Source organism: Megalobrama amblycephala, linkage group LG4, assembly GCF_018812025.1.
Source record: "Megalobrama amblycephala isolate DHTTF-2021 linkage group LG4, ASM1881202v1, whole genome shotgun sequence".
Lineage (NCBI taxonomy): Eukaryota > Metazoa > Chordata > Actinopteri > Cypriniformes > Xenocyprididae > Megalobrama > Megalobrama amblycephala.
Window position 1 is genome coordinate 16,657,712 of NC_063047.1, and position 139,200 is coordinate 16,796,911.

Sequence of the window (139,200 nt, forward strand, 5' to 3'; positions counted from 1 at the left end):
CGGGCTGCGTGCTCTCATGCTGTCTCGTTTTGTGTGAACACGTGGCTTATGAGTTTTCATAGTCACGTGTTCATGTCTCGTCTTGTGTAAGCACATGGCTTGTGATTTGTCTTCATTGGCCATGTGCTTGTGTCTTTGTTTTGTTTGGTGTGAGCACATGGCTTGTCATGTGTTTCTTTGTGCCATGTGCTCTCATGTCTATTGTCTTGACCCCACCCACCTTGTTACCTCATTATTGGTTGATTTGCCCCACCTGTCCTCCCTCATTACCTGCCTCATTTGCTCTCCTATTTATTCTCCTTGTGTTTGCAGTCCTGTGCTGGTTCGTTGTCGTTCTTCATCGTATGTTTCCCTCGTGTCAAGTCAAGTCAAGTCAAGTCAAGTCAAGTCAAGTCAAGTCAAGTCAAGTCAAGTCAAGTCAAGTCAAGTCAAGTCAAGTCTTGTTTTCCCCCTTGGGGTAGTTTTTGTTGTTTTGTTTTATTTTTATTATTAATAAAAAGCCCTCTTCCCTGCAATTGAGTCCTCGCTCCTTCCACCACCTTCCTTCAAACCTGACAGAACGAACCAGCCACGATGAGGACTCAGCGGAAGAAAAGCTTGCGCCATCCACCAGCCTCCACTCTCTCCAGCCCCCTCTATGATCACATTCTCCAGTTTAAATACTTGAGCTCCCTCCATCAACAGGGGACTGACTTAAGGGAGTTTGCCATTGAGTTCAGCGGTGCAGCAGAGGGACTGGGGTTCAACGATCCAGCTCTCAAGGACCTTTTTAACTCTGCCCTTGATGAGCCCCAGAACTGGTGGCGAATGAGAGGGCTGGATCACCTGACTTTTGGGGAATTTGTAGATTTCCTTGATTGGAATGGGAATCCGCCCGATGCAGCTTCCTCTAAGGTGTTCATAGAGGCTGCAGCTCCCCTGTTGGCGGCTGAAGAAGCTGCAGCACTCCCAGTGGCGGCTGAAGAAGCTGCAGCTCCCACAGAGGTGGTTGAAGACGCTGGTGTTCCCGCAGAGGCTGCTATCTCCAAGCAATCGCGTCGTCGTAAGTGGAGGAAGAGAAGGAAGGCTTCCTCTGACTTAGAGCCCGCTTCAGGCCCGGAGGCCTTCCCAGAGCCCGCTTCAGGCCCGGAGGCCTTCCCAGAGCCCGCTTCAGGCCCGGAGGCCTTCCCAGAGCCCGCTTCAGGCCCGGAGGCCTTCCCAGAGCCCGCTTCAGGCCCGGAGGCCTTCCCAGAGCCCGCTTCAGGCCCGGAGGCCTTCCCAGAGCCCGCTTCAGGCCCGGAGGCCTTCCCAGAGCCCGCTTCAGGCCCGGAGGCCTTCCCAGAGCCCGCTTCAGGCCCGGAGGCCTTCCCAGAGCCCGCTGTTGGCCCGGAGACCTTCCCAGAATTCCCTAGTCCAGTGGTCCCAGAGGAAATAGAGCCGCAGGCTCTCCCAGTCAGTCCTGTCATGGCCAAGAGGGCTGTCTTCGCCTTTTATGTTTTGGCTGTTCTGCGTGCCTGGAGAACGCACTCAATTTCTTTTGACCACGGACCAGTCTGCCAGCCCGAGCCCACTACCATCCCTGATACGGCCACGGAGGCCGCCACCGAGCAGCCCGCTGCCATCCCTGATACGGCCACGGAGGCCGCCACCGAGCAGCCCGCTGCCATCCCTGATACGGCCACGGAGGCCGTCACCGAGCTGCCCGCTCTCCCTGATACGGCCACGGAGGCCGTCACCGAGCTGCCCGCTCTCCCTGATACGGCCACGGAGGCCGTCACCGAGCTGCCCGCTCTCCCTGATACGGCCACGGAGGCCGTCACCGAGCTGCCCGCTCTCCCTGATACGGCCACGGAGGCCGTCACCGAGCTGCCCGCTCTCCCTGATACGGCCACGGAGGCCGTCACCGAGCTGCCCGCTCTCCCTGATACGGCCACGGAGGCCGTCACCGAGCTGCCCGCTCTCCCTGATACGGCCACGGAGGCCGTCACCGAGCTGCCCGCTCTCCCTGATACGGCCACGGAGGCCGTCACCGAGCTGCCCGCTCTCCCTGATACGGCCACGGAGGCCGTCACCGAGCTGCCCGCTCTCCCTGATACGGCCACGGAGGCCGTCACCGAGCTGCCCGCTCTCCCTGATACGGCCACGGAGGCCGTCACCGAGCTGCCCGCTCTCCCTGATACGGCCACGGAGGCCGTCACCGAGCTGTCCGCTCTCCCTGATACGGCCACGGAGGCCGTCACCAAGCTGTCTGCCCTGCCGGCGCCACCCGAGCACCTTGCCCTGCCGGCGCCAGTCAAGCTGTCTGCCCTGCCGGCGCCAGTCAAGCTGTCTGCCCTGCCGGCACCACCCGAGCGCCTTGCCCTGCCGGCGTCAGCCAAGCGGTCTGCCCTGCCGGCGCCACCCGAGCGCCTTGCCCTGCCGCCGCCTGCCAAGCTGTCTGCCCTGCCGGCGCCACCCCAGCGCCTTGCCCTGCCGGCGCCACCCCAGCGCCTTGCCCTGCCGGCGCCTGCCAAGCTGTCTGCCCTGCCGGCGCCTGCCAAGCTGTCTGCCCTGCTGGAGCCTGCCTGGATGGTCCCTCCAGTACCGCCCTGGTCCTCAGCCAGGACCCCAGACCAGCTGAAGCCCCCTGGTCTGTCCCGCCGGTCCCGCCCTGGTCTGTCCCGCCGGTCCCGCCCTGGTCTGTCCCGCCGGTCCCGCCCTGGTCTGTCCCGCCGGTCCCGCCCTGGTCTGTCCCGCCGGTCCCGCCCTGGTCTGTCCCGCCGGTCCCGCCCTGGTCTGTCCCGCCGGTCCCGCCCTGGTCTGTCCCGCCGGTCCCGCCCTGGTCTGTCCGCCGGTCCGCCCTGGTCTGTCCCGCCGGTCCCGCCCTGGTCTGTCCCGCCGGTCCCGCCCTGGTCTGTCCCGCCGGTCCCGCCCTGGTCTGTCCCGCCGGTCCCGCCCTGGTCTGTCCGCCGGTCCCGCCCTGGTCTGTCCCGCCGGTCCCGCCCTGGTCTGTCCCGCCGGTCCCGCCCTGGTCTGTCCCGCCGGTCCCGCCCTGGTCTGTCCCGCCGGTCCCGCCCTGGTCTGTCCCGCCGGTCCCGCCCTGGTCTGTCCCGCCGGTCCCGCCCTGGTCTGTCCCGCCGGTCCCGCCCTGGTCTGTCCCGCCGGTCCCGCCCTGGTCTGTCCCTCCGGCTTCTCCCTGGCCCTCAGCTGGGACCCCAGACCTGCCTGAGCCTCCCTGGCTCAACCCTCCCGTCCCTCCCTTGTTTCTTTTAAAGACATTTTGATCCTGTTGTTTTGTTTTGCTGGCTGACTTGGCTCCCCTCCCTCCCTCCCCTCTTTGTCTTTGAGTATTGATGTTCTGTTGCCGGTGTGTTTTGTCTTGTGTTGTCGTGTATGTTGGTCTTGCTTTGTCATGTCTTGTGTCCCTCGTAGGGGACGCCAGGTGGCGTCCCTTTAGAGGGGGGGTAGTGTCAGGGTTCTGTCACTTCGGTCTAGTTTATTTCTTGGTTTTGTGACAGAGCTCTGACACTCCCGTTCTTGTCGTGTTTTTGTGTGAGCGTACAGTCTCGAGTGTTCTCGGGGCTGTGCGCTCTTGTCTGCGTGCCTTGTTTCATGTTGGGAGCGTGGCGTTCGGATCCCGGCACTCGTGTCTAGTTTGGTTTCGGTTTCGTGTCGGGATTCGGACACTCGCGCTCCCAGTCCTGTCTTAATTGTGAGCGCACGGTTTGTGTGTACTTTCACTTGCCGTGCGCTCTTGTCTCATGTTTTGTGTAGCACGCGGTTTTCCACCTGCCGCGTGCTTTCATGTTGTGTTTTTGTCTTGTGTTGTGTTAGCACGCAGTCTGTGTTTCACGGGCTGCGTGCTCTCATGCTGTCTCGTTTTGTGTGAACACGTGGCTTATGAGTTTTCATAGTCACGTGTTCATGTCTCGTCTTGTGTAAGCACATGGCTTGTGATTTGTCTTCATTGGCCATGTGCTTGTGTCTTTGTTTTGTTTGGTGTGAGCACATGGCTTGTCATGTGTTTCTTTGTGCCATGTGCTCTCATGTCTATTGTCTTGACCCCACCCACCTTGTTACCTCATTATTGGTTGATTTGCCCCACCTGTCCTCCCTCATTACCTGCCTCATTTGCTCTCCTATTTATTCTCCTTGTGTTTGCAGTCCTGTGCTGGTTCGTTGTCGTTCTTCATCGTATGTTTCCCTCGTGTCAAGTCAAGTCAAGTCAAGTCAAGTCAAGTCAAGTCAAGTCAAGTCAAGTCAAGTCAAGTCAAGTCAAGTCAAGTCAAGTCAAGTCAAGTCAAGTCAAGTCAAGTCAAGTCAAGTCAAGTCAAGTCAAGTCAAGTCAAGTCAAGTCAAGTCAAGTCAAGTCAAGTCAAGTCAAGTCAAGTCAAGTCAAGTCAAGTCAAGTCAAGTCAAGTCAAGTCAAGTCAAGTCAAGTCAAGTCAAGTCAAGTCAAGTCAAGTCAAGTCAAGTCAAGTCAAGTCAAGTCAAGTCAAGTCAAGTCAAGTCAAGTCAAGTCAAGTCAAGTCAAGTCAAGTCAAGTCAAGTCAAGTCAAGTCAAGTCAAGTCAAGTCAAGTCAAGTCAAGTCAAGTCAAGTCAAGTCAAGTCAAGTCAAGTCAAGTCAAGTCAAGTCAAGTCAAGTCAAGTCAAGTCAAGTCAAGTCAAGTCAAGTCAAGTCAAGTCAAGTCAAGTCAAGTCAAGTCAAGTCAAGTCAAGTCAAGTCAAGTCAAGTCAAGTCAAGTCAAGTCAAGTCAAGTCAAGTCAAGTCAAGTCAAGTCAAGTCAAGTCAAGTCAAGTCAAGTCAAGTCAAGTCAAGTCAAGTCAAGTCAAGTCAAGTCAAGTCAAGTCAAGTCAAGTCAAGTCAAGTCAAGTCAAGTCAAGTCAAGTCAAGTCAAGTCAAGTCAAGTCAAGTCAAGTCAAGTCAAGTCAAGTCAAGTCAAGTCAAGTCAAGTCAAGTCAAGTCAAGTCAAGTCAAGTCAAGTCAAGTCAAGTCAAGTCAAGTCAAGTCAAGTCAAGTCAAGTCAAGTCAAGTCAAGTCAAGTCAAGTCAAGTCAAGTCAAGTCAAGTCAAGTCAAGTCAAGTCAAGTCAAGTCAAGTCAAGTGTCTTCCCCCTTGGGGTAGTTTTTGTTGTTTTATTATTAATAAAAAGCCCTCTTCCCTGCAATTGAGTCCTCGCTCCTTCCACCACCTTCCTTCAAACCTGACAATATGCTGATCTGCTGCTCAAGAAACATTTAATGTGTACAATTGTACAAAATATTTGTGTACAATATTTTTTTTTCAGGATTATTTGATGAATAGAAAGTTCAAAAGAACAGTGTTTATCTGAAATCTAATCTTTTGTAACATTATAAATGTCTTTACTGCCACTTTTGATTGATTTAATGCATCCTTGCTGAATAAAAGTATTCATTTCTTTTCTTTTCAAAAAAATTAAAATAAAAATTCTTACTGACCCCAAACTTTTGAACGGTAGTGTATAATGCTACAGAAGCTTTGTATTTCAGATAAATGCTGTTCTTTTGAACTTTCTATTCATCAAGGAATCCTGAAAAAAAAAGGTACACAACTGTTTTCAACATTGATAATAATCATAAATGTTTATTGAGCAGCAAATCAGCATATTAGAATGATTTCTGAAGGATCATGTGACACTGAAGACTGGAGTAACGATGCTGAAAATTCAGCTTTGCATCACAGGAATAAATTACTTTGTGAAATATATTCAAATAGAAAACAGTTATTTTAAATTGTAATAATATTTCACAATATTACTGTTTTTTACTGTATTTTTAATTAAATAAATGTAGCCTTGGTGAGCAGACGAAACTTCTTTTAAAAATATTAAAAATCTTAGTGGTTCCAAACTTTTGGACTGTACTGTATATATATATATAATGATATGATATGATTAATATATGTACACTAAAAATTGTGCTAACAATTACCCACATGACTCTTTTAGCAGTTTTGTTCCTTATCACGGCACAGTGTGTAAGGAAATGATTTAATTGAATTGTATTTCACTTTATATTAATCTATGAAGTGATCAAGCGGTTCTAGCGCATGTCTTGATAGCTCAACATCTTGAGACATCTCAACCACTGCATGACTGGTTTGGTGTGGTCTGTTTGAACATGTTACCTGAGCAGTTCACCAGGGTCACGCTCCTTGTCTGATTTCAAAAACAGCAGAGTCAGCATGTCCACTAGAGTCACATCAGGGAAAAAACATCTCTGTGTAAGTGTAAAACCACAAACGCCTGGCTTCGACCAATCAAGACCAATCAGATCCAGACATCCAAACCCGCCAGTGTGGTGAAATGAATGTGAGCAGGTGTGTTTGGATTACGGTTCGAGCTGTGGAGTGTGTCCTCGAGGTCTGGGCGTGTGTATGTAGTGTGAAGGGTGTGTGTGTGTCAATATGTTTATTTTAGGGCGATGCAGCCCACTCGTGTTTACGTGTTTCTCTAAAAGGGATTCAGGGTGGTAAGAACAACCTGGGATAAATCCAAAAGACAGCAGCAGTTTCAAAGTTTCATGACTGTGATGAAACTGACAATTCCTTAACATTTGGCTCTGTTTGCATGATTAATGAAGGAGAAATTCTTCACTAGCTCTTTGGGGTGATGGGAAGCAGGTCAGCTGACAGGGGGAGTGGGGTAACCAGCGTTCACAGAGCTCAATTCATGAGTATTTGAGAAAAAAAAAGAGTTTGTAAATGGTTATGCCAGGGGTTCAGGGTTTGGCTGGTTAGCTTCTGCAGTTATCTTACATGCTGTAACTACACCATATGTTGGCAAAAAAGGATGTTTCTCTATTGACGGCAATTCATCTGACCAAGGAGGGCTATACTATACTTGTACTAGAAAGAGCTTAGCTGTCTCATTATCAATCCATTCTCATTCATCTCAATAGCAGCAGCTCATGGGATCGCATTTTTAAGCCAATCACCTGAGCCGTGAATGTCATGTGACTTATAGAGCAAAACAATAATGTAATTTTCAACAAGAACATGCACAACATGCACATGAAATGGAAGTCGCAATAGTCCTTTCTTCCTTATTGTGACATATATTGTGTAAAACGGCTTCTGGAACAGAAACAAATGTAGGGCGGGGCTTGATTTTGTCTGTGGAGAATTGATTGGATGGTTGTGGTTTGCTATTGGTGGATCTCATGTGAGTGACAGGTTGCCCCACCCTCATCATCAGAGAAGAAATTTCGCTGCAAGAGGGAGGGGAAGTTATTCTGATTCAAGATTACTAAGAACTTAAATAAAAAAAAAACTAAAAAAAAACATGATGTGCATGGATAAATCATTTATAATTATACTGCAATATTGCATAAAAATATTAGAAATTTTGAACAATAGTAAATATATATGTAAGCAATAAGGTCTGAGAGGCTGTGCTGTATCGTGAATAAGTCAGGGCTGAAGAGCGTTGTTAGGCAATCCCTTCAGCCGTGACTTATTTGCGATACAGCACTAGCCTCAAGTACCTTATTGCTTTTATAAAACGGTTACTATACAATACAAATATTAAAGCCAAAAATATATATATATTTATCAATGCAACTTTCATGAAGTAAAATCACTAAAAACCTTCATTCCAACCGGAAAAAATAGTCCCTGTCCGTGAACAGCAACAGAAGTTACATCATTACGCCATTAGATGGCAGCAAAGAGTGTCTTTATGAGTGAGTCAGTGAGTAGCAAAGACTTTTACATTGAAAAGACTGAATTGTTGTGAACACGGAACAACTGACAGATGCTTTGACTAGTGCTGTCAGTCACGGGAAAACCCCTTATCTGTTAAAAGGACAAGATATTGCAGCAGACATTTAAACAGATTTTTTATTATGAACATAAATGACTTGAAGGAAAATGCTAAATCTGAATGCAGGTAATAAACTCACTCACTCGATCTCTTTCTTACAATACTCTTCTATATAATACAGTAAGCGGTGGGTGAAGCGGTCATAGCCGTGTTTTATCGTGAATAAAACACAGCTATAGACCAATCAGAATCAAGGACAGGAACTAGCCATATATATATATATATATATATATATATATATATATATATATATATATATATGAGCAATAACACACTCGTAGCCGTGCGAGAATTACCTGTGTCTGATATAACTTTCTTCAGGTCGATGTCCATAATATTATATCCATTATAAAAATCCATTTGAATGTCTGCCGAGGAAAGCGATCTTTGTATTTGTCCTTTTTACAGTTAAGGGAATTTTCCATAACAGCGCTAAAATTTAAAAGTCTCTTGCAACTCACTGACTCATTCACTCGTAAAGTTTGCCGCCATCTAATGGCGTATTAATGTAACTTTCACTAAATCCATTTTACGCACTAACAGACACTCTCTCAGTACCAAATACAACATATTATTTATATAAAATAATATTTATTAAATAACAATATTTAAATTAACAACAATAGCCATTATAAATGACAATAGGAAATAAACACAATTGTACAATTCAGTCAAACGTACAAAAGCAGTACTCTTCAGGACGTAAGTTAAATATAGCCTCAATATTAAATTATTAAATTTAACATAGCCAAATTTGATGTGCTCTGGAACAAGTAATAGATTAATAAGACCAAAGATTGCCCGTTTTATGTACTCAAAATGAATTATAAATCATGTTTAACCACTATAAGGGACAACGGCAAATCACCGAAGCACTGGCCGAGATGAAGCTGTTCTCAGCGGGTACTCGAGCACTGAACGGCCGCTGACGGCCTGGAGCTCGCATCTCCGAAAACGTCTAAACAAATTGTAAAATAGGCGCTATAATTAAATATGAGTCACATATTTCAGGTCTAATCAACTACATTATCACATAAAAAAACTCTTGAAACTACAGTTCGTGGTACAATAAGTGTAGTATTCACAAAAATTACGGTGGATTTGCTCAGCCACCATGACAATCACTTCAAGCGGTTTGATACAAATGGTGAAAAGGTGCTGTTATCACTAGAATATCGCACGGCTATCAGCCAAACCAGAAAGAACTGTTGTATATATTGTTCAAAAGTTTGGGGGTAGAATAAGAATGATTTGTGGAGGATCATTCTTGATGCTGAAAATTTAGCATCACAGGAATAAATTACATTTTAAAATATATTCAAATAGAAATTTTGAATTGTAATATTTCACAATATTACTGTTTTTACTGTATTTTGGATCAAATAAATGCAGCCTTGGTGAACAGAAGAGACTTCTTTCAAAAACATGAAAAATAATCGTACCAATCTGGTGTGCGCGCGCGCGTGTGTGTGTGTGTGTGTGTGTGTGTGTGTGTTGGGTTTTTTTTGCACAGGGCTCTGCATATTTTTTCTCCCTATGGCATTGATGGCTCAGGTGATTGTCTAAGAAATATAATATTTCACAGTAATATGCACAATAGATATAATATTTCCACAAGCTAAGCAACCACTGACATGAATGGGAATGTAAAAAGCATCATAGAGCTCCTTGTGTTTTGCATATTAATAGTTTCTCCTACATTACTGCAATGATGTTCACTGTCTGTAAGAGTAAAACTCTTCTTGTGTGAGTGTGTGCTCTGTAAGCTCAGGTTACATCCAAAAACAAGATTGAATTTCCTCAGGATATAAAACGAACACACATTCCACAAATGAACTGTTCGGAGGTCTGACCACCTTTGACAACCACCCTCCCCTGAAAACAGCCACCCCACTTTTCACTACCTGGCCTCTCTCGATCCATAACCACTTCCACAGACTTAGCTGTTTACCTTCTATATGAAAACAGATATCGGTCATTTATGCACAAATAACACTTTCAGGACTGGATGACATTAGATCCACACACACACTCTCTCAAGGTCTCTAGAAATGGTGTAATACTCGAGACAAGAATATGGATTATAAAAGCAGAAACTTTGCAGGAAATAAAAATCATTTCCAAATTGTAGAATTAAAAAAGCCCTTACTGAACAGACTGTATGTAAATATGAGATGATCCTTTGAAAGCTTGAAAGTGTGCCGTTTTACTGGAAGTGGTGGAGATGATTAAATAGAGTTAGTGTTAGTATGAGGGGAAGGGTTTTTAATAACTCTGCCCTGCTCTCTCTCTCTCTCACAACGCCAAATTCAACATCTCCTCAGACTCAGCTGGCTTCTCTTCTAATTATTTCCTTTCATCTTCTCACTTTCTCTCAGGCCATTAAAGAAAATATGGCTCAGATTTGGGGTACAAAAGAGCATGTGTTTAGTGAACATGTTCAGAGGTGGTAAGAATTGCAGCTGAAGAAAGTTTAGATCAGATAACTGTATAGTACTACATTATTCATGCACACAGCCATTATGTTTCACAACAACAGTCTGTTTGTGTAATATGCAAAACAGAGCTTGAGGTTGTGCTATAATATTTTTAGACATCCTTCAGCTAGATCTAGTCCTGACATACACTAAGGTTAATACTAGGTTGGTCTCAATGAGTGTTGTGCAGTGATTTACACATTGAACAGGTATTGTGTATTTTTTGTTATTGGAGTTTTTGTTCAATCACCATCCAGGACCGGAATGATCTTTTATAATCATTTTTATGCAATAATCATATTTTGTTGTATGGAAAAAAATCCCTTTAAAAAGTACTCTAGCCATTTGGTTCTTTTAATGAATAATTCTACATTTTAATAAAAATAAAGGTTCCAAAAGGGGGTTACAGTGATGTCATATGAGTTCCCTGAAGAACCTTTCAGTGAACCATTTTTTTTCTTTGTGTGAAGAACATTTTAATAATCTAAAGAACCTTTTTATTATAAAAATCCATTTGTCCAGTGGAAAAGTATAGGTTCCACTGACGCTGAATGTTTTTCAGATCTCCATGGAACCATTTATGCTATTTACACGACACTAAAAACTAAAAACAGAAAATTTTGTATGTGCTTTGGCCGTTCATTTACACAGCAACGGCATTTTGGGGGCCTGAAAATGAACGGGTTCAAATTGCAAGTTTTTGAAAACGATACTGTTAGCATCTCAGAGTAAACTACAAAAAACGTGAATTTGTGAAAACGGTGACATGATGCATGTGTTCAGTCTATAGGCGTGTAGTGTTTCTTTACAAAGTGACATCGCCATCTACTGGCCTGGCAGCAGAATACAGCAATTTTAGTTGTTTTCACGGATCCATGTGAACGGGGATCATTTTAGACAACGTTGTCGTCTGTACACGAAAAACGCAAAAAGGAAAAACGTTTCCGTTTTCTAGTGCATAGTTGTCGTGTAAGCATACCCTGAAACACTGTGTGTGTATATATATATATATATATATATATATATATAAATTTTCATTTGAAATTACAGTATATTCCAGGCTAATAATTGCATTACTTTCACAGTAATTTCACAATAATAAAAAAAAAATAATCTTGTTTCATACATACTGTATATGTGCAAGTGTGTATGATATATGTTTTCGGACTGTGTTCAAGAGGGCACTGTAGAAGCCCCCCCGCCTCTACACCCATGTACCAACTTTTGCCTGACTCTAATAGCCGATGATTCCAACGTGCGTGCAAATTTTCAAGACTTTTTGAGCATGTTAAGGCCCCCAAAAATGCCTGAAAGTTTGAAAAAAAAAATCCTTAGGAAAACACACAAAAAAAACCCTAAATAGGCTAAACCTTAAGGATCTGTGCAGCCAGTAATAGTCACATTTTGTAATTTAACAGTACATTAGTCTCAAATAAGAAAAAAAGTATTATAAAAAAGTTGTTATTAGAATTAAAGTCTTGGTAGACATCAGATATTACTTCCAGTAATATTTGTGATTTGTTATGTCTGTATTTATCCTAGAACAATCACTGAGTCAATGTGACCAGGTTACTGTGACCAAAGGAATTTGGAAGAGGTGCTATTTATTTATAATCTCTCGTTTTTGTTTTTTTTAAATATCAAATATCATATTTAGTAGATTTATGAGCAGTTGTTCTATTAATAGACAGATTTAAAAGTGTTTGTGTACATTTATTCTGTAATGTCAACATTAAAGATAGTAACAGCTTGGCAGCAGGAATGTCGAGGTTTGAGCTAAAATGGACATCAGAGAGATTTTAGGTGGATTTGCTGTTGCTGTTTTTTTGGGGAAAGTAATGTGTACTCACTCGTGTAAGAGTTTCATGGACAAATATTTCAGGTAAGGAAGAAAACTTGGATCACTCCATGATATGATGACTTTTCTTTCCTAGTTGGCACAACAGTTTTTTAATCAGTTCAATTCAGTTATATATATATCTGATACAGTTATATATATATCTGATATATATATGATATAGATGTTTTTTTTTTTACAGATTATTTTTTAAAGCCAATCATCTGAGCCATAAATGTCATTGACCATTTGTAATGTGTTACACTAGCAAAATGGCTTTAGATGAAATATCTCATACTTGTTACACTCCTGTCTTGCTTACGGAAGAGGATTAGGGCCAAGCAATAATAAAAAAATAAAACCATCTCGAGATTAAAGTTGTTAAATTTCGAGAAAAAACTCGTTAAATTTTGAGAAAAAAGTCGAGATAAAATGTTGAGAATTAACTCGTTAAATTACGAGAAAAAACTTGTTAAATTTCGAGAAAAAATCGAGATAAAATGTTGAGAATAAAGTCATTAAATTACGAGAAAAAAAAGTTGTTAAATTACGAGAACAAATTCGTTAAATTATGATAAAAATGTCGTTAAATTTCGAGAAAAAAGTTGAAATAAAATGTTGAGAATAAAGTCATTAAATTATGAGAAAAAAGTTGTTAAATTACGAGAACAAATTCGTTAAATTACGAATTTGTTCTCATAATTTAACGACTTTTTCTCGTAATTCAATGACTTTATTCTCATAATTTAATGAGTTTATTCTCAACATTTTATCTCGACATTTTTCTCGAAATTTAACAACTTTAATGTCGAGATGGTTTTATTTTTTTATTATTGCTTGGCTCTAATCCTCTTCCGTACTTGCTTCCCCGGTTTTGAAGGGGACTTATTTTAAAGTGTATTCTTTGTTCCCCATTGTTACAGCGTTCTCTGATTATGTGTTTACTGGCATGAGGGCGGGGCAACCTGTCACTCACATAAGATCCACCAATAGCAAACCACAATTATCCAATCAATTCCCCACAGACAAAATCAAGCCCCACCCTACTTTTGTTCTTGTTCCAGAAGCCGTTTCACTTAGATATACTTCACAATAGGGAAGAAAAGACTATCGCAACTTCCGACTTTAACACTTTGTTGTTCAATCTTAGTTCTCTTGAAAAATAAATTTCTTGCCTTTTACATTAAATATTTTATCTTCCTTATCCACAATAGAACATCAAAGCAGTTTTAAAAAACTTCCTGCTTGACTTTTTAAATGTAAAACCAAATTATACACACTTATAATTTGACTTGATGCTCTGGCCCGAGTATGCTGACATTCATACAAATACAAAGTTCTGTCATGAAACTCTAGATGGTGCAGGCTAATGGGTCCTTAATGGGTCACTCTGCTTGCAATCACATCATTCTGTTTAGGACACAGCTGATTGGTTCCTGCTGTATCAGTAGCCAATGAGCTCACTGCTCATCCTTCAAATACTTGGTCAACATTTGCTGTAGCAGTTGCAGCAGCAATAACAGCAGCAGCAACAATAGCAGTGGCAGCAATAATAGCAACAGCAGCAATAACAGCATAAACAATAACAGAAGCAGCAGCAATAACCAACAGCAGCAGCAATAGCAGCAGCAATAACAGCAGCAGCAGCAGCAATAACAGCAGAAACAACAGCAGCAGCAGTAACCAACCGCAGCAGCAGCAATAACAGCAGCAGCAACAACAACCAACAGCAGTGGTCGCAGCAGCAATAACAGCAGCAGCAGCAATAACAGCAGAAGCAGCAGCAATAATCAACAGCAGCATCAATAGCAGCAGCAATAACAGCAGCAGCAGCAGCAGCAATAACAGCAGCAGCAGCAGCAATAACAGAGGCAGCATCAATAGCAGCACCAATAACAGCAGCAGCAGCAATAACAGCAGAAGCAGCAGCAGCAGCAATAATCAACAGCAGCATCAATAGCAGCAGCAATAACAGCAGCAGCAGCAGCAATAACAGCAGAAACAACAGCAGCAGCAGTAACCAACCGCAGCAGCAGCAATAACAGCAGCAGCAACAACAACCAACAGCAGTGGTCGCAGCAGCAATAACAGCAGCAGCAGCAATAACAGCAGAAGCAGCAGCAATAATCAACAGCAGCATCAATAGCAGCAGCAATAACAGCAGCAGCAGCAGCAGCAATAACAGCAGCAGCAGCAGCAATAACAGAGGCAGCATCAATAGCAGCACCAATAACAGCAGCAGCAGCAATAACAGCAGAAGCAGCAGCAGCAGCAATAATCAACAGCAGCATCAATAGCAGCAGCAATAACAGCAGCAGCAGCAGCAATAACAGCAGAAACAACAGCAGCAGCAGTAACCAACCGCAGCAGCAGCAATAACAGCAGCAGCAACAACAACCAACAGCAGTGGTCGCAGCAGCAATATCAGCAGCAGCAGCAGCAATAACAGCAGAAGCAGCAGCAGCAGCAATAATCAACAGCAGCATCAATAGCAGCAGCAATAACAGCAGCAGCAGCAGCAATAACAGAGGCAGCATCAATAGCAGCACCAATAACAGTAGCAGCAGCAATAACAGAGGCAGCAATAACAGCAGCAGCAGCAGCAATAACAGAGGCAACAATAACAGAGGCAGCATCAATAACAGAGGCAGCATCAATAGCAGCACCAATAACAGTAGCAGCAGCAATAACAGCAGAAGCAGCAGCAGCAGCAATAATCAATAGCAGCAGCAATAACAGCATCAGCAGCAGCAATAACAGAGGCAGCATCAATAGCAGCAGCAATAACAGAGGCAGCAATAACAGCAGCAGCAATAGCAGCAGCAATAACAGCAGAAGCAGCAGCAGCAGCAATAATCAATAGCAGCAGCAATAACAGCATCAGCAGCAGCAATAACAGAGGCAGCATCAATAGCAGCACCAATAACAGTAGCAGCAGCAATAACAGAGGCAGCAATAACAGCAGCAGCAATAGCAGCAGCAATAACAGAGGCAGCAATAACAGCTGCAGCAGCAATAACCAACAGCAGCATTAACAGCAGCAGCAACAATATCAGAGGCAGCAATAACAGCAGCAGCAGCAGCAATAACAGCAGAAACAGCAGCAGCAGCAGCAATAATCAACAGCAGCATCAATATCAGCAGCAATAACAGCAGCAACAACAACAACCAACAGCAATGGTTGCAGCAGCAATAACAACAGCAGCAGCAGCAGCAACAACAATAGCAGAGGCAACAATAACAGCAGCAGCACTGTAGCAGACCAAGACTAAGCATATTATCATTGTCCAATACCATGCCAAATATTCAGAGTTGTCATGAACACCTTTTTTAGCATTTATTTTACAATGAAATGTTGACTTCATTTCACAATGTGTTGACATGAGTGCCAAATGGACACAGATGTGAGCAGGTCCTATTTTAAGTGAACTTCTGTTTCTCTTTAAGATCTTATCAGCTGAGTGTGTGTGGCTTCAGGTGATCCACACAGTGAATCCAGTGAGCTCCAGCTCATATATAATAACAACGCTCAAATCCCAATAAAAGAGCTCTTGTGCGCACAAACACTGTCTCTGTTCAAGCACGGTTTGTACCCCTGGTCCCCCCTAAATATTTCTACGGCATGTTTTAATAGCAGGAATCCTTAGGGGCCTCAGCTTGTGTTTGGAGATTAATAAAAACATTGAGCAAATGTTCAAATAACAGCATGTTCAAATCTAAAGTCTGTCTACCATTTATCAAGCTAATAAACAGGTTGTAAAAATGACCATACTTCCTAAAGAAGCATGCCAAAGCAGGTCATATGTCCATGATGATAAAAGATAATATAAATCAGGAGAGTTATGCGCAAATGGCTCCAAACCACAGATGAAAGGCATTTGGATAATGCATTTATTTTATAAGCTATTAGTTGAAACAATGGCAAGACATCTGAGAGAGAAGTCATCTCTCCTGAATACTTCACTCTTTTGTGCTTAAGCTTTTTAGTTTGGATAATTTGTCATCTCAACATTGAATTGGTCCACATAAACAACTATATAACTACAATCTTGTATTTGCATTTCAGTTTTGCAATTATTTGTGAAATTTACTAGCAATTGTTGAGTCAAAATTGCTTTAAAGTAGGGCGTTAATGTGCATCATTTTTGTGCATTACTTTAAAGGGCATCATAGATAATTGAATGCATTTGGAGCTTTATATTGTGTGCAGCATTTCTGGGCAATAACAATAAATAAATAAATAAATAAATAAATAAATCACTCAGACATTGCTAGTACATCTCACAATTAGCCTAATTACAAAGAAACGTAAAATAATATTGAATGAAACGCGTAGAAAGACTGACTGAAATGGTGTTTACTTGTAAAACGTACTCCAGTAATCTTTTGTTTATTTATGACTATGAAAAACCATTACAGTGTGGGTGCGTGCAGTATTTGTGGGCACGTGCAGGGGGGAAAAATGCATTCTAGGTAGGCAGCTCACTCGTTTTTGAGACACAGCCAAACCCCTCAACGCGCGCATACATCGCGCTGCCTCCTCACACAAACTTTACGCTGGAATCTAGTTCAGTGGATCATTCATGATTTTTTTCCTCGCGTAGAGTCGCTTGAACGCTTTGCCATGACAGTACCGGCTCTCACAGTGCTCTCCGTGATGAGTTTGATCAGTCTGGGTTATCTCTCCCAGGACTGGACGAGTCCGAACCAGGTTGAGCAGCCGAACCATCCGCGTCCGCACATCATCTTCATCATGACGGACGATCAGGGCTTCAACGACATCGGCTACCACAACAGAGACATCCACACACCGACACTGGACAAGCTGGCAGCGGAAGGAGTGAAGCTGGAGAACTACTACATCCAGCCCATCTGCACACCATCACGGAGTCAATTCATCACTGGCAGGTAATTCACTCACTCACTCAATCAGCTGTCTGCACCATGTTTGTGAGTATTTTGGTAACATTAATGGTAGTTATTCGGTTTCAAATATCAAATATGGTATTGACATCACGGTACCAACACAGTAATGTTTTGTAAGGGTGATATTGTTATATTAAAGCAATTTACTGTGTCAGGATCATTCAAGACAGCAGTTCTCAAACAGGGGCCTCAGCAAACTTCTAAGGGGGCCTCAAGATGACTTACTTTAAATAAGACAAAACAGTAATTAGAAAAAAACAGAGATTAAAGTTGTTAAATTTCGAGAAAAAAAGTTGAGATAAAATGTTGAGAATAAACTTGTTAAATTACGAGAAAAAAATTTGTTAAATTTCAAGAAAAAAGTCGAGATAAAATGTTGAGAATAAACTCATTAAATTACGAGAAAAAACTTGTTAAATTTCAAGAAAAAACTCGTTAAATTTCAAGAAAAAAGTCGAGGTAAAATGTTGAGAATAAAGTCATTAAATTACGAGAAAAAACTCGTTAGATTATGAGAACAAATTCGTTAAATTATGAGAAAAATAGTCGTTAAATTTTGATAAAAAAAGTCGAGATAAAATGTTGAGAATAAAGTCATTAAATTACGAGAAAAAAGTTGTTAAATTATGAGAACAAATTTGTAATTTAACGAATTTGTTCTCATAATTTAACAACTTTTTTCTCGTAATTTAATGACTTTATTCTCAACATTTTATCTCAACTTTTTTCTTGAAATTTAACGAGTTTTTTCTCGGAATTTAACAAGTTTATTCTCAACATTTTATCTCGACTTTTTTCTCAAAATTTAACAAGTTATTTTTGTTTTGTTTTTGCTCACAAAAAGTATTCTCGCCACTTCATAACATTAAGGTTATGCAGTCATGTTGATTATTTTAACGATGTCTTTAGTACTTTTCTGGACATTGAATGTGGTAATTACGTTGCTTTCAATGAAGGATAAAAAACCTTTCAGATTTCATCAAAAATATCTTAATTTGTGTTCTGAAGATGAACGAAGGTCCTACGGGTGTGGAACGACATGAGTGTGAATAATAAATGACAGAAATTTAATTTCTGGGTGAACTAACCCTTTAATGCCTTATTCTGTTTGACCATATTCTACATCCCATAATCTTACCAATACCTAAACTTAGGAGTTTATTGAGGCAAAAGTCATAGTTAATAGTTAATAGTTTGTTAATAGTGAGTCCATATTTATATATATAGTCAAATTTATTTGTATAGCATTACACAGAAAATCATGATTTTAATGTTTATAATATCTTAATATGTTCATGATTTATTGTTACATTTAGCAGATTAGAGCTGGGCGATAATATAGTTAAATTTTGCAACAATACAAGCAATTAAGATCTGCTACCCAGTGTATATCACCCTATGCGAGTATGCATGAAATGAATAAATTTGTATGCAAGTTCTTGTCCATTAATTTTCCTTCCCTCCTCCGCTCTAGATATCAGATCCATACGGGTCTCCAGCACTCGATAATCCGCTCCCGACAGCCCAGCTGCTTGCCCTTTGACCTCCGGACGTTGCCGCAGCGGCTGCAGGATGCGGGATACTCCACACACATGGTTGGCAAATGGCACCTGGGCTTCTACAAGCGCGATTGCCTCCCGACCCGCCGCGGATTCAACACGTACTTCGGCTCTCTGACGGGAAGCGTGGACTATTACACCTACAAGTCGTGCGATGGGCCGGGAGTGTGCGGGTACGACCTTCACGAGGGCGAGAGAGTGGCGTGGGGTCAGGGGGGACGTTATTCCACGCACTTATACGCGCAAAGAGTCCGAAAGATCCTCGCCGCTCATGATCCTTCATCCCAACCTCTCTTTGTTTTCCTCTCCTTCCAAGCCGTCCACACTCCGTTACAGTCACCGAGAGAATATATCTACCCATATCGGCGAATGGGAAACGTGTTTCGCCGGAAATACGCCGGGATGGTTTCTGCTGTCGACGAGGCGGTACGAAATGTTACGTACGCGCTCCGAAAGTACGGCTACTATAAGAACAGTGTGATTATTTTTTCTACGGATAACGGCGGACAGCCTCTGTTTGGAGGCAGCAATTGGCCTCTACGGGGAAGAAAGGGAACGTACTGGGAAGGAGGCGTCCGCGGGATTGGATTCGTACACAGTCCGCTGTTGAGGCGCAGGAGGAGAGTTAGTCGAGCAATGGTTCACATCACCGACTGGTACCCGACGCTAATGGGCCTCGCGGGAGGGAACGTTTCCCAGATGGAAGGGCTCGACGGATATGACATGTGGGAAACCATTAGCGATGGGAAAGAGTCTCCACGTTTGGAGATCCTTCATAATATCGATCCGCTTTACAACGCTGCCCGACACGGATCTTTGAAAAGCGGTTATGGGATCTGGAATACTGCCGTACAGGCAGCGGTTCGAGTCGGAGACTGGAAGCTCTTGACGGGAAATCCCGGATACGGAGACTGGATTCCTCCTCAGATTCTCGGAAACTTCCCAGAATCTTGGTGGAATTTGGAACGCCACATGGAACCGAAGAAATCCTTGTGGTTGTTCAATGTGGCGGATGATCCATACGAGCGTTACGATCTCGCAGAGCGGCGGCCAGACGTGGTCAAGCAGCTCCTGTCTCGGTTAGCGTTCTACAACCGGACCGCCGTTCCCGTCCGCTACCCTTCGGAAGACCCCAGAGCCGATCCGAGCCGAAACGGAGGAGCTTGGGGTCCTTGGGAAGGAGATGGAGAGAACTGGGAGACGTTTTATCTTAGAAAGAGGAAAGTCAAGAAGCAAAAGCGGAAGTTCTGCAAAATGAAGTCATTTTTTAGGAGACTTAATATTAGAATGATGTCCAACAGGATTTGAACAAACACATCCTGCGTGAACTGACTCTCACAGATCCTGCTGACAGTAACACGTTATTATTTTTGGGACTTTTATTATAAATCCGCCTGGTATGAAGAAGATGATTTGAATTCGTGTCCCGTGATCACATTCACTGAACCATGTGTTTCTGCTTTCTTGATTTTTAACCATCCACATCATTTCTTCGACCCCTGCGGTTTCTGATAATGTGACCTCACATCCCTGTGCAATGAGTTTTGAAGGAATTCATTTTAGAAATGAGTTTTGTATCCTCTCTGATCTGGTGAACACCTCATATTTGTTAAAGGTAGTGTTAGCTGCTAGTAAGTGAATCTGTTTTGAGCTTGTACTGTATGTGACTGTGTGTTTGTTTGCTGCTTGAATCTACAGGGTTCACAATGTTTTGTATTATTATTATTATATGTGATATTAGTTCAATTAAAATAAACTTTTTTTCAAAAGACTCAAATTCTCTTGTACTAAGACTAATGCAGTTTCCTGATTGCCCTCTAGTGGACACCTGAGATTCTTTATCGAGACCAGAGGACAAATAGACTTCTTGATTTTGTTACAAACACATGCAGAGCATATCGCCTGTTTACCTACAGGAACACTGGCTGGGACCTTCTGGGACTGTGCTATACAGTAACTGCACATACAGTATAAAGGTCTGCTTGTTACGCGGGTCTTTCAGAGAAACGGGCCTCTCAGGTGAGGGCGCCAGACTCTGAGAAACTCCTGACTCTTTACTGCTTGACTTCTTTTTATTGAGATGCATACTGTACTGACTCCTGAACATATAGAAATTCTGTTAAAAAAAAATAAGGGTAAAAATAGGTATTTAAATGTTTAAGTATTCTAACAATTGTATTTATTTAAATGTTTTAAGGGTAACATTTTACAATTAGGTTCATTAGTTAATGTACATGAACTAACCATGAGCAATACATCTGTTACTGTATTTACCAATCTTCGTTAACGTTAGTTAATGAAAATACAGTTGTTCATGTTAGTTCACATTAACTAATGTTAACAAGATTTTAATAATGTATTAGTAAATGTTGAAATTAACAAAGATTAATAAATGCTGTATTATTAGTTCATGTTAACTAATGAACCTGACTGTAAAGTGTTACCATTTTAAGTATTCTAAGATTTAGCCCTCTTGTTATGTGCAAATTTCAGCAATACTTTTGTGTGTCAGACATCAGACATCACCGATTGGGTAAAAATGTGTAGAGGTACTTAAGGAAAAAAATGAAACTGATGCCGTGTTCATTCCATAAGTAGAATAGGGAAGGCGTAGGACATACAGCGTAAAAAAAAATAAAAATGCGGAAAGCGTAAAGCAGAAGCACATGCAAGGCGATAATATGTGTTTAGAAAGCATATACAGTTGTATTTTTTTCGAAAATGGCCGATGGTTTCTCTAGATAAGTCCCTTATTCCTCGTCTGGTATCGTTTAAAGTTGTTTGAAGTTGCTGCACTGAAACTGTAATTTTGACCTTCAACCGTTTGGTGCCCATTGAAGTCCACTATAAGGAGAATAATCCTGGAATGTTTTCATCAAAAACCTTAATTTCTTTTCGACTGAAGAAAGAAAGACATGGACATCTTGGATGACATGGGGGTGAGTAAATTATCAGGAAAATTTTATTTAAAAATGGACTAATCCTTTAATGTTGTTTATATGTCTACATGCTGTTTTTAATATGCTTTAAGAGAAACCATGTGCAAAATCATCAGTCAGCACCATTGCTGAGTATTTTCTCTTTAAAACTGCTGTAAACCAAAGACTGTGTCAAACCCGCTGGTGTTTTTGACGTCACAAACTACCGATCACATCAACGTGCTGGCGGGCTTTAGCATATCATTAACTGACTGCGCAAGGGAGTCTCAAGAGAAGGTTACCCCGGTATATTTTTCTTTTGATATGAAAAATCGGGTAGATTTAGCAATATAGCGGGTGTATGATGAATATATAAATAGCTGTTTGATAATGCAGTCAAGCAAACGGCTAATCATATTAATTACCATTATGTGTCCGACGTTGTAAAAAGCGATACCATTGTGCAGCGTTTACCTCAGTAAGTTGACCGAGTGGATCTCTGAGCTCGTGTGAGTGAGTGGCGGCGGGGCTAATTAGCATATTCATAGATCCATGTATATTAAATGAAGCAAGGGTGTAGAGTTACATTCAAGCTATAGAGTGCCTCAGAGATGACATGTTCCCTCGATCGAAAGCCTATGCATTTTTCCCATATTTTTATTTATGGGAACTTACGCTACTATATTTTTTATGACACTTACGCGTTTTTAGTTAAGTTAACACAACATTTATACATTTTGAAGCCTAAATAAAGTGGTCAGATATAAAAAGCTAACAGTAGGCTATAAACAGACTACAGCACACCATGGTCGCGGATCAACGTCGTCACCGCCAAGCTTCCTCAAACTTTATTTAGAAAACAACTTTATTTAAAAACATGCTCGCTGATTATGATCTGCGCTGTGTATGAATACTTATCCACTTTTTCATGAGAAATACTTTCCAAATGTCCTGTTTGTCATTATGACGTCTAAAGTCCCCGCCAAAGAAGTCCCTTTTAGCAACTTGTTATCAACCGCCGTTTTTAAGACACAATAAAGGTTTAAAAAAATCACAAGCGGGTTATAACTGGTGTGTTTTATGTCATAGATCAAAACGTGAAAATATTTAGAGGCTTTGTTAACCATAACCTTATTTCAGGAGATTTAGCAAAAACCCATTCAAAAAACCCATAGACTTTAGAGCGATGGAACCGTAAGTCCTAAAATGCTAACTCGCTTCCGGGTTTTGCCTACAAAAACACGTCATTTTAAGGCATTAAGAAAACCTTTTCACAGGAAAACATTTTTGTCATCAAAGATGAGTTTTAAGGGATAAAATGATTGACTACAGGGGGACTTTAAATGTTTGAAATATTCTAAGAATTAGTTTTATTTATTTTTTATTTAAATGTGTGATGTATTCTAAGAATTAGTTTTATGTATTTATTTAAATTTTTAAGTATTAGATATATTTATTTAAATATGCAAATACAGCGATGCAGTGAATCCAGCACATGGAAAAGTTAACACTCGTTTTGCCATAATAGCGTAATATTGTTGGTTACTGTTATTAACGAAAGCTGAAATTCATTGTTAACAAGAAAAATAGCATTTTATATCGGAGGTTTATGGGTTGGGCTGTTTTTCAAATACTTTCACAGGTTGATATAATCATCCTGTCCTATTTTAATAGTTTTGATCAGTCACATCCACATGTCATTCTAACAAATGCTTGGTTAGCAGCTATAATGGTCAATAAATCCATTTCCTACAGTATAAACCTTAGTAAATTAAAATATAATCACGCATAACTGATGCTATCCCTTTAACTTTCTTTGTCAGCCTCCCCATGTAGGAAATATGAAATATTTTACTCTTTAACTCATCAATACAGCTCAGTTATCCATATCTTAGATGCATTTATTGATATCTTGTAGTATAGATATGATATTGGCTTGCCACATCTGTGCGCGCTCCCGCTTGTCTGTATAAAGGTGAACGAGTCCGTAAACGCGGGTTACTGCGAGTCAAACAACCGACCAATCAGAGGCCTCCTAACAGTCTTGCTATTCGTACGGCGCCTCTGATTGGTCGAGAGATTGGAAACCAAACAAAACGGGAAAAGTAGTAAACGCTCGCGTCAGACAAACGCATGTGCGGCTATCAGAAGAGCTCGCTCTCACACAGGTCAGTAGAGCCGGTCTGAAGTTTAGTTGCGTTTCTAACATGTAACATTTTCATCTTTGTAAATAATGAAGTGCATCGCATAATAGCAGCTTTGTTTTCATGTTTTGCAACATTATGATGTGTCCATGATGCGTATGCATAACTGCAGAAGAACATGTGAATGAAACTGAAATATGACACTGTGATCTCAATGAGCAATGCAGTTTAGTAGAGAAAGGTCGTTTTATAATTTAACAAATGCACATTGTGTGGAGTGCAAACGCTTTTTATGCAGCATATGTCTGACTGACATGATTCTGTGTTTAATAATTAAAGATCTACTCCTGGTTTATGAATTAGAGACACGTCATTTGTCATATGTGTCCGACTATAAACCATGACTCAAGTTCTTAATTTAACTTGCTGACCTCTAAATCGTGTGGTGTAGTAAAGCTAGAATTATAGATGCTAATTTTTCACATAGAAACTGATCATTAACCTGTTTTAAATTTTTGTTATTGAGGTTGTTGTTGAATGTCGTCTTGCATAAGATCCATCATGTCCCTTTTGACCTTGTTCTGTGGAAACAGCCATGTTTCTGTTTATTGTTTTCATTCCCAGCATCCCTCCTGCCTGCAGAAGTCACCTGTGTGCATTAATTAAGGTTTAGTGTTATACAATAGGCGTTTATTGGAAAGAAGCCACTTTTAGGAGGATCTCACTTTCCATTATGGTTTTTAAGATTTGCCTCCATTGTGAAGCAGTAGTTACACTGTAATTATAGACTGTCTCTAGCCCTCACTGTGGGTGTGGAGATGGTTACGTTTATGCAACGTTTTATTTCTGTATAAGATAATGTGATTCATGGGTACTTTGGTATGGAAGCTTGTTTCTACCATGGAAGAAAACATAAATAATGGAATTTTAAAAAGGGCAATTCTGAGAAAGAAAAAAGTCTGAATTACGAGTTATAAACTGGTAATTCTGAGAAAGAAAAAAAAGTCTGAATTACGAGTTATAAACTGGTAATTCTGAGAAAGAAAAAAAAGTCAGAATTACGAGTTATAAAATGGCAATTCTGAGAAAAAAGACTGAATTGTGATAAACTCACAATTGCAAAAAGTCAGAACTGTGAGATAAAAGTTGCTGTTTTTTAATTGTGATTTTATATCTCACAATTCTGAGATAAAGTCAGAATTGTGAATTTTAAACTTGAAAACGAGAAAGTCAATTATGAGATATAAACTTGGAATTGCAAGAAATAAAGTCAGAATTGCGAGATAAAACATGGAAATGCGAGAAAGTCAATTATGAGATATAAACTTGGAATTGCAAGAAATAATGTCAGAATTGTGAGATGTGAACATAGAAACTTGTGAGTCAATTATGAGATTTAAACTTCAAATTGGAAGAAATAAAGTCAGAATTGAGAGAAACTTGGAAATGTGAGAGTCAATTATGAGATATAAACTTGGAATTGCAAGAAATATAGTCAGAATTGCAAGATAAAATGTGGAAACACGAGAAAGTCAATTATGAGATATAAACTTGGAATCACAACAAAAAAAGTCAGAATTGCGAGATATAAACGTGGAAACGCGAGAAAGTCAATTATGAGATATAAACGTGGAATTGCAAGAAATAAAGTCAGAATTGCGAGATAAAACATGGAAACGCGAGAAAGTCAATTATGAGATAAACTTGGAATTGCAAGAAATAAAGTCAGAATTGCGAGATATAAATGTGGAAATGTGAGAAAGTCAATTATGAGATATAAACTTGGAATTGCAAAAAATAATGTCAGAATTGTGAGATATGAACATGGAAACTTGAGAGTCAATTATGAGATTTAAACTTCAAATTGGAAGAAATAAAGTCAGAATTGAGAGAAACTTGGAAATGTGAGAGCCAATTATGAAATATAAACTTGGAATTGCAAGAAATATAGTCAGAATTGCAAGATAAAATGTGGAAACGCGAGAAAGTCAATTATGAAATATAAACTTGGAATTGCAAGAAATATAGTCAGAATTGCAAGATAAAATGTGGAAACGCGAGAAAGTCAATTATGAGATATAAACTTGGAATCGCAACAAAAAAAGTCAGAATTGCAAGATATAAACGTGCAAATGCGAGAAAGTCAATTATGAGATATAAACGTGGAATTGCAAGAAATAAAGTCAGAATTGCGAGATATAAACGTGGAAATGCGAGAAAGTCAATTATGAGATATAAACGTGGAATCACAACAAAAAAAGTCAGAATTGCGAGATATAAACGTGGAAATGCGAGAAAGTCAATTATGAGATATAAACGTGGAATTGCAAGAAATAAAGTCAGAATTGCGAGATATAAATGTGGAAATGTGAGAAAGTCAATTATGAGATTTAAACTTCAAATTGGAAGAAATAAAGTCAGAATTGAGAGAAACTTGGAAATGTGAGAGCCAATTATGAAATATAAACTTGGAATTGCAAGAAATATAGTCAGAATTGCAAGATAAAATGTGGAAATGTGAGAAAGTCAATTATGAGATATAAACTTGGAATTGCAAAAAATAATGTCAGAATTGTGAGATGTGAACATGGAAACTTGAGAGTCAATTATGAGATTTAAACTTCAAATTGGAAGAAATAAAGTCAGAATTGAGAGAAACTTGGAAATGTGAGAGCCAATTATGAAATATAAACTTGGAATTGCAAGAAATATAGTCAGAATTGCAAGATAAAATGTGGAAACGCGAGAAAGTCAATTATGAAATATAAACTTGGAATTGCAAGAAATATAGTCAGAATTGCAAGATAAAATGTGGAAACGCGAGAAAGTCAATTATGAGATATAAACTTGGAATCGCAACAAAAAAAGTCAGAATTGCAAGATATAAACGTGGAAATGCGAGAAAGTCAATTATGAGATATAAACGTGGAATCACAACAAAAAAAGTCAGAATTGCGAGATATAAACGTGGAAATGCGAGAAAGTCAATTATGAGATATAAACGTGGAATTGCAAGAAATAAAGTCAGAATTGCGAGATATAAATGTGGAAATGTGAGAAAGTCAATTATGAGATATAAACTTGGAATTGCAAAAAATAATGTCAGAATTGTGAGATGTGAACATGGAAACTTGAGAGTCAATTATGAGATTTAAACTTCAAATTGGAAGAAATAAAGTCAGAATTGAGAGAAACTTGGAAATGTGAGAGCCAATTATGAAATATAAACTTGGAATTGCAAGAAATATAGTCAGAATTGCAAGATAAAATGTGGAAACGCGAGAAAGTCAATTATGAAATATAAACTTGGAATTGCAAGAAATATAGTCAGAATTGCAAGATAAAATGTGGAAACGCGAGAAAGTCAATTATGAGATATAAACTTGGAATCGCAACAAAAAAAGTCAGAATTGCAAGATATAAACGTGCAAATGCGAGAAAGTCAATTATGAGATATAAACGTGGAATTGCAAGAAATAAAGTCAGAATTGCGAGATATAAACGTGGAAATGCGAGAAAGTCAATTATGAGATATAAACGTGGAATCACAACAAAAAAAGTCAGAATTGCAAGATATAAACGTGGAAATGCGAGAAAGTCAATTATGAGATATAAACGTGGAATTGCAAGAAATAAAGTCAGAATTGCGAGATATAAATGTGGAAACTTGAGAAAGTCGATTATGAGATATAAACTTGGAATTGCAAGAAATAATGTCAGAATTGTGAGATATGAACATGGAAACTTGAGAGTCAATTATGAGATTTAAACTTCAAATTGGAAGAAATAATGTCAGAATTGAGAGAAACTTGGAAATGTGAGAGCCAATTATGAAATATAAACTTGGAATTGGAAGAAATAAAGTCAGAATTGTGAGATATAAACGTGGAAATGCGAGAAAGTCAATTATGAGATATAAACATGGAATTACAACAAAAAAAGTCAGAATTGCGAGATATAAACGTGGAAATGTGAGAAAGTCAATTATGAGATATAGACTTGGAATTGCAAGAAATAAAGTCAGAATTGTAAGTTATTTATTTGGAAACATGATAAAGTCAATTATGAGGAAAAAGTCTGAATTGCAAGATAAAAAGTTGCAATTTCCCTGATCATTTTGTTATTCTGTGGCGGAATCAAGCTTCCATACTTTGGTGTTCTTGCAGGGCTTGTTTAGTTTGGCCATTGTGTTGCTAATGAACAGGTTAGGTGGAAACTGAAGTTTTGGAAACGGTCTCCTGACAGCAGGACAAAAGGTCACTGGCGTCTGAGCGTGTGAATGTTTGCCTCACATCTGTTCATCTTTATTAATAATCTATGCTGCTAATTGTTGTATCCATTCATGCATATTGTATGAAGGTCAAAAGTTTATATGGCATGATATATTTTGTCAACAAACTCAACCTTTGTCCCGATCAGAGACATGTGACGGATGAAGATATCACAAGGTCAGACTGATACTGCCTGTCAGATTTAACCCAAATGTGGTTTATGATGATGCAACAGGCTCATCAGTGTTGCGATTATGCAATTGGTGATATTTTACTGGATCAAAGATGCCACTTCTACTCTCAGTTTAGCTGCCTGTGTTTTAACAATGATAAATCTGCTGATTGATTGATCAATATTATTTATTGATGGTCATTGCAGAGGTCAGCGCTTCCTGACTCATTTGTGTTTGTTCAGCCTCATTGCAACTTGTCATTGTGAACTTGTTTGACAGAACATGACCGTGTGATGCAATCTTGTCTGCTGAAACTATGTCAACATTCCTTATATGAATGACTGAATGAGATCTAGTGTGCGATGAATCTCAATAAACCTGTCGAGAGCATGTCTGGGACATATTTCAACACAAAGTCTAGAAGAAATTGTGAAATCGATTTCGGGGTGACCCAAAAACCCTTCATATCACAGCTCAAATCAGTGGAAAGCTGACTTGTTCTCGAGTCTCATGTGGATGTCACGTGTCCGTCATAAATTGCATGCCTTAAATATATCTGGATCTGTTCCACTCAACCTCATGCCACTGTTTTCCATTTGTTGTGCCACTGTTTTTAAATAGCAGCACTGGTCTGGGAGGGGGTTCGTCTGCCTCCATCGGGTGACCGGCCTGAGGGTCTGTCATTGGTCTCACCCGCCTCCCGTCACAGCAGGAGTTTAAAGGACGTGGCCATGGTCACGTTACCTTTGCCCTGGAAAGTTTGTCCAGCAGTGGAATGAGACGACGTGTTTGTGTTTATCAGCTCCTCTTGCCGGGGTCGACACCAAACCCCTGAGATAACGAGGAAACGTTCGATAAATGAACAGAAGTGTGATGCTTTCACAGGCAGTGATTGACCGATATATCAGCTAGGCAGATTAATCGGCCGATATTTAGAAATTTAGCAATTTTTTGGCATTAAATTTTGTTCAAAAACTGTGGGTCTTTTTTTTTATGTTTTTGCTCATCACCAAGGCTGGATTTATTTGTTTAAAAAATTCAATAAAAACAATAATATATTAAAATTTATTAAGCTGTTTTCTATGTGAATATATAGTAAAATGTAATTTATATCCAGTGATCAAAGCTGAATTTTCAGCATCATTACTCCAGTCTTCAGTGTCACATGATCCTTCAGAAATCATTCTGATATGATGATTTGCTGCTCAAGAAACATTTCTGATTATTTGATAAACAGAAAGTTCAAAAGAACAGCATTTACTTGAAATAGAGATCTTTTGTAAATCACTTGTGGTCAATTTAATGTGTCCTGTCTGAATAAAAGTATTCATTTCTTTCAAAAAATAAATTGTACTGACCCCAAACTACGGTCTTTTATCACAGAATATCAGCCTGATGTAATCAGCATGTCTTTCTTGTTGAGTATTGACCCAATAACAATCCTATCTCATCAGGTTGCATGTTTGACTTCCTGCTTTGTGATTGGCTGACACAGCAGATTCTAAGAGTGCGTGCGTCCAATAAGCAGCAGGAAGGCGTCTGACGCGCGGTTGCACATAAACTCAATCTGTAGTTGTTCAGATTGGACTGTTGTTACCTTCACCTGGTCATTTCACCTTCCTGCTGCAGTGATTTTGTGGGTGGAGGAGACACAGCGGTACCCACGTTTGGACGCACCTTATTCTGCTAGTCTCAGGTGAAGTGTGTGTGATTGTGTGTGTGTTTTGTGTTGATCCTAGCTAAGATGGTTTGACTTTGCTGTGTGATGAAGGACAGTTTTCAAGTCAGACGTGTTTTTGTCTGTCCTGAGGGGTTGAAGAAACCGTATTACATTTGACACAACACAAATAATTATTTAGTATTTTCTGTTTGATTGTGAATGAAAGCATATTGAATGGCTTTGTAGTGCTTTGGCTCTTTAACTCTGTGTTGTTCATATGTAGTCATGCACGAGTTTACAGGGTTTCATCCTGTGTCTGTGTCTAAGCGAAGGCAGGACGATTTGCCCCGGGGCAGTAAGAATAGAAGTGGGTGAGAGGTTAAAGGAGTAACGCGTCCTCGCAAGGTTTGACATGAATCACATAGCTGGCTAAGGTGACTCACAGCCCGTCTCTTACCTAATGCTGCTGTGGCTCACTGAGTTAGCCTGTTGCAAATGAAACTTGTAGTTATATAGTTGATTGGAACATTGGAATGTTTGGTTAGACCACTTCAGTATTCTATGGAAGCTTGTTTCCTCTATGGAATGAAACAATTTAAAAGATAATTGCAACTTTTTGTCCCACAATTCTGACTTTTTTTCTCACAATTGCGAGTTATAAAGTGAGAATTGTGGGATATAAAATCGCAATTCTGACTTTTTTCTTGCAATTGCAAGTCCAATTCTGAGGATAAAAAACATATAAACTCACAATTCTGACTTTTCTCTCAAGAAAAAAGTCAATTGTGAGATAAAAAGCCACAACTGCAAGAAAAAAAGTCATAATTGTGAGATAAAAAGTCATAATTGTGAGAAAAAAGTCATAATTGTGTGAAAAAAAAAGTCAATTGTAAGATAAAAAGTCACAATTTTGAGAAAAAGTCATAAATGTGATAAAAAGTCGCAATTACCTTTTTTTTTTTTTTTTTTTTTTTTAATTCCGGCGGAAACAAGCTTCCATAATATTCAGATTCTCAATTTCCGTGATAAATTGTCCTACTAAAAAAACCCTAACCCTAACTTTTTTTTTTACTTAAAATGTATTATTATTTATTAATATTTTGAATTCGATTTTGTTTATATTTTCCATTTTCATTTTAATTTCAGTTAGATTTAGTATTTGTATTTTTTAAGTTTTTGTTTAATATGTGTTTTTTTTATATATTAATTTTAATATATTAATAATAATAAGTTTTTTTTGTGTGTGTGTGTGTGTATTTATATATATATATATATATATATATATATATATATATATATATATATATATATATATATATATATATATATATATATAGGTTTTTATTAATTTTTATTTCATTTTCACTTTTAGTTTAGTACATCATTAAACTAAATGAAAATGGGAAACCTGGCAACTAGCTGAAATAAAATAAGTATTTTAAGTAGTAAATATTAATTTTTATTATTATTATTATTTTTATGGTTTTAGTTTTAGTTTTAGTTTCAGTTCTAATAATAACCCTGTGTAGGATTTGAAACAATTTTCATAGACAAAATTCTCAGAAATTTTCTCTCAATTTTCTCAGAAATTGCTAGTAAATTTCACAAATAATTACAAAGAAACTTCAAATACTAAGTATTTGTATAAATGTAATTTTGAAGTGGAAAGACTGAAATATATTTTTTTGTAAAATGTACTCCAGTAATTTTTTATGTTATTTACAGCTTTGATGAAATTAAATGAAAATCTGGGGAAAAGGTGCTTATTTGTCATGAAAATAATGTCAATGCGAAACACCTAGTGAACATTAGCTGTAGGTCTAAGTGCTGTTTTTGTCCAGAACCTGCTTTGTGAAGTTTTATAAGGTTTAATGACATGTTAGAGGAGAGTTGTCTGCTGTGAAGGTTAGTTGAGTTACAGGTGAAGTAGATTAACACTTTACACAATGTCTGATAGTTGATTGAGTTTGACCCTTCATCACTGTCGGTGTTTCTGTCACAGTTCACTCTGATTACAAATTGATTGCTAAGATTTAATCAAAGGGTTTTGACAAGAACACAATATTTCAAAACACTTGACAGGATTTTACAGCACAATAATGTGCCAGATGTTACACAACTGATTTTTATGAACCGTTGGAGGAAAATAAGCAAACAGCCAGACGAAAACACATTTTCACATTGTCTTGGTAGTGAGTATTTTCATATTTCTCATATTTCCTTTGATTTTCATCCAAAAAAGATTTTAGAGAAAAAATATAATTTTATATTTTGCATGAAGAAAATTAAGCTTTTTATAGGATTTTGTTTTTTCATTGTGACAATGGACTTTATCTTATCTGTATCTTTTTTATTCTTTTAATTCTTTTTATAACTTTCATTTAATCTTTTTATTCTCTGCTTTTATTGTTATTTTATGATTATTTTAATTCCTTTTCTATGTGAAGCAACTTGAATTACCATTGTGTATGAAACGTGCTATATAAAAAAACTTTCAACATAATTTTATGGGAAATAAACAATTAATCTGTAATACTTTTTCAGCTTTTTTAGTATCTTCAATAACTATTTGCATTAGTTTTTCATTACATGTTAAAATGGACATCAACATAAATTAAAAGCAATGCAACAAATAATAACATGACGTATAAATACTTTACCATTTGCCCCGCCCTCAATCACTGTAGTTGTATCTGAGACTGGAAGAGTTTGGTTCGTGTCGTTCAAGTCGAGAAGACGCTGTTTTCTGCTGCCAAAGTAAATCCACTTTGATGAGATTGATACGGTAAAACCGACGCCATCATTACTGTTCGTATCGAGTGCTGAGGAAGAGCTGAAATCCATATATGATAATGGCCATTTGGTTTCTGACACGCACTGTAATCGGTCGACCAATCACAACAGACTGAGCCATCTGACCAATCAGAGCAGAGCAGCTCTCAGAAAGGCGGGGTTTAGAGAGACTGAATCTTCGAACGAACCGTTTCAGACATATTATGAGAAAATTAAAGTGTTTTTGACCTTGGATGAATGTAAACAATATTTGGAGCTTTAAAATAGCATAATAGGGCATTTTAATATTATTGTGGGATGCTTGGAAATGTGTCAAGGAATAATGTGGGTCGTGCAATTCTGTTTAATTCTGGATATATGTATGATACCAGTGTCAAATTTTTAATATAACCCCTACCGTCCTCCACAGATACGGTTTGCTGTAGTCATGCAGGCACACGAGCTGTTGAAGCAGCTGAGAATCCCTGAGCTGTCCGAGGTCAGGGATTATTTCCGCAGCCTCTCCACCAACACGCTCCTCGGCATGGGCGCGTTCACCGCCGTCACGGCGTACTGGTACGCCACGAGACCCAAAGCACTCAAACCGCCCTGTGACCTGCGCATGCAGTCGGTTGAGCTCCCGGTAAGTGAACGTGCTGTTGAGATGATCTCAAATCCTGTTGCTATCAGAGATTTGATATAAAACATATCTGATGGTTGCATTTTTTTTTGTCAATCAGGGTGGAGAGTTTGCTCGTCGAGCGGCCATTTTAAATGGAGGCCCCCTCTTGAACTATATCTACGAAGAAGCCCAGACCATGTACGAATGCTTTCAAAGGGGCCTGAGGGAGTCGAGTACGTACTCATCGGTTTGATTTCAACCTCGGAGCAAACCGAGCTTCACTTTTTGTCATGTGTGTTAGAATGTCAAATCCAGTTTTTTCACCATACACATTGTTTCAAAGCAGCTTTATAGAAAATCATGATGTTATTCTACTTTTTTTCACATCTTCATCTGTCTTTAGTGTGTAATGTTGCTGTTTGAGCATGAAAAAGTCCCTCCAGCAGGAGTTCTTCTCTATATCAGTGTCAGTGTTTCTGAACTCCCTGAAACGCCTCCATCTTCACAATATTCCTCATTTAAATAATTCATATGCAGAATAAAGGGGCGGGGCCTGGTTGAGTTAGTTAGTAGTGTGTTGAGACTGGTGGTTATGGTAAGGGGCGGGACGTTTCCCTAATGACCAATCACAACACACTGCTCCGGCCGACCAATCAGAGCACATCGTGCTTTTCAGAAGGAGGGGCTTCATAGAGACAGGAACTAAACAGAGCGTTACTGACAGACTGGGAAAAGAGGAGCTGCAACAATGGAGAATATGAGGAAAATAATCAACATTCAAGCAGGAAAACCTGTTCTAGTAGAGCCCAAAAAACAACATCAAGACTTTGTAAAAGAGCATAATATGGCCTTTTTAATGTTTTAAGGTTTATAATATCTTAATATCTTCAGCTGGATGACAATAATTTACATTTTTCCATGATACATACAATTCAACCAGTTGAGATTTGCTATATTTTATATATCGCCCTACACAAGTGTATGCATGCAGATAAAGTTGCACATATAAAAAGCTGGGCAATAGTATAGTTACATTTTGCAATGAAATGTGATGTCAGCATGTGCTAAAGTAGACACAATATGTTGAATGTAAAAACTCAAACTTCCGTATATGTGATGTCCTAATATTTGCCTTTCAGAAAACGGTCCCTGCCTGGGATCCAGAAAACCAAAGCAGCCGTATGATTGGCTTTCGTACTCAGAGGTAGGATGACACTTATGCATCCATATCTGTTTCTGTTTTGATACACACTCTGTAATTGATGTGCACGTTTGTAATTATTTAACTCTTAGTGATTCAGACTGGCAAGATTTTTTCTGCAGGGTCAGATTTGATTTTGAGCTTCTGATGTTTTCATTAACCTCAGTACAAAAATGTATGCATTTATTTTTTTAGCATATATTTTATCATATTTATGTTAGTTTTATTTTATATTTCTCATTACATATTAAGCCTTTTTTACTTTTACATTATTAGTTTGAAAACAAATGATTTATACCATGCAATGATACTCAACAGCAGCTATAAATTCACAATCACATTTTTGATAGAAATGATGACATGCAATAATTTGTTCATAATTTAGGTAGGTTAGGTCATTTTACCTTGGTGACATTTAACCCTTTGGTGCTGCTTGTGAGATGGTCAAAAATTACTGAATTGTTCTTATTTCAATGAAATAATGAAATGTACTATATTTTAGTTTGATAATGTATTTTGTTTTTTCAGGGGATTTTATGGTACAAAATTATATTTATTCAGTATTTACAATCCACCTATTACCTGTCAAACACTTCTTGAGCATAGACCTGAAAATGCAAAATCTTAAATCTTGAAAGAGTTTAAGACGTTTAAGTTTATTATTATGAAAAATGCACAAAAATAAATACAAATTTTACATTTTATATGAAATATATATTTTCTAAAACTGTGAGAAAATCAAAGACATAAATCTAAACAAGTTCCAAATTTGAGGTTGATATCTCAAAAAATGAGCTTTCAGTAAGATCTTGTTTGGGCGCACTAGATGAAATTCGTCTTCCATTCATTTCCAATGCGCGGTGAAAAATGACTAAACGGCACCAGAGGGTTAAATCAGCAGAGTTCACAACATTCAATGCATCACAGAAAACCAAATGTTGATGTTTGTAAGACATAAAAGTACTAATATAAAATATGACACTAATATAAAATGTGACAATGCAGAACTAGCTGGAAAGTTTTTCACATCTTTGAGCGCTGGAATTTATTATAGCTCACGTTTACTCTTCTCTTAGCTCTCAGGTTAATAAGTTACCTGGTCATTTCATAACAACTCAACATAATAACTCCAGTGCCTACTGGACTGATATCCAACATGCTGTAAAACCTGTGAAGTAATTCGTCCTTTGCTTTGAAGGACTCGTACAGCGAGACATTGTGTTCTTTCGTTCTCATATGTACTCAGAGCATCCGACACACACCTGTAGAGAAGCTGGTTTTGGATTTCAGACCACTTGATTGCAGGTTTTGCAGATCGTTGACATGGTTGTAAAGGTTGCACTGGTCAGACTGTTGTGTAAAGGGCTTGTGGGAACCTGTTTAACTGCAGAAGCATTGTCCTGCACCTTACTTAATGCACATTCCCGGCTTCTCTGATGATTAGTTTCTTGTTAAACTGCACATGATACTGCGATTCCCAGGGAATGCATAAACTGATCAAATGCATGCATGCATAAATGCTCATAAATGCATAAATGTATGCATGCACCATTATCATTAACTAAAACTACACTTTTAAGTTCTTTGAATTGGAATTGAATTTAAACATATTTACGGTACTCTTTGATGTTTTGCTTTATTTTCTCCTCTCTTCATGTGTACAGTGAACTGAATTTAACTAATTGTTTTCTTTGGTTGTGTTATTTGTCCTCTTCTTCAGGTGATTGAGCGAGCGGAGAATTTGGGATCAGCATTTCTACACAAAGGACATTCGAAAAACGGAGACCCCTACGTCGGCATTTTCTCTCAGAACAGGCCAGAGGTCAGAGCTAGGAGATATGTGATTTATTACCCATTTGTGCCCTGAAAAAAAAAAAAAATGGTTGTTGGTTTAACTTTAAAAAATGAAGAAACCTGGATGCCTGCTTGAACCACCCCAAAAATTGAGTTAATAGTAATACAAAGAAAGAGATTAGTATAATCAACTGAATCTCAAAATATTATGTTTTCTGAACAACATAAGTGAATTTCAGCTGATTTGATAAAAGAAAAAAAGTTGATAAATTATTTTATATAGTGTGTTTAGATTTTGACCAGATTTAAATCAATGATGTAATGCATCTTAAATTCTAAAAACATATTTAAAGGTCAATTGTGTCATTTTTTTCCCATATCAAGTAGCATGAGTTTTCGAGTCTTTGTCTGACCAATGGCAGAACGAAGTAAAAAAAAAACCTGATTTAAAAATGTATTATTTATTGAACTATTAATACGTATTAACTTATTTTTATTTTTTATTTATTTTTTTAATAATTTATAATTATGATTAAATATTGTTTATTTATATATATTTATATATATTAATCATATTTAATCATATAATTAATAATATGTAATAGGGCTGGGTAAAAAATATAAATTTCTTGATTTTAATCGATTCTCATTTTTACGAACCGATATTGATTCTTAAATCCCAAGATTCGATTAGTCTAGTCTGTTTTCAGTTGATGAATGAGCAGAATATGCAGCGCCTCCCATCCAATAAATCGCAATAATCTTTGCACTTTGTTACTTTTGATACAAAGCAAAGTCTCAGATTTCAAATGACGTCCATCTTATTATGAGATTCAAAAAATAAATACCGTTTTGGCGCTGTTTAATGTGGCGTGACGGATCGCTTTAGCGCCTCAGTTAAAAAGAAACATGTGATCATCCTCTCCTCCGCTTTAATACCAGTTACAGCGCAATGAACATGCATGAACATCTGAAGGTATGTTAAAATATACAGTACAACTTACTGAAATCCGTATCATGTCTCGTGTAATCGCTCAATCGGTGCTTCAACCTCGGAAAGACGTCAATAAAACAGCTAAATAAAACATATTTACTTCAGAAAAACATATTCAGTGACCATAAACTCATTAGTCAGCTAGAAAAGTGCTCTAGAAAGCAGCATTCTGATAAATATAGCTATGCACCGTTACATATTCATTATAATGTTCTTCAATATTTAATGCGTGTTTGAATAAATCAGTTATGACAGCTGCGATTTAAATGTTTATATTTCAAAAAAACTAATTGGAGTAGAAATATGATTATGTAATTCTAAACTTTATTTATAATAAAAACATCATTGAGTGTAATTTAAGTGTTTGTGTATAAATAAGTTAATTTAACCTTCAATATTATTATAGTAGTACCAGCTGACTTACATGTGTAGTTTACAGCATTAGTTGAGAGATTTTTTTTCCTCTAGAAAATGTTCTAGAAATACTACATCCAAAATAATCAATATCGAATCGAATCAAAATCATAATCAAAAGCATGTGAATAGGAATCGAATTGTGAAAATTGTGTCAATACCCAGCCCTAATATTTAATACATTTTTAAATTTTATTTTAAATAATTTATTTTGATTATATATATGACTATTAATAATAATAATTATTAATATATTAATAAATGTATTATTTATTTGTAAATAATTTATTTTTTATTTTTATTTTATATATATGATTATTATTAATAATAATTAATAAAATATATTATTACTAATAATTAATAAATATTGGAATTTTTAACTTATTTTTAAATCATAAAAAAAAAATATATATATATATATATATATATATATATATATATATAATTTTATTATTATTTATAATAATACATATTTTTATTTTTTTTTATTTTGTATTCTTTTCATTAATTAATTATTCCGTTTGGCGGTGCTAATGGTGCAAATATATAATCTTTCATTTCAGTTTAAATTGAAATTAAAATATTAAAAATATTTTTAAAAATATTAAAAACTGAGTTTCTGCGTTATTTGGGATTCTGCATTTGTGACCGGCAGATTGCACTGAAATCATCTGTGTTTTCTTTCCTTCGACACTCTTCACATGGATTGTACCGTTCATCATCTGCCTTGAGAGATTGTGAATATTTTGTGGCTAATGTCAGAAATCTTTCCCCAGTGGACGATTTCAGAGCTGGCCTGCTACACATACTCTCTCGTATCAGTTCCTCTGTACGACACCTTGGGCACAGAAGCGATAGGCTACATCCTCGACAAAAGTACGTCAATTTCTCATGCATTTTTATCCTGAAATGGAGTAATTAAATTTTGATTTGTATGCATGCAGATACATGTGTCGCACAGGGTGTCCCTGTTGTCTTTTCAGTGGTGTTTGATAGGATCATTATTAGGCTCCTGACATCAAGCGTTTGTCTGTTTTGCTTCATGTATTTGTGTGTGCTTTGCAGCCTGTATCTCTACAGTCGTATGTGATGTAGCTGAGAAGGCCAAGCTGCTGATGGACTGCGTTTCCGGCACACAGCACTCGCTCAAAACCCTGATCCTCATGGAAGAATTCGACGCTGATTTGGTGAGCCGAGGACAGCGGTGCGGCATCGACATCATCAGTCTGAAAGACGCAGAGGTGAATAAACCGCAAACTGTCTGCTCAAATCTTTACATAACCCCACTGAGTCAGATCGATGCGTGTGTTTGCGTCTGCTGGTATTTGTTTGTCTTGCCGTGACCCCGGGACGGATCAGCTGTGGTAACTGGGTGACCTGCAGTACGGATTGTTTGCCCTCAGAACGCTGTGACACTTAAACTGCTATTTATAGAAATTCCTTGAAATGGCGTAACTTACTTAAAAAAAAGTACAACAGATATGTTTCCATCTATCTATTTTTATTCAAATTTTGGGATCTTGCATACAAAAATGTCAATATGCACATACATTCTAAAAATGTGCATAAAACACGAATGCGCTTAATTGAGGCACATCATTTTAGTTAATTCGATAAGAACGTGCATGAACTATGATGGAAGCAGAAGTCCTGAGACACAATTCAGAAAAAAAGAGCCACAGTTTCTTCCATGATTGCAGCAACTTCCATTTTTATTACTGCTTTTTTGTGCAAATTTCACAGGAAGTGGCAATTTTGTTCGCTTGAACACATGGGATGGAAACACTGCTTTATTCACAGATGTTTTATGTGATATTCCAATTTTGTGCCCAAGTTAAATTTGCAACTTTGGATGGAAACACAAATGTTTGATGGATTTGATGATGGACAACATTTGCATATACTTCAAAGGAATACCATGTCCAAAAATCCATGGTATTGCTATGATGATGTCCAAAAACATATGCTAATATCACTTATTTTTATTAATTAATTAATTTATTTTTGGGTTACTTGGTTTCAGGACTATTTTGATGCATTGTTGCATTTTTAATGAATGTTTTAATTTTTTCGGCGACTGAGAATCCAAAGACTGTTAGTGAGTTTTTGAAATGAGCGCATGCGTAAGAACAACCCCCTCCTTCACAGCTCACTTCAAAGGAACGCCTCCCAAAACTTGTGCACGAGTATTGGAACACGAGTGTTTACCACCGGCATTCGCTGTGTCGTGTTAGTGGATTCATTATGTCGGACTCACCGCAGGTAACTCATAATCTGCAGTTGTTACTCCTGTCTCCTGACAAAAACATTGCATGCGGCGCCTGTGGAGTGTGGAAAGTTACTGGAGCGCGCAGCCGCGCTCGTCTCTCACAAGGAATGTCACGGCAGTGATTGACAAGCCAGAGGGCCAATCGTTTAAGCGATGATCGCGTAAACGATTGGCTGATGTTTTTAAAGCCCTACCTCGTGCACAGATGATGTATATTAATATTATTCCTTTCAGTGCACCTAATGAATAGTCTTTTATCAGTTAGTAAAGACAGTTTCAAGCAGGGGTCGTAGGTTTAGGGGGGGACGCTAGGTACTAGTCCCTATCAATATTTTGAGATGACAAATTTGTCCCCACCAATATTTAGCAAGCTCATTTGAATTGCTATTTGGATCTTTGCACTGCTATTTGGATCGATTCTAATGGCCAGGACGACGACAGTACAAGAAACGCCGTAATTTGATTGGCGGCGGGGTATCTGACAGGCTACACGCGCGAGCCGGGACTACTTTTGTGCTTGCACTAGCAGCGAGCGGGTCCGTGTGCGTGTGTGTGTGTGCGTGCGCGCGCGCATGTTGACGACGCCGACGGTAAGTTACCAGGGCTGTCTCTCTGCCACATACAAAGGCCAGAGTAAAAACATTTTAATATTCCGTTTTTTTGCCCCTTTTTGTACTTTGTAGATGCCACCCAAGAACTCAGAGTGTAAGTAGGTAAAATAACTAGCTAGCCACACAAATAAACCAGCAGTAGTGACTGACCAGGCTTTCAAATGCAGATTCTACTGTGGAAAATAGTATTAACTGGTGATAGTATGTGTTACCCAGGATGATAGAATGCTACGTTAGCAAGTAACTGAATGTCAATTAGCCTGTACCTTAACTTAGAATCTTGCAGTCAACGTAAACGGTGGATCTGAGACATTTTTCGTTTCCTACATTCTGTTTATGTAATGTATTTGTGAGTGTAGCCTACCCTACATGCAGAGAAATAAAAGGGAAACCACCCACAGTTTAATGAAGAACTGACATTGCTAGACACATGTGCTGGAAAAACGTGTTGGCAATGTTAAAAAGGCAAAAGTTAACACTGTTGGTTATTCAAATATAATGAATCATTATTTAATTGATAATATCCAATAACACTATCTGGTAGGAGGGTTAAACTTGCTAGCCATACAAAATGAATTAACCATTTTGTATGCAGGAAAGACAGCAAATGTCTAAAATACTAATGTATATAATAATTTCTTTTAATAAAACATTTGGTTGTGCAGCATTACACAGTCTCAGGTTTTTATTTTTATTTTTTGAGAGTGCATTTTTGAAATTATACAGTTATACTAGCTCTTTAGGGACAGTATACAGGATGGTATATCGGGGTCAGGAATCCTGACTCAGGATACAATATAATGAGATGAAGTAGATTCACTTCTGTAATGTGATATTCTGTATTGCCAACAGTCTGAAATAAAAAAGGAAATCACCATTAAATCACTGGTATCTTACAACAAAAGAATTCCGGGGAGGTGTCCCCACCAAAGCTGAGACCAAACCTACGCCCATGGTTTCAAGTAATATTGCAAAAATGTATCAAACAAAACATCCTCTTTAGCACCTTTAAGCAATTAGCCATGATTACATGGCAGAACGTTTGACATCAGTTTGATATTTGTTCAGCTTTTTCCATTTTCCGTTCTGTTCGCCCATGGGCGTGCTGGTCTGAAAACGAGGTGTGTTCATCCGCCATGGTGCAAGCGCAACTGGCTTTTTAAAGGGAATGGGAGATGAGACTCTGATTGGTTTATTTCACGTTACACCCAAAACACACCCATTACTCATTAAGAGAACTGGGACAACCTCTTTGGACCATGCATCTGGCACATCGACCGTTTTTCCCGTTGTTAAACTAGCAAAAGTGGATTCAGATACGCCCTAAGCGCACTTGGGCCGTGAGCCTCAGACCATAGCCTTGTCCAAATACCGACACTTGTGGTCTTTGCACTTGACCACTTGTCTACTTACATGACGTATTTCCTGTATTTGGTATTTTTTGACACACTTACAGCCTTGCAAACAATGCAAGCGTTTACAGCTTCTTTTTTTTAATTATTATTTTTCAATACTGCATTTTAAAATACACTTCTAAATGTCTGTGAATAACTAATAAGACACTATTTTAAAATTGTGGTGCTTCTTTAAGTGATAAAAAGTAGTTGCAAATGTTGTACAAAATACACACAGCCCACTCATCTTTGCATCAATAAAATGCACGACACTTTATATTTTACTACCAAATTATATGTATTATATATTTAATTTAACATACAGTCGTATGTTTTCCTTGACATCTCGCGATTTCGGGGCATGTGAGTTCATGAACATAATGCATGATGGGATACGCTTAGCCTCGAATACTGCTCAGAAGTGATATTCAAGGTAGTGTGGGTTTAGTGTGCATTAAGGGCACTGCACTTGGGCATTTTTAAGACATGGGACAGTCTTGCGCACTTACTTCCTATCATGTGCATGAACTCTCAAGTGGCCAAGACCGCAAGTGTGAGTATTTGGACAAGGCAACATGTGCTTAGATGTTAAATTAGAGCCCTGAGAGTTAAAATATTTACTTGATATTTTAAGTTAATATTTAAATAATTTAACAACATACTTGCATGTTCAAAGATCTCTGATAATGGTTAATAGTCAAAAAAATATAATAAATAATAATAAAAAAAAATACACACACACACATATGTACATTTTAATATTATTTATTTTAATTGTACATTTTTATCATTCAGTTATTAGCTTTTTATATAAACTTAAACACTCCTGCAGTGTGGGAAACCCTGATTTACACTATTGAGTTTTGATGTTCTTATGTTTTCCTGAGCGAGATGCATTAGCTGTGCTCGTGTTTGGTTGCTGTCAGTCTGTATTTCCTCAGTATTCACCGCAAACAGAAACCGCATTCACATGTGCAGTCTCTTCCTCTTTCACTGAACTTCCTCTGTCTCCTTCATTTATTTAAATAAGTTTCTCTTCCACTTATAGGATATTGGCAAGACTCATCGGCAGCGTCCTGCGGTTAGTGCTGAAGCTTCTTTTTCAGTTGTCAGTGTATATTGCTTTTTCTTTTTCTGTACTTCTCTATATTAATGAATCCCCTGTATACTGTATTTGCAGCCGCCTCAGCCTGATGATATGGCTATTATTTGTTTTACAAGTGGAACCACAGGTATGATGATGTTTGCATCATGTTTTTGTTTGTTTGTTTGTTACTTGATTCTGATTAGCCAGTTGTGGGATTTGGATGATTTTATAAGCTGAACTATATAATTAACTTTTGTCCTGTTGCCCCGGTTCTCATAGGAAACCCTAAAGGTGCGATGCTTAGCCACAAGAACATAGTGTCAAACCTTTCTGCCTTCATCCAAGTCACAAAGGTACTGTAAATACAGGCTCATAAAACAGCCCTGTAATCACAAAACCTGACATGCATTTGTCAAGCAAACAGTCGTAAAATTTTCTATCTTTTTAAAAACCCAAAAATTTTGACCAAAAAAGTTTTATTTATTTATTTATTTATATATAAATAAATGCATTTATTTATGACATAAAATAAATGTTAACTGAAAATTAAATAAAATATAGTTTAGTAAATGTAGTAAATTTTATAAATGTAGTTTAAGTACTAAAACAACTAAAAATAAAAATTTATAAAAGCTATAGGCATTTAAAAAACTTTAAAATGAAAAGAAAAATTACTTTAACTTTAAAATTAAAATGAAAAAATGTGCAAATAAATTCAAAATATTAAACAAATATTATTATATTATATTATATTATATTATATTATATTATATTATATTATATTATATTATATTATATTTTGCATTGTTTTCATGACAGTTGACCCACCCTAACCCACATTTCATGCCCACTTCTCATTGTAAATAATACTATGTTATTTACAATGCGTATTTTTTTAACTAAGTTTTTAATTTTATTATTTAATAATTTATTTTTCAATTAAATGTAATCATTTATTTGCAAGAACCAAGAAATTATCCTCCATGGACGATCATTTCTTGGTTTTTGCAAATAAATGAATGACTAGACCTGTCATATGTCACTGTTTCAGAATATTTAGGATAAAAGCATCAGCTGGTCGGCTTGTTCACGGTTGTTTTCACTTCTGTCTTCCAGTCCGCTTGCCCCATGAGCCCTCAGGACTCGCACATCTCCTACCTGCCCCTGGCGCACATGTTTGAGAGAGTCGTACAGGTATTTCTTCAATACATGCTTTATTTAGGATTTATAAAAGGGTGCATTGCTTGTGACACAGTGCTGTTTCCACAGGGTACGATTCTGTTGCACGGCGGACGGATCGGATTCTTTCAGGGTGACATCCGTATTTTGATGGATGACCTCACGACCTTGAAGCCCACCATATTCCCTGTGGTTCCTCGTCTGCTGAACCGTATGTTTGACAAGGTGGGCATACAGGTGCAGTCTTCATGTGTGTGACCTGGAGGAGCCTGTGATCCTGCGAGTGATCAGAGAGACTAGATTAAACTTGCTGCAGGAAACATTTTGACATATTTATTGCGATTTCCATATTTTATTGCCAGAAGTATGACCCACGTGTTTTCAAACACATTTAAAATGCATGTTTCAGCAAACTCTCGCAACACACCCCCTCCCTACTGTTTTCCGCCAAACTCTATAGTTTAACATTTGAAGGCAAAGAAATTATTATTTATAATTAAGTTATTGTTGTTCTGTAAAATGTAATGTATTATTATTATTATTATTATTATTATTATTAAATGTTATTTTTTTATTTTCACAGTACAATAGTATTATTGCAATAGTAATACATTTATTTATTGATTTGTTTAATTTTTAGAATTAAAATAAAAATGATAAAATAGAAATATTATTTTAAATAATTAGAATTATTATTATTTATATACTATTTATATATAGAATATATATACCTATTTTTATATATGATTTATATATATATGATTTTTATAATTATTAATATTATATATTATTTAATACTCATTTTTATTTTACAGTACATTAGTATTATTACAATAATAATATATTTATTTATTGATTTGCTTAATTTTATAATTATAAAAAATATAAAATTATTATAAAATATAGATTATTATTATGATTAAATACTCATATTTATTTTACAGTAAAATTATATTATTACAATAGCAATATATTTCTTTATTAATTTGTTTAATTTTAATATATTGAATAATTATATAATAATAATGATTTATTATTGTAATTATTTGATATTATTCAAATTAAAATAATAATAAAATATAGATTATTATTATGATCAAATACTCATTGCAGTAGTATTATTACAACAGTTATATATTTCTTTGATTTAATTTTCTATAATTAAAATAAGTACATAAAAATGTTATATTGAATAATAATAAAAATAATAATTACTACTATTAAATACTCATTTATTATTTTACAGTGCATGGTATTATTAAAATAGTAATATTTCTTTATTAATTTGTTTACTTATTATAATTAAAATAACCCAAAAAAATATTATTTATTATTATTAGTAGTAGTAGTAGTAGTAGTATTGCAAAGTAATTTTTTTGTCTTTAGCGAGTAAGATGCCTGAGTAAAACATGTCCTAACTGTTCCCAGCAACTCACTGTAGGATCTGTGATCTTTCACCTCATCCATGTGTTAGATTGTCTAGTGCAGTAGTAATGTAGTGAAACCCTCTCATAGATCTATGGACAGGCCAACAGTCCCCTGAAGAGACGCATACTGGAGTTTGCCTTCAAGAGGAAAGAGGCCGAGATGTTGAGTGGAATCATGAGGAGGGACAGTATATGGGACAAGATCATCTTCAAGAAAGTCCAGGTGATTATTGACCCGCCTGCTGCATCAAATCTATAATTAGAGACACTGTTTTTGTGAAATGTCTGTATGTTCAGTGTAGTGATTGGTCTGTGCTGCCCCCTGTAGGCCAGTGTCGGCGGTTGCGTGCGATTGATGGTGACTGGAGCCGCACCTGTTTCAGCACCTGTTCTCACCTTCCTGCGCGCTGCGTTGGGCTGCCAGGTGCAGTTTTAACTCTTAAACGCATGCATTTACACTCATTTTACAACATTTTTGTGAAGTAAATGTTCTCCTTGCAGTTTTATGAAGGATACGGACAGACTGAATGCACCGCCGGCAGCACAACTACACTACCAGGAGACTGGATTGCAGGTAACACAATCACACACACACACACACACACACACACACATTAATGCATGTGCTCTCACACACTTGCATGTTTATGTTGACTGATTCATGGTGTCGTTGCAGGTCATGTTGGAGCTCCTCTGCCCTGTAATGATATCAAACTGGTGGATGTGGCCGAGATGAACTATTTTGCCGCTAACGGCGAGGGAGAGGTGTGTGTGTGTGTGTGTGTCAGTGTTATCATTAATATGCTATTATAGGTTTTGTTCATATTTAGGGCCTGAGCACCAATGGTGTGAGAACATTATTGAAATTGCTCCGTTTCTTCTTCTTCTTCTCCATGAATTGCATTTTTGAGGGCCTAAACATACTTGAAAACTCATTGCACACGTGTCAGAACTGGTCAAAAGTTTCAGAATTAGGTGTGGCAAAATGGCTTGATAGCGCCACCTACCAAATTTTAACGAAGTGCCCCTCCCGGTATGTTTTACGTATGTGTATGAAATTCTGAACACACACGTAATGTCCCAATACCTACAAAAAAGTCTCTTGGAGCAAAGTCCTAAATACAACAGGAAGACAGTGATTTTGAATTTTCTCTGCGGTATTTTTTTTTGTTTTTTTGTGCTGTTTTGCCATTTTCAGGCCTTGTTCTTTAACAAGCTCCTCCTACAGTTTTAATTTAAATTTTAAATTTCAATTTTATATTTTCTGTTCTCACTTTCTTTTTCAAGTTTTAATAATTTTGCTGTTTTTGTCCTTTTTTATTAGTTTTTTATACCTCATTTTTATTTTTAGCTTATTTCGTTTTAGTATTTACTTCAATTTAAAGTGCCCCTATTATGCTTCTTTTTCTTTTTTTTTTGGATATTTCCTTTCATACAGTGTGTAATAAAGCTGTTGAATGTGAATGTAAAAGGTCTGCAAAATTTCAAAGTGCAGATAAATTAAGTTTTTGTCTCCTAAAAGAAAGAAGTGATTCTGAACTGCCTGAAACGAGTCGTCAGTAATTTCAGTCTCACTTCCTGCTGAACCTACGTAGGTTTGTAACTAATTTGCATAATACCAGCCTATGGTCTTCATTGGCTGCTGGTGACATCTCCTTTGCCCCGCCCTCAATCACTGTAGTTGAATCTGAGACTGGAAGAGTTTGGTTCGTGTCGTTCATGTCAAGAAGACGCTGTTTTGTGCTGCCAAAGTAAATCCACTTTGATGAGATTGATACGGTAAAACTGACGCCATCCTAACTGTTCGTATCGAGAGCTGAGGAAGAGCTGAGATTCAGATATGCTAATGAGTGTTTGGTTTCTGACCAATCAGAGCAGAGCAGCTCTCAGAAAGGCGGGGTTTAGAGAGACCGAATCTTCGAAAGAACCGTTTCAGACACTGAGAGAAAAGAGCTGATGCTGTAATGGATATTATGAGAAAATTAAAGTGTTTTTGACCTTGGATGAATGTAAACCTGTTGTAGGAGACTCAAAACAACATTAGGAGCTTTAAAATAGCATAATAGGGGCACTTTAAACTAAATAACTATAATAACCCTGGTGTGTGTGTGTTTTTGCATGTGTTCTTTCATACATCTGACAGGTTCTTTTGTTGTTTTCTGGCAGGTGTGTGTGAGGGGTCCTAATGTTTTTAAGGGATATTTGAAAGACCCGGAGAAGACAAAGGAAGCTCTTGATGAAGGAGGTTGGGTTCACACGGGAGACATCGGCCGGTGGCTTCCGGTGAGACATGTTTAATAGATGACCTTCATTATGTGTTTACAAGCACATTTTATTCTGATTTGGAAAATGAAGAATTTCGATCCAGTATTTTGTTGCATTATATTAATAATAATAAAACATGATGCAGCTAATAAAATGACTTACTTGTAGAATATACAGTACCGTACAAACGTTTGGGGTCAATAAGAATTTTCTAATGTTTTTGAAAGAAGTCTCTTCTGCTCACCAAGGCTGCATTTATTTGATGAAAAATACAGTAAAAACAGTAATATTGTGAAAAATTATTACAATTTAAAACAGCTGTTTTCTATGTGAATATATAGTAAAGTGTAATTTATTTATGTGATCAAAGCTGAATTTTCAGCATCATTACTCCAGTCTTCAGTGTCACATGATCCTTCAGAAATCATTCTGATATGATGATTTGCAACTCGAGAAACATTTCTGATTATTATCAATGTTGAAAACAGTTGTGCTGCTTCAGATTTCTATGAAAATCTATTTTTTTAGCATTCTTTGATGAATAGGAAGTTCAAAAGAACATGATTTATTTGAAATAGAATCTTTTGTAACATTATAAATGTCTTTACTGTCACTTTTGATCAATTTAATGCTTCCTTGCTGAATAAAACAATTAATTGCTTTGAAAAAAATCTTTCGGACCCCAAATTCTGTTTAAAATAAGACACCCACTTCACAAAAAAACAAAAATACCCAATCATTTTCGATGACTGGTACTACTAATGTTCTAAAATAGTGTATAATGAATGCTGATATTTGCCAAATAACGTTTTAGCTACTGTTCCTTTTAGCAGAACAGGCCAAATTCAGTTTATATTGTATGACGACAGAAAGTCAACACAGTCAAACAAGCTGCCATTTCTATTGCAGAATGGCACTCTGAAGATCGTGGACCGTAAGAAGCACATTTTTAAGCTGGCTCAGGGAGAATACATCGCTCCAGAGAAGATCGAGAACATCTACATCAGGAGTGAAGCTGTGTCGCAGGCCTTCGTACATGGAGACAGTCTGCAGGTGAGGAGAGAGACGATAACGCTCAGATGGAGGCATGATAGTGAAATGAGTGTTTATTATTCATTGCTCTCCCCTCTCGCTCTCTCCAGGCCTGTCTGGTGGCCATCCTTGTGCCTGATCCAGACTATCTGCCCGGCTGGGCCAAGAAGAGAGGCATAGAGGGCTCATATGAAGAACTGTGCAAAAACAAGGTAGTAAACGGACAGATCTCGCACATGTGACCGTTTGCATTTTGTTTGCTTTTCAGAAAGTTGCATGCATTGGTATATTTGGGTACTGAAAAAATTAGAGTATCTAATTTCTCCATAAACTGTTAATAAATAAATAAATAAATGTATTTCTTATGTTTTCAGGAGGTAAAGAAAGCTATTCTGGAGGACATTGTGAAATTGGGTAAAGAAAGTGGCCTGAAGTCTTTTGAACAGGTGAGTTTCGTCTTGAAGTGTATAAAGTTTGGAATAATTAAGATTTTTTTATGTTTGAAAGAGTCTCTTCTGCTCACCAAGGCTGCATTTATTTGATGAAAAATACAATAAAACAGTAAAATATTTTTACAATTTAAAATAACTGTTTTCAATGCGAATATATAGTAAAGTGTAATTTATTCCTGTGATGCAAAGCTGAATTTTCAGCATCATTACTCCAGTCTTCAGTGTCACATGATCCTTCAGAAATCATTCTAATGTTGATTTGCTGCACAAGAGTGTTACATTTTTTTTAATACATTTTTTGGATTCTTTGATGAATAGAAAGTTCTAAAGAACATCATTTATTTGAAATAGAATCTTTTGTAACATTATAAATCTTTAGACTGAGCAGTCATGAGTCAGAAGTTTAAAGGAATCCATTGGAGTTCATTCTGATAATTCTCATATTATATGTTCTTATAAATTTCATATAATAATATATTCAAATAAAATTTCCTCCTAGACGTTGATAAAAAATATATATATTCTTGCATCACACTGGTTTATGCCGCAGCTCTTGTGACATTTTAAATTTCATAGAATTTCTCAATGTTTTAATTAATAAAAAGAGGGTAAAAGAAGTAGTAGCATGGTAAAAACATGGTAACATTCAAAACTTTTTAAAAATGTTGTGCATTTGCTCCTTAATGAAAAGTTACTGATCAAATACAATATGGTTTTAGTTGAAAAATACTAAGTTATGACTGTTTTATAAGCTTATATATTCCACTGGGTCCAAACAGACACAGTGCATAATGCCAATGCATAATTAATTACCTCAAACCTTTAAATTGTAATGTATCACAGTTTACACAATAATATGAAGCAGCACAACAGTTTTCAACTGATAATCATCAGAAATGAGCAGCAAATCAGATATTAGAATGATTTCTGAAGGATCATGTGACACTGAAGACTGGAGTAATGATGCTGAAAATTCAGCTTTGATCACTGGATATAAATTACATTTTACAATATATTCACATAGAAAACAGCTGTTTTAAATTGTAATAATATTTCACATTTTTACTGTATTTTTTGTCAAATAAATGTAGCCTTGGAGAGCAGAAGAGACTTCTTAAATATATTATTCTTTAATATTTCAAACTTTTGACTGCCATTGTATAAATCAATGATGTAATAAATGATGAATGTTTTTCCGTCATCTTCACTTTCAGGTGAAGGACATTGCTCTACACACTGAGATGTTCTCCATCCAAAATGGCCTCCTGACGCCCACCCTTAAAGCCAAACGTGCCGATCTCAGGAACTACTTCAGGAATCAGATCGATGAGCTTTACTCCACCATCAAAATGTAAACCAGAGGAAGTGCCTCAGATGTTTCAGAGCAACAGAGCTGATCTGGGTTTATGACTGAATAGAGCTGATCCAAGATCAGAGACTCAATGAGCTTGTTGTCATACAGCATCGGTTTTAAGTGCCCTTCAGAATAAGACGAAATACCCTCGATCAGTTCTGTTACTCAAAGACTTCAGCTTTAAACAACCCTCCTCAGGAAAACATCCCAGAATTTCACACCATCCGACTATTTTAAGAGAAAGAAAGGAGTATAAGCCTAAACAAACAACTAGTTATTGAAGACAAAAATATTCCTTCTTTAATCTGAGTGCATTTGATGTGTAGAAAAGCCAAACATGATGTCATGCTTAACAGAGCAAACCTTCATTTTTAAACGTTTGTTTCATGTAACGATCTCACATTGTGTGTGTTCGGGAAATATTTATACAGTCTCAGGGAAAAATGTGCCTTTATTAATGGACATCATCTGCATTTGAGTGTTACTGATGAGAGAGAAAACACACACATGATAACAAACAAAGCTAATAATACAATACTGTACCTCATAATCAACATGAAGAGCAAAACACTTGGTGGAAAGTGGGAACTATTTCAAGATTTTGTCTTCCAGTAGTTATTTTAATGTTCTGAAGCTTTTTCTGGACCGGAAGTGGATTAAAAAGGGTATAGTTTTTATTTATTTTAGGAGAATGACTGTAATCAGGCCTTTATTCAAGAAACACTAGCAAAGCGAATTTGTTCAGTTTAATTTTTCTATATATTTACGTATAACTTATACTATACATATTGTTCCAAAGCAGCTTTACAAAGAATAGTGCCTTACAAAATGTGTGCGCAAATGAATCATTTAGGCTACTCAAATTAGTTTTGTTTGCGTTTCATGAATAAAGCCCACTCACACCAAGAGTGATAACTATAGCGATAAAGATATAGTTATAATAATCATTTTAAATTTAAAAGAGTCTGGAAATCCAGCATGGCGGCCACATGCAAGTAGTCATCGCTAGAATCACTTTCAGAGCGATAAAAACATCGACAGCCAATCAGAATCCATCCTGCTGTGACGACAAAACTGCAGCGCGCGCTAATGATATTCTAATACAGTTGTCATTAAGGTTATCGTTCTTGGTGTGAACGTGCCTTAAGTTTAAACACAGCCAAGTATCAATCAGCTGATTAAAATGTGTACCTAATATATAAGCCATATACTGTCTAAATGTCAGCATTCAGTTTTGTTGCATAAGTGCCTATTTATGTGAAGGCTTTAATGGCAGATGATATTATGGTGTTTTCATGTGTAATATTATAAGCATGACGTGTCTCATATCATTATACAGTAGCTGTCCACATGTGTCCTTATGTTTCATTGATGGTTGCTGCTTCATGTTCATTGTAATTGTGTGTTTATTATGCACAGGTTGTTTTTATTGTTTGTTTTAATCACACTTATTATCCATTAACGTGATATTAATGTAAATTTTCCATGTAAGAGATGTACATGTTTGGAATTAAATATGATTAATGGTTAATGAACAGTTGGTTAAATCTGTTTTTTTTTTACACTAATTTGTCAAAATATAATTGTAGGTTATTTTTATTTCATGTAACGTGACTAAAACTATTTATTTACAATTTGCACTTTTTGTTCAAGCTGCAGAAAGAATCAAAACTCGTGTAGTAAATCTATTTATAGAGTCTATTATTGATTTATTATTCCTAATATGGATTGCTTAAGACTCAGACACAAACAGTGGTGTCCACAGGGGCTGTTGAATTAATAAATTGTACATTTTTAAGTATTTTTACATGAAATGTAGCAAAATAAAAGTCATAATATGTCCGTTTATCATGTTGCTGATAGGTGGAAATGTGTTTATGTGCTCATTTTAATCAATTTATAGGTTTTAATGTAAGTTATTATTGATCAAGTATGTTATTATTCCATATATAGTTATATTAAAATAATAGAAAAGGCATGCAGTTTATTTCACAGAACTTTTCAAGCAGTAATAAATACATGTACGCAGCTTTGATTAAATGCATTTGTTCATTCATTTGTTTACTATTAGTAGGCAATGCTATTATTATTGGATTTAAATACAAAATAGTAGGCCTGTACATTTTATAGAATTATATAAATATTTAAATGTCATATGCTTGTTTTCACAGACAAGGCTTTAGTTAAATTAGGACATTTAAGAAGCTTTTATAAACGAGCCTTACAGGGAAAAAACATTACTGATGTGCATCTTGAGACAAAACTATGGCACTGACATATTTTAAGATATATTTTTTTCTGTTTCTATATTTCAGTATCATATTTTTTCAGTCTCATTGTACTTTATTGGCTTGGTTGTTGTTTTTTATTATTATTAAACAACATACAGGGGATACATGAAATAGATTTTGAAACAAAATACAAAAAAGGATGTATAAACAAGCAAGCAAAAAAATTATTTAACAAATATCTAAGACAAAAAAAAATTATATATATATATATATATATATATATATATATATATATATATATATATAAAAAAAAAAAACCTTTAATTTTCAGGAAATACACAGGAGGTATTATAATGAAATCATAATTTTTTAGCAGTAGTGCAGTTTTAGCAGCTTTCTTGTTGAACGATGTTCAACAGATAGTCATAAAATAGTTTTAAATCAATACAAAAAAGCGTAATGTTGGGCTTACAGTCAGTAAGTTTACATTTATGAAGATGAAATAGGCCACAGATAGTTAGCAATTTTAACACATTATCCATCTCCTTTGACCCTGTTTCCCACATCAAAAACAGAACATGAATTATTTCAAAAAATGAAAAGTTTGCTATAAGCAGAGAAAATAAGCCAGGCTACATCTTTCCAAAAATCATTTGCATAATCACATTCATAAAATAAATGTGTTATTGTTTCAAGATTAGAATTACAGAATGTGCATTGTGAAGAGATGCCCAAATTAAATTTAGAAAGAAAAGAGTTACATGGATAGTAATTATGAATAATTTTATAGTAAAGTATAGTATAGTTCTTTCATCTTGTTAGGTAACAAAAACGTATTAATGCCAGATCATACTTTAAAAGTAGAAAGATAAGGATAATTTATTGGCTTGGTTGTATTTCGTATTATTCCTCAAACACCTTTGTAAAGAGGATGGTATGAGATGTCACATTTTCTAAGTGTTAAAATTAATTGCAACCTAGTCTTAAATTTGTCCTCTGTTTTTCATTCACATAAATATGACTTTTCCAAAAGAATAATATATATTGTCGATTTGTTTCTGTTATAAATTTTTCATTCATCAATCTAAATGGAATAACTCGAAACCCAATTTTGGTCATTAAAGGTTATTTAGAATCTATAAAGTTTTCAAAAAAAACAAAAAGCCCAAAGAACTGTATATTTGCTAAATGAATTTAACATGTATGATGCCCTTTTTAATTTTGTTCTTTTTTGTTTTGTTTTTTATTTTAACTATTGTTCTTTCATTGTATACTTGAAAAATGTGGAAATGTGTGGAATTGTGTTGCTATTGAATTCTGTAATTTTGAAAGTTTAAAAAAAAAAAAAAATTGTAAAGAGGATGTGTGACGTCGTTGCGTCATTTCCACGTCGTGCGTGCGCGGAACATGGCGACGTCCCTGGGCTCAAACACCTACAACAGACAGAACTGGGAAGATTCGGTATGATTTATGAATATATTGAACACGTAACACACTGTAGACTACTGCAAAAATGTGCCTGTTTCTTCATTTAGTGAAAGAAAGAGTTTTTGAAGAAACATTTTCACCTGACAGTTATAGAATTTTGAATACTACGCTCGCGCGTGCGGTTCAAATCGGTTCAAATATATATTACAATATAAAATACATTTTTTTTTAATTAAGTTTTTGTAGATATTAATAAATAATTTGAAATAAATTTCAACAAATGTCTTTATAAATGTCATATTGGTCGAGAATATTTTAATCCTTTTTGACATAATCAGAATAAAGGGTTTGTTTACTTTTTATTTTTATTGTCATGTACACAGCAGTCCATAAAATATATCAGTTTAGAAGATACAAATGAAAAACTGCAAACATAAACGTTGATTAAAAACTGTCAAAATATATAAAATACCATGAATAAGGTCATGCCTTGTCACTCTATGTGACTTCGGTAAAGTTGGTTTTATATTCGCACATTCGGCCATCCGTAATCAATAGCCTTGTTAATACACTACATTGGACATTCACAAGTAAATATGCCATTAAAACAATACTTGCCTATTTTGATCGACTGTGAAAAATGTTGTAAGTTGACAATCGTTGGTTGTCAATATCATGTCGCTGCTTAAAATTCGCAAACATTAATTTATTGCACATTTATTGGAAAATCTGAATTTATCAGAAGTCCGAATGTGCGAATATAAAACCAACTTTACCCAAGTCTCAATGTGATGCAACAAACTGCATTTAATTATTGATTATTAAAACGAACTAATATTTTTGTGTATTTTGTTGTTAGGATGTATAAGAAGGCTTTATAAATCCCATCTGTCTCTGTTATTTATGGCTCCAGCTGTTTCTTTGTCTTCATGACAGCTTATTTCTCATATGCCAAATGTTAGTATCCAAATAATCACGTGGCATCAGAATTTATTGCTGTAAACATAACTGAGAATTGGGATTTGTCTGAATGTCCTGCACACTAGAAACAGTCAGTTTTAGCAGCGATGAGTTGAATTGTCTGTGATCGTGAGCGATGAAGTATCATCTGTGCTGCTGTGATTGCTGAAACTATCTTTAGCTCCTCTAATGAGGTGAATGACATGGTAGAACTTGTTGAGGGAGCAGTTTAGTGAGATCTGGAAGCTGTACAGCATCTGTGAAGAAGATAAACGGCATAGAGACAGAGCCTCGTATGATCCCGGATGCAAAGCACTTACTGCAAATATGTCAACATTTGACGATTAAGCATGTCTGAAATTATGAAAAATAAATGATGTGACTGAAGTAAAACTTAGGTTTTGTAGGTATTTTTGTCATGTTAAAGGTGCAATATGTAAGTTTTTTGCAGTAAAATAACCAAAATCCACTAGGCCAGTGTTATATATTTTGTTCACTTGAGTACTTACAATATCCCAAATTAGGGCTGGGCGATATATCGCATGCGATTCTCACGCGCATTTCGTCAGTAAAGCCGGTTCCCTGATTACCGCTAAATCGCCATCACCTGCTTTCAAATGAAGCGCCATTTAACAGACAGAGCCGTAGTTCACTGATAAGCCACGCAAATATCGCGTTCATTATCGAAGGCGATTCATCTGCGATATGAACGTGATATTGCGTGGCTTATCAGTGAACTACGGCTCTGTCAGTTAAATGGCGCTCCATTTGAAAGCAGGTGATGGAGATTTACCGGTAATCAGGGAACCGGCTTTACTGACGAAATGCGCGTGAGAATCGCATGCGATATATCGCCCAGCCCTATCCCAAATGTTTGCAACTATTTCTAAATCGTGAGAAAATTGCAATTTTAATCAAGGCTCCGGGACGTGTGAGGAGTCGCCTGTCAATGGCGTCATACCCGCGTTACCCTCGGTTTCCAGTTTTATTTTGTAGAAACCATGGAAACACCAAAGACGCTTTAATATATTACACGTTTAAATAGACAAGTGAACAACTGTTTTGATATATTTATAGACAGAAAACTAATTGTTGTTACATAACTCAACACGTTTAGTCTCATTGTTTAAATCTAATATTCTTGATTTTTTGCGAGTACCATGCTTTACCATGCCTCAGAGAAAAACACTATTTTGTGAAGTAGCTAACATAGCATAATCAGATGCAGCTTTATTTTTAGTAAAAGTAATACAGCATTTTCTCCATGATACAATACGTTTTATAATTAATTGCATGCCATTTATCAACACAAGCCATCCAGCATTTAATATGATATTGTAAAATCGATCTATCTTACTGCAGTGTGTAACAGTGTCTCACAGCAGCCGCCGAGCGAACGCACAGAGTAACGTTATAACATCATTTTCAACACACTCAAATGTATCTAATATGATAAACAGAGCTGCGTTACCTCATACTCATGACCGGAAAAGGCGTCTGTGTCATAATAAAAGTCCCGCTGCTTGTGTGTTGATCAATCGCTCCAGCTCCTCGTTCAGCTCCACAACACTCGCTCCTGCTCTGCTTCATACTACAGTAACGTTAATAATCTCATCCATGAACATGATTTCTTCTCGAGTCTAATCCCGATTATTTCCACCGGCTGTGATGTGAAGACCACATGTCCTAAGATTCCACGCTCAAACTTGCTGTCATCAAGCTACGCCTTTGTTTTGAATAGGCCTCTAGCGACACCTAGCGGACAGAAATTGTACATATTGCACCTTTAATACCATACTAATTTTGATTTGTCTTGTTTTTTTGCATGTATTCATAATTTAAAGGGTTAGTTCACCCAAAAATGAAAATTCTGTCATTAATTACTCACCCTCATGCCGTTCCACACCCGTAAGACATTTGTTCATCTTCAGAACACAAATTAAGATATTTTTGTTGAAATCCGATGGCTCAGTGAGGCCTGCATAGCCAACAATGCCATTTCCTCTCTCAAGATCCATTAATGTACTAAAAACATATTTAAATCAGTTCATGTGAGTACAGTGGTTCAATATTAATATTATAAAGCCACGAGAATATTTTTGGTGCGCCAAAAAACCAAAATAACGACTTTAGTTTAGTGATGGACGATTTCAAAACACTGCTTCAAGAAGCTTCGGAGCGTTATGAATCAGCGTATCGATTCATGATTCAGATTGCGTGTCAAACCGCCAAACTGCTGAAATCATGTGACTTTGGCGCTCCAAACAGCAGATTCAACACGCTGATTCATAACTCTCCGAAGCTTCCTGAAGCAGTGTTTTGAAATCGGCCATCACTAAATAAGTCGTTATTTTGTTTTTTTGGCGCACCAAAAATATTCTCGTGGCTTTATAATATTAATATTGAACCACTGTACTCACATGAACTGATTTAAATATGTTTTTAGTACATTAATGGATCTTGAGAGAGGAAATATCATTGCTCCATATGGAGGCCTCACTGAGCCATCGGATTTCAACTAAAATATCTTAATTTGTGTTCTGAAGATTAACGAAGGTCTTACAGGTGTGGAACGACATGAGGGTGAGTAATAAATGACATTATTTTCATTTTTGGGTGAACTATCCCTTTAACTTCATGTATTCATAATGATATTTGATGTTTGTATAATATAATATTTGTCAAGGGTACATTTGTTGTCCTGATTGTCAAAGTTTTCTCCTTCCAGGACTTCCCTATTCTCTGTCAAACATGTCTTGGGGAAAATCCGTACATTCGCATGGTAAGTGATTTCAGTTTTTTAAGTAACCTGCAAAAAGCTCTGTATCAATATGGGGTGAAATGAAAGATAACAGTTTAAACTTGAAGCTTTCACAATATTCAATTAATTATACTTTTTTGTTTTTGCAGACTAAGGAAAAGTATGGCAAAGAATGCAAGGTGAGCTCAGCATATAACATTGGTTTATAGGGATATTGCAAAGAAAAGTGGCTAAAGTATCTTTTTTTTTTTTTTTCAGATATGTGCTCGTCCCTTCACCGTCTTCCGCTGGTGTCCCGGTGTACGGATGCGCTTTAAGAAGACGGAGGTGTGTCAGACCTGCAGTAAGATGAAGAACGTCTGTCAGACGTGTTTGCTGGACCTGGAGTACGGTAAGAGTTAAACACCAGAACCAGGTCCAGGCCAGCTGAGGTCATTGGCCTGAATCAAACAGAACTGTTTTAAAAACATTATTTCAATTATGAATGATTTGATGTAAGAATAAGCATTACTAGATGTGTGCAGTAACAGACCGTCATTGAGAGTTGCCTTAAATCAGGGCTTCCCAAAATGGGGTTTGTGAAGGAGCTGCAGGGGTTTCGTGAATTTATGAAAAACTAATAATTAATAATATAATAATTAACACACACACACACACACACACACACACACACATATATATATATATCAGTCAAAATTTAATTCAGACACCTTCAACATTTTCACAGTTTATTCACTATAGTTCAAAAAATGGTAATAAAAGATGGTAAAAACTGTGTCATAAAAAAATAATCTTAATTATGTCAGATAACACTTAAGCAAAACATGGTCAGGTCAAAGTGTCTGAATAATTTTTGGTTCCAAATTTTTATCAGTTTTACTGGTAGTCCACTGCATGAAGAATTTTTGGGTATAATATGTCACAGTTTACTTTATTTTGCTATCCTCACTTACAGAAATGAACTATAGTGTATATATATATATATATATATGCTTACACTATAGTTATAAATAAATAAATACTTTTAAAATAAAAACAATCAAAATAAAACGCTGAAAATAATTATAAATTTATATTTTTTATTTAAGTTTTATTTATTTTATTAATATTTTGAATTAGCTATTTTTATATTTTTGGTTTTTATGTTAATTTTAGCTAAATTTAAATGTAGTTTTAGTTTAGTTTTAAGTTTATTTATTTACAGTTAATAATTTTAGTGCTTCAACTTCAACTTATTTAAGTTTATAGCCAAGGCAACATTTCTAATTTTTGTATAGTTTTTCTCTACTGATTATTATTTTAATTTATTTCAGCTTTATTTCAATTAAAAAGATTTCTGTTAATAGTTTTAGTTAATGATTATAACCATGATACAGACACACACATACACACACACATAAATATATATATATATATATATATATGTGTGTGTGTGTGTGTATACCTGCACATGTGAATATATTGTTAAATTATTAATATATTAATATTAACTTAAAATATCACTGGTACTACAAGTAAAAATATTTTACGTCAAATGGGTTCATCAGACAAAAACATTTGGCAATAATGGCCTTAAATAATGTTTTTGTCTACTGTTCAATTTTTGCAGGTCTTCCAATCCAGGTCAGAGACACAAGCATGTCTATTAAAGACGACATGCCGAGGTCTGACGTGAACAAGGAATATTACACTCAGAACATGGAGAGAGAGGTGACGTCTAATTACAACCTACAACTAAGAAATCTAATGCCAGTGAAAAGAAATATGTAAAATTGTAGCATAAACTCTTGTTTTTCTGTGTGTGTGTGTGTGTGTCAGATCCAGAACTCTGACGGCACCAGACCGGTGGGGATGCTGGGTAAAGCACAGAGCCCCAGTGACATGCTGCTGAAGCTGGCGCGAACCACTCCGTACTACAAGCGCAACAGACCTCATATCTGCTCGTTCTGGGTGAAGGGAGAGTGTAAGAGAGGAGAGGAGTGTCCGTACAGGTCCGTTTTCAAGGGGTTAAAACATTATAATAGCATTTATAATGTTAATGTTTCTTGTGCCAAAAACAGTAATAGTTTATTTTCACTGTCTATCTGACTCTTAGAATTAAATAGTATTTTTATGCTGCTTCATCTTTAAGAAAAGCCCTCTTTGCATGTGAAAAGAGATGAATGAGATTCACAGATGAAGTGCATGTTTAGTTCAGTTTTTTAACTTGGTTACAATAAATGTTCTTTTAATTTCAATTTGAAATGTTTTTATCAGTGTTAGTTTATTATCATTTAGATACTATTATAGTTTATTAATATTTTGAATGTTTTTTATTTTAATTTTAGTAGTTTTGTTGTGCTTGTCATTTTTTAAAAACTATTATTTTTTTTAAATTTAATTTTTAGTTCAGTTTTAGTTATTTTATTGCATCAAGCTACACTAAATGAAAAATAGAAATGTTGCTTTGGCAGCTGAAATAATGTATTTTTTTTTATGTTTTATTTTATTTCATGTAAAGTTTATTTAATGTCATGTTTTTTTTTTTTGTTTGTTTGTTTGTTTTTTAGTTAACTATAATTACCCTAAAGCATTTCTATGTGAAAAGATCAGTGAAAATTTGATATAATGCAGGGATTGATTCAAAGCTCATATGACATTCATTAGAGTTGTCTTTTTTAAATGGGAACAATTAGGTTAAATTCATCTCTATGGTTAAATTAAAATCCTGATTTGGCTAAACTGAAATAAAGTAGAAATGAGTGTTGTTCTTAATGGTGGGAATCAGCTGCAATGTTGATGACTGTCCACATGATGGCAGTTGCAGTGTTGTGACCAAAGTCTTGATGTTGTTTTGTGACAGACATGAGAAGCCCACAGACCCTGACGATCCTCTGGCCGATCAGAACATTAAAGATCGTTATTATGGCATCAACGACCCGGTGGCAGATAAACTCCTCAAGAGAGCGTCCACCATGCCTCGACTGGACCCTCCCGAGGACAAGTCCATCACTACACTGTACATAGGAGGGCTGGGAGAAAACATCACTGACTCTGAGCTCAGGTAGAGGAGTTTCATTATAATCTCATGATGAGGCTGCATCTAAACATTAATAGTCAATCTTACATGCTGTTTGAATTGATTATTGTTGCATACCTGCTTACTATTTCACATACTACTTTTTTAAGAAATAGTAGGCAGTATGCAATAATCAGTGTGCCAGTATTGTATTCCAAGCTTGTATTTTCTGTGTAATATTTGAATTAATTCACTTTCTTTGTCTCCTCTCACAGGAATAATTTCTACCAGTTCGGTGAGATCCGTACGATCACGTTGGTTGAGAGGCAGCAGTGCGCGTTCATTCAGTTTGCCACACGGCAGGGGGCGGAGCTCGCTGCGGAGAAAACCTTCAATAAGCTCATCATTAACGGCCGCAGGCTGGCGGTGAAGTGGGGCCGCTCACAAGCTGCTAAAGGGCAAGATGTGAAGGACGGGTTCAGTGAGATGGGCACCAGACTAGAACCAGTACCAGGTCTCCCTACAGGTGTGTGTGTGTGTGTGTGTGCGTGTGCATGTGTGTGTGTTACTGGCTCATAGGTTGTAATGTTAATGATCCAATAAGGAATAAATGAATAATAATATATAATAATAATTTATTTACAATTATAACTTCTTGTTTATTTATATGTGTATTTTATTTGTTTTAATAAAACCATGAAAAATAAAATATCTGGGTCATAATTTGCAATAAATTAATTTTTTAATTTTATTTTATTTTAGAATGCAATATGACCCAGACATTTTTTTTTTTCATATGAATCATACATTTATATATTATTATAGGTTCTTTTGCATGTGTTTTTTAATTTATTATGTTTTAGGATGCAGTATGACCGAAACATTTTTTTTTTTTCATATGTAAATAAAATAAAAATAAATGAAATAAATATTTTTATTTTTTTGGAATGCAATATGGCCCAAACATTTTTTTCATATATAAATAAAATAAAAATAAATGAAATAAATATTTTTATTTTATTTTTGGGGATGAAATATGATTAAACATTTTTTTTCACATATAAATTAAATAAATTAAATAAATATTTTTATTTTATTTTTGGGGATGAAATATGATTAAACTTTTTTTCATATATATAAATTCAATAAAAATAAATGAAATAAATATTTTTATTTTATTTTTGGGGATGCAATATGACCCAAACGTGTTTTTTTTTTTTTTTTTTTTATATGAATCATACATTTATATATAATTATAGCTTCTTGTGCATATATGCATTTTATTTTATTTTAATGAAAAAAATTCTGGGTCATATTGCACCCCAAAAATATATATAAATAAAATAAAAATGAATTAAATAAATATTTTCATTTTATTTTTGGGCATGCAATTTGAATCACCCACTTATGATAATGAACAATATTCCCTTGTTTAAAATTTATTTTGTTATTATTATTTATTTTATTATTATTGTTTATTAATTTATTGTGAATAATATTATAATTACATTTATTTTTTAAACATTGGTGTCTTTTGTCAAATTACTGTTACTTTGCATCGTGACTAACACCACCCCTTACCCATGGTAAAATGACTGTAATGCACAGTCTCTCTTTATTTGATTGATCTGTGTGATTACATCATGTGTATATTGCAGCTCTACCTCTACCGCCTGCTCTAGAGGAGGAAGCGCCTGCCAACTATTTTAACCTGGACCCGAGCGGCTCTCCTGCGCTCATGAACATCAGTCTGCCGCCTCCGCCCGGACTCCCAAACCCACCACCGCCTGGTACACACTTCATCTCCACTCACCCCTGCATGTGTTCATATAATACAACCAGTGCTGTTATGGTTAATGGGAATTAAAATTATTCAAATCATTCAATCAAAATGGCTCTTGAATGGTTTAAAAGTGTCTGGTTGTGGTTTCAGGTTTTGGGCCTCCCATGTTCCAACCCATGGGTCCTCCTCCACCTCCTCCGATGGGTTTGAGACCTCCAGGCCACATCCATTACCCTTCCCAGGATCCTCAGCGCATGGGTGCGCATGCTGCCGTTCGCCACAGTGACTGATTGATTGACTGCTCACGTGGGGACTAGTAAAGATTCTCCTGCTGCTGCGGGTTATTGTACTGTGAAGGTGATGTCATCAGAGGGTGGAGTCTGTGACATCATACAGAGTGATTGACTGGAACACTATGGGAAGTGCCAGTAATGGTACGGTAGTGTGATTGGGCGCTGTTGTTGTAAATGCAGTGCCAGTTGTACGCCACAATAATGCCTCAGTCACATCGTATTTACAAACAAAGCTTACCAACAGATAGGCCTGTGTTATTAAAAGTTTACTCCGGGCAATAAGCTGCTGTGTTTGATACATCATCATGACATGCGACGTTTACGACTAATATGACTGTTTGCATTTTGACATTTTCATGAAAATTTAACCCAATTCCCCCCAAATTGTAATTACTGTTCATTGTTGTTGCATTACAATAGGTAACTGAGAATTTGGGTGGATAATTATTGCTTAATTAGTGCTGCAAAAAAATCCTTGTGGTCCTAAAATAGGCTTGATTTTCTTTTTGCAAGATAAAATTGTTTATATTGTTTATTTGTTGCGAGATTCACAAACCCACACACACATTTCAGTCTTGCGTCTAGAGATTTAACACACATAAAAATGAATTGTGTCCAAGATGCAACTATATTCAAAGACAGATTTTTAACATGAGATATTAGTGTAGCCACTTCTTGCATCTCTCTAGAGAGAAAAAAAACAACAACTTGTTTTCTGATATTTATCAGTTTCTTATTCTGCTCTGAAACATTTTTTTTACTGGACTGTCAGTTCAGTGCTTTTCTTTTGTTGTAAAGGAATTAAAAAACAAGGACTTTATTGAAAGAACCTACGGTTACCATTTTCTTTTGTGAACATTAAACTAGCTGTCATTAAATGTACCGTCTGCTCTGTTTTTAAGAAACACAGCGGCCCAAAAAGTATTCGGACACTGTTGCGTTAGATACAAATGAAAGCATGTTATTTATTTTAAGAAAGATGCACATTTTACAAGCAAAACATTTGAGTTTGTTTGGTGTGAAAACAATAGGTCATTGATATTTAGTCCTCTAATGCAATGTCATGCATATTTTCCATGTGCCTAAAGTGTCCAAATACATTTTAGGGGCCACTGAATGCTGCACACTACTGTGAACACCAATTATTTGCATGAAATGCCAGTATTTTGAAGTTCTGAATCATAAGATTTGGACTCATTTCTTATTGTATAGATGTGTTAATGGATTTGTCTTGTTCTAGGAGAGCAACCAAGACTTCCTTCATCCAGCACTGAGATAAAACATCTCATTCTGATCATCTTTATCATGATGTTTAATTTTGGTTTCCAAATGCTGTAAAAATCTAAGCTTCCAGCTGCTCTCTTCTGGCCTTTCACCTGCAGGGAACTTAATGGGACGGTCCGAAAGTGCAAAGCGCAGGTCTTTACGGCACGCCAGTCTTTTCCTCTAATGTTACAGCTGTGGATCAGCGTGGAGCTCACAGATCGTTTGACTCGGGTGAGTATCCGATGCCCCATCCCCGCGGGGCTCTGTTGAAGTTGCGTCGTTTGGACATGGTGGCCAAGGTCATGCCAGGAAGGTTTTGAGTCTCCAGAGTTTCAAACCCAATAACAGGAATCACCCTCTGACTGCGCACAGGACCTCCAAATGGCACTGCGGCTCTAAAATAAAAACCAAACGATGAAGATTTGAGCTGAATCTAAAAGGCTACATCTGGATACATTTGAAAACAGTGTTTTTGTTTCAGAAAGCTCTCTGTCCACACTAAAACATTGGAAAATACTTAAATCATCTTAGTGCACATGCATAAAACTTAATGAAAACTCATTGAGGTGATACTGAGAGACCAGACGTAATGAAGTTCTTGCACTATTCTTCTGGCATTTCATTAGCAAAATATCACTGGTTTGTCCAGATCGGACTCAATTGCCATTGATTGTATGGTCTAAACATGTTTTGTCGCAGGATAGCAATTGTGAGTAAATTTTCTGTGATAAAGGAAAGTAATATGAATATGAAGATCTTTAGAAATACTGAATAGCACATATAAGATTCATTTGGAATTCTATATAGAACTCTAGAGTTCTAGACTCAATTTTAAATGCCCAAAAGGTTCTATATAAGGTTCTTAAATGATTGCATTATGTTTTCATGTTTAATGGGTTATATCAATTTTTGTCTAGTGATAAAGTATGTTTGCAAGCTGCTTATTCATAAAATTTAATGAATGTAAAAAATGAATGAAAACAAAAACAAATATAGCTGCGAGCAGCAATTATCGGGGTTCAAGCGTTTTAAGGCCTTTAAGCACATGCGTAAAAAGGTATAATGTTTTATTTAGCAAGCCTGTAACCATCTCGATCATAGATGGAAAAGACCAGCCAATAAAGGCAATTTACTAAGGAAATACATGGTTTAACGGTTATAGCACCACCTATGGTCCAATCTCCATAAATTTGGCATACTTGTTTAGAATCTTATGTCACGTGCTCACCTATTTTCGTGAAGTTCCGAGTTTTTGTTTAGGATTTATAGACTTTTGAGTATATTTTGCCACATCCATTTTCTAAATTAATCTGTTATAGCTATACAAAGGGTAAAGTTTAACTGTTTTTGGTAACTATTGATCTAGAGAGTCCTGAGAATTGTGCCGTAGTGGTTTTATCAAGGTTGAGCGAAAAACCTGGGACTAGTTCTCCAATATAAATCTCCAATATTTAACAAACGATCCGATGGACAGTGGTGGTCCTAGAGGCAAAGTTACTCAGAATGAGGAGTTCTACCATGTGGTATGAATCTTGTGGGTGTGTGCGAAAAATTGCGCGATACACAATTCTTTACCCATGTGAAAAACGCAAAGGTGTCCCCCGGTGGCTGATTTCTTTTGACTTTCTCACAGACCTCTAGGGCCGTGAATCAAACAGGTCCAGCAAGTTTCATTCCAATCGGCCTCCATTTAAAGGGTTAGTTCACCCAAAAATGAAAATTCTGTCATTTATCACTTACCCTCATGTCGTTCCACACACGTAAAACCTTTGTTCATCTTCAGAACACAAATTAAGATATTTTAGTTGAAATCCGATGGCTCCGTGAGGCCTGCATAGCCAACAATGACATTTCCTCTCTCAAGATCCATTAATGTAATAAAACCAGCGACGAGAATATTTTTGGTGCGCCAAAATAACGACTTATTTAGTGATGGCCGATTTCAAAACACTGCTTCAGGAAGCTTCGGAGCGCTATGAATCAGTGGTTCGGAGCGCCAAAGTCACGTGATTTCAGCAGTTTGCCAGTTTGACGCGCGATCCGAATCATGATTCGATTTGCTGATTCATAACGCTCCGAAGCTTCCTGAAGCAGTGTTTTGGAAACGGCCATCACTATATAAGTCGTTATTTTGTTTTTTTGGCGCACCAAAAATATTCTCGTGGCTTTATAATATTAATATTGAACCACTGTACTCACATGAACTGATTTAAAAATGTTTTTAGTACATTAATGGATCTTGAGAGAGGAAATGTCATTGCTGGCTATGCAGGCCTCACTGAGCCATCGGATTTCAACAAAAATATCTTAATTTGTGTTCTGAAGATTAATGAAGGTCTTACGGGTGTGGAACGGTATGAGGGTGAGTAATAAATGACAGAATTTTTATTTTTGGGTGAATTAACCCTTTAACCTTGTCTGATAGCTGCTCAAACTTCATTGGCCGATGGCGGGCATGTTTTTTTTTAGATGCGTCAATGTCCTCAGACAGTCATGGCAGCTCGGACAGAGGCACTGCATGCCAATTTTCAAGTCGATTGGACTAACGGTGAAGTAGTCATAGACATTTTCATGTTTTTTTTCTGTTATAGCACCACCAAGAGGCCAGTCGCTGTGTCATTTTTCACGCGGCCACAGAATGAGCTCTTACAGAGGTGTACCAAGTTTGGTGAAAATATCTCATTCCGTTCACGGGTTATAGCCATTTTAGTAAAAGTGGCTCCACCCACTTCTAAGGTTTTGGCGGACCGTGAATCGAAATGTCACATTTTTTTATAATTATTCACAATCAGACTCCAGAGAATCTTGCTGCATGATTTGGTTCCGATCGGGCCAAAAACCTAGGAATAGTTCGCAAAAGTAGGTTTTTCAAAAAATCCAAAATACCCAAGCGAATCCGAAGCATGCATTTTTTCCGTCTTGAGCCAAGGATTTCAATGATATAAGACACTTGTGCCTAACAGTATACTTTTGACTGCTGTAGCACCCCCGTCAGGCCAATTGGGGCGAGCCTTGGTGACGTTGTAGACGGTGTGAGTACTACCAGCCCTCAAAGTTTCAAGTCTCTGCGACTTATGGTTTGGTCTGCCTGATCACTTTTAGGGGCGAATGCTGATCCTTGGAAATTTTAAACTGATCCCATGATGGAACTTCTAAAAGGTTCTATAAATGATGCGTCTAACGGAATCCTTTAAAATTCTACATGGAACCTTTTCTTCTAAGCACACATCAGAATAAACATAACTATCGGTGCAATATCCATCACATGACTAAATATGTCATAGTTTTAAAATAACTCTATTTTCACAATCCACACTACAATGTGAAAGCTGTTTTCAAATTTATCTACTTGGGTCTTTTCACAAGAAGAAAAATGCCATCTCAGTGTGGAAGGAAGGCCAAAACATAGAAAAAGTGTATACATCCAAAATGTGACATATTTCTGAAGTATTCAATGAGACTAAATGGTGTAAAGTGGGCATTCAAGGGTTGTCAAAAGTACCGACTTCGGTACCAAGCTGGTACTGAAATTTTAAAAATGTGACGATACCAGCATTTCCCCCTAGCATTTTGAGCGCTGTTGAGCGGATTCTTAAACACCTCTGATTGGCCGTTGTGTTCACGCACTCAACAGATACGCCTGTGACACTATCTGGAACACAACTGCATTAAGTTTCCAGAAACTGCATGTAATTTTGTCCGGTTTCAAAGCTATATGTCACTTAATGGACCCAGACCTGCCACCTCAAGATATTCCTGCCTCTGGATTAGACTCAACATGGTGACGCAATTCTAGTTTGTATCTGAGAATCTTCTGTGCACAGTGTGCCGGCGGTTCCTTAAATAGTTCCTCAGTCATTCGCTCCTCTGCGGGTCTCGTTTCAAATGGGAAGACGCAGTGGAAACATTGCAGCTCTCTTAAGTGCACTTCATAATTTGATAGTGTGGATTAGTCTTGTTGGGTCTATTTAAGGTACGTAATCATCACGCATGAAGCTAATGTGCCAGAACCTCTCAGTGACCCTCAAGGCCACTTCTCATATCATGTTTTGCCTCCGTTTTCTGGAACCGTGGAGAATGGACATAATCCCTCCTAAATAAAGAAGTTGTTATAAGGGAATCCCAATCCTACTTGGATGTCCCAACCCTATATGGGCCGCTGTATTGTTATTGTGATGCATCAATGAACCGTTTGATGCAACTTTCTTTTTTCTTTTTTGTTTCAGCCATCTAACTCTAGGTTTTCAATCAGATTTGCACTCCCAGTTCCTTCAGTTAGTTGAAGTAATTTGCAAATTAAAGTCGTTTGTCTGAGTCATGGCAGGTTGGCACATTTTCTGGCACGTTAAGTTGCATTTTTATTTTCTTATTTCAACATTTGCATATATTTATGTAGGAGACGTTTTTATCCAAAGCGAAATACAAATGACTTGCGTTATCTTTTTACTTGCCTTCCCCCCATCAATATGTGAAATTTGTACTCTATCAGTCATTTAAAAGGCTAAAAATATATTTTTTTAAAAATGCAACAGTTGTCCATTAATTGTATCTATCGTGCTTATTTCAAGCAAAAAAATAAAATTAAAATGCGCCTGGAACATCTTTGTTAGTCACTGACAACATTCACATCATCTGATTATATTTTAAGGTTATATTTATGTGCTTATTATGGGCAAAAATAACAGCAACAGACTGAAATAACTCATTGCAATCTGTTTCCATGTACATTTATTCATTCAGAAGACATTTAGCTGGAGCTACATAGCTTTCACGAGTCAGTTTCACCAGTGCACCTAAAAACCAAGTCAAGTTTACAAGGACAAGCTCTTTTAAAGGACTTCCAGGCAAGTCATCTGTATTTGACAAGCATTCAAGGTCAATCGCATCTAATCTTTTGAAAGAGCCTCAGTTTTGTTGGATGCACAAGATTATTTTATAAAGAAATTAAAGGGATAGTTCACCCAAAAATTATCCCATGATTTACTCTCCCTCAAGCCATCCTATATGACTATCTTCAGAGTTATATTAAAAATATCCTGGCTCTTCCCAGCTTTATAATGGTAGTGAATGATGCTCCTGATTTTGAAGTCCATTTGCGATGGCTCAATTCGATATGTGTAGGCCATCTGCAGGAAGCTACTTATTTTAGTTTAATAAGATTTAAATATGGATATTTTTCATACAAAAATGCATCGCTTTACTTCAGAAGGCCTTTATTAACCCGCTGGAGCTGTATGGATTTCTTTTATGATGGATAGATGCACTTTTTTTGGACTTCAAAATCAGGACCGCCATTCACTCCCATTATAAAGCTTGGAAAAGTCAGGATATTTTTAAATATATCTCAGCTTGTGTTTGTCTGAAAGAAGATAGTCATATACACCTAGGATGTCTTGAGGGTGAGTAAATCATGGGATAGTTTTCATTTTTGGTTAACTATCCCTTTAAGACTTATTCAGAGAGGATGCATTAAATTGATAAAGTTTACATTGTTACAAAGTCAAACAAATTCATTTTCAAATAAATGCTGTTGTTTTAAACTTCATATTCATCAAAAAATCCAGCAAAAATATGATGTTTACCAAATATTAAAGAAGCACAGCTGTTGTCAGCATTGAAATTATGACTTCAATTATCTTATTAAAAAGGCTAAATTAGGCTCTGACATAAAACATTGACATCATGACATACTAAGTCGAAATTATGAAAATTATGACTTAAAGGGTTAGTTCACCCAAAAATGAAAATAATGTCTTTAATTACTTACCCTCATGTCGTTCCACACCCGTAAAACCTTCATTCACCTTTGTAACGCAAATTAAGATATTTTTGTTGAAATCCGATGGCTCAGTGAGGCCTGCATAGCCAGCAATGACATTTCCTCTCTCAAGATCCATTAATGTACTAAAAACATATTTAAATCAGTTCATGTGAGTACAGTGGTTCAATATTAATATTATAAAGCGACGATATTATTTTTGGTGCGCCAAAAAAACAAAATAACGACTTATTTAGTGATGGCCGATTTCAAAACACTGCTTCAGGAAGCTTCGGAGCGTTATGAATCAGCATGTCGAATCAGCGGTTACGAGCGCCAAAGTCACGTGATCCGAATCATGATTCGATACGCTGATTCATAACGCTCCGAAGCTTCCTGAAGCAGTGTTTTGAAATCGGCCATCACTAAATAAGTTGTTATTTTAAGGCACATCAAAAATATTCTCGTGGCTTTATAATATTAATATTGAACCACTGTACTCACATGAACTGATTTAAATATGTTTTTAGTACATTAATGGATCTTGAGAGAGGAAATGTCATTGCCTGCTATGCAGGCCTCACTGAGCCATCGGATTTCAACAAAAATATCTTAATTTGTGTTCTGAAGATGAATGAAGGTCTTACGGATGTGGAACGACATGAGGGTGAGTAATAAATGAAAAAAAAATCATTTTTGGGTGAACTAACCCTTTAATTTTATGACAATATTAAGAAAGTCTTAATGCACACCACACATCGGGACACTGATGACTGAATGTAGTATGCAAAACTTTTGGGAGGTTTTTTTGGGAAACGGGTGAAGTCTGTGAATGCAAAGTTTCGTGAGAGAACGCAAAAGCGTTGAAATATATATAATTTTTTCCCATCTCATATTTTTTCCCTTAGGGGCTCCGTATTATTATGATTTTCCAAAGCGTGATTTTTTGTTTCTTATGTGGTGAAAATGGCCTTCCATACATATGACTAGGGTTAGGAGTACGGGTGCAGCCTACAGTTTGTTTTAAAAGGAATGTTGGTTCTACTCTTTTCTTACCTGTTAAAGCACCTGTAGTTCGCTGGCGGGAGTTTCTCTGCCGGTTGAGGTATCTGAGTGTTGAGTGAGGAGAGAAGCTCTTCGCTTTCTCCCAGGGCTTCCCGCCACGGTGAACAATAAGACTTCGGGATCACCGTGGCGTTGAATTTCTCTCGAGGGATCTCTCTTAGCGGTCCGGAGTAGCCTAAAAGGAAAGGATGGTGCTTCGTGATTCATAGGGCCAATTATAGAGGGGCTTTGCTGTCCTGAAGCACATTCTAGCATGCTACAGTGTTTAGCTCACAGGGTTCGCACTGGACTAGCACGCACACATTAGCGGATATTATTCAGACCGGTATCTTCAGGGGCAACAGGCAGATAAGGACACAGAAACAAGAGATGGATGTTTATTAAGGGATCCGCAGACGGAGAAGAACATTAGGAGTTAATTAGGAGTGCCGAGACGAGCTAATGATAACGGCTCATCAGATACGAGAGGGGTGAAGCTGCTGTCAAAGACCTCACAAACATATACAGACATATTCCTCTAGTTCAAAACAAACACTTGTGTTTCTGTGCACTGCAAAAATCATTTTCTTAATGACTAGTTCTGTTTGTTTTCCAGTTAAGTCACCGAAGCAAGATAAATGTACTTGAGAAACACCACTACAATCAGACATTAAAGAGAACCAATTATGCTTTTTAAAAAATTATTTACATTTTTAATGTTTTTTATTATTTGAATATGTTTGTGTATATATATATATATATATATATATATATATATATATATATATATATATATATATATATATATATGTATATATATATAAATACACATATATAATATTTTATATTCATAGATTGTGTGGTATTTTAGCATTTATATAATAATATAGTATTTAAGATTTTGAATTGTCTTTTATTTTAATATTTTCATTTTTCATTTTAGTTTAAGTTTTAGTAATATTGTTATGTGCTTTTGTCATTTTTAAAAAAATATTTCTATATAGCTCGATTGCAGTTTTAATAATTTTAAATTCAACTTTAATCTTTTTTATTTCAGTTTTTTATTTTCATTATTTTTTTAAGTATAGGTTTTTCATTTAATATTTATATTTTATTTTAGTTAACCTTTATTTAAATTATTGAAAACAATTTTTAATTGTTTTAGTTCTCAAGTACATTCATCGATAGATATTTTACTGTAAAGCATGTAAAAAAAATAGCCGTTTTTTGCAGTCTAAGTTTTTATGTGTACTGACTTTGAATCAGGTTTATTAACAACTTTTTAATCTTAGTAAGACAATATTATTAACATTATTATAAATTAAAGGTGCAGTAAGCGAATTCTGAGAAACGCTGTTGATATTTCAAATCACCAAAACAAACACGCCCCTACACAAAAGGATCACACCCCTATTTTATAGCTCCGCCCCCAAATTTATCAACAAGCTATGCAAACCCAACCCTCCCCCCCACGAGTGGACACGCCCCTTACTGCTGATTGGCTACAAGTGTGTTTTGGTGCTTTGTCTGATCCACTTTCAACAGCATTTCTCAGAAATTGCTTACTGCACCTTTAACTCTGTGCCATGTTTCTAAGTTATTTTGGGTGGTGAGAAATTTAATAATTAGTAATACTGGTCAAAAGAGACTGAACTGATGGAAACGACGAGAGGAGTTTGTGTACCTGGTGCGAGGACGTTTGGGCTTCCTTTCTTGGCCACTGTGTTCTTCAGGCTGGTGACGAGACTGTGTTTCCCGGCCACTGGATACAGCAGGTTCTCTTTCCCTCCCTGCATGTCTGTCATCATGTAGTTCTGGTTCTGGTTCTGGATTTGATTCTGATCCATGTCGTTCTGATGGAAGAGTTTCAGGATGGAGAAGTTCGTTCAGTGTCTTGCAAAGCACGAATGCAGGACTTTTAACCGCTTGGAATGCAAAAACGCGTTGTGTGTGAAGTAACGGCCCTCACATCGCGGTTTGGAGAGTTTAATCGGTGAAACGCCGAGCAGGCGAATGTGAGACGGGAACATCCAGTTTTATTACCTCATCTAGTGAATTCCTTCAGGAATTCCAGGCGACATTCTGAGGATTTAAGTGTTACTAGATAACAACTTGTTAAAAGTGTTCAGTTTCTCATAGAGTTCGTAATTATAACTTGTAAGTTTCTGAGAGCTCCTCTTGTACCACCTGACCACTGCAGATTTAGGCGTTGATAGTGTTGCCATAGAAACACATAATTCCCAGTCCAAGGATGTGAAGAGCTCAGAGTAGAACGTCACATGTTGTCATCTCGAAATTACTGTGTGAACGCAGCATTAAGCGTAAAGTGTACTTCACTTTTTACGCATATGCAAGGATCAGCTTACAGTGCGCGTGATGTGAATTTCGTCATCAAAGATGGGCTGTAACCTGGTTGTAACTCGTGGCAAGAGATTGCTCAAACTGTGCACACGTAGTTATTATAGTTGTACAAATGAGGGTACTTTCTAACCTCTTTGCACAATCTCTCATCTATGTAGGCTCCATTGTCGCTGTAGCTTGCATGTGTTCCAGTCTGTTTTAGTTCAGCAGAAATCCCGCCCTGGAGCCGATTTTAAACATTTCATTGGCCATGTGAATCACAGTAACGATTGCCTACACCCGACCCTGATCCCTAAACCTACCCGTCACTGGGGGACATTCTAAAACGCTTAACGTGAAAAAGGCTTAACGTGGCTTAATGTACTAAGACAGTGATTTTAACAGACCAAACTTACTAAATATCATGGTAATAAAGTATACTATGTGCAAAAAATCATATGAGCCCAAAATATGATCAAAGTTTGGTCAGTTAAAATCAGTTAAAATCACTGTCTTAGTACATTAAGCCAAGTTAAGCCTTTTAGAATGTCCCCGTCACGGTAACCTCAGCCAATGGAATTGGTTGCAGGGCAGGGATTTCCACTGAACCATTTGGGGGGAAAAAATCATGCATTCTGTTTATGCAGTTTTTCTTTGACTACCTTGTGAATCGACGCCCCAGGACACCATTGCCAACTTGTGAATAAACTAATTATTGCAAAAAAGTGTACAAGTACGCACAGTTACAAAAATTATTTTGAATGAATTTTATTTCTATATTTTCTGTTTTCATTTTAATTTAGCTAAAAAGTTTGTTTTAGTTATTTTAAATTTGCATAATTTTTAATATGACTATATAGTTTTAGTTTAAGTTTTATGTGTGTTTTTTTAAGGTTTTTCATCTAATATTTATGTTTTATTTTACTTGAGCTTTATTTAAAACTATTTATAAAGTTTTAGTTATCAATAACAACACTGATCTCCAACAATTATCTTGTTTTTAGATATTTTAATGAAAATGAGAAATGTTGCCTTGGCAAATAGCTGAAATAAAATATGCTTATATGAAATAAAATATTACATATATATATATATGTGTGTGTGTATATATATAATATATATATATATATATAAGCATATTATATATTATAATACTATTTCAGTTTATTTTATTATAAATATTGCAATTTTCTTATGGTTTTAGTTTTAGTCTAAGTTAACGATAACCCTGGTAATAAACTGTGGTGCATAACTCATATCTTTATGCTAAAGGCATGAATGCATCCTCAAATCATGTGTGTTATTGAGCAGGTGTGCTGTTAATTGATCAGACTTATGTCTCTTCTGTAGTGTTGTGGTGTAATACAAACTTTTTTCTCCCATAAATTGCATGAATTTCTTTAAATAGTGTCTCTTACATATATGCCGGTGGAAGCGTCTCCTGAGTTCTCCAGCGTGTATCTCTCCACTCTCCTCTGACGCTCCTGGAACATTATGGATCCTCTGTTGGTGTTCAGGTTCAGCTCCTCCATCATCACATCCTTAGGAACGCTGATCTTTTTCCCAAGGTTCAGACCTACACACACACACACACACACACACACACACACACATACATGATTATAGTGAGTAGTGCCACTGTTTCTTCATCTTCTTCTAGTGTTTTATACAGACCACCGTTCAAATGTTTGGGGTCAGCAAGAATTATAGCAAGAAAGAAATTATACTTCTATATTTCTATTTTAAATAAATGCTGTTCTTTTGAACGTTTCCATCATAGAATCCCAATAAAACAGTTTCCACAAAAATCTGAAGCAGCACAACTGTTTTCAACATTGATAATAATCAGAAAAGTTTCTTGAGCAGCAAATCAGCATATTAAAATGATTTCTGAAGGATCATGTGACACTGAAGACTGGAGTAATGATGCTGAAAATTCAGCTTTGCATTGCAGAAATAAATTACATTTTAAAATATATTCACATAGAAAACAGCTATTTTGAATTGCAATAATATTTCACAATTTTACTGTATATTTGATCAAATAAATGGTTAAAGATCTGGATTGATATTTTGTTTTCTAATAATACAGTGATATTCAGACATTTATAAGTGGAGCTTTGCTGCCCAAATATGTTTTCAGGGCCGCTCTTTATATATTTTGGTTTCCCTGAGAGGAAGATTGTTTTTTTTGTCTGATCTCTTGCATTGTAATTGTCTCCGGGTTCTTCTGTCACGGCTGCTGTCGTGTTTGCTGTGGCACGTAGCTAACAGTGCTGATTATTATTAGACTGTCTGGATGAAAAACCCTTAGAGAAATGGACTCGCCCTAAAGTGGCATTTTCAGTAAGGGCACTGCCAGGGCTCATGCTGGCGTATTCCTGTAAAATTCCCTCTCCAGAGTCAGATTCAGCTGAGCTGGAGTTGTCGTGATGCCAGATTAGACACGCTGTGGCTGAGGTCAACGGAAAAAATGCAAACAAACGCACTGAGGCAAATGTTTGCTCTGAAGTGCTGGGATAGTTTTCAGGAATGTTGGATGCGGAGATTTCCCTCTGTTTAAATCACTCAAGTGACTGAGGGAGAATCTGCTTTGATCTGTTCCTGCTCCTGTCAATCAACTGCGGCGTCTCCGTCTCTGAATCCCTACGAGCCTGTAGTCCATCCATCCGTGTGTGTGTGTGTGTCTTACCTCCCTTTGCCTCTCTGCTCAGGATCATGGCCTGCTGCTGTCTCTGTTTGGTGAGACTATGATGTGCGTTCTGCATCTCGGTCTGCACACACATCAACATCACAGTGAATGATTCACATCGTGCTTTTAATAATAATAATAATAATAATTGTTGTTTTTGTTTAATTGATACAGCATTAAGTTCTACTCTTGTTGTGTAATGCTTTGTAATGAATTCCTCTGTTATAATTGTAACATTTGGTAAATGTATTTATTTTATTATTTAATTTTAATAATATATTTTTAAAAATATGATATTCTAATAATAAAATATTTTGTATTATTATTAAAATAATAAAATTAAATTAAATTGTAACAGACTGTATATTATTTTATTATGTATATTTTATTAACAAAAATATCTTTAAAAACAATGATATTCTAGTAATAAAATAATTGTATTATTAATGAAAAATTATCAAATTTAATTATAGTATTGCATAAAATTGTTACATCTGTTATATTTTATTTTACTTATTTTTATTTTAATATATGATTTCAATAAAATATTTTAAAATAATAATAAAGTAATTATTAAAAATAATACAATTATAGTATTGCAAAAATATGACTTGCACGTTAATTTAATTTTGTAGGTAACAGCATATATGATAATTAATACTGAATTGGTATTTGACATGAAAGGATGACATATTGGCCCCTAATGAAAGTTAATTTCTGAGATATTAGTGATGAAATGACTGAAATAATTAATGCTTTTTTGACTGGAGATACAGTTTTTTTCTTCTTCTTCCTTGAAGCAATATTAACGAAAAAAGTTTTACATTTTTTCCAACTCTACTAAATAATATCAGCTTAGTTAAGTTCATCTGTTCTCAGAAGCTACAGGAAGCATTTTGTCATGCTAAAAGTTGAGATTTGACAGATTTGATAGCACACACACTGCGTTTACACAGCTGTCGTGCAGATTAGATGACCAGACAACACACACACACACTCACACACACTCTCATCTGAATCCTTCATACTCTGGCTTTACCTGAGTGTGTGCTGGAGAAGAGGATGTTCTGTGTCTTGGCTGCACTGTGTGAGTGTGAGAGCGCAGCAGGGTGAAGCTGCTTTCTATAGACTCATCGCCTGCGCTGCCGATGACATCATCACCGCAACTTTAGCCAAACGACAGGAGCTAAATGGGGCGAAGCATTTAGTCCCTGACGCACCCCTGCCAACCCCTCATAATAAAAACCTGATGCCGGTTTTGCGTGTGGAGTCCCGGGCCAAGGCTGTCTGTGTGTTGTGTGACTGTGTGTGTATTTGTGTTCGTTGTCATAGGAGATCGTTGATTAACGTTTTTGTCTCGCTTTCAAACCTTCACCTCTGACCAGACCTTAAATGCAGCTCTGTGACACCAGTCTCCCACTAAAGAGGCTCGGATCATTTGGTCTCTGGAAAGTTTGAAGGATCTGAAAATGATTTGAGATCTGTGACTTTTGATTGCACACTGTTTGGCAAATCTGAGCGCAGTTTGAGAGCTCAAGATTGTTTTGCTCTGCATTTAATCTTGTTGCTTTCTATGGGATACAATTGAGATATAAAAGAGATCTTTTTTCTTTGTGGTTGCAATGATGCTGTATTGAAGTTTGAATGCAGTACATATCAAGTAAATTAGCATTTACACTACTGTTCAGTAATGTTTTTTAATGTTTTTGAACAAAGTTCAAATTTCTGCTCACCAAAGCTGCATTTATTTGATCAAAAATACAGTAAAATCAGTGATTTTATGAAATATTATTATAATTTATAAATACAATTGCAAGCAGCAATTAAGGGGCCAAGCACCAAGAAGGCAAAACAAGTCATGCAAGCATAGTTGGGCACCAGACCAACTGCAACACTGAGCAATTAAAGGCGTATTAAGATGATTTTAGGCAAAATGCCTGAAAAAGCATAAGTAAAGTGACTAGTAATGCGATTTAATGGTGATTTAATCCCTTTCGGTCAATAGGTGGCGCTGTTACAAAATTGTTGTCAGAGTAAGGTGACAATGATACATGCAAAGTTTTGTGTCAATATGCTAAAGCATTGCAGAGATACAACCTCAGAGTCATTTTTGCATCAAGCCATCAAATTTGTTGATGAGGTTTACGGCGCGAAATCCATAACTTTTTGCCGGCTTGTCTGAAGATGATACAATTCAATTCGAAAAAGTTCGAAAAAGCAGGTTTTGAATGAAAATCAAAATGGCAGACAGGAAGTTTGGCCGAAAATCTATGTTCTCGGCATCACCCATGGAATCTATTAAGAGCAGTTACATTACAATAGGATAATTTAATCAAAAGTTATTAGCATTTTTTGAAAATTCCATTATAACTTTTGACCACAAGGTGGCGCTGCTTTAAAACTTTTTGAGAACCGTCAGAGCATGGTGCCGAAGACACCAAGTTTCGTAAAGATACATCAATGAGTTCGTATAAAACAGCATTTTATGAAAAATGGCTGACACCCAAAATAGCCGATATGGGATAATTGGGTATCGTTTGACTCGACATGCTGCACCAAATCTAAAGAGACCAGTTTTGTGATTTTTGGCCAAACCATTAAAAAGTAATAAGCAAAAAGAGCCATTTTCATATCTCCTGACCACTAGGTGGCGCTGCGCCTAAACTGTGCAGGTACCCTCAGGTCATGGTTGTCATAACACACGCCAAATTTGGTCCGAATACGCTAAAGCGTTGCGGAGATATAGCCTTTATTTTGGCGTGCTCTTCGTCAAATTCGTTCGCAAGTTATTCGAGAACGGTTTGACGAATCAGCTTGAATTCCATAACTTTTTTGTCGGAATGGACTGAAGATGATCTGGTTCAATTTTCAAGATTCAAAATGGTGGAAAAATTTTCATGACAGAAAATGGCGTCATAAGGTGCATAACGGACACTTGTGGTTCAAAAGTTATTAGCATAACTGTAAGTCAAATTTGGACAGTTGGTGGCGCTAGAGGGATTGAGTTAGAGACTCCAAAATTGCTGTGGATAAAGTTCAGACTGTCCTCTATCTGTGTGCCAAATTCAAATTTCATAACTTTCCCACAAGCGGTTCTATGAGCTGCCATAAACTCAAGAGCAGAAGAGGAAGAAGAAGAATAAGAATACTAACGATTACAATAGATTAATGCTGAATTACAATAATATGCTGATTTGCTGCTTGAACTGGATTTTTTGATGAATAGAGTTCAAAGGACATTTATTTGAAATCTTTTGTCATAAATGTCTTTACTGTCACTTTTGATTAATTTAATACATCTTTGCTGAGTAAAACTATTAATTTAATAAAAAACTTTTGAATTAGTGTACAATATATGCATTATTTGTTTAGTACCATGGTAAGTATTAAAGTATTTCCCTCTATAATCCATCACTGTACCATGATACTGCCAATATGTTTTTGTAAGGAACAAATGGCCAACACTAAACCATTTAAATCTCTCCTAACACTTACTGTTATGTCAGACATCACATTTAATGACAAAATTGTAAAATGTGTGGAAAGGGAAAGAGCAGCATGTGTCTGTGAGAGGTGTGCGTCTGTCAATACTCAAAGTCACCAGCTGCTGACATCACAACAATAGAGCTGAAGAGTTTGAGTAAGAGCGACTCCTTTAAAACGATTCCTGCTCCTCCTGCGCGATTCTTCAGACTGGGACCGTGTCCGGAGGAGCTGCGAACCTCCTCATACGCTATACATTGAGTTTTATTTCATGTGAGATCGTGACAGGTCAGATTTCTTTGCCATGAAAGAATAGAGATTTTGTGTGTTTTAGAAGGATGATGATTTCTTCATGTTTCCTCCTGTTCTTTATTGTTTCTCAGTTGCATCTGGCCTGAGATTCTCTTGGATTCCAGACGTTCAGTTCGCTGTCGGGATGTACGGACTGCTGTGTGAAAGTCTCCATGACTTCATCAAGGAGTCGTACGGTGACGATGTGTGGAAACTTGTCAGAGAGAGAGCCGACGTCAGACTGCACTCCTTCGTCACTCATCAGGTTAGAATCTCTTATTACTGTGAGAAAACAAACTGAAAATAGACTCACAGCTCTAATCACTGACTGAAAGACAAATGTGCTTTTCATCCATTTTAGAGACTCATGCATAAGAAACACAAGTCATTACATTTATAAAAAGAGCTATAACTGATTCCTGGAGAAATGGCAAGCCAGATGGGATCAGTGCAGCACAAATTAACAAATCAACCAAATCCATTTTGTGGTTGGTTGAAAATCGCTGGGACACACTGTTGAAGAGATCATTCCAGAGCAAGCCAGAATTTTTTGTTAATGGGTGAAGATCCTCCTTTAAGTCCAAAATCTCTGAAGAATACTTTGATGAACTCTTTACTTTTCTATTGATTCTTATGGAAAGATATTAATTGAAGTGAGGTATCAAAGACAAACTTTAAAAACATTTTAATTCATTAATTTATTTATTGGTGGTTTAGTGGTTGGCATGGGGTTAAATTATAAGCAAACTAACTAATAACTAATAACTTTAAGAATATTTTCAGTGCATTTGGTTTTTACGGAAGAGGATTAGGGCCAAGCAATAATAAAAAAATAAAACCATCTCGAGATTAAAATTGTTAAATTTCGAGAAAAAAACTCGTTAAATTTCGAGAAAAAAGTCTAAATAAAATGTTGAGAATAAAGTCATTAAATTACGAGAAAAAATTTGTTAAATTACGAGAAAAAAGTCGAGATAAAATGTTGAGAATAAACTCATTAAATTACGAGAAAAAATTTGTTAAATTACGAGAAAAAAGTCGAGATAAAATGTTGAGAATAAACTCATTAAATTACGAGAAAAAAGTCTAAATAAAATGTTGAGAATAAACTCATTAACTTACGAGAAAAAAGTCTAAATAAAATGTTGAGAATAAACTCATTAAATTACGAGAAAAAATTTGTTAAATTACGAGAAAAAAGTCGAGATAAAATGTTGAGAATAAACTCATTAAATTTAGAGGAAAAACTCATTAAATTTAAAGAAAAAAGTCGAAATAAAATGTTGAGAATAAACTCATTAAATTACGAGAAAAAATTTGTTAAATTACGAGAAAAAAGTCGAGATAAAATGTTGAGAATAAACTCATTAAATTACGAGAAAAAAGTCTAAATAAAATGTTGATAATAAACTCATTAAATTACGAGAAAAAAGTCTAAATAAAATGTTGAGAATAAACTCATTAAATTACGAGAAAAAATTTGTTAAATTACGAGAAAAAAGTCGAGATAAAATGTTGAGAATAAACTCATTAAATTTAGAGGAAAAACTCATTAAATTTAAAGAAAAAAGTCGAAATAAAATGTTGAGAATAAACTCATTAAATTACGAGAAAAAATTTGTTAAATTACGAGAAAAAAGTCGAGATAAAATGTTGAGAATAAACTCATTAAATTTAGAGAAAAAACTCATTAAATTTAAAGAAAAAAGTCGAAATAAAATGTTGAGAATAAACTCATTAAATTACGAGAAAAAAGTTGAGATAAAATGTTGAGAATAAACTCATTAAATTTCGAGAAAAAACTCGTTAAATTTAAAGAAAAAAGTCAAAATAAAATGTTGAGAATAAACTCGTTAAATTACGAGAAAAAAGTCGTTAAATTTCAAGAAAAAAGTTGAGATAAAATGTTGAGAATAAAGTCATTAAATTACGAGAAAAAAGTTGTTAAATTATGAGAACAAATTCGTTAAATTACAAATTTGTTCTCATAATTTAACAACTTTTTTCTCGTAATTTAATGACTTTATTCTCATAATTTAATGAGATTATTCTCATAATTTAATAAATTTATTCTCAACATTTTATCTTGACTTTTTTCTCGAAATTTAATGACATTTTTCTCATAATTTAACAAATTTATTCTCATAATTTAACGACTTTTTTCTCGTAATTTAATGACTTTATTCTCATAATTTAATGAGATTATTCTCATAATTTAATAAATTTATTCTCAACATTTTATCTTGACTTTTTTCTCGAAATTTAATGACATTTTTCTCATAATTTAACAAATTTATTCTCATAATTTAACGACTTTTTTCTCGTAATTTAATGACTTTATTCTCATAATTTAATGAGTTTATTCTCAACATTTTATTTCGACTTTTTTCTCGAAATTTAACGAGTTTTTTCTCAAAATTGAACAACTTTAATCTCGAGATGGTTTTATTTTTTTATTATTGCTTGGCCCTAATCCTCTTCCGTAGGTTTTTGTGTGTACAATTAGTAAAAAAAATAAAAATATAACAATAAATTGCTGTCTACATTACTGCTGTTATTACCATCATGAGAAGCTTTTTATATATATATATATATATATATATATATAAATAAATTCACTAAATCCAAAGTTAAAGGATTAGTTCACTTCAGAATTCAAATTTCCTGATAATTTACTCATCCCCATGTCATCCAAGATGTTCATGTCTTTCTTTCTTCAGCAGAAAAGAAATGAAGGTTTTTGAGGAAAACATTCCAGGATTTTTCTCCATATAGTGGACTTCACTGGGGTTCAACGGGTTGAAGGTCCAAATGTCAGTTTCAGTGCAGCTTCAAAGAGCTCTACATGATCCCAGACGAGGAATAAGAGTCTAATCTAGTGAAATTATTGGTCATTTTCGAAAAAAATAAAAACTTATATACTTTTTAACCACAAATGCTTGTCTTGCACTGCTCTGTGATGCGCCACGCATTATGTAATCACGTTAGAAATGTCACGCGTGACGTAGGCGAAAGTACCGCGGTAGGGCAAAAACTCCATCTCATTTTCTCCCCCAACTTCAAAATCGTCCGACATCATTGTTTTACCTTTTTTTTGTAAAGGTCATTTGATTTAGTCTTTACTTGTTTGCTTTGTAGACACTGGATCGGTACTTCCACCTATGTCACGTATGAACTTCTTTCATAACACAAATATTTCAGTCTATCTATATGAATGTTCATATGTGTGTGTTTGTGTAGGTGTACAGTGAGAGTGTGATTCCACGTATCGCTAAAGCAGCGAGTGGCGTCACAGGAACACCCTATAATGAGCTCATGAACTCATGGGGCGTTTATTTCCTCGGATTCGTGGGGAAATACGGATATGACAGAATCCTCAAGGTACGTTCAGGTTTGTCTGGCAATTTGCATGATGTGATTTACCCAAGAAGGACACATTCCTGAATCAACAGCCTTTGTTTGTCCAGGAACAGCGTTTGTTGTTCATGTGTTTGTGTGTTTTGTTCTGTGCGTCAGGTGTTGGGCCGTCATGTGCGTGACTTTGTAAATGGTCTGGATAACCTGCATGAGTACCTGCGCTTCAGTTACCCAAAAGTCCAGCCGCCGACCTTCTTCTGCCAGGAGGAATCAGCTACAGGAGTCACTCTGCATTACAGGTGTGTGTGTGTGTGTGTGTGTGTGTGTGTGTGTGTGTGTGTGTGTGTGTGTGTGTGTGTGTGTGTGTGTGTGTCAGGAAGCTTTTGTCAATCAAAAACGTACGCATATAACAGTTTGAGGTTGGTAAGATATTTGATGTTTTTGAAAGAAGTCTCTAAATAAATAAATTAAAATAATATAATATAATATAATATAATATAATATAATATAATATAATATAATATAATATAATATAATATAATATAATATAAAAATTAGGGTTATTAATATTACATTTTATTGTATTTATTCCAGTGATCAGAGCTGAATTTTCAGCATCATTACTCCAGTCTTCAGTGTCACATGATCCTTCAGAAATCATTCTGATATGATGATTTGCTTCACAAGAAACATTTATTATTATTACAATGTTGAAAACAGTTGTGCTGCTTCATATTTGTGTAGAAAATGATTCTTTGACGAATAGAAGGTTCAAAAGAACAGCATTTATTTGAAATAGAATCTTTTGTAACATTATAAATATCACTTTTGAGTAATTTGATAAAAGCAAAAAAACAAAATCTTGCTGACCCCAAACATTTGAACGGTATTGTATAGTGACGTTACTGTAATCCACAGAAAAAGTGATTCACTCATGATTGACTTCCATGAACTGATCATAATAATCAGCCGATATTCTCGGCTGTTCCTGTGTGTTTGTTCAGGAGCAAACGTAAAGGATACCTGCACTATGCCATGGGTCAGCTGAGACAGATGGGAAAACAGTTCTATGACACTGACATCCATGTTGAGGTTTTGTCCGAGCAGCTGGTGGGAGATTATTCACATGTCACCATGAGGTAAGACGCACAACAACATCAATTTACCTGATTTACCGCTACCATCTGATGAGCTTCTCATTAAACATACATAATAAAAATAGTAACCAGCATTTCTGGATGTATTAAATCATACATGACATATGGAAATACTGATATTTTTATTTCAGATTAAACTTTGATAACTCTGCGTATCGATATATCCAGAAAGAGGATGAAGAGGAACAAGAGATCCTTCCCATCACCAGTGACTTTTTCTTTGAAGTTTTTCCCTTCAACATCGTGTTCAGACAGGTGACCTTCTTCTCCTCGTGTCTGATCTCATCTTCTCTGATAAAGCGGTGTATAACGTGTATTTTCTGATCCAATAGGATATGGTTGTTCATAATGTTGGCTCTGGATTGGCCACGGTCTTTCCTGATCTGGATGGGAAGAAGATCAACGATGCTTTTCTACTTGCTCGTCCTCTTGTGGAGTTTACTTGGAACATGGTAAGTCATTTTTAATATTAATACATTAAAATATTTTATTCATATATATATATATATATATATATATATATATATATATATATATATATATATATATATATATATATATATAAAGTAATTTAAAATTACAAAAATATTAACAAAAATATGTATTATTTATATAAATATTATATAAATTATATGTATATATAATTATGAATTTTCAATTATACATATATATATATATATATATATATATTGAAAAATATATTTCAAATTCATTAAATACTTTAAGATAATATATTTTATTTTATTTTATTTAATATACATTGTAATTTAAAATTACAAAAAAATTAACTAAAATATGTATTATTTATTAATATTAATTAAAAATTGTAATATTAATTTTTTTATTAATTATTATAATATATTATTATAAATTATTTTTTTTTCAAATTCATTAAATATTTTAAGATAATATTTTTTTTTTTATTTAATATACATTGTAATTTAAAATTACAAAAGAATTCACAAAAATATGTATTATTTATTAATATTAATTAAAAATTGTAATATTACATTTTTTTTATTTTTATTAATTATTATATTATATTATTATAAAAAAATTTTGTAATTTAAATTGTAATTTAAAATAACAAAATGTTAACTAAAAATATATTTATTTATAATAATTGTAAATATTAATATATTAAAATATGTTATTAATTCTGATAATATAAATTGTATATATAAATGAATATTTACAAATAATAAATATTTTAAATTATTTTATTTGTAATTTAAAATGACAAAAATATTAACTTGAAACATTTATTATTTATCAATATTCATTTTTAATTAAATATTTAAATATTTAATTTTAAATTAGAATTTAAAAATAACTGTTTTCTGTTTGAATAAATTCTATTTGTAATTTATTCCTGTGAAAATGGAAAATGTAAGTAAAGCAGATGCTCTGCCTGAGGTTTTAATAGTCTATATTTATCCACAGTTATTCAGTAAATCAAATAATAAATAAATCAGTAGTGATACCAAACTTAAAATTATTAATAAAAGAGTGTTGCATCACATTTACAACTTTATATTGAAGACAATAAATCAATCGATGGACTCTGTGACAGATCATCTCGCACCCCAACAACCTGTTTGAGATCATGTCGAAGGAGCCGGTGAAGCGAGAGAGGAACCTTCATAACAGAGTGCAGAGTAAGGAAGGTCCTACAGACGTTCACTGAAGATCTCAGACCTGAAGCTGAGTTTGAGCTTTCATGAGGTGATTCTTTTCTGTTTGTGTCTCAGACTCTGATTATGAGAACGCCAATCGCTCGGCTGACGTGGACGTGGAGCTGATGGCCTTTCAGTCAATCATCGGGGACGATTATAAAGGTCAGTCACGTCTCTGACCTCCAGAGACTCCAGATACACCAGTTCAGCCAAAAATTTAAATTCTGTCGCCATTTACTCACACTAATGTTATTTCAAACTCGTATGATGTTGTTTATTCCATTAAATACACAAATAGAGAGTGTTAGTAGAACCTCCCGCTTTCAGACACAATCATGACAAAAAGTAACAGAACAGCAGTCGATATGACTGGTGGGTTTGAACATGAGGGTGAATTTGTTTTTCTATCCATCCATCCATAATTTTGTCGTTCAATCCATCCATTGTTCTGTCGTTCCATCCATCCATCCATCATTCTATCATTCCATCCATCCATCCATCCATCGTTCTGTCATTCCATCATCCATCCATGCATCTATCCATGCATCTATCATTCTGTTGATCCATCCATCCATCCATTTTTCTGTCTTTACATCCATCCATCCATCCATCCATCCATCCATCCATCATCCTGTCGTTCCATCCATCCATCCATCCATCCATTGTTCTGTCTTTACATCCATCCATCCATCCATCCATCGTTCTGTCATTCCATCATCCATCCATGCATCTATCCATGCATCTATCATTCTGTTGATCCATCCATCCATCCATTTTTCTGTCTTTACATCCATCCATCCATCCACCCATCATCCTGTCGTTCCATCCATCCATCCATCCATCCATCCATCCATCCATCCATCCATCCATCCATCCATTTTTCTGTCTTTACATCCATCCATCCATCCATCCATCCATCCATCCATCCATCATCCTGTCGTTCCATCCATCCATCCATCCATCCATCCATTTTTCTGTCTTTCCATCCATCCATCCACCCATCATCCATCCATCATTCTGTCATTCCATCCATCCATCCATGCATCTATCGTTCTGTTGATCCATCCATCCATTTTTCTGTCTTTCCATCCATCCATCCATCCTTCATTCTGGCGTTCAATCCATCCATCCATCCATCCATCCATCCATCCATCCATCCATCCATCCATCCTTCATTCTGTCATTCAATCCATCCATCCATCCATCCATCCATCCATTTTTCTGTCTTTCCATCCATCCACCCATCATCCATCCATCCATCCATCATTCTGTCATTCCATCCATCCATCCATGCATCTATCGTTCTGTTGATCCATCCATCCATTTTTCTGTCTTTCCATCCATCCATCCATCCATCCATCCATCCATCCATCCATCCTTCATTCTGGCGTTTAATCCATCCATCCATCCATCCATCCATCCATCCATCCATCCATCCATCCATCTATCCATCATTCTGTCATTCCATCCATCCATCCATGCATCTATCGTTCTGTTGATCCATCCATCCATCCATCCATCCATCCATCCATCCATCCATCCATCCATCCATCCATCCATCCATCCTTCATTCTGGCGTTCAATCCATCCATCCATCCATCCATCCTTCATTCTGTCATTCAATCCATCCTTCCATCCATCCATTGTTCTGTCTTTCCATCCATCCATCCATCCACCCATCATCCATCCATTCATCCATCCATCCATCCATCATTCTGTCATTCCATCCATCCATCCATCCATCCACCCATCATCCATCCATCCATCCATCCATCCATCCATCCATCATTCTGTCATTCCATCCATCCATCCATGCATCTATCGTTCTGTTGATCCATCCATCCATCCATCCATCCACCCATCATCCATCCATCCATCCATCCATCCATCCATCCATGCATCTATCGTTCTGTTGATCCATCCATCCATCCATCCATCCATCCATCCATCCTTCATTCTGGCGTTCAATCCATCCATCCATCCATCCATCCTTCATTCTGTCATTCAATCCATCCTTCCATCCATCCATTGTTCTGTCTTTCCATCCATCCATCCATCCACCCATCATCCATCCATTCATCCATCCATCCATCCATCATTCTGTCATTCCATCCATCCATCCATCCATCCACCCATCATCCATCCATCCATCCATCCATCCATCCATCCATCATTCTGTCATTCCATCCATCCATCCATGCATCTATCGTTCTGTTGATCCATCCATCCATCCATCCATCCATCCATCCATCCATCCATCCATCCATCCTTCATTCTGGTGTTCAATCCATCCATCCATCCATCCATCCATCCTTCATTCTGTCATTCAATCCATCCTTCCATCCATCCATTGTTCTGTCTTTCCATCCATCCATCCATCCACCCATCATCCATCCATCCATCCATCATTCTGTCATTCCATCCATCCATCCATGCATCTATCGTTCTGTTGATCCATCCATCCATCCATCCTTCATTCTGGCGTTTAATCCATCCATCCATCCATCCATCCATGCATCTATCGTTCTGTTGATCCATCCATCCATTTTTCTGTCTTTCCATCCATCCATCCATCCATCCATCCATCCTTCATTCTGGCGTTCAATCCATCAATCCATCCATCCATCCATCCATCCATCCATCCATCCATCCATCCATCCTTCATTCTGTCATTCAATCCATCCATCCATCATCCTGTCGTTCAATCCAACCATCCATCGTTTGTCGTTCCATCCATCCATTGTTCTGTCTTTCCATCCATCATCCATCCATCCATCAATCATTCTGTCATTCCATCCATCCATTTTTCTGTCTTTCCATCTATCCATCATTCTGTCATTCCATCCATCCATCCATCCATCCATCCATCCATCCATCCATCCATCCATCCATCCATCCATCCATCCATCATTCTGTCGTTCAATCCATCCATCCATTCATTGTTCTTTCCATCCATCAATTGTTCCATCCATCCATTTTTCTGTTCCTTCCATCCATCAATCCATCCATCCACCTGTCTATCTATCTATCGCTCTATCGTTCTGTAGATCTATCTGTCATTCCATCGTTCTGTCTATCATCTTTTTTATTTACTGTTAATTAATTAATTGTATTGTGTGTAATGCTTTGGCAACATTTTGATACTCCACACAGTCATGCCAATAAAGTGAATTTGATTTTGAATTTGAAAGTCATATAGATTTGAAGCACCATGAGGGTGAATAAATATATTATATAACTCAATATTATGTTGGTTTCAGTTGACTTTAACATTTAAAATGAATCCTAGCTTCACTTCATGTGATGTTCAAGAAGAAAAGACAATCCTAAAGTAATGCTAACATGTCCGAGTTCTTCTTTGGACGGTGTCAGATGGAAACAGCGCTAATGCGATGGAGAGCTGGGGTGACGGCAGCCGCTGCCTGAAACTGAAGGGTCAGATGAGGTACATGCCGGAGTGGGAGTCCATCATCTTCCTGGGGACTCCAGTGTAAGAAACACACACACATTTACAAATGCATTTTTCTTCCTTCATGTGTTTTTTTGCATGCATGCATGTGTAATTAATTACGTGTGTGTGTGTGTGTGTGTTGTCTTTGCAGCATGGAGAGTTTAAGTGCCATGTTTAAGACGGGGCTGTACATCAATGACCTGAGCATGCATGACTCGAGCAGAGATCTGGTGCTGGCAGGAACTCAACAGTCTGAAGAGCTCAAGAGAGCCCTCATACAGGTACAGCTGTCAGACCCTTGAGTGTCCTGCTTTTGACGGACCAAAGAGGCTAGATGTTGTTTTTGTGTTCTAATAGAACAGGTTTTCATGTTTGAATGTTGATTATTTTCCTCATATTCTCCATTGTTGCAGCTCCTCTCTTCCCAGTCTGTCAGTAACGCTCTGTTTAGTTCCTGTCTCTATGAAGCCCCTCCTTCTGAAAAGCACAATGTGCTCTGATTGGTCGGCTGGAGCAGTGTGTTGTGATTGGTCAGTAGGGAAATGTCCCGCCCCTTACCATAACTGCCAGTTTCAACACACTACTAACTAATTCAACCAGGCCTAGAGAGATCTTAAATCAAAAGCCTGATGATCATATTTGATACTCACATTTGAACATGATTTTTCTAATAAATGATGTTTAGATAATCAAGTAAACTGAATCTGCTTCATTTCAGTAAGTGTTCATCTAGAAGTATTACTAACAATATCAAAAAATCAGTAAAGATTTCACAGCAGAAAGACACGTGAAGCACAAGCTTATACTAAAAGACTTTTACTTGAGATTGAGTTTTACTATCAATCAGACGACAGAAGGACTGTAGGAGATTGTGTGCAATAGGGTTTTCAGAAAAGTTTTTATCATGTTTATAATTTAGAGACATTAGACATTTGCACATCAAATATGAAACATTAGGCTTTATATGGTTAAGGGCATGTCTCGGCATCACAGACATGCTCTCTGTCTATATCATTGTCTTTCTCTTTGTGCCCCACAGGAGCAAAAGAAATCCAGTAAACTAGAGGAAAGCATGAAAATGTTGGACTATGAGATGAAAAAAACAGATGATCTTCTGTACAGAATGATTCCTAAACCTGTTGCTAAGCGACTGCGAAAGGGAGAACCAGCTGTGAACACCTGTGAGGTCAGAACATCTGCACCTTTGTGTCCAAACCAATTATCCTTGTTTTGCCGTTTGTTGTTTTAGATTTTCATTAAGTTTGATGACTGTATACTGACTCATTTTCGAAATCATGAAATCACAATTTGGTTCTAATGATGTGAACTTTCTAGAACGAGTCAGTCACCCTGAGAGTTTTGACATGTGACCTGTTTCAGGTGTTTCCTGATGTGACCATCCTGTTCAGCGATGTGGTGGGCTTCACTCGTATCTGCAGCCATATCACACCCATGCAGGTGGTCTCCATGCTCAACACCATGTACACGCTCTTCGACACGCTCAGCGAGAAGCACCGAGTGTTTAAGGTCAGGTCATTTCTTCTGTGGTTTCAGCACAATCACGTGTTGATGAAGGTGTTTTGCTGCGTTCATGCCATTACAAAATGACAATCTGTGATGTTCTGATCTGATCTGTTCACATCCTCGGACACGGAATTATGCAAGAAATGTTTCAACAATGTAACAAATGTTATAATACAATGTTTCTATTGGCAACCACACTATCAACGCCAAAATTAATCTGCAGCAGTCAGGCGGTAATCTGGGAGTTTAAATTCTAGTTTTTATGTATTTCCAATTAATAATTTTAGTGCTTAACCTTAAACTTATTTCAGTTGATTGCCAACATTAATTTTTGTTTAGTTTAAGTTTGTCAACTGATATTTTATTTCAGCTTTATTTTAATTTACAGCAGTGTTTTTAAGAGTTTTATTTTTAGTTAACAACCCTGATTCTGACATGGCGTGAACACACCTTTTCTCACACTGATGTGTGTCTGTGTGTGTTTCAGGTTGAAACTATAGGTGATGCGTACATGGTGGTGGCAGGCGCTCCAGAAAAGACGAAGTATCACGCCCACAATATTTGTGACATGGCTCTAGATATGGTTCGCTCTATTGATCATCTCAAAGACCCGTCCAATGGAAACAACATCCAGATCCGTGTGGGTACGTCTTCTCTGATTTCTACCTCTGGCATTGGTGTTGTTGTCTAAATTAACTGAAAACTACTTTACACAATATACTCTACTGTATAAAGGGTAAGATTTTTTAGTCTTTTTTTAAAAGAAGTCTCTTCTGCTCACCAAGGCTGCATTTATATGATCAAAAATACAGTAAAAACTGTGAAATTGTGAAATATTATTACAATTTAAAATAAATGTTTTCCATGTGAATATATAGTAAAGTGTAATATATTCCTGTGATCAAAGCTGAATTTTCAGCATCATTACTCCAGTCTTCAGTGTCACATGATCCTTCAGAAATCATTCTGATATGATGATTTGCTGCTCAAGAAACATTTCTGATTATTATCAATGTTGAAAACAGTTGTGCTGCTTCATTTTTTCAGGATTCTTTGATAATTAGATTTGAAATCAGCATTTATTTGAAATAGAAATCTTTTTTTTTTAACATTAAAAATGTCTTTACTCTCTCTTTTGATAAATTTAATGCATCCTTGCTGAATAAAACCATCAGAGCTGTTTGGAAAAGCTTTTTTACTCATATTTTATTGTCACTGTACTACTATGGCTGTCATGCTTCTCTTAGGAATTCACTCTGGGATGGTGGTCGCTGGGGTTGTAGGTCACAAGATGCCTCGCTATGGTCTTCATGGTGATACAGTTCACACGGCTTCTGCCATGGAGAGCAATGGGAAGGTAGAAGGAGCTGCATTCATATTTGCACCATCTTTATTATTATACTTTATAATAATTTTTGCACAAACATCTGTGCATCATTAGCTACATTTCCATGCACCTATTTTTAATGCAAATTGCATGAATAAAAACACAATGAATGGAAACGCCAAGATGCACATAAATTCTAAAAACGCACATAAAAACTTGAGGCGGTTAATTTTTATAATTTATAAGACATGAGCATAAACTAAATAAATCCATTGATGTGCAACATTTATGCAACATTCCAATTTTGAATATAAGTTTAATTCGCTGCTTTAGATGTAAACATAGCTACTGATATTTGCATTAATTTACTTAAAGCAGCACTGTAATATCTAATACTCATTAGACTGATGTTTGTTGGTCTTATTGACCGTTTCTCTGCTTTTAATAGGACTGAACTCCTAGTTGTCGATCACAGGCCTGAACCCCCCGCTGTCTGATTGACATTTCACTCTATTGATCAACTGATCTGTCATTTATAGGAAATGCACATTCAGCTGAGCAGCGCTACTTACGAGCACCTGAAAGGAAGTCACTTCATCTTCGAGAGACGTGGTACCATCACCATCAAGGTCAGTCACTAAGCAACTGGACTGAAAAACCAGGACCACCTGAGGTCCAATGAGCCGATACAATACCCATCTGACCACCTTTATAGTGTTGTTTACTAAGGAAAGAACCATCACTGACCTGGAGAATGACCAATAATAATAGTGAGGCTTCTTTTGCAAACTTCTTTTGCTAACACATTTTTTTTTTGTTCACATCATTTCTCTTTTGGAGTGTAAACAGCCCGCCAGCCTTGTTGGCACTGACTCCACCCACCACTGTCTGATTCAGACAAACAAACTGACAAAAGAAACCTGTCTGATAACAGTACTAGTGGTGTGGAGAGTAAGACGGGTGGTGTTAGCTTTTGTCTCGACCGACCCGAGTTGAAATCCACCTTTTTTTCACACTCATTCTTCTCGGAGCTCGGAAAGGCGTTCATTTTAAATTAAAATTAAGAAAATTTTGAAAAGTGGAAACAAAGTGCCTAATAGACATTTAATAGTGGGAATAAATTGTTTATTGGATAGGTGTAGGGAAAGGCTATAGGGAAAGGAACAAGTAATGTCCCAATAATGCAGCATCCATTTATGATTTTAATAAATATAATCATAAACACTGAATATGTTGTTATTATTGCATACTATTTTATAAAACACCGCAATACACAGAGGTGCACATAGCATCTGCCACTATTTGCGCTAAATATAAATAGCATCTAACTACTATTTACACAAAAAACTGCTATTTTCGCATAAGTGTAAATAGCCGCTGCCTTTCTCTTATGTGATTTAATTATTGATTCAATCTTAAATAGAAGAACTAACAGTGTTGAGGAAAGTTAATTTTAAAAGTAATGCGTTACATTACTTTTGCGTTACTTTTTCTCACCTGAGCTGGGCTTGATTGTTTGTTTGTTTTTATAATAGCAAAAAAAAAAAAATCTGCTTTTGGCAAATGTAAAGGCCCTTTCACACCAAAAGTGAAATGAATGTTGGTTATGCGCAACAAACTTACGTATTCTGTAAAACAGGTCACATAGCTTCCGGTTCAGGTCTTTTGTATGTACTTCGTTAAATATTGAGCTGTTTTACTCAAGACGTCTTCAGATGAGTTACCAAAGATGAGCATAACTGATGTCCTTTCCATATGCAGATTAATATCTAAAAGTTTTTTATTTTTCTTCTTCACACTAACATTCGAATTTTAAAAATTGAATAAAACGGCAACAATAAAAATAACTATCTAGTTTAGCCGATTTCCTTAAAAGTCCATAGATATTTCCATCAGTTTGTCAGTTCGATAAACACACAATTCATTCTTCTCCTGCGTCCTATTCTCCTGCAGTCCAGAATGGCAGCACGGCTGAAAGGTTTGTTTGAGCTGCGCCCTCTAGTGTTCAGACGTGAATTTGCATTTCCTTCAGCCTGAGGCAAATAGGTTTTATGTCGAACGTCACATGAACAAACAGGAAAACGGGTCTCATCGCATCGCATCCGTTTATTGGAGGAAGTTTTAACAGTGTGGTGAGAAATCGAATCGAGTCCCGCTAGAAATCCCCCCCCCCCCAGGAATCGGGTCTCCTTTAGGACCCAGGCGGTAATGCCTGATCAAAGTCTTTAAAAGACATTAATGGTCATTATAACACATTTTAAACAATATAAATCATAACTTGATTTTGCAGGAATTATAATCAGGCGCTAAAAATACTATCCATTAAAAGTACGTTGAACCAGTGGGATCACCTGTTGTCCTAAAGGAGACTCGATTCCTAAGGGAAACTAGATTTCTCACCACACCGTTAACACTTTCTCAGATAAGCAGATGCGATGAGACCTGTTTCCTGTTGTTCATCTGACGTTCGACATAAAACCTATACGCCTCAGGCTAAAGGAAATGCAAATTCACACCTGAACAGTAGAGGGCGCAGCTCAAACAAACCTTTCAGCTGTGCTGCCATTCTGGAATGAAAAAATGAAATGTGCTGTTTATCTAAAGTAATTTTTGCTATGGTTGAATTGGATCACTGAAGATCAGCAGCAAAGACATTGGTTAATAAAGTGAGATTAAATACATAAAGTATATTTGTGTTATTAACGTATTTAATTATTGCAGGTTTGTGTAACATTCTGAAATCGCATTTCACTGTTTTTATTCATTTTGAGGAGAACTGAATCTGTTTTTGTGCAAGTGGGATGAGTAAATGCCTGATAAGATTTAGTCTAGTACTACATTAATCATCATGTTTGCTTTGAACTGCCCCAAAACGTTTGTCTCTGACAGGGGAATGTGGAGATCGAGACATACTGGCTAAAAGGAAAGCGAGATAAAGATGGAAATGCTCAGGCCGCCTGCCCACAGTTTGAAGCTCAGACCATCAGTAAAGCCGCCATTTCTGCTCCTGAACCGCCCAGTGATGAGGAAGTGATGGTAGATGCATGATACTATGAGCAGAAAGGGAAAATTTGAAGTTAAATGTCCCTAGCGGTTATCTTAGATGGACTTTGAAGCATTGATCTAACTTAAAGTCAACATGAAATAATAAAAAAAGGAATCTTTTTACTTAATGCATGTTTCTGGCCTTATTTTGAATGATTGATTAATTTATTGTTAATTTAATTTATTGATTGATTAACTTATTCGTTGTTATGATTGCTCTTCCTCCTCAGGTGTTTCCCTCAGTGGCAGGTGAAGATGAGGACGATGTGAAATCCATCCGCTCTCACCGCATGAAGATGGAAACCTCTGGAAACTCTCTGGAGGAGTCGATGGAGGAGTGTCGGGTGGAAGAAACGTCTGTCAGTAAGGTGAGATCCTGTTCTCCGAGTGTGATTTCTGTGTTTGCGTGAACGAGTGATGAGTTATTACACAAAGATAAAATCAAACACTCTCTCTCAGTCTCATTATAAGGACGCTCTGCAGGACAGCAGTCTTCAGGATCCGCACATTGAGCTCGACTCGGCTGAGTTTGATGGCCGGGATTCAATAATGGAATCTCCCACCAGCTCCTGTGATTCCCACGGCTCTGAGAAAAGCACCATGTGCTCCGTGTGCTAATCACAGTCATCACGACGGGGCTTTGAAATCGATTCTGAGAGTCTGTTTTAAAGTTATTGATCTGAATTTGTTGCCCAAAGAATTCTGTAAATTGGATTCACTGGATCGTCTTGTAAATAGATTAGATTGAACTGAAATGTGCTTATTGTGTTGTTTTCTCATCTCTACTTCGTCTAAATCTCTGTTCCCTTTTGATTTATGCTTTATATTGACACCTTTATTCATTAATTTTTTAAGAATCTGACAGAAATGTCCTACTCATATTTCATCCCAAAATCAGCATAAATTTGTTCTATCATGATCTATACTTTACAATATACTTTACTGTTTTTTGATCAATTAATTTGATCAATTTATTACTGAATAAAAGTTTTTATTTCTTTAAAATAAAATAAAATCTTACACTTTTGTGGTGCACATTTTTTGCCTTTTGATTGGAGTAAAATATGACCTGGACATGATTTAGATGGTTTAAAATACATCCAGTACTTTGCTTGTGCTTGATTCAGATTTGATTCTTCACGGTTTTCTTGACCCGGTTAGTTGTTCTAGTGCTCCTGAAGACTCATTTGCTGTTAAAGCTTTCAGGGATAGCCATTATTTACTCACCATGATGTTGTTTTAATGCCGTATGCCTTCTTTCTTTTATGGACCACAAAACGAGAATTAAAAACAAAACAAAAATGGCGCTCGTCCATATAATGGCAGTGAATAGCGACTCGGTCTTGCCCAGAAAAAGCACACAAGATGTGAGAAATCAAGATTAATAAATATGCGACATGAAACAAAACGCCTAGATCCCAAAAAAGTATGCCTGACAGATCTCGCCCCCCATTGACTAGCGTAGTATTTTTTTGTCCTACTTTGGTAGTCAATGGCGGGCGAGATCTATTTGTTTATTGACATTCTTCCAAATTTCTTCCTTTGTGTTCAGCAGAACAAAGACATTTAAACAGGTTTGGAACTACTTGATGGTGAGTAAATTATGATTTATGGGTGAACTATCCCTTTAATCTCCAGATCGGAACTCTGTCAGATGACAAATGTAAACACCATAACTTCTTTTTAGGACAAACACAACAGAAATGTTCACCTCAGAGATTGTATTCCATGTCGCGCATTTATTAATCTTGATTTCTCACAAATTGAGTGTTTTGTTGTTTTTTCTGGGCGAGTCAGAGTGAACTGTGGCGCTACACAGATGCAACGCGCCAAAAAACGAACAAGAAGAAGAACTTTGGCGCTAAAAGAGCCTCATGAACGCGAACGTCGTGCAGCGTGCAGAAAAGACCAACGGTCAAAGTCAGGATTTGTATTAAATAATACATTACATTTCGAGTTGTTTTCCTCTTAACCTTATTGTATGCCCCCAGAACACTTAGAATATAATTAATGTATAACATAGGATGATTCTGTGATACTTTTGCGTCGTTTTTAAAAACTTCATGCTGGTCGCTGTTTAACGTTACTGCCGGATGAGCGCGATCGGGAATCTTTTTTTTTTTTTTTTATCCCCTCTTGTGCTCCATAAAAGAAAGAAGGGCGTAAACTACGGCATTAGAACAACACCAGCGTGAGTAAACAATGACTTAATTTTCATTTTAGGACGAACTATCCCTTAAAGTCATTTAATTTACATTAATTCATAATTGATTCAGATTCGCTCTTATTTAAAGAAATGTAGGCTACTTGAGCTCTCGACATCATCTGTGACATGATCCATACATTACCACAGAAAATTATTTCAGCTTTTCCCTCAGTCTGTAAAAACAAACGAAAATCGTGATTACAGTGTGATGCGCTTATAATGGTCTTGTTAAAGCACTTATTAATTCTTCTGTACAAAAATGTGCCTTATTTGTGCTGTAAATGAGTCTAATCATTCCTGGTTATGCATTACACATGTAATTCCTGTAGGTGGCGTTTCATTCTAGAAAAACAGGCCTTTTTGTACACTTACACGGGTTACACATTATTTTATGTCGTTTTAACACATATGTTTATGTATTGTATCTATTTTTGAAACATTTATCCAAGTTAAATGCCCCTCAGACTTCCATTGTAAGTGTATTACTGTAAACACTTATTATTGTTTGTCTTAAACTGAGGGACAGTTCAAAATTATTTGATGTGGTAATTTACCATCACAGATGACACTTTGAAGCTCTCAACTGTATCTCTAAACTTGAAAAGGACATTAAGCTTCTCTGAGATCTTCCTCTCTAAGGTTATGGTGTGTATTTCTCTGTGTGTGTTGATTTCTCTCTGTTCTGTTTCCTCAAAATGAGATGAAAATAAACCAGGAGTGACAGTGTGACCCGTTTAATCAATGTCTTTCAGTATATTACAGTCGATCACAAGCAGGCTCAATAATTTCACACATCACTTCTGCTGCATTATGGTTGTCAAGCCTTATTTATGCTGAAATGATCAGTTTCTGTTATGAGACCAAGAAGAATAGAACTGCCATAGAAAAAGATATAGGCTGTTTTTCACTCATATAGGCTACATCAAGCATATTGGCTGCTGCTTAGCTTTAGTTTCCTTGCTGAATTTATTTCCTTGCTGAATATAAATATTTATTTTCTTTAAATAACAATTAAAAATCTTTCAGTCAAAACCAAGGTTACATGAAGGTTTTGTACCAGATGGATCTGTAGTCTTTCTCAGATGGTGTTTCCCACCGAGGGGCTGGAGGAACTGCGCCTGAAGGTGGCGTCCTCTCTGTCCAGGCTGAACCCGGAGTTATGCCGCTCATCTTTGGGTGTCGTCTGCAGCGAGCAGTGGAAGCAGAAGGCGTAGAAGAACGCCACCAGGAGCAGGAAGCACACGATGCAGAAGATGATGACTATGAGGATGGTGTGAATGTGTGTGTACATGTCCTCTGAAGGACTGAACGCTGGGGTCACAGTCTCAGCCAGGGTCATTGCAGACGTCACGTTCCCACCACCGTAGACCGACGCCTCAGAGCTGAGGTGTGCCATGGCGGTGAGGGGAATTATGGGTTATCAGTAGCCTGCTGTAGAGGTGAAGACAGCACAACTCTGTGAAACTCTGTAAAACTAAAAAAAAAAAACATGTCCAGTTTACAGTTCACTGAAAAATCAAAGAAAGATTACTGTATATATATAATTCACTGCTCAAAAAAATCAAAGGAACACTTTTTAATCAGAGAATAGCATCGTCAATTAAACTCGTGGGATATTGATCTGGTCAGTTCAGTAGCAGAGGAGGTTGTTAATCAGTTTCAGCTCCTCTGGTGTTAATGAAATGAACGAAAGGTGCACTAGATGGGCAACAGACCCCCAAAACAGGAATGGTTTTACAGGTGGAGGACACTGACATTTTTTTCCCCCACTCATCTTTTCTAACTGTTTTTCACTAGTTTTGCATTTGGCTAGGGTCAGTGTCACTACTGGTAGCATGAGGCGATACCTGGACCCTACAGAGGTTGCATAGGCAGTCCAACTTCTCCAGGATGGCACATCAATACATACCATTGCCAGAAGGTTTGCTGTGTCTCCCAGCACAGTCTCAAGAGCATGGAGGAGATTCCAGGAGACAGGCAGTTACTCTAGGAGAGCTGGACAGGGCCGTAGAAGGTCCTTAACCAATCAGCAGGACCGGTGTCTGCTCCTTTGTGCAAGGAGGAACAGGATGAGCACTGCCAGAGCCCTACAAAATGACCTCCAGCAGGCCACTGGTGTGAATATTTCTGACCAAACAATCAGAAACAGACTTCATGAGGGTGGCCTGAGGGCTCGATTGGCATTTGCCATTGAACACCAGAATTGGCAGGTCTGCCGCTGGCGCCCTGTGTTTTTCAGATGAGAGCAGGTTCACCCTGAGCACGTGCGATAGACGTGAAAGGGTCTGGAGAAGCCAAAGAGAACGTTATGCTGCCTGTAACATCATTCAGCATGATGGTGGGTCAGTGATGGCCTGGGGAGGCATTTCCATGGAGCTAGACAATGGCACCCTGACTGCCATCAGGTATTGGGATGAAATCCTTGGACCCATTGTTAGACCCTAGGCTGGTGCAGTGGGTCCTGGGTTCCTCCTGGTGCACGACAATGCCCGGCCTCATGTGGCGAGAGTATGCAGGCAGTTCCTGGAGGATGATGGAATTGATACCACTGAATGGCCCCCACACTTGCCTGACATAAATCCAATTGAACACCTCTGGGACATTATGTTTCGGTCCAGGATGCACCTCAGACTGTCCAGGAGCTCAGTGATGCCCTGGTCCAGATCTGAGAGGAAATACCCAGATCTGATGTGTTTTCAAAGTGTTCCCTTAATGTTTTTGAGCTATATATATATATATATATATATATATATACATATATATATATACATATATATATATATATATATATATATATATATATATATTAGATAATGAATCCAATATTTTTATTATTATTATTATGCACTTTTTAAATTATAAAATTATGAGGCAATTTTATAGGATCTTAAAGTGGACATATCATGAAAATTTCCATGTTTAAGTGCTATAATCGGGTCCCCGGTGCATCTACCTACACAAATAACGTGAAAAAGGACAACCCATTAACTTTGTTTTGATAAGCCTTTCTCTGCAAGCATGTGAAAAAACGAGCTTCTCAAATTTTTCTCCCCTAGTGGCGTAGGAAGGGGATCTTATTATAATATTACTCAAAATACTTAATCTGGACGTTTCCATCCACGGCCCTGCCATTTCGTTTTCAGAAGTGACAATGGTGTATCAGTTCTAACGCCATGGCAAAAGTTCGAGCAAAGCATGCTAACTGTTCTGTTGTTAGCTGCAAAGATGAGCACAGAACACTGTTTAGATTCTCAATAGCCTGCACGTTGACCCTGGCAAGCTCGATTGCTAAAAAAGGAGCGTTTCTGTCTGTTATATTTTGGAAAAAATATTAGACCATTCACAGCATTTGATAGCAATCATAAACGTTAGCCTGGTGTGTATGACTCTGTCTTGTGAAAAGGGGCATAATAGGTCTTTAATGATCTAAGAATACATTTTTTCAGAATTCAAAATAGAGTTTCTTATTTGTTTCTATTGATTATTTTCTTTCAATTGATGTTCTTGTGAGATTTATAAATATTTATAAATTATTTATAATTTAAATTATTATAAATTATTATAATGATTAAGCTAAAAAGATAAAACATTCAAATATTATTACAATTTAAATTAATATTTTCTATTGGAATATATAATTTATTCCTATGCTGGCAGATCATTGCTTAAGAAAACATTCTAATATGTTTTAATGATTTAATATGTTTTGTGGAACCTGTGATTCTTTTTTTTTTCAGATTCTATAAAGTTAAAAACAGAAACAGTATTAGTTTGAAACTAATTTCTTTTTGTAGCAATTTGTAATGGCCAGCAACACATTCAGCATGTGAGGTCTATACAATACAGATGTTTACATTTACACAGCATTGACATTTAGTAAATAATTGGTTGGAAAATGTTGATTTTGATGACTAATCTCAATTTAAGTTTGGTCTATAAGTAGTTAAAGTGAAGACTCAGTCGAAAAAGAGCATTGCATTTCTATGAAACATTATGCATAATCTCTCTTGGTCTCCAAAATCTCTTTCATAACTAAAAGTTTCACCTGAGGCAGAATTGAAGAGACTCACCCAGTCCAGTGCAACTGCTGTCAGCTCTTATCTGTAGAAAGTGTCTCCTCTGAGATCAGTCCACTTGTGTTCAGATTACAGAACCTGCTCTCCGAACGCGTCCATTCGACAGGACGAAAGAAGGAAAGAAAGAAATTAAGAGAGAGATGAGGGAGGAGAGGTGGTCGATGTTGCTATAGAGACGCTCACTGTGTGGATGAGAGCTTGAACGTAATGAATGTCAGAGTGTGATGCCAACTCAACAAAGATGAGTAGATAGATTAAAAATTAACATAAAAATTAGTCTGTCACTGCTATTACATCTCATGAAGCGTCTGTCCCTCTATTCATGTTATATGAGATGAGATGCTTAAGTGTGTTGATGGGATCTCATATTCAGTCAAACAGGGAGGGAGGGATGGATGATGGATCCCAACACAGTTTAATGCAATTCATCCTCAGAATTTTGGTGTCATTTGCTTGCTGAAAAGGCAGATGGTGTAAATACGGGACATTTGTCAGTGTCCATCAACAGCTGGAGAGCTTTGTTGTTATGCAAAAATGCAGAACTGTTGCATTTTGTCGGCTAATTGAAAGGCACCTGCTGATTTCTGTGTTCAGTCCAGCTTTATCTGCTGCCATCTGCTGGATGTAAAGAAACCTCAGTCCTGCAGGGTCTGCTTTTTCACAACATGAGAACACATTTCACACATTGGATTTGGCACATTGGATTTTACCTCAGATGACCTTCCTGATGCATCTCGTGCAACCCAGCTGTTAGGACACACTCACTCCTACAGCCAATTCAGCATATCCAGACCACCTAACTGCATGTCTTTGAACTGTGGGGGAAACGGGGAGAACATGCAGACTCCACACAGAAAGGACTCCTCCAGGCTCAGTCAGGGGTCAAACCGGGGACCTTCTTGCTGTGAGACAACAGTGATACCTTTTTGAGCAAAAATCACTAGATCTTTCCTTAGGATTCGTCACCTCTGCTAAATGTATTTGTGTTCCTCGGAAGAAAGTAATATTTCCACCCAGCCCCCCAAAAATGTGCGATTAACTCCATAATATGTACACTAATTTGTGATCGCCTCAGTACCCTTTAAAACTCATATGAAACCAGCGGCAGGCTTTGGCTCATCCCTGTACTTTTGATTTAGTCATCATGTTCTTCAATCCGTAGCAGCTCAGCGCCAGCATCAAAAGCGGAGGACAATGTGTGTGCATTCATCATATCTGCATCTGTGTAATTCTTTGTCATAAATTCAGTTTACATAATATGAAGTGGGAGAAATTCAAGACGGTTTCCCATCCACTGTAAAATGGAACGAACTTATGGAACGAACGTGGCACCAGTTTTGTTTTTTCCGTAAGTAGAATAGGGAAGGCATAGGACATACAGCGTAAGCGTTTTGGAGAATGCAGAAAGCAGAATTTTTTGTAAAATAATTTGTGTTTATAAAGCATATACAGTTGTATTTTTTCCAAAAATGACCGATCGTTTCACTAGATAAGACTCTTATTCCTCGTCTGGTATCGTTTAAAGCCCTTTGAAGCTGCACTGAAACTGTAATTTTGACCTTCAACCGTTTGGAGTCCATTGAAGTCCACTATAAGGAGAATAATCCTGGAAAGTTTTCATCAAAAACCTTAATTTCTTTTCGACTGATGAAGACGGACATCTTGGATGACATGGGAGTGAGTAAATTATCAGGAAAATTTTACAAACCCAATTCCAAAAAAGTTGGGACACTGTACAAATTGTGAATAAAAACAGAATGCAATGATGTGGATATACCTTTCAGCATTGATGGTGCCTTTCCAGATGTGTAAGCTGCCCATGCCACATGCACTCATGCAACCCCATACCATCAGAGATGCAGGCTTCTGAACTGAGCGCTGATAACAAGTTGGGTTGTCCTTGTCCTCTTTAGTCCGGATGACATGGCGTCCCAGTTTTCCAAAAAGAACTTAAAATTTTGATTCGTCTGACCACAGAACAGTTTTCCACTTTGCCACAGTCCATTTTAAATGAGCCTTGGCCCAGAGAAAACACCTGCGCTTCTGGATCATGTTTAGATATGGCTTCTTTTTTGACCTATAGAGTTTTAGCCGGCAACGGCGAATGGCACGGTGGATTGTGTTCACCGACAATGTTTTCTGGAAGTATTCCTGAGCCCATGTTGTGATTTCCATTACAGTAGCATTCCTGTATGTGATGCAGTGCCGTCTAAGGGCCCGAAGATCACGGGCATCCAGTATGGTTTTCCGGGCTTGACCCTTACACACAGAGATTGTTCCAGATTCTCTGAAACTTTGGATGATATTATGCACTGTAGATGATGATAACTTCAAACTCTTTGCAATTTTTCTCTGAGAAACTCCTTTCTGATATTGCGCCACTATTTTTCGCAGCAGCATTGGGGGAATTGGTGATCCTCTGCCCATCTTGACTTCTGAGAGACACTGCCACTCTGAGAGGCTCTTTTTATACCCAATCATGTTGCCAATTGACCTAATAAGTTGCAAATTGGTCCTCCAGCTGTTCCTTATATGTACATTTAACTTTTCCAGCCTCTTATTGCTACCTGTCCCAACTTTTTTGGAATGTGTAGCTCTCATGAAATCCAAAATGAGCCAATATTTGGCATGACATTTCAAAATGTCTCACTTTCAACATTTGATATGTTATCTATATTCTATTGTGAATAAAATATAAGTTTATGAGATTTGTAAATTATTGCATTCCTTTTTTATTCACAATTTGTACAGTGTCCCAACTTTTTTGGAATCGGGTTTGTATTTAAAAGTTGACTAATCCTTTAATGTGTCATGATATATTGCCATAGTGCCTCAGTTCAAGAGGCACGTGAACCAATCATCTCTTTACTACTACTTATAGCATGAAATAAACATGAATGAACATCAGAAGATCTGTTGTTTCAATCGTGGAAAGACGTGAATGCACACCATTTTTTAAGTTCAAGTCCACCGACGTTAATTTACTAACTCTCCTGTCTGGTTTGTTTATCGGACAAAATGGCGGATTCTGAGTTATGATCAGTCAGATCGCCTGTCAATCAAACTCTCGCGAAGGGTGAATTGCGATATTATGATCAAACCCAGATCAGTTTCACCAGTGATGATTCACTGATATTTAACAGTTTGAAAGTACAGTCAGTGCAATATGGTACAGTCATGATTCATTTGAAACAAAACTCAAACAAAATAAAGTAGTTTGCAGTTCTTTGTTTGTCTATAGAATGGACGACATTTCTAATTGCTTTTCTAAAGACACTCAAGTAATTCTGAAGTCTTTACCATGTTCTTTATTCATTCATTCATAAAGAACTTTTTCATGGTTTTGCAAGTTGATAGTGTGCAGGATTTTCTTTGTTTTTTTCGTATTTTGACTACACCAGTCTTTTTTCCTACGCACTTATCCATGACCTACAGGTGTGCGACGCTAATTGATCATGGTTAAAGCATAAAAAATATCAGTCAGTGGGGTTAGAAATATAATGTTTATTTTTCTTGCCCCACGGACATATTTTTGTTTCGTTTTGTTTTTCAGAAGTCATGACAAGATATCATTTTGCTTCTGAAATAAATCTATATCGGTTTAAGAATTTTAATTAATAGAATAGACATTAATAGAAATTAATAGAAAGACAAAAATACTAAATAAGAAATGTTTTTGTATCGTAATGGCAAACGTTTTAAAATAAAATCAATTACTTCCTTACAAAAATAGACAGACATATTTTGAGGAAAACGTGAACAATGACTATATGCATGCAAATCATCACATTATTGCACTGCAAAAACATGACTTTCTTACTCAGTATTTTTGTCTTGTTTTCCAGTACAAATATCTAAACATTTTCAAATCAAGATACATTTACTTAAGAAGCAAAATCGCTTAAGATATTAAGTCTTGTTTTCTGAACACAATCATCAAAATTAAGTGTATTTGTGCTTAAAACAAAAAATCTGTCAATGGGGTCAGAAAAAAATCCAATTAATTAAAAGAGAAAAGTTTATTTTTCTGACACCATTGGCAATTTTTTTCTTGTTTTAAACAAACACACTTAATTTTGAAACAATTTCAGAAAAACAAGACTTAATATTTTAAGTCATTTAGCAAAATGTATCTCCATTTAAGGGATTTTTAGATATTTGTACTGGAATACAATACAAAGAATACTCAGTAAGAACATTTTATATGCTTGTATATGCTTGTACAGCTCAGAAAGGTTCATTTCTTCCTGTTGACGATGTTGTTGCAGATCCAATTCATACCGTCCTGAAAATACACAGAGAAAATGGAAGATTTAGGTGATGGCTGCACCTGGTAATCTGTTCTTACCCCTCAAAACTGCTTTAATGTAATTAGACACAGTAGTTACATTTTGTAGTAGTTAGTTGTTTATATGTGAACCTTTAGCGCTCCCTGCTGTCACTCACCTGTACTCCCTCTCCTGTGACCGCCGAACAGGCCTGGATCTGCCAGACTCGGTCTCTGTAGGTGTGCAGGTTCAAACCCTCGGCCATCTCACTGGCTGGAGATGCTGTTCCTAAATCCTGCTTATTGGCAAAGATGAGGATGGGAACACCCGCAAGGTTTTCCTCATCTACCAGCTCTGACAGTTCCTACACACACACACACACACACATAGCATGCTATTTAACGTCAGCATGAAATCAAAATAATTTTTTATAAATGATTTATCATCATTAATTTTTTTAAATTCATGTTCCTTGTAATCTTTGATCAAAATAACTTCCCCTCCCTCTTGCAGCTACATCTCTTCTCCTATAACGAGGGCGGGGCAACCTGTCACTCATATGAGATCCACCAATAGCAAACCACAACCATCCAATCAATTCCCCACAGACAAAATCAAGCCCCACCCTATATTTGTTCTTGTTCCAGAAGCCGTTTCACTCAGATACGTCAAAATAAGGAAGAAAAGACTATTGTGACTAAAGAAAAAACTGTAATAGATCTTACATTTCATTTAATCTTACAGTAAAGTACCGTCAGTAAAGTCATTTCCACAATTCCCTGTGTAACACTTCACATTTGATGATTTTTAATTTTAAATAGTTATGTTTCTTAGTTTTTTTTTATTTATGTTACCTCTTATGTTGTGAAATGAATGTTTATTGGATTATTTTAGTATTATGCATAATGGTGTTTTGTGTTTGTGTGACATTGTGCACCTTATTAGTAAAATTGCAGGTTTAATGACAGATTTTCAGTCAGGTCTCAGACACTGTATGTTTCTCTATGTTATACTGTGTAATTTAACCCAGCTCACCGATAACATGTGAACAAACAACAAACAAGTTTTGTCCCGGGAAGATTCTATGAATGGCATTTGCATGTAATTTTCTGTCTTACCAAGCCTGTTTCCTCAAACCGCTTCTTGTCAGTGCTGTCGATGACATAAACCTACAGATGAACCAACAAACAAGTCTTGTTAGTTAGCAAACAGTGACACTTGACACAAAAAATGAATGGTATTTCTCTACAGTCTTTCCAAAGTAATCATTTCTCACCAATAAATCTGTGTTTTCTAGGTATTTCTTCCAGAAAGGACGGATCTTTCTCTGTCCGCCGATGTCCCACACGTTCAGTTTCATCCCATGAGAGGCCACGCTCTTGATGTTAAAGCCCTGAAAACATTTTACTGGTCAACATCACCCAAATTAACTTCATTTGCAAATCAAAGAAGGTGTAATTTGACACAACAGTCTCTGTTCCAGCAGGCTCTGTGCCAAAACCTAGCAAGCTGCCTACATAGACAGCATTTTAATAAAAAAATTAATAAAAACTGACTAATAAAAAAAACTAATAAAAACATTATATAATGATAGCCTACTAAATAGCAGGTTTATTCAAATCCCTAATAATCCATATATGAGCAATAATAGTGATGCTTGCCTTTGCAGTAATAACAATGTTCTTCTTCTTCAAGCAGTAAGTAAACTAGCTGGCTTTTTTCTTGTTCTGAGGTGAACAGATTAAGCAAACAACGTTTTGCCTCAGCAAATGTACTCGAACATGAAGTATGTATTTAAGACAACGTCAGTGTATATTTGTATTCAAATTGTTGACTATTGCACTGTTCCAAAACCTAGCAAGCTGCCTACATAGACAGCATTTTAAGGCATCATGGGAGTGCTCATGACATGAAATTCTGCATGTAATGTATGCTTTAAAATAATCCCATAATACACTGAAATGAGTTTAGTGTAATAATCAAACCAAAATGGCAGATAAACTGTGAGAAATGTTGATTATTCCCACTTTTCATTCAATACTAAGAAAAATTGAGCAAGAACTATAAAAGTTCTTTATTGGCATTGATGGTTCCATGATGAATCTGTCTGTCAGATGTCTTAGTGAGCAGTTCTTGGTCAGAATAAGCTGCAAACGGGACCAGAAGACTAAACCTGCTCAAATCCTCCAGGACATTCATGCTGGTTTATGGCTTTTCAGCAGGGGTGGTTGTGTGATTGTGTGTTTAGACGCACCTGTGTTGGTGTGATGGTGCTCACGTCCTCTGAGGCGAGACACTTGAGCAGTGTGGTTTTACCAGCGTTGTCTAGACCCAGCAGAACGATCCTGAGCTCAAGCTCTGTGGATCCCTTCAGCTTCTGCATTACCGACAGCAAACCCTGAGGAGCACAAACACTTACATTAGTTCAGCATGTGCAGTTTGGATAAAAGCTCAGTACCAATTCATAACATTCTAGGATCATTTGTTTTCACTGTATGCATGTGGCTTTTAGACAAAGCGACTTACATTCAAGATTTACATTTATCTGTTCATGCATTCCTTATCAAACCCATGACCTTGGCATTGCTGGTGTTATGCTTTTCCGTTTGAGCTTCATTAATGCCGCTTGCTAGGAACGTTTCTTGTTACACTCTAAAAAAAAAAAAAAAAAAAATGCTGGGTTGTTTCAACCCAATTTTGGGTCAAATGGACAAACCCAGTTGTTGGGTTAAATTTTTTAATTAAATTTTTAACCCAGCGGGTCCATATTTGATCCAATGCATTTTTTTAGAGTGTATAGGTTTTATATTTTACAACCACAAACATTCCCGGAACGTTTGGGGAACCCAAAATTGTTAGCTGGGTTAATGCGTCAGAGTATGTGTGCGAAAGTTGTTTTACTGGTTTTATTATTTGCCAGGCAAAACATAAATCTGATCGAAAGTAACAACAACAAATTTGATTTGAGTAATTATTTATTTTGTATTATTTTGATTTGAGGTTTATTCCAAGGTTATTTTAGTAAACTAAAACTAAAACCATACAAAAACCTTTGTTTTCTAAAGTAAAATAAAAGTAAAATAAACTTTAACAATACAATAAAATTTGTATGAAAAACCTATTTTATAAGGCAAAATCACTTTCAGAACAATTTTTTTTTTTCTTCCCGTTGGTGAACGATAACATTTTTTTCAGGGCTGGCGCATTTAAATTGGCAGACGACATGGCAGAGAAGTTAATCGCTGAGGTCCAGAAAAACCACTGTTTGACAAGTCAAAACCCCTTTCAAGGATACTTTAAAGAAAATATGGAAAACAATCGGTCATACTCTCGGAATAAGTGGTGAGAAGTATTAACGATGAGATCATTATGCAAATGGTGTAACATAAAATTACCTCAGGTATCCAGCGCTAGTTTCGGCAACATTGTCTTGCTTCCTGTGAAGTTGCAGTAAAAAAGACTAGGTGTTGTTTTTATTTCACTATATTGACTACGTCAGCTAAATTCACTGTTAGATTAGATCGATTACACTAGCTATTCACTCGAAACATAGCCTGCTGAGGAAAGCAACATCTGCTGGTTAAAGCTGTGTAAATGCAACAAGAACAGTGAAAACATGTTATACACACTTTGAAACGGCAGCGCATGAGCTTAAAGGTGCCCTAGAATCAAAATTTGAATTTACCTCGGCATAGTTGAATAACAAGAGTTCAGTACATGGAAAAGACATACATTGAGTTTCAAACTCCATTGTTTCCTCCTTCTTATGTAAATCTCATTTGTTTAAAAGACTTCTGGAAAACACACGGATCTCAACATAACACCGACTGTTACGTAACAGTCAGGATCATTAATATGTAATTTGTACGCCCCCAATATTTGCATATGCCAGCCCATGTTCAAGGCATTAGACAAGGAAAGGCAGTATTAAAGTCTGGATCTGTGCAGGTAAGCAAGCAAGGACAATAGCGAAAAATGGCAGATGGAGCAATAATAACTGACATGATCCATGATTACATGATATTTTTAGTGATGTTTGTAAATTGTCTTTCTAAATGTTTCATTAGCATGTTGCTAATGTACTGTTAAATGTGGTTAAAGTTACCATCGTTTCTTACCGTATTCATGGAGACAAGAGCCGTCGCTATTTTCATTTTTAAACACTTGCAGTCTGTATAATTCATAAACACAACTTCATTCTTTATAAATCTCTCCAACAGTGTAGCATTAGCCGTTACCCACGGAGCATATAGCCTCAAACTCATACAGAATCAAACGTAAACATCAAAATAAATACTTTACTCACATAATTTGAAGCATGCATACAGCATGCATGACGAACATCTTGTAAAGATCCATTTGAGGGTTATATTAGCTGTGTGAACTTTGTAAATGCACTGTAATGTAGTCGAGAGCTTGTGTGGCAGGGAGCAGGCGAATTAAAGGGGCGGCGCGCTGAAAAAATCAGTGTATAGTTAATGATGCCCCAAAATAGGCAGTTAAAAAAATTAATAAAAAAAAATCTATGGGGTATTTTGAGCTGAAACTTCTATATATATATATATATATATATAGAAAAACAAAATGACAAAAAACATCAAAATTACTAAAACTTAACTAAAATTAAAACAGAAAATAAAAAGATAAAAATGAATTCAAATTATTAATAAAAACTGTAATATTATATAATGATAGCCTACTAAAATAGCAGGTTTATTCAAATCCCTAATAATCCATATATGAGCAATAATAGTGATGCTTGCCTTTGCATTAATAACAATGTTCTTCTTCTTCAAGCAGTAAGTAAACTAGCTGGCTTTTTTCTTGTTCTGAGGTGAACAGATTAAGCAAACACCGTTTTGCCTCAGCAAATGTACTCGAACATGAAGTATGTATTTAAGACAACGTCAGTGTATATTTGTATTCAAATTGTTGACTATTGCTCTGTCATTGGACTAATTCACAGTAAAACACAGACCCCATTCATGTGGTCAAGGCTTACAGTAATGAGATTTATCTGGGTCATGTGACCCATCTCTGATTGCTTAGGCCTCTCTCTCTTTCTTTATATAAGACAATGCTAATCGTCCCAGAACATAGATTGTACTGAAACCTAAAGCGCATGAATTCATCCAGATTTCTGGACATATAAACTCACAATCTTAAAAATAAAGGTTCCAAAAAGTGGCTTTCACAGTGATGTCATAATTTTTGGTTCCCCAAAGAACATTCCAGTGAACAGATCAAATTTTTTTCTTAGTGTGAAGAACATTTTAATAATCCAAAGAACCTTTTCCCACTCTTAAAGAACCTTTTGTGGTTCCATGGATGTTAAAGGTTCTTTATGGAACTAGTGATGTCATTAAAGAATCTTTATTTTTAAGATCATTTGGGGTTTATACATTTGCATATAGTTGATGTTACATGTAATGTAGTTCTTCTTCTTCCAAAACCGCCGTGACACAGAGAAAGTGATAAACATACCTTTGGAGCTTCGCCCATCTTGACTTCTGTCCCGTTCCGGTTGTCTTACATTCTACCTTTGTCTCTGCAGGTTTGTGGATGATGTGTGTGTAAAATCACTGTGATCTCAATCCCTCTCCCATATTCAGGTGTTTGTGAGTGTGATAGTTAGCTTGTGTTGTGTTGGACGCTCTCAACAAGCGTAGAAGACTGAGAGTGAGGATTAGGAAAGACGGAATTAGCGTCTCTCTCCTTCCCACCCCCACTGAGACTTTACCAGAATTATCTCTAGTAGCTGCTGAGAGGAATCACACTGACTTACTAACCCTGCTAACTACTACTGGGTCAACACTCTTTCACCAGTGGATTTTTATTCAGTTTTCGGTCATTTGCAATTACTGGATTGAAAATGATATTATAGTTTATGTTTCTGAAATAAATAAATACATTAAATTAGATTTAATATTTTAGAGCTGAGCATAACAAAAACATTTGATTAAATTTAAATGACTTTTTCAGAGAACTAAAAAAAAATCTGCTTAATGTTTACATATAGTAAGACTAAATGAATATGGATACCCTTGTGAAAAAGTGCACTTAATTGTATTGAATTTGCGCTTATAATGTGCTTCAAATCTTAAAAGTATATATTAAAAAAACTGTACTTGCATTACATATGTGTACGTAAAATGCACTGTTTCTCAACACACTTTTAAAAATTGCACTTCATACTAATGTCAAAGTAAATGTTCAACTTTAAAGTATATTTGAAATTATGTTTTAATAATCTTTTGTCATGCTTTAAAGTATATTTTTAGTTAAGCATAATGCTTGTATATTCATCAGTGTATTTTAACCATATTTCAAAGGCAATAGAAGTAATCATTAAATTGCCTTTAATTTAAAGGGAACTTATTATGCAAAATTCACTTTTATAACACAGATGTGTGTCCACAGTGTGTGTAAACAACCGGCCTATAATAGTAAAAATCCACCCACTCCTTTTTTTATAATCCTCATAAATCATAAACAGTCTCTCCAATCGAACTGTAGCATTTAAAAGCAGCATTCATGTAAGAAATGTATTCTTATTAAAGCTACTAAAGTTATTCAGTCAAGAGCAGTGAGTGATTTTCTGTTTTTCTTTTAATGTTTGATTCATATTAACAGCAGTAGGAACCATATATTACATTAATACACAGATCTATATACACATGCCATTTCTTTACTTGCTGTTTACATTCACAGACATAATCGACTGTTTATGTGAACTTTGTGTGTTCGTGCTTCAGATGTGTGCACTCAGAAAACCATATATCAGAAGTTTAAACTGTTACGGCTTTAAAACGCATGCAAATAATAACATTCATGATGATGAAGAACTGCAGTGACATGTGAGAATGGCCGCAATAGAGATGATCATTAAAACCAAACAGATGTTTTGTTCGTTTTTGGCAGAGTATCTGAGACACAAGCTGTACAGGCTCTGAGCAGCAGCTCATTTGCTTTTAAAGATACATGCACAAAAACAGCATGTTTTTCCTTCCACTCAAAAATGGGCATTTACAACATGCAATAAATGAATGATCTGTGGGGTATTCTGAGCTGAAACTTCACACACACATTCTGGGACACCAGAGACTTATATTACATCTTGTGATAATGGGCATAATAGGCTTTAATGTGATGCAAATTTGTCAGTCATACATAAATAAGTGTTAAGATACACTCAGTCATGGCATAGTTTAGGCTATTTATTATTATTTTATTGAAATAATTATATATTTTTTTTAAAGTGCATTTATTCAAATAACTTCATTTAAGCATTTATCTGTTCATTGTGAAATTTATTCAGTTAAAAAGTATGAATATTGTTTAAATATGGCTAGCTGTAGAAAGGCAGTTGGTTAAAATGAGTCTGAACATGTAAAGAAGCAGGAGAAGAAGAGATGGCAGATGAGAAGCGGATCTAAATGTAGCAGAGGTTTTTACTAACCAAACAAACATTATAAACCACAGACAGAAACACTGAGAACCAGGAAATACTGGCAACAGGAACACACATAGACTGACGAAGAACAAAAGAAACACCAGGGCTGCATCCAAAATCGCATATGTCACTACTATATGTGACATAACAGTATGTGACAAAAGAAGTATGTCTGAATTCACAGTATAAAAGTCCCCGGATGATCTACTACTTCTGACGAGATTCTGAAGTGTGCATATGATGGATACTTTACAATCTCATGAGGCCACGGGAGAGGATTTATGAATGGCAGTGAAGCGACAACTGATGCTGGTAGGTCACATGATAATGACAACATGGCGGATGTTGTACATCCAGATTACTTTCATACTATATAACAGCCTTTTTCTAGTGGTTTCAAAGTAATTACTAGCCAAGGGCTATATATATACTATATATATATATATATACACACACACAGGGAGCTAATTGACTAACAAGACACACTTGGGAACAATCAGACTAATCAACAAGAAAAACTACAAAGAACTACAAACATGGCACTCGAGATGGGAAGTAACATAAAAGTCCAAACACTCATTTTTTGAGTGTGCAAATGAAACGGCTCGAGACTTCAGACCAAATCAGGGTTCTTCAGTTGTAGGAAAACTCAATCTCAGTAGTAGCTGGTGACGGTGTTCACAGTGCTGTGGATGTTCTCCATGTTCTGCTGTCTTTGTCTCTTCCTGGCCTGACTCTGAACTGAGAGAGAGAAAGAGGGAGATGGCATGAAATACAGTAGAGAAACGTGCAGATGTTTACTGGCAGAAGTTTATAGATGTACCTTGTCCTCTCCTCAGCACGATCTTCATGCCTACGGCAAACAGCATAAGCAGAGCAGCCGCTCCCCCGACACAAATCATTATAATCATCATATTATTTGCAGCTGTAAGCAGAAAGAAAACAAGAGTGACATTAGAAATACTGCCTGTCCAAATATTTCTATCTGAATTCTTTGATGATTAGAAAGTTCAGAAGAACAGTATTTATTTGAAATAAAATATTTTGTACAACCCGAATTCCGGAAATGTTGGGATGTTTTTTTAAATTTGAATAAAATGAAAACTGAAAGACTTTCAAATCACATGAGCCAATATTTTATTCACAATAGAGCATAGATAACATAAATGTTTAAACTGAGAAAATTTACAATTTTATGCACAAAATGAGCTCATTTCAAATTTGATGCCTGCTACAGCTCTCAAAAAAGTTGGCAAGTTTTGAAAAGATTCAGCTGGGAGAACATCTAGCAACTAATTAAGTTAATTGATGTCAGGTCTTTAACATGATTAGCTATAAAAGGGATGTCTCTCAGAAGTAAAGATGGGCAGAGCTGTGAAAAAGAACGTGAAAGGATTGTGGAAAACAACGTTCCTCAATGTCAAATTTCAAAGGCTTTGCAAATCTCATCATCTACAGTGCATAACATCATCAAAAGATTCAGAGAAACTGGAGAAATCTCTGTGCATAAGGGACAAGGCCAAAGACCTTTATTGGATGCCCTCAGACGACACTGCATCACTCATCGGTATGATTGTGTCACTGACATTACTAAATGAGCCAAGCAATACTTCCAGAAACCACTGTTGGTAAATCCAATCCGCCGTGCCATCTGCAGATGCCAACTAAAGCTCTATCATGCAAAAAGGAAGCCATATGTGAACATGGTCCAGAAGCGCGGTCGTGTCCTGTGGGCCGAGGCTCATTTAAAATGGACTGTTTCAAAGTGCAAATTTGACATTCTTGTTGGAAATCACAGACGCCGTGTCCTCCGGGCTAAAGAGGAGGGAGACCTTCCAGCGTCTTATCAGTGTTCAGTTCAAAAGCCAGCATCTCTGATGGTATGGGGGTGCATAAGTGCATACGGTATGGGCAGCTTGCATGTTTTGGAAGGCACTATGAATGCTGAAAGGTACATAAATGTTTTAGAGTAACTTATACATATAGAGCAACAACACATACTGCAGCTATTACAACAGCATGGCTTCATCGTAGAAGAGTCCGGGTGCTGAATTGGCCTGTCTGCAGTCCAGATCTTTCACCTACAGGGAACATTTGGCGCATCATTAAACGAAAAATACGTCAAAGATGACCACGAACTCTGCAGCAGCTGGAAACCTATATCAGGCAAGAATGGGACCAAATTCCAACACCAAAACTCCAGAAACTCATAACCTCGATGCTCAGATGTCTTCAAACTATTTTGAAAAGAAGAGGAGATGCTACACCATGGTAAACATGCCCCCGTCCCAACTATTTCAAGACCCGTAGCAGGCATCAAATTTGAAATTTTGTGCATAAAATTGTAAACATTCTCAGTTTAAACATTCTATGTTCTATTGTGAATAAAATAGTGGTTTAAGTGATGTGAAAGTCTTTTAGTTTTCATTTTATTCAAATAAAAAACTTTTCAGGAATTCGGGTTGTAATATTTTACAATTTTTATTGTATTGTACTTTTGACCGATAGTGTGTGTGTGTGTGTGTGTGTGTTTGTGTGTGTGTATGTATATAAATATATGTTTGTATAAAATCTAAAGATATTTTATATAAAACCATAACATATTACAAATAAAAATGTAAAAATTAATTAGTATTTATTACTATTAATATTAGAATTATTGACGTTATTTACTAGTATTTTATGATATAATCCCAAATGCTTCACAGTGTCAAAAAATATATATAACAAACAGAATTTAGGAGCAGTATAATCACCTTTTACTTTAATGGTTATAGTAGAGTTCAAGTCCCCACAAGCACTTTTAACCTTACAGCTGATGTTTGTGTCCTTCAAAATAATCTCGATCTGAAATGTTTTTTTATTTTCTCCTTCCTGTAACTCATCGTTCTTCAGCCAGCTGATGGAGCCGTTGGGAAGATCATGAGTGCAGGTCACGGTCACGTCTAAACCCTCATCGACTGGGGAGGCGGGTTCCGTGGTCACATTTAAATCTGGGAAGGAGAGCAAAAGGTCAAAAGTCATACATTACATACATTTTCAAATTAGATCTAAAATATGGAAAAACATTCTTTATGAGGATCAATCAGCAGCATTGATTTGATCAGTGTGTATTTCAGGCATTAATTGTACCTTTTTTCGTGCAGTTTTCTGGAACACCTGGGTAAAAGAGATAGATTTAACTAATTTTCATAAACTTCATTGTTTTTCTGTTTATATATTTTATACTTCTATATTTTCATAAATTTGTGATTTGTAGTTGATTACAAAAAAAGCTAATCTTAAAACACGTGTCCACTAATTTTTGTACACAACCGGATGCATTTTAATATAGTTTTAATTTATAAGAAGATGAAAGATTACTGACCATTGGAGCAGTTATTTGAAATGGTATTGTTCCAACAAATGAAACAGTTATCCGGTTTACATGTTCCAGATTGTCCACTGCCTTGACCTACTGAGAGAAAAAGAGAGAGGATGAAATATTAACCTCACAATATTTAAAGATGGAAATCATGTTTGTTTTCGTTTATCATTTAGCAGTTGGTAAACATAGGGATAAACTATTACTAAAAAATGTTTCTTGATTTTCTCATTCTGTTTGTCTTTTATCTCAAACTTAAAAAAAGACACAATCCTCTAGGATGTGACATCATTTTGTTGGGAAAGCATCAGCACGTATAATAGCAATGGGTATGAACATTTCTGCGATTGTTTTGTAGTTCATAAGATGATTAAAAACATAAAAATGAACTTTAAGTAGGTATCCTTGTAAGTTTTTGTAACTTATCGTTAACAAACTAAAATCATAAAAAATGAAAAAAAAAAAAAAAAAAAAGACTAAAATAAAATAAATTGTAAACATTTTTAAACATATTTTATTATAGCTAGTTGCCAATGCATTTCTCATTTTCGTTTAGTTTGTTGAAGTACTAAAATAGCAAACTAAATGAAATAATACTAAAAACCTAAAAGTTAATAAAAAACGACGCTGAAAAAAATGTGGACATTTTCACTCCGTAATTACAAAGAAACGGATTGGCAAGTAACAAATTGAGTTGAATATGACATTTTTAAGTAGAAAGACTGAAATAGTATTTTTTTTTCTGAAATAGTATTAACGTGCTCCAATTAACTTTGCTTTATTAAGCCGCGAATGATAGGTGGCCTTCTGTGCGCGAGCTCCAAGACGCATAAGCAAAGTATACTGTGGGTTTCAGATACGCGTGTAAACGGTCAAATAGCCTACACACGAATATGGCAAAATGACATTTTGGTAAGTATTCTCATAAACACAGTTGGTTATGTCTTAAGTGAATGTAAACACTGAGAAAGAGCGCGTGTGTAACAGTATATTGGATCTGTGCCTTAGCTCTTAAAGTGACAGCAGCCTAATAAACCTGCTGCAGTTATTATTGTTAATAAAACAACAAAAGACAAAGATAAAATCACTCACTGCTCTTGAATGAATAAACTGAAGTTTTAATAAGGATTAGTCTATATTTAATGTATACAGCAGTGTTATTTTACAAATAACAAATGTAATTTAGTTTCTTTGTTCTTATTGTATTGCTGTTTACTAGTTTTCTTTTACTTACATTAATTAACCTAGTAGCCTATTAGTTTTTGCTAAAGTATTGGAAATTGTGAAATTTCACAGACATTTAAAATTACTCGTATCATGAAATATCACCCACCAATAATCATGTTAAATAATCATGATTATGATTTTTTACCATAATCGAGCAACCCTAACTTCAGGTTTGGTTCCATACGAACAGGCATAATTGAAACATTTTCTTTTCATTGTGTGAAGTGTTTTAAACTAAGTGTAGAAAACCATGCATAGAAATACTTACAGAGATGAAGACAGGTGATGATGAGCAGTGTTTCGCCAAACACTCTCATGGTCCCTCGTCCTAACATGACAGGAATATGATTTAGGCCTTAAAAATACAAAATCAAGAAAGATATGGTACATACGAGTCATTGTTTATTTTTCTCAGTGTCTGCTCTTACATTTTATTTTCACTTTAACGCACGTTCACACCAGGAACGATAACGCTGCATTCGCATGGGGTGTCGGCGTTAACGCTTCTCATTTACTTTTAACCCTCTGAGGATTTTCGGGGCCCTGGAGAAGTTTTGACATGCCCTGACATTTGTGCTTTTTTCAGTTGTTCATAAACATATTAATGGAAAAAGTGTCATTACACTGTATTCAGCACAAACTAGGCTATAATAATATGTGAGGAACATGTATGTACATGTTTATATTTTTGAAGGAAGAACATTTATGCGTGGTTATTGAAAAAACAAAAAACTTAAGTCACTGAAATAAGGACAAAAAAATATATTAAATATGTGTTCACAAGACTTCTGGGTATTGGAGGTTGTAGACTAGAGTTTTTGCTTCAAAATAATGTAAAAATTATCCTGCCTACTCGTTCATTTATAACAATATATTGATTTAGTTTTTGTAAGACACTTTTTGTCAAGAAACACAGTATGCATGGAGGCGTGAATCATCATGAATAATGGGTGATTCTCACCTGAGAAGACAAAAGAACTGCATAATGAGTTGTAATGACCTGCATATTAATGAGCTCTTTCAGTCAGGTAGGCTGTGAAAAAACCCTCTGTGATCATGTCTCAAGCTCATCATGGTGTATATGTGTATATGTGTATCATTATGTTACCTCTATGGCATTTCATATAGACTTTTAGCTTAAAAACATGCACGTTTGGATAAATTTTGATGGATTCTCATATGTTTATGTCAATTTTCTATAAAGAGGAGTAATATTTATTCAATATTTATTGTCATCACTATGAGCGCTGGATACTGTGTTTTCAATTCATACTTGCAGCCGGAGGGCGCTCTGCGCACCTTTAGTCCACAAATTAATCTAAAGAAGAACAGGATATTCCAGGAACTAACAAAGGCTTCCAGAGGTCACTAACCATGGCTTTAACATCCAGATAAACACTTTTCAAGACAATAAATACACGATTGGGACGATGTATGCATGCACTGACTGAATAGCGTCTGAATAGCGCTCCCTCCGTGGGCGTGGCCGCATTAGCGGATAATGAGCTGAATCATGGGCGTCTGACATGTGTATCTTTTCATACAGATTACATAAACACAGAATTTTTGTTTTTGATTTGACTTACACAATTTAAAACCTGACATTTCAACGTTTCTTTAGATATAAGTCTAATTTTTTTGTGATTAGTATTCACTAAGTTACAGTTCATTTTCTGAGAACTATCGGATTGGACTTCATCATGCGTTGCCGAACTGAATTGTGGGTTCCATCGCGTAGATTTCTCAACTTTGCAAGCACCAACGCAGGCGTCAGCCAATCAGATCACTTTATGCAAACACCCTAGATCAGTCGCTAGCCAATAGCGTTCATGCAACACTGGAAAGTAATGTGATTTGCTGTTATCACTATAACGGTCACGTCAACAGAAGCTTCAGACATGCCCTCCATCAAGCGTTGATGCTGACGCCCGTGCAAATGCAGCGTAACTAGCCTACATTAGCATCCACAAAAGCTTGTCATCTGCCGCTTTAAAGGAGCTCTATTTAAGAATGACAGCTAGTGGTTGAAATGGGTACTGCAGTCCAAATTTAAAATATTGTTTGCCCTGCCCCATCCTCCTCAGACTCGACACTCTCGCGAGTTGCCAGTTTGAAGACATGCAACAGGAGCGAGCTCAATTGATATTGGAAGACGAGGAGATTAACACACTGTAAGATAATTAGTTGATTTATTGATTTATGATGAGTTGATATCGCATTTTAATATGCTCCCGTTCATAGAGATTTTTAGATAGATGCTGAGGCTTTTTAAGTCGGGTAGAATCTGCGATCTCTGACCCAGTTTGTTCGCTGGCTTCCATGGCTGCAATTCGCTGCATGTGTTTTCTGCCAACTAGCAACCCGGGGTGGTGAAATGCTGTTGGGTAAATTGGCAATGTGCAGCCTTGCACAGACTGAAACAAAAACAGAAATTACGACACGGAACGCAAATTTCAAAGTAAAATAACTGGCTGTAGCAATGGTTTTCAGAGAAACAAGTATGTGAACTCAGCATGTTTAATAAATATCTGCAAACATATTATGGTATTTTCATGCTTTAGTACAGTCAAAAACGTACACAGAGCACCTTTAAATTCTTGCGCGCTTTAAAGCAGGATGGATTCTGATTGGCTGTCATTGTTTTTGTCATTCATCAGCTGGAAAAAAATCATTCTGAAAGTGATTCCAACGGTATTGTTTCTCTGTGTCATTATCGTTAAAGTCGTGGTGCGGACTCTGCTATTCTTTTATATTTAGAACATTTTTTAAAAAAAACTTTATTGTTATCGCTCTTTGGTGTGAACGGCCTCTATTCTTTTATATTTAGAACATTTTAAAAAAAAAACTTTATTGTTATCGCTCTTTGGTGTGAACGGCCTTTAATTATACATAAGAAACTAATGAGAGATTTAATAAAATAAAATAACAGTAAATATAGGAACTTGTGAAGTAAAGAAAGCTGTATCTTCCATTTTATTACAAATGATATTAAAACAGAATCCTAAATGACACACACAATCTCTCTTTTATACAAAATTGCTAAAATGTACATAAAATATATATTAAGAGTACTTTACCTGGTATATTCTGTCTTCAGGTGTGATTAGAGGAAGGAGTGAGCGTGTCTCTGACAGCAGAGCTCTGTTCATAGATTGACGCATATTTACTGATACATACAGATAATAATGCAAATCACCTCAGTGACCCTGCGGACAGGAACATATTTCTATATACAGCTGACTACTTTGCTTACTGTGATGCACACAGGATCATAGCAAACAGGAAGAGCTGCTTCATATATGAAATGAATTGTTTGGTTTTCTATGTGTTTTAGTTTGACATGTAAATTAAAAGAGATAATTTCTAAAGGCTACCATTATTTAGTCCATGGAATTATAAATTGTCTTGTGTATATCTCTTATAATGTCCTAATATAGCAAGTATTATTTTGTGTCCCCCTCAATGTCTGTGGTGGTTACAGCCCTGAACTGTATAAAAATAATTTTTAACTAGGACTACGTAGAAAACACTTTATAAAAATGCCCCAAGATTTAGCTGTGTAACAAATGGGCCAGGTCGTAGGTCAAATACAGGTGCTGGTCATATAATTAGAATATCGTGAAAAAGTTCATTTTTTTATTGTAAATTATTTTTAAAAATGAAACTTTCGTATATTCTAGATTCCCTACATGTAAAGTAAAACATTTCAAAAGTTTTTTGTTTTTTTTTTAATTTTGATGATTAGAGCGTACAGCTCATGAAAGTCCAAAATCCAGTATCTCAAAATATTAGAATATTTCCTAAGATCAATCAAAAAATGGATTTTCAAAACAGAAAAGTTCAAGTTCTTTAAAGTATGTTCATTTGTACACTCAATACTTGGTCGGCAGCACATACAGTATTACAGCAAATGACTTGCTCCTAACACAAATTACAGCATCAGTGAAGTGTGGCATGGAAGTGATCAGCCTGTGGCACTGCTGAGGCACTATTGAGCCTCCAGATCATCTGTATATTGTTGGATCGACTGTTTCTCATCTTTCTTTTGAAAATATCCCATAGATTCAGGGGTCAGGCATGTTGGCTGGCCAATAAAACACAGTAATATCATGGTCAGCAAACCACTTGGAAGTGGTTTTTGCACTGTGGGCAGGTGCTAAAGTCCTGCTGGAAAAGGAAATCAGCATCTCCATAAAGCTTGTCAGCAGATGGAAGCATAAAGTGCTCCAAAATCTCCTGGAAGATGGCTGCATTGACTTTGCACTTGATAAAACACAATGGACCAACACCAGCAGACGTCACGGCCCCCAAATCATTACTGACTCCAGAAACTTCCCACTAGACTTCAAGCAGCTTGGATTCTGTGCCTCTCCAGTCTTCCTTCAGACTCTGCGACCATGATTTCAACATGAAATGCAAAATTTACTTTTATCTGAAAAGAGGACTTTCGACCACTGTTCACTGTCCAGTTCTTTTTCTCCTTAGCCCAGGTAAGATGCTTCTGACGTTGTTTCTGTTTCAGAAGTGGCTTGGTAGTCCTTTTCCTGAAGATGTCTGAGTGTGGTGACTCTTGATGCGCTGACTCCGGCTTCATTCAACACATTGTGAAGCTCTCCCAAGTGTTTGAATCGGCTTTACTTGACAGTATTCTCAAGCTTGTGGTCATCCCTGTTGCTTGTGCACCTTTGCCTACCCAATTTCTTCCTTCTAGTCAACTTTGCATTTAATATGCTTTGACACATCACTCTGTAAACAGCCACCCCATTCAGTAATGACCATCTGTGACTTACTCTCTTTGTGGAGGGTGTCAATGATTGTCTCCTGGACCATTGCCAAGTCAGCAGTCTTCCCCATTAGTGTGGTTTCAAAGAACAAGAGATACCCGGAATTTATACTGTAGGGATGGTCACTTAATGAAACTCAAATGTAAATATTCTAATATTTTGAGATACTGGATTTTGGACTTTCATGAGCTGTACGCTCTAATCAACAAATTAAAAAAAAAAAAAACTTTTGAAATGTTTTACTTTACATGTAGGGAATCTAGAATATATGAAAGTTTCATTTTTAAAAATAATTTACAATAAAAAAATGAAATTTTTCACGATATTCTAATTATATGACCAGCACCTGTAATCTCATCTCATCTATGTACTGTAGCTGATTTCTCCAGTCAGCAGGGGGAGGCAGATCCATATGTACCAGTAAAGACTAGGGTCACTTTCTCACATGACACTTCTGTTGCCTGCAGATGGCATAGAATATATCACATCACAGCAATGGTAACTTTAGTTTCTTTCATTAGTGTTATTGTTGTTGCATATGTACTCTGTACTGCTTATGTACTGTGTATGCTTATTTTTCTGTATGTTCCTGTTCTCAGCAATAAAAAAAATTGTGTTAAAAAAAAAAGCAATGGTAACTTTCTGTATTTTGAACCCTTTCTGCATAGCTTTGATCCAGAGTTTTGTTTTAATTTAATTTAATTTAATTTAATTTAATTTAATTTAATTTAATTTAATTTAATTTAATACCAAACTGTTGTGCAATATAAAAGTCCTTTGAGCGTTCTGCGCATGTGTGTCAGCTGATTCCCCTCTCACCTGTGTGAAGTTGAGGCGCGTCGAGTGCACCTGAACGCGTGTTGCACTGGTAAAACGCTCAGTCTCTAGTGTTCTCGGCTGCAGGTATTATTATGGTGGCGATAAGAAATCTAAGCCAAAGCTTCTGTCGGCTGGCCAGAGGAGCATCTTTACAGATAAAGTTCAGCAAGAGTCGCGTCCTCAAGATGCGCTCGAGCGAGTATCAGGTGAGCAAGAAAATCAGTATGAATACACACGCATTTGTTTAAATGTATTTTTTAAATACAATAAATATACTTTAGATTTGTGTCCAGACATTTTTATTATTTTTGTCCTTTAAATTTCGTACAAAATACGTACTGATTTTTGTTTCTTGCTAACGGAGAGACTGTTATAAAAATCTATTGTTATTAAAAAATACAGTTGACCCAATAGAGCAAGATTTTTTTTTTTTTTAATAAGGCAAGCAAAAATTTTAAACGTACACTCAAAAAAAATGCTGAGTTGTTTCAACCCATATTTGACATTATTATTTATATTTGACATTAACATGTAATTTAATGAAGTTCATATTTTCCACAGTAATCTGTCTGTTCTCATTCACTGCATGTGTGACATCACAGTATGACACATTGTTTAAAGGGTTAGTTCACCCAAAATTGAAAATTCTTTCAATAATTACTCACCCTCAAGTTGTTTCACATTCATAAGACCCTGGTTCATCTTCAGAACACAAATTAAGATATTTTTGATGAAGTCTGAGAGGTTTCTGTCTCTCCATAGAGATCCAATGGATCTACCACTCCAAGGTCCAGACAGGTAGGAAAATGACATCATTAAAGTACTCCATGTGACTCCAGTGGCTTAAACTCAATTTTATGAAGTGACGAGTGCTTTGATTGTGCAAAAAAACAACATAATTTACCACTTTACTTAAAAAATAATAAACCAAAGTGTGTTCACGCAACAATGTCAGCTCTCGCATGAACACAACACGCGCATGCTACATGATGCTCTCGTGAATCCTCACGCATGCGCGTTGTTGCGCGAGTCTGAACACAAAACGTGTCGTGATGCTTTCGTGAACACTCGTGCATGTGCATTGAGTTAACGTGCGAGTCTGAACACAACATGCATGCATTGCGAAGCTCTCGTGAACACTCGCGCATGTGCAGTGAGTTAACGTGCGAGTCTGAACACAACATGCATGCATTGCGAAGCTCTCGTGAACACTCGTGCATGTGCATTGAGTTAACGTGCGAGTCTGAACACAACATGCATGCATTGCGAAGCTCTCGTGAACACTCGCGCATGTGCAGTGAGTTAACGTGCGAGTCTGAACACAACATGCATGCATTGCGAAGCTCTCGTGAACACTCGCGCATGTGCAGTGAGTTAACGTGCGAGTCTGAACACAACATGCATGCATTGCGAAGCTCTCGTGAACACTCGCGCATGTGCAGTGGGTTAACGTGCGAGTCTGAACACAAAACGTGTCGTGATGCTTTCGTGAACACTCGCGCATGTGCAGTGAGTTAACGTGCGAGTCTGAACACAACATGCATGCTCTCGTGAACCCTCATGCATTGTTGACGCGCACGACACGACACGCGTTGTGATGCTCTCGTGAACACCCGTGCATATGTGTTGAGTTGATGCACGAGTCTGAACACAAAACGCTTGCGTCTTGAAGCTCTTGTGAACGCGCATTGCAGATCAGTATATTTTGTAAGCAAATTGGTAAATTATGTTTTTTGAGCAAAGCACTCCCGTCACTTCATAAAATTGAGTTTAAGCCACTTTTTGAGTCACATGGAGAAATTTAATGATACCATTCCTACCTTTCTGGATCTTGGAGTGGTAGTTGCGTTGGATCTCTATGGAGAGACAGAAACCTCTCAGACTTCATCAAAAAGATCTTAATTTGTGTTCTGAAGATGAACGAAGGTCTTACGGATGTGGAACGACACGAGGGAGAGTTTTGGGTGCACTAACCCTTTAATTTCTCTCCACATGCACAGTGAAAATGTCCATGTCATTGCAGGTTCTCAGGCCTGTTTGGCATGTTTCCATACGAAACTGGTGGGTTGTACTGCTTAAGTTCATTTGTGGCTCCTAACAGGTTGAGGTTATCCGCTGTGGTCGTTTATTTAATTCTCATTGCTCTGTTCATTTGAATGGATAGGTGCAGGGTTAGGTGGGCTGCTGCTTGGGCCTCGTACACACAAAGGGCTGCTTACAGTCAAGAAAGAGGTTTTAGTGAGCAACCACAGTTCCTCTTGCGGTGTGTTGCTATGGTAGGACTTCCCTTTCAAACAGGAAGTGACAGAGCTGTAAGAAAGAGGGTTGGCAGGCAGCGTAGCTGTAGAGGGAAGCAGTTTGGAGAGAGACGTCGTCAGTGCGGGCACGCTCGTCCCAATCCTGATGTGGCCATGTCCAAGACGATGAAGACTCTGGCAGTGCCAGCGGGTCAGATGGTGAGTTGGGTTCAGGCCTGTTTCTTACTCTTCTGCTGCTTCACTGATTGGCTCGTTTTTATGGGTGTGTGTGTGTGGCAAGAGTTGCTTTATTGTGGGATCATGATCATGTGTTTAACCTTGCATCAAAATTACAATTTCAACAAGATATTCAGTCCAGAAAGTGGTTGACCGCTGCAAAATTCAGCTTCTGGCAAAGCCGGCCGTTTGCTCTGAGGAATCTCTGATGTGTTGCTGTTGATTCAGTACAGATGTTTTCTTCTGTTGGCTTGTGTCCTGGTCCGTTTTCCATCCACAATGAGTCAGAGAGGACTTTGTGTTTGCGAAATGTTTAGTTTTGGACAAAATTGTCCCTAGAAGTTGATGAAATTGCTTTTGGGATGTCTTCAAGGGCAAATATGATTAATATTTTGTATATTAATACTCTGATGTGTTGGTGTTGTTACATTACATATGTTTTCTTCTGGTTATCTTGTTTGACTAGTCCAAGGCCCAGTTTTTCAAAAAGTTAAATCTGTTTTGCTATCCAGGATCTGGTAATCCATCTTACTTTTGTGCTGTTTTTTCAAAGCAATTTGATTGGATCCCCCGATCCAGATTCACACCTTTTCAGATTAGCAAATCCAGATTACTAGTGCTCTAAATGGGGTCATATTTCACAATGTAGGCAACTAGTAAAGAACAACAGGTGAAAGAGTCAGTGTAGGTCACTTTAAGTGTTTTATATGAAGAGAAAGAAAACAACATAAATAAGTAAACATTCCCTTCCATTTTTAATTCCTTTAAACAATCAGATCCCTACGGAGGCATTAAAGGGACATGGTGACGGAAAGAAATATGAAATTGGATAGAAATCATATATTTTAATGCTTTTGTGTTCCCCCAAGAAACTTGGCGTTCATTCGCGAAGAACTCTCAAGTTTTGAGGGAACATAAAAGCATTAAAATTAATTTTTTATCCCATCACCATGTCCCCTTAGGTTTTCCGTAGCCCCTCATGTGACCCACAACTAAAATAAACAAATATGTTCAATAAAGCATGCAGTTTTTCATCTTTGATTGTGGCAATGTAGTTTATATACAGTGAGTGATTAAAAAAAATTAAATAATATTTTTGTTTTCTGACAGCTGTTCGGGGCATTGTTTTATGGTTAAAAAAAAAAAAAAAAAAAAAAAAAAAAAATATATATATATATATATATATATATATATATATATATATATATATATATATATATATATATATATATATATATATATATATATATATATATATATATATATATATATATATATATATATATATATATATATATTTTTTTTTTATATATAATTTAAAGTATTTTATATAATTTTATTAATATATATATATATTTAAAAAAATATATTTTATTTATATCTTTTAAAATATATATAATTATATACATTTATATATATATAATTTTATATATATATTTTAAAAGATGTATGTATTTAAAAAAAAAAAAAAAAAAAAAATATATATATATATATATATATATATATATATATATATATATATATATATATATATATATATATATATATATATATATATATATATATATATATATATATAATTTTTTTTTTTTTTTTTCCGAACAACACAAATTGACAGTTTGATCCAGACCAAAACCAAGATTTTGTGGTCTAATTTGATTTCAGAATCTTCAAGATTTTATCTAATCTGAAATTACTTTTGAACAACTCTAGGGATATCTTCAAAGGCTTTGTAATAACTGGCGCTCATAACACCAAGGTCACGGGTTCAATTCCAGGGGAATGCATAAACTGATAAAATTATAGCTTGAATGCAGTGTAAGTTGCTTTGGATGAAAGTGTTTGCCAACTTTATAAATGTGGGAAAGAAAAGAAAAATAATACAAAAAATTCAACAGGTAAAATTTCTTTTAGGTTTAGGCTGTAGTGTAATAAATGTCCTTATTTAGATAACCCTCTTTTGAAACCTTATTTTTTAATTTAATTTTCTATTTTTATATAGGCTTACAGGTTAGTCTGCAATAATTATAATTAGCTTCTTATAAAAACATGTATGGTGTGATTTTATTTCGGTAGCTTGGTAAACCTGTGGATATGAAGAAGAAAAAACAAATGCACGTTGAGCCACAGAGAAAATTAGCATTTCTCAATCAGGTTTCCGGATTGTTTCCATGGCAATGAGACTTTCAATCCCACAGACGTGTTGCAGAGAGGGTCAGTTGAAAGCGAACCTCACTATTAACACCTCGCTCAAATGTGACATGTTGTCTGAAGAGCCATGTCATGTCTCCGAATGAACCTTTAATGCCGAACACACCCATTTCCTGTGTGAGCTGAGAAAAAAAAACATGCAGCTGTTAAAATGTTATTTCCTGTGATGTATTACTTGCTTAATTCATGACTATGATACTACAGGCCCCATTGATTTCATGGTAGATTGATTGTGTGTGTTTGTTTGCTCTTGCAGACCCAGGCAGTTTCTGATGGCGGTAAGTTTCATTTCTTTAAATTGTAGAATAAGCATGGCTGTCACCATCATGAACCTTGTGCTCACAATTCATTGTCATATATATAATTGCAATTAACAGTTTAATTCTGTTTTGTTCATGTCATAAGCCTAATACGTGAAATAATAATAAACAGCAGTGGCCAAAAATTGTGCAGACATTATTTTTGGCCAGGCTGTCATACAGAGAAATTATCAACACTCGCAAAAACAAGAGAGAACCATATATTAATAACTGATTATGTTGTAGTCAGTGTATGTTATTTCCTGTGAGCTTTTTGTTTTCCTATGCATCTTTTTTGCATTGTAAAATAAAACCTGTAGCTGTAGTTAGCTTGTTTTTGTTTTTTTTTTCAAATAATTGTCAGATAAATCCCTTAACGAGGTTTAGCATTTAGTTTTTCCTTCACATTTAAAATATTTTTAAAAATATAAAGTGTTTTCCTCATATTTAGATCATTTAATCGAACTTGTGGGGTCATAAAAAGCAAAAATCCCCTCTGGACATCACTTTTGGCCACTACTGTGTAATATAATAATTAGGTATGTAACGATATCAAAATCTCACGGTACGATAATACCTCAATATAAAGCCCACAATATGATATTTATTGCAATATTTAAAAAAAAAAAAAAAAAGACTTTGTCAGTTTGAAACGGTAACTTCCAGTGTAGTGTTTTCAGTTTTCATAATAAGGAAAAAATATTAAACAACCAAAAAAATAGTAGTAAGGGAAACAAATGCACAACACTCAACTCAAACAGTCCTTTTTGTTTATTTTACTTAAATGAGTTTAACAGACTGCTAATCTCAACAAATTCACTTAAGCTTTAAGACAATAAGGTTCATTAGTAAACGTTAATTAACTACATTAATAATGAACTGCATTTCTACAGCACTGCAAACTAACATTAACAAAGATGAACAAATACAGTAACAAATGTATTGCTCATGGTTAGTTCATGTTAATACATTAATGTTAACAAATGAACCTTATTGTAAAGTGTTACCACAAATTTAACACAAAAAAATGCTTGAACACATGTAAGATCCAGACAGGTGATACTGAATATTTTTGTAAGTTGGATTCATAAAGACTTCACTTGTTTCTGAAAGAATGATTCAGTGATAGATGCCGTTTTAACAGTAATTTGTTGCCACCTAGTGGCGTAACAATGCGATTGATACAGTCATTATTTGAAGCACTTTCAAAAGGTGATGATTTCTGTTTTGATCTGTAATGTAGTAGGGCTGAATGATTAATCGCATTTGCGATAATCTCGCACTATGACAATGCAATTTTTTTTTTTTTTTTTTAACTGCAAAGACTTACACGCTCGTCACGTGACACGCGAGAGTGGTAAGCAGTCTGCAGAGGTAACATCAACTTGGCACACTACGTATATGCCTGGCCTACAGGAAAGCACAGTTTGTTTAATTTATCTAATATTGTGTTGTACAATACGCTGCCTCAGTTATGTTGTTATGTCTATTTCAAATGCTGATGCACGCTTTGTGAAGAATGCTCGGTCATGCGACTGAGCGTGACTCCTTTTAAGTGGTTAAATATACTTGCATCTCAAAATGCTTTTATGATGCGAAATTAATGTACAGTAAACACAGTCAGTTATGTCTTAAGGGATCAAATAGGACAAACAACATCTTATATTTCAAAAGAGATACGTGCATCAGTGAATTCATCAATAATAAATGGTAAAGCTGAGAAAGAGAGAAATCACAGCTCTTGAAAGGAAAATTGGATACTTTTAAATACTGAAAGCACTGTTTGTTTATTGCTTGTAATGGTGGTGTTTTTTTGTTTTTGTTTTTTTCCCTCTTTTTTTATTTAGTAGCTTTACCCCCGGTTTCACAGACAAGGCTTAAGTCCCAGACTAAAATAAATGTTTGAACTGTCTTAACTGAAAGCAGCTTGCACTGACAGATCTTAAAATATATCAATGCCAATGTTTTGTCTCAAGACGCACACCAGTAATGTTTTTTTTTTTCTTAGGCACGTTTATAAAACCTACTTTGATGTCCTAATTAAACGAAGGCCTAATCCTGATTAATCTAAGCCCTGTCTTATTAGTTTATTCAAAAGTACTTATTACATATGTAATTTAAATAATAATAATAAAAAAAAGTTTTATTAATAAGACTAATCAATAAGAAAAAAAGATCAAGAATCGTTTTGGAATTGGACTGCGGCTCCCAGAATCAGAATTGAATTGTGAGGTGTCTAAAGATTTCCACCCCTACAATGATTTATCGCTTATCTTTGTTGAATAATACAGAAGATAAAGAGCTTACAAAATAATCACACATTAAATCGCAATATTGGTAAAAATAATCGCAATTAGATTATTTTCCAAAATCGTTCAGCCCTATAACGTAGACATCAGCGTTTATCAGAATAATAAACTTTTGTATACTTATATAATTGGAATATTTGTAACAGAAATAATGATACAATCTTTTCAAACACACAGTATATGAAGCAGATTTGAATGTCGCATTTTCAGTGGTTTAATATAGCCTACACAGGTAATTCTTTGTCATTTAGGAATTCGATTTGTATGCGTGATGAAATCGAGAACGCGATCTTTTCTCTCTCTCTGCATTGACATATGAGTAGTTCGAGGGCTTTTCAGTGCATTCATTGTTACAATCTTCATGAGGTGAGACGTCTCTGTTAAAGGATAAGCACTTCGTTCTGGATAGGAACTGGTTCTCAGTTCCTAACCCTAGTTACCACTTCCCTTCGTTCTGCTCCACTGGGCTAAAAAAATACACTCTTTGCTTGGAAAACATTTTCACACAGTTGTGTGACCACAATGATATAGAGACAATTTTGCTATCATGATACCACGATATTGATAATATCGTTACATCCCTAATAATAATCGTTATAAAAAGGCCTACATGATTCACTATAATGCATTTAAAAATTTATATTATATTATATTATATTATATTAATTATATTATATTAATTATATATATATTATATTATATTATATTATATTATATTATATTATATTATATTATATTATATATTATATTATATTATATTATATTATATTATATTATATTATATTATATTATATTATATTATATTATATTATATTATGCATTCTGATTAAGTCCACAAACCTTGTTTAATTTTTTTTTTTTATTTTATTCTTTATTCTTTCACCAGAAAAGTAGACATGACATTTTACATTTGATGCCATTTCTATAAGTGCTGAAACATTGCTTATTTGGATGGCAATTCTTGCAGTTATCTCACAGTGCAATTCGTCCAAAATCGTACAGTTAATGAATAATGGCGACAGGCCTGCTGTAGAACTTGCTGTGACATCAGTCTTGTGATGTGTCACCCAGTGCATCATGTCTATCACTCAATTCACCCTTGTATTTCTGTACAGAGCTAAACCTCAAGTTATCCAGCTGTGGCAGCAGCTCCAGCCTATCAGAGAGCTCAAGCAGGTCAGGTGGTGGTCAGGGCGCTGATGGTCCAGCCAGTCGGGTGGTCAGCTGGGCGGTGTGTTTCGAACGGCTGCTTGAAGACCATGTCGGTGTGCGATACTTTACCGTAAGTTTTCAGACGTCTTACCACAACACTGTTTAGTGCAATATATTCTCCTATTTTATTTAATGCACTCCTATTTATTCACATACTTGAATTGATTGTATAGTCACAAAATGTAACTATATATTACCATCCGGCTCTAATCTGCTAATCTGCTGATGTTAAGTTATTATAAACATTATTTTCTGTAAAGCTGCTTTAAAAGAATGTGTATTGTGAAAAGTGCGATATAAAAAATTTGACCTGACCTGTCTGTATCTTTATGGGGGTTAGTGATATCAATAAACCTCTAACCTTAAAATTAAAGGGGTACTTCACTGCTAGCAAAATGAAATAAGGCTGCTGTCTTCCCGTTTGCCATATAGGTAGAAAAACTTCAACACCCATTATGTCAAATACAGTGTTTTAGTAGGAAATACTTCTTGGCAAACTTTTAGTCATGGTGTGCCGACTTGTTGTTCCCGGTGTAAGAAAATCGTACAGCTTGTTGAAGGTGTGCTATTAGAGATATGTTACAAGAGATATGGATTTCACTTTTTGTCTGATATACTGTCAAATAAAAAATAACACTATTTTTTTAATGTCATTTGGCAGTATGCATTAGCATAATAAAATTTAGACTTTCTTACTCAAGTCCAAGCAGTTTACTTCACAAAGGTACTGGCCAAAGGGAAGTACTCAGTCATAAAGGCACATAATTTACACCTAGAGCTTCTTTAAATTGCATGTGTAAATCTTTGAAGTGTGTTGGTTTTTCTCAGGAGTTTCTCAAATCAGAGGTGAGTGCCGAGAATATCCTGTTCTACCAAGCCTGTGAAAAGTTCAAGAAAATCCCACCTACGAGATTGGAAGAGGTATGCAAAGACTTTTTATATTAGCATGGGAATTGAAAATCTCATTTTTAAAAAGGTGGAAAAAATCCCATTAAAACCAAGAAATAATTTTTTTGGATTTTTTTATATATACGTTATGACTTAAAATGAGTAAGAAATGTGTGTGTATATATTGAATGTGTAGATATTGCAGTCATGTAAAATGCACGGCGTCTTAATAATTGCACTTCAGCATTTTTTGCAGACTCTAACTCAAACGAATAGGGCACGACAGTCTTCTTGAAGCTATCTCGGGGATCTAAGCTATCTTTCACAGGCACAATAGCAGACTCGCTCTGCATAACTCTCCTATAAGCAAGTGATCCAATGAAACAAAACTAGAATGTTGCACAAGATTGCTTGATCTTAGAGTAAAACAGGAACTTGCACCTTATTTAATGGTTTGACCCTGAGCTCAATCTGGTGGGTAAAAGTCATAGCTTGGAACTGGAAGGTTGCTGGTTTGATTTTGAAAGAATTGAATCATTGTGCCTTTGAGGAGAAACCAGGTTACTTCAGTGGACTTGTGTAGTCTAGGTAATAATTTTATGATGCCATTAAACAAAGACAGATAAGGTATCTTTCGTTGTGTTAGTAGTCCTGCTTATAAACCAGTAGGCTCCATTCCATCCCAGAATTGTATATTTGCTAGAAGTGGCGTTTTTGGAATGTTTGTCACCTGCATCTTTAATTCTTCTCTGTATGATCTGACTGCATGATGGAAGCTTGTTTCTGCCACGGAACAAAAAGTAGATAAGGCAGTTGTAACTTTATAACTCAATTTACGAGAATCTCACATTTCTGAGAAAAACTCAATTGCTCAATTATATTTGGTGAGTTTATAAACACGCAATTGTGTAAACGTGGAATTCTTGTTTTTTTTATTTTTCTTTACTACAGTATTCAACAAAAGTTAATCAAAATTGTCCTAAGAACTAAGTTGTCCTAAGAGGAAGGTTTTAGGACAACTTTGAAAAGGTTTTGATCCACTTCAAATGTTGACTACTATATTTCTTGCAATTGCGAGTTTATATCTTATAATTCTGACTTTTTCGCTATTGTGAGTTTCTCATAGTTCTATTTCTCACAATTGTGAGTTTATAACTCAGTTCTGACTATTTTTTGCAAATTACGAGTTTATAGCTCACAGTTCTGAATATTTCTCACAATTGCGAGTTTATTACTCAGTTCTATTTTTCGCAATTGCGAGTTTTACTCAGTTCTGAATATTTCTCACAATTGCGAGTTTATTACTCAGTTCTATTTTTCGCAATTGCGAATTTATTACTCAGTTCTATTTTTCGCAATTGCGAGTTTTACTCAGCTCTGAATATTTTTTGCAGTTGCGAGTTTATTACTCGGTTCTGAATATTTTTCGCAATTGTGAGTTTATTATTCAGTTCTATTTTTTGCAATTGCGAGTTTTACTCAGTTCTGAATATTTCTCACAATTGCGAGTTTATAACTCAGTTCTGACTATTTTTTGCAAATTATGAGTTTATAGCTCACAGTTCTGAAAATTTCTCACAATTGCGAGTTTATTACTCAGTCAGAACTGAGTAAAACTCGCAATTGCGAAAAATAGAACTGTTTTTCGCAATTGCGAGTTTTACTCAGTTCTGACTATTTTTCGCAATTGTGAGTTTATTACTCAGTTCTATTTTTCGCAATTGCGAGTTTTACTCAGCTCTGAATATTTTTTGCAGTTGCGAGTTTATTACTCGGTTCTGAATATTTTTCGCAATTGTGAGTTTATTACTCAGTTCTATTTTTCGCAATTGCGAGTTTTACTCAGTTCTATTTTTCGCAATTGTGAGTTTATAGCTCACAGTTCTGACTGTTATTCACAATGGTGAGTTTATTACTCAGTTCTGAATCTCACAATTGCGAGAATTCAGTTCTGACTATTTTTCGCAATTGTGATTTTGTTACTCGAATCTGACTTTTTTTGCACTTATTTATTTTTTTTAGTTCTGAATTTTTCGCAATTATGAGTTTATAGCTCACAGTTCTGAATATTTCTTGCAATTGCGAGTTTATTAGTTACCAATTATTAATTTTTTTTATTCCATGGAAGAAACAAGCTATCATACAATCTTTAGTCTTAATGAGAAAATCAAAGGCAAATATCACCCTAAAACTATCGCACATGTCCCCCATCAGCTGAAGAAAGAGGCACGCTCCATCTACGACAATTTTCTTTCTGAAAGCTCCCTGCATGCAGTTAATATTGACGATACGGCCCAGATGGAAGAGAGCGCCTTGAAGACGCCTACACCCGACATGTTCGATAAAGCGCAGGCACAGGTACACGCTAGGGGTGGGTGGGATGACAAAAATCACATACCAGTACTGTGATATAAAATTATTCATATGATGATATACATGTCATGGCATAGTTATTTTTGCTGAAAATTTAAAGAAAAAGGGTTTGTATTGTAAGGAATTGAGGAAATTAAAGGTACTTGTGTTTTTTAATTATTTGCAATTTGGACCAAAAGATCAGATTATTCATAACAAATGACAGTCTGGCATGGCAAAAACTGCTTCACTTGAGGTAACTCTAAACAGTAATTATGAAACAAAGAGTTTTGACTGTACATGTACAAAGAAAATCTGATGAATGATTTACAGTAACGTTTATTCTCTCCCCCTTCTGCAGATCTTTAAACTAATGAAAATGGACAGCTACACGAGGTTTGTTCGCTCTCCGCTGTACCAGAACTGCATGGTGTCTTGTGTGGAGGGTCGTCCTCTTCCCAGCATTGGAACCCCGGAGCCCAGAAGCAAAATGTCCAAAAAGAGTGCAACGCCACCTAGCAACAGAAAGGTAATGCACTTAAAAATCCCTTAAAGACATGTTTAGTTACTTTTAGATCCATTTTTTTTTTTCATTAAACTACCATTCAAAGGTCTCTTCTGCTCACTGAAGCATATATATATGAGTATATATTGCTTTCAGTGCAGATGTTTAAAAGGGCCTAATGGGTGAGAAAGTTTGTCAGTCCACCGTGGGAATATGATGGCGTGTCAGTGAGTAAGCAGACTGAGAACCACAGTGGAAACAAGTCCTAAAATGTAGGTTACTCTGTGTGTTTTTGAACAGAGCGTTGAATTGAAAGTGCCCTCATCAGACAGCAAGACCAACAGGAAGAAGAGGTTAGAGAAGAGAGGCTCATGGGGAGGTACCATCTTACTCAGCAGTTCTCTATCTGTGTGTGGCATCTCTGTGGACATATTTGCAGTGCATGTCTCTATTATATTCGGTCTTATGAAGATGCATGTTTCATGTCAGTGATGCCCACAGTTTTTCTGTTTGCGTGATCTGCCTTTGAATGTGAACCGTTCATAACTACTGTACACTGACAGCATCTGTGTTTCTCAGCTGACCAGTCGTACCAGCATGTGACGGTGTCTCGGAAAGAGTCTCAGATCTCAGTGAAGTCTAACAGCAGCTTGGAGTTGGTCTCTGGATTCGGTCGAGCTGAGGTACCAAACCAAATATAGTTTCGGGGAGTTCAGAAACACTGACACTGATATAGAGAATTAACTCCCACTGGAGGGACTTTTTCATGCTCAAACAGCAACATTACACACTAAAGAAACATGAACATGGAAAAAAAAACGCTATTTAAATTGCTTGTAAATCTCAGGATGTATTATTCAGATGGAAAAACAACCGGTCTCTTTCTCTGTCAGAATGGACGATGCAGTGTGAACGCCTCTGATCCGGAGGCCTTGAGTTCTGGTTCTCCTACAGCAGATAAGTACTGTTGCGTCTATCTGCCAGACGGGACCGCCAGCTTGGCCCCTGCCAGACCGGGCCTGACCCTCAGAGACATGCTCAGCAGTCTGTGTGAGAAGAGAGGCTTTCCTCTGAAAGACGTCCTCATTTACCTGCACGGCAAAGATAAGGTCAGTCCGCAAACTACTCTGTCTGTCTGGTCACATTTATCTAACCAGCATCGTGACTGTGACTAGATTGTGGTAACACTTTACAATAAGTTCTCACAAGTTAACATTAGTTAATGCATTAACTAGGGATGCACCAATACCATTTTTTTTTTAAGGACCGAGTATGAGTACCGAAACTATACTATACCGATGTCCTATACCTTTTTTTGATGTTGCAGTTTGCCAAGCACAACACAGTGAGTGAACTAATGAATGTAGGACAGCTTCTTCATTATTACGCTAATGAAAAAAGTAATTTTTGTGTGTTTGTCACAAACTTAAAGAACAAATTTCACAATGTCCAATAACCGTCGAAGGGCATAATTATACATATATATATATATATATATATATATATATATATATATATATATATATATATATATATATATATATATATATATATATATATATATATATATATATATATATATATATATATATATATATATACACAGTCCAGTCCAAAAGTTTGGAACAACTAAGATTTTTAATGTTTTTAAAAGAAGTTTCGTCTGCTCACCAAGGCTACATTTATTTAATTAAAAATACAGTAAAAAACAGTAATATTGTGAAATATTATTACAATTTAAAATAACTGTTTTCTATTTGAATATATTTGACAAAGTAATTTATTCCTGTGATGCAAAGCTGAATTTTCAGCATCGTTACTCCAGTCTTCAGTGTCACATGATCCTTCAGAAATCATTCTAATATGCTGATCTGCTGCTCAAGAAACATTTATGATTATTTTCAATGTTGAAAACAGTTGTGTACTTTTTTTTTTTTTCAGGATTCCTTGATGAATAGAAAGTTCAAAAGAACAGCATTTATCTGAAATACAAAGCTTCTGTAGCATTATACACTACCGTTCAAAAGTTTGGGGTCAGTAAGAATTTTTATTTTTATTTTTTTGAAAAGAAATTGGCAGTAAAGACATTTATAATGTTACAAAAGATTAGATTTCAGATAAACACTGTTCTTTTGAACTTTCTATTCATCAAATAATCCTGAAAAAAAATATATTGTACACAAATATTTTATACAATTGTACACATTAAATGTTTCTTGAGCAGCAGATCAGCATATTAGAATGATTTCTGAAGGATCATGTGACACTGAAGACTGTAGTAACGATGCTGAAAATTCAGCTTTGCATCACAGGAATAAATTACATTGTGAAATATATTCAAATAGAAAACAGTTATTTTAAATTGTAATAATATTTCACAATATTACTGTTTTTACTGTATTTTTTAATTAAATAAATGTAGCCTTGGTGAGCAGACGAAACTTCTTTTAAAAACATTAATAATCTTAGTGGTTCCAAACTTTTGGACTGTACTTTGTGTGTGTGTATGTGTGTGTATATATATATATATATATAATTGTTGTTATTTAAAAAGAATCTTTATGAGTACATGAGCTTGGTATCGGCCCCGATACTGGTATCTGCGCAATCCTAGCATTAACTAACGTGAACTAACAATGAGCAATGCATTTGTTGTGGTATTTATTAATCTTAATTTTAAAATTCCCCTAATGTTCCTAATAGGTTTACATGCATCCAAGGTCAAAAAACTTTAATTTCCTCAACTTATATTGCACAATACCTAATTTCTCAAAGAGTCTGAAAACGGTGCACAACACAAATGAACACTCATACAAGCTCTTCCATCCGTCCTTCGGTAAAAATGTCTTCATTTCAATGTCTTCGACCATCACTATACTGCGTTATAAATGCTTCAATTTGATAAAAGTATTGTTTGCATGAAGTAAAGTAAATGTCCGAATTATTCGTTGTGATTCCCCCCCCCCCCCCCCCCCCCCCATTGCGTAGTTTAATACCTAGCATTGCGTTCCCCGAGAACCTTTGCATTCACTAGCAAAGATCACAAGTTTTGCTAACGAATGCAAAGTTTCTCTGGGGGATGCAAAATATTTGTGAGAGAAGCATAACACAAAAGCATTAACAATTTTTTCTCCCATCTCTCTCTTTATCACCATATCCGTAGTTTTCTACACCTCTAAGTCTATTTTTTTTAACTTCCATAACGTCCACTTGTAAAGTCATGCTGCAAAAGCTGTCATAATTTAGTTGTGCAA

General features: G+C 36.3%; 8 protein-coding genes and 1 long non-coding RNA gene across 16 annotated transcripts in view; 5 read left to right on the plus strand and 4 right to left on the minus strand.

Annotated features, from left to right (window-relative positions):
- Positions 1-16,291: 16,291 nt before the first annotated feature.
- On the plus strand, positions 16,292-20,518 carry arsia (arylsulfatase family, member Ia). The gene is made up of 2 exons (XM_048187957.1): positions 16,292-17,024; positions 18,517-20,518. The coding sequence occupies exons 1-2, from the start codon at positions 16,741-16,743 to the stop codon at positions 19,907-19,909; spliced, it is 1,677 nt and encodes a 558-aa protein (XP_048043914.1). The 5' UTR covers positions 16,292-16,740; the 3' UTR covers positions 19,910-20,518.
- Positions 20,519-23,531: 3,013 nt separating this feature from the next.
- On the plus strand, positions 23,532-52,169 carry acsl1b (acyl-CoA synthetase long chain family member 1b). 2 transcript variants are annotated; one of them, XM_048187960.1, is made up of 21 exons: positions 23,532-23,687; positions 32,970-33,182; positions 33,280-33,394; positions 34,301-34,365; positions 36,083-36,184; positions 38,341-38,440; positions 38,630-38,805; positions 42,887-42,919; positions 43,019-43,070; positions 43,205-43,278; positions 44,042-44,119; positions 44,195-44,329; positions 45,620-45,754; positions 45,860-45,955; positions 46,033-46,105; positions 46,208-46,296; positions 47,698-47,814; positions 48,706-48,849; positions 48,939-49,040; positions 49,203-49,274; positions 50,495-52,169. In XM_048187960.1, the coding sequence occupies exons 2-21, from the start codon at positions 32,988-32,990 to the stop codon at positions 50,633-50,635; spliced, it is 2,094 nt and encodes a 697-aa protein (XP_048043917.1). In that variant the 5' UTR covers positions 23,532-23,687; positions 32,970-32,987; the 3' UTR covers positions 50,636-52,169. The 2 variants fall into 2 exon arrangements, with proteins under 2 accessions (XP_048043917.1, XP_048043916.1); XM_048187959.1 differs by lacking the exon at positions 23,532-23,687 and adding an exon at positions 29,647-29,803.
- A 2,052-nt stretch (positions 52,170-54,221) lies between these two features.
- On the plus strand, positions 54,222-63,966 carry LOC125266869 (pre-mRNA-splicing factor RBM22-like). Its single transcript, XM_048187962.1, has 10 exons — positions 54,222-54,326; positions 57,982-58,035; positions 58,164-58,193; positions 58,273-58,405; positions 59,624-59,724; positions 59,833-60,005; positions 60,857-61,057; positions 61,288-61,538; positions 62,671-62,802; positions 62,946-63,966. The coding sequence occupies exons 1-10, from the start codon at positions 54,273-54,275 to the stop codon at positions 63,083-63,085; spliced, it is 1,269 nt and encodes a 422-aa protein (XP_048043919.1). The 5' UTR covers positions 54,222-54,272; the 3' UTR covers positions 63,086-63,966.
- On the minus strand, positions 63,893-77,383 carry myoz3a (myozenin 3a). Its single transcript, XM_048187963.1, has 6 exons — positions 77,228-77,383; positions 76,189-76,270; positions 74,915-75,072; positions 72,841-73,009; positions 71,169-71,352; positions 63,893-64,749 (listed from the first exon to the last, which is right to left on the minus strand). The coding sequence occupies exons 2-6, from the start codon at positions 76,262-76,264 to the stop codon at positions 64,566-64,568; spliced, it is 771 nt and encodes a 256-aa protein (XP_048043920.1). The 5' UTR covers positions 76,265-76,270; positions 77,228-77,383; the 3' UTR covers positions 63,893-64,565.
- Positions 77,384-79,280: 1,897 nt separating this feature from the next.
- LOC125266868 (soluble guanylate cyclase 88E-like) lies at positions 79,281-96,534 on the plus strand. Its single transcript, XM_048187961.1, has 18 exons — positions 79,281-80,227; positions 83,203-83,343; positions 83,479-83,618; positions 84,324-84,458; positions 84,608-84,731; positions 84,809-84,928; positions 86,050-86,134; positions 86,228-86,314; positions 89,525-89,642; positions 89,755-89,884; positions 90,643-90,789; positions 90,984-91,130; positions 91,615-91,771; positions 92,375-92,484; positions 92,994-93,083; positions 95,344-95,490; positions 95,730-95,867; positions 95,959-96,534. Exons 1-18 carry the CDS (start codon positions 80,024-80,026, stop codon positions 96,115-96,117), a joined length of 2,379 nt encoding a protein of 792 aa, XP_048043918.1. The 5' UTR covers positions 79,281-80,023; the 3' UTR covers positions 96,118-96,534.
- Positions 95,380-97,218, minus strand: LOC125266871. The gene is made up of 3 exons (XR_007184573.1): positions 96,727-97,218; positions 95,697-95,895; positions 95,380-95,504 (listed from the first exon to the last, which is right to left on the minus strand). It is a non-coding gene; the product is annotated as an uncharacterized LOC125266871 (long non-coding RNA).
- An 8,617-nt stretch (positions 97,219-105,835) lies between these two features.
- arl3l2 (ADP ribosylation factor like GTPase 3, like 2) lies at positions 105,836-111,828 on the minus strand. Of its 2 annotated transcripts, none has more exons than XM_048186555.1 (6): positions 108,576-108,657; positions 108,304-108,447; positions 107,326-107,442; positions 107,168-107,218; positions 106,228-106,413; positions 105,836-106,066 (listed from the first exon to the last, which is right to left on the minus strand). In XM_048186555.1, exons 2-6 carry the CDS (start codon positions 108,430-108,432, stop codon positions 106,019-106,021), a joined length of 531 nt encoding a protein of 176 aa, XP_048042512.1. In that variant the 5' UTR covers positions 108,433-108,447; positions 108,576-108,657; the 3' UTR covers positions 105,836-106,018. The 2 variants fall into 2 exon arrangements, with proteins under 2 accessions (XP_048042512.1, XP_048042511.1); XM_048186554.1 differs by lacking the exon at positions 108,576-108,657 and adding an exon at positions 111,534-111,828 and having other exon boundaries at positions 105,837-106,066.
- An 825-nt stretch (positions 111,829-112,653) lies between these two features.
- On the minus strand, positions 112,654-121,260 carry LOC125266872. 4 transcript variants are annotated; one of them, XM_048187968.1, is made up of 7 exons: positions 121,171-121,260; positions 118,362-118,448; positions 116,870-116,956; positions 116,635-116,661; positions 116,259-116,495; positions 114,326-114,427; positions 112,654-114,243 (listed from the first exon to the last, which is right to left on the minus strand). In XM_048187968.1, the coding sequence occupies exons 2-7, from the start codon at positions 118,426-118,428 to the stop codon at positions 114,158-114,160; spliced, it is 606 nt and encodes a 201-aa protein (XP_048043925.1). In that variant the 5' UTR covers positions 118,429-118,448; positions 121,171-121,260; the 3' UTR covers positions 112,654-114,157. The 4 variants fall into 4 exon arrangements, with proteins under 4 accessions (XP_048043925.1, XP_048043924.1, XP_048043926.1 ...); XM_048187967.1 differs by having other exon boundaries at positions 116,870-116,959; XM_048187969.1 differs by having other exon boundaries at positions 116,870-116,959; positions 118,362-118,421; positions 121,171-121,239.
- A 2,424-nt stretch (positions 121,261-123,684) lies between these two features.
- The window catches only part of rgs14a (regulator of G protein signaling 14a), a 20,916-nt gene continuing 5,400 nt past the window's right edge, over positions 123,685-139,200 (plus strand). Inside the window, exons 1-10 of one of the 3 annotated variants that reach the window (XM_048187973.1) lie at positions 123,778-123,902; positions 125,995-126,152; positions 128,638-128,659; positions 132,105-132,271; positions 133,030-133,122; positions 135,304-135,447; positions 135,803-135,970; positions 136,247-136,325; positions 136,526-136,629; positions 136,840-137,055. In XM_048187973.1, the coding sequence (XP_048043930.1) occupies positions 126,108-126,152; positions 128,638-128,659; positions 132,105-132,271; positions 133,030-133,122; positions 135,304-135,447; positions 135,803-135,970; positions 136,247-136,325; positions 136,526-136,629; positions 136,840-137,055 (1,038 nt within the window). In that variant the 5' untranslated portion in view covers positions 123,778-123,902; positions 125,995-126,107. Of the gene's footprint in view, positions 123,903-125,736; positions 126,153-128,637; positions 128,660-132,104; positions 132,272-133,029; positions 133,123-135,303; positions 135,448-135,802; positions 135,971-136,246; positions 136,326-136,525; positions 136,630-136,839; positions 137,056-139,200 lie in introns of those variants that run through there. The other 2 variants (XM_048187972.1, XM_048187971.1) reach the window with 2 other exon arrangements.

What these genes read in the sequence shown, in the direction of transcription:
- LOC125266872 (XM_048187967.1), bottom strand. Translation starts at nt 118,428, where the DNA reads ATGTTAGGACGAGGGACCATGAGAGTGTTTGGCGAAACACTGCTCATC. An exon ending in TTCAAATAACTGCTCCAATG is followed by an intron (nt 116,662 to 116,869) that starts GTCAGTAATCTT and finishes TCTTTTACCCAG; the next exon opens with GTGTTCCAGAAAACTGCACG. An exon ending in AGAAAACTGCACGAAAAAAG is followed by an intron (nt 116,496 to 116,634) that starts GTACAATTAATG and finishes TCTCCTTCCCAG; the next exon opens with ATTTAAATGTGACCACGGAA.
- myoz3a (XM_048187963.1), bottom strand. Translation starts at nt 76,264, where the DNA reads ATGCAGAACGCACATCATAGTCTCACCAAACAGAGACAGCAGCAGGCC. An exon ending in GAGCAGAGAGGCAAAGGGAG is followed by an intron (nt 75,073 to 76,188) that starts GTAAGACACACA and finishes GTGTGTGTGTAG; the next exon opens with GTCTGAACCTTGGGAAAAAG. An exon ending in AACTACAGGTGCTTTAACAG is followed by an intron (nt 64,750 to 71,168) that starts GTAAGAAAAGAG and finishes TTTTTATTTTAG; the next exon opens with AGCCGCAGTGCCATTTGGAG.
- arsia (XM_048187957.1), top strand. Translation starts at nt 16,741, where the DNA reads ATGACAGTACCGGCTCTCACAGTGCTCTCCGTGATGAGTTTGATCAGT. An exon ending in AGTCAATTCATCACTGGCAG is followed by an intron (nt 17,025 to 18,516) that starts GTAATTCACTCA and finishes CCTCCGCTCTAG; the next exon opens with ATATCAGATCCATACGGGTC.
- acsl1b (XM_048187960.1), top strand. Translation starts at nt 32,988, where the DNA reads ATGCAGGCACACGAGCTGTTGAAGCAGCTGAGAATCCCTGAGCTGTCC. An exon ending in TGCAGTCGGTTGAGCTCCCG is followed by an intron (nt 33,183 to 33,279) that starts GTAAGTGAACGT and finishes TTTGTCAATCAG; the next exon opens with GGTGGAGAGTTTGCTCGTCG. An exon ending in TGTTTGAGAGAGTCGTACAG is followed by an intron (nt 44,120 to 44,194) that starts GTATTTCTTCAA and finishes CTGTTTCCACAG; the next exon opens with GGTACGATTCTGTTGCACGG.
- arl3l2 (XM_048186554.1), bottom strand. An exon ending in GGTTTGAGGAAACAGGCTTG is followed by an intron (nt 106,414 to 107,167) that starts GTAAGACAGAAA and finishes GTGTGTGTGTAG; the next exon opens with GAACTGTCAGAGCTGGTAGA. An exon ending in TCACAGGAGAGGGAGTACAG is followed by an intron (nt 106,067 to 106,227) that starts GTGAGTGACAGC and finishes GTGTATTTTCAG; the next exon opens with GACGGTATGAATTGGATCTG.
- LOC125266869 (XM_048187962.1), top strand. Translation starts at nt 54,273, where the DNA reads ATGGCGACGTCCCTGGGCTCAAACACCTACAACAGACAGAACTGGGAA. An exon ending in GGAGAGGAGTGTCCGTACAG is followed by an intron (nt 60,006 to 60,856) that starts GTCCGTTTTCAA and finishes GTTTTGTGACAG; the next exon opens with ACATGAGAAGCCCACAGACC. An exon ending in AGTACCAGGTCTCCCTACAG is followed by an intron (nt 61,539 to 62,670) that starts GTGTGTGTGTGT and finishes TGTATATTGCAG; the next exon opens with CTCTACCTCTACCGCCTGCT.
- LOC125266868 (XM_048187961.1), top strand. Translation starts at nt 80,024, where the DNA reads ATGTTTCCTCCTGTTCTTTATTGTTTCTCAGTTGCATCTGGCCTGAGA. An exon ending in ACTCCTTCGTCACTCATCAG is followed by an intron (nt 80,228 to 83,202) that starts GTTAGAATCTCT and finishes GTGTTTGTGTAG; the next exon opens with GTGTACAGTGAGAGTGTGAT. An exon ending in TCAAGAGAGCCCTCATACAG is followed by an intron (nt 89,885 to 90,642) that starts GTACAGCTGTCA and finishes TGTGCCCCACAG; the next exon opens with GAGCAAAAGAAATCCAGTAA.